We start from the raw sequence: 142,597 nt of genomic DNA on the forward strand, positions 1-142,597 counted from the left end.
TATTTAAAGTTTGTGAAGTCCGGGTCAAGACAACAAAAACTCTGTCAATCACAGTAAAAAATATCTTTACAGGTTTTGTGGTCATTGTATAGCAGCAACACTATGTAAAATCTGAAATGGCCTTCAAAGTAAGCAAATATTCGGAAAGAACCATGAAATTTTGGTGATAAAGTTCGGTTACAAACAAAATTAAGACAGAGAGCTCATCAGGGCAACAAGTTTTAAAACCACCTATTCTGCAATGCCCCAGTACGATTCTTTCTTTGCTAACGATTTGGCTTTTCTGTCACTAATTAGCATTTTTATTCTCCTGTCTATCATGTCATCATCTGTGTTTATTCAGGGTCTTGCTGGAGCAGAGGGGTCTCCTGGTAAAGATGGTCTTGTAGGGGACAGGGTAAGATTAAATACTTGGTGTTTGTTGTTTTGTTTTTTTTTAAATAGCGGCTTGGATCAGTTAATGATACCATTGCACAGCTGGGTAATCACTGGTGCGCCAATGTGTTTCCAGGGAGACAGGGGAAATCCTGGTCCAGAAGGTCTGGCTGGTGTCACAGGGTCTCCGGGAACCGAGGGCCCAGTGGGAATTACCGGCGGTCCAGGGGAAATTGGCCAAAAGGTGAGTTTCACAAACAGAAATACGATTCATTTAAATTCGATATTCTACTTCTGTCAACCACATATCAATAGTTCTGTCAATGCTGTCACAATTGCCAAGTCTGCTCTGTCATGTCTCTTCGCTTGTTTTTGGTTTAGGGTGACAGAGGCTCCCTTGGACCCCAAGGACCAGCTGGAGTACGAGGGAAAGTGGTAAACATGAAATGCCAGTTTTTCACCTTACTGACACCTAAATACAACAATTTAAAACCGACAATTAAAAACAAATCAGTACTTATTTTCAGTGTAAAACATAGTGTGTTCCAGTGACGTGTTGAACTCTCATCCTGTGTCGGCTTTTAGGGCCCTCAAGGACCACAGGGAGAGAAGGGGGCACCCGGAGAGCAAGGAGAGAGGGGTCAGAAAGGACACAGAGGTTTCACCGGTCTCCACGGTCTCCCTGGAACAACTGTAAGCAAAATGTTTATCATCCAGGCAACTTCTCAGTTCTCAATCTCAGTGGAGTTAGAAGGGCCCATGCCCAAAACAGCAACAGAATACAGCAGCAGTTTCTGATCCACTGTATGCTGATGTGACTGGTGTCTTCTAACATACAGATCTTGGTCAGTGCTGCACTGAAGTCAAATAGTTAGTTCAGGGAAATTTTAACGCTGAAGCACACTAACAGTGAAAGTATCAGACTGATAAATTCCATTGTTTTCTGTTTCAGGGTTCCACAGGGGATCTAGGAGCTACTGGTATTGTTGGACCAGCTGGGCCAAGGGTAAGTGTGTAATCACACCATGCAGTGAAATTTACAGCCAGACCAGATTTAAAAAATACGCATCGTAAAATATGCATGGTGGAAATGTCTCACCGTTTTACAACCACATAGGGTCCTCCGGGAGTGTTGGGTCCCCCTGGCAAGGAGGGGAACATCGGCCAGCCTGGACCAATGGGCGCTCCCGGAAGCAGGGGAGCCGGCGGAGACATCGGCGCACAGGTGACACAACACTCATTTACATTTTTATTTCAGACAGTCAGCTTGTGGAAATAACCTTTTCAGATAACTTAAATCTTAATAGCCGGAGAAGATGGAGTACGTATAGAGAAATTAAGACCTCAAAACATTTTACACTGTCACATTGCTGCAGATTAGACAAAAATATCAAAATTCCTGCTAAAGTCCTGCCTATTGAGGGGTCTCATTAGATTTATGAAATGCTTTTTACAAATATTAAACTTGTTTTCACAATATTTAATGTGCTTTGAGCAAACATCAGTCCGTGTTCTATCTAACCTGTCACGTATAGTCTCAAAAAGGTTGAGATATCTTGATCTGGATCGAAGTGATCGAACTGAGTAGAAAAAAAATATTTCATGATTGTCTTTTCTTTGTCAGGGTCCACCTGGTGATGCCGGACCCACCGGCCCTCCAGGTCCCCCTGGACCTCCAACTGCGGTTATGGAAGACCTCTTCGGTGCCCCGTTTGATTATGACGGGAACGGCAATGTGCCAGAAGCTGTGGAATTCTTCGAGGACGATGTGGCGGCAGAGCCTCCCCCACCTCCGGAGTTCAACAGAGATGAAGCCCTTCCGAATAAGAACTCGGCCATCCTGCGTGCAGACAGCGGCGTCCATGCCACGCTGAAGACCCTCAGCGGACATCTGCAAAACCTCCGCAGTCCCGACGGCAGCAAGATGAACCCTGCAAAAACCTGCCAGGACATCAAGCAGTGCTACCCCCAGAAAAAGAGCGGTAAGGGCACCGTTTTTCTTATATTTCTTGTGTTTTCTGCACATTTGGATATCATTTACACTTACTTTTTGGACCAGTATCACGTATAGTATGCACACAGACCTAGTGATCTAACTTCTCTCAGTCATTTTTTTTGTTCCTTTGATACAGGCGAGTACTGGCTTGATCCAAATCAAGGAAGCACAAAAGATGCCATCAGGGTCTTCTGTAACATGGAAAGTGGTGAAACTTGCATCTCCGCCAATCCGGCAAACATTCCCCGCAAAGCCTGGTGGACGAAATCCACTCCCAGCGCCAACAAACCTGTCTGGTTCGGAGCTGACATGAATAGTGGAACTAGAGTAAGAAATCAAGCTTTAAAATCTTTGTTGGGCCTGTTATATTCCAACCATGTTGTGTTTATTAAAAAAAAAAAAAAAAGAGTGCCTAGAAGCCTGAAAATCTTTGAAATACAGCATACTCTGTGTGTAATCATGTCAAATTAACATCTCCTTTTAGTTCAGCTATGGAAATAAGGAGGAGCAGCCCAATGCAGTGGCTGTTCAAGTGAAGCTGCTGCAGCTTTTGTCCAAAGAGTCGCACCAGAACATCACCTACCATTGCAGGAACAGCGTGGCTTATAAAGACAAGAAGAGCAGCAACCTGAAGAAAGCTCTGGTCCTCAGAGGCTTCAATGGCCAGGAACTGAGAGCACAGGGCAACAACCGCCTCCGATACAACGTCATAGAAGACGGCTGCTCGGTAAGTCTTCCTACAGAATACCTAGATTCGATGAAAGACAACTGGGAGACACTTAAAGTGATTCATCTGGCTTTCTTTTTCCTTTAGCAATTAAACGGAGAGTGGGGCAAGACAGTGATTGAGTACAGGACTCAAACTTCAGCCAGGCTGCCCATCGTGGACTTAGCCCCCATGGACATTGGAAAGCCTGATCAGGAGTTCGGCCTGGACATCGGCCCCGTGTGCTTCTCATAAAACACAAATCCCCGCTGCAAGATGGACTCAAATAGCCCTTTGTAGAGGAGTAACACCATCACCAGAAATTATAGTATATGGACTCCTCTTTCTGTGAACATACGAAACGGATAAAGGTTCTTCACACCTAGCTGCATTTCCCATAAACTGCTGAAGTACAGTGTACTTACCGTATCTGCCAGCAGAGAAGAGCTGTGTGAATGGTTCGGGACGCTGACATAATTTATTCACCAGGTCAATAAATTTACAAACTAGAGCACAAGTACTTTACAGGGAAATGAACGTGGGTGGAAAAAAGGAGCGTCTGAGGTGCTAAATAAAAAAGAAAGAAAGTGCGGTTTAGATAGACTGTCAACCTGAATAAACTGGAAAAAACAGCCGGTAATATTAAATCTTAAAGAGGTGTAAAGTCTTTTTTGGGAACTTAGAGGAGATTGCCCAAGAACGGAAAGTTTATATCGAATAAAGCATTGAAGCCTTTTCATTTTTTACTAGTGATGGCTTTTTTCCAGTAAATGCATGTCCAGAAGCCTGGATAAGGCAAGAGTTTATATGGCAGTGACGGTAGTTCTTCATTTTAATGGATTAAAAATGAATATCATGCTTGAACCTAAATTATTCAGTTCTGTGCAGGAACTCATTTACTCTTTCAACAGGAAACCTTTGTATCTCCTTTTAAAAACTTCAACTGTAAATGCAACGTATGACTGTAAATTGCAAATGATTTGTTTGTTGTCGACTGTGGAATAAATGTCTCTCTTTGGAATGACTGTGCTCCTCCCACAATCTAGAGTGAGAAAAACTGAATAAACGCTCGGTTCCCCCTGATGCTATGTCATGTTCCCCTTTGAAAGCGAGCTTAAACGAGCCCAGACGTTACCGAAAGTAAACCATCTCACCACTAGAGGGAGACAATACTTTTCCTACCGGGCAGCGAATCACAGTTAACTGCTTTCACCTGATACTTCAGGTGTAACAAATCCTTCCTTAGGCGGCTGAGATGAAAAACCAGCGGGGCTGCGGGGCCTGAAAACTGGATAAACCTGCCCCTCGTGATAAATGAATACAAACTGTAGTGTCAGCCTACATGTCAGCCACGGATTTTCCTGTATCCACCCTGCATTAGGGCCTATTCCTTGAAATGTAACAACGCGCTGGTTTGCTGATTTACAAAAAAAACAAAACAAATGTGTAACTCTCCTTGCTGCATGCTTTACCCCCAGCGGTTTAGTGTGTCTGCAGGCATACGGGTGTGTGAGCACACCAGATGAAAAAAAAGAAAATAAAGGCCGAAAGAGAGAGGGAGCGAGAAGGCGTCCTTACAGGAAGAAAAAGGGCCAAAGTTCAGGCAGCACATGTTTTCTGGGTTGACCCTTCCTCCCAGCGCTCGGTGAAAGACGTGACACTCTCACCGCTTCCTGCAGCCCGGGGCTCGCTCCACATCTGTTGAGGTGGTCATTTTTAGCCGGGGCTGCTATTTTCATTTCACTGCATGGAAAACATTTATCAGAGAGGTAAAAGTATGGGTGAGGGAATCTAAACTGTGCTTTTGTGTGAACTTTACAGAACATCTTTTACGTAAGATTTTCATAACTTTTTTTTATATACAAGCTGCTCAGTTGGGGACAACAGCATCAAGAAAAACCACTAGATTACAAGAGACAGAAAATCTGTGTTTCAGTGCCCATTTTTCTCACAGTAGGTGACATAACAGCCTCCTGTTAAAGCTGATGGATTGACCGACGATGCTCAGGGCAATTTATACACTGAAGGCCCCACAAAAGCAGCACAAGGGAACTGGAAGTGTTTAAAAGGCCTTCAAATCTAAAAATTAATTATTAATGCAAAGCAGGTGTGCACTGGTTGCTGCAGTGCACACCTGCTTGCATTTGAAAGGACAAGACAAGAAAGTCAAAGAAAGTTAAGCCTGGACAGGTGCACCTTTTAACACACTTTCACCCGGGAAGTTTTCATTGTGCGGTGCCTCACAGAAAATGAAAGACACGCATTAAATACAGATACAAGCAGAAAACCCACAAAATCCCAGAAGTGTAGCTGAAGCTGACCGGAATTTCATTACGTTTGCAGGTATTTGGTCATAAACCAAAGCATTGGACAAATTCAAATTTCGACCACATGATGGCGCTACAGTAAAAGTCAGGGAATCGCCAGTGATATTACAATTAATCCTGATGGGAGCATGAATATTTGTACCAAAATTCATGGCAACCCGTACAATACATTAACGCATTTCACTCAAAAGCCACAAATATCAGCTTCGCGGCTGTGCTAGAGGAAAAGTCAGAGGACCAACAAAGTCAGTACGATTCATCCTCTGGGAACCACGAATGTCTGAACCAAAAGTCATGGCAATCCATCCAGCAGTCGTCGAGATATTTCAGTCTGGGCCGAAGTGGTGGACCAACTAACTCACAGACTTACAGAGAAAAAAAAGAAAAAAAAGAAAAGGGGGCTGCAGAAATAAATGTTGTTATTGTTATTATTACAAAAGGACATATGGGGGTGCTGGTTTACAGAAGCTGTCTGATCCACAGAGACTTTACACCGTCAGCTTTAATTAGCTTCCAGTCATCTCAGAGAAGCAGAAGTCTTGCCTCATTTCCTGAGGAAATGTATGAGTCCAGAGGCTAAATTCCCCTTTATCTCCCTTTCATCTCCCCCGCATCGCATGTATACTCTAAGGTCCCTCTGCAAGCCTCTGCAAGTTTCCATCAAACACTTAGAACAACCGGCTCTGTTCAGCTCAGTGTGTTTTTGCCCGTTTCACCCAAGCAAAGGACCGCCGCAGTCTACGACCCTGAGATGACTTGACAGCGACGCCCAGATCCTGACTGGGGTGTCTCTTGTTCGCCGAGGAGCGTCGATGAGATTTCCCAGCTACTCCCTTTTCCTTCCTGTGCACCCTCCAACCCCACCTCACTGACGCCCCTCCGAAGCACTTAAAGAACACTGAGAAAGGATCATGAGAAAGTACCAAACTATTAACCCAAATTATACTCACTGGCATGAAAACGCGGGGTTGAGAAACACAATTGAGGGAAAGCCATAAAGATGGCTGGTTATAGTGGGGATATGTTGTGAGGTTCTTGAAGAACACACACTGTAGCCACTAATAAAAGGTCTTGCATGTAAAACTATACAGTGATCAGTTTATTGTGTTAACTTAGAAGACTACCGGCATTTTCTCAATTTTTCATACGGACTTTTGCACTTACTTCAATGAAATCAATCTGGTATGTATTCCATGACTGTCTACCAGTATCATGGTGGCAGCGCGATCGGTTCTGGGGCTTTTGCTGCCAGTTTTCCACGCCCGCCAATTCGGTCTTTGTCATTAAAGACCCTGCCGTATCCACGGACCCCACGGCCCGGACTGGCGCCCGAAACCCTGCAGCTCCCCTAGGCTTTATGGAGCTTCTAGCCAATTTCGGCTCATTGCCTGGCCACAGTCTTACTGCTCTTTCCGCTGTTTTCAGCCAGTTCTGGAGAGAAAGCTCTAAAAACCCCACTGCACAGAGATTTCCTTTAGGCGTTCGTAGGGACCAAACACAGAGCTAAAAGAGAGTGAATATCGGACTTGCTAAAGTAAATTCATCCTCTTCCTAAAAACGGTGTGTTTGCCGAGCTTGGTGGCACGGTGATCACTTGCAGGGCTAAGCGGTAACTGCTGTGCTTTTATTTTTTTCATTTCTTTTTTTTTTTTTTCCATTTCCAGAGAGAAACAAGTGCTTGTTCAGAATCTGCACAACCGAGAGAAATGAGACGACTCTCCTTTACTTTGTGAATGATTGGCATGAAGTGAAATAATATTTGTAGGATACATGATTTTCAGACTGGAATTTTCAAACTCTGGCTTTCCTCACATGAACCTGAAATCACAAATGAAGTAAAAACTCACACCCTTCCTCCACGAAAAAAAAAAAAAATTGTCCCACTTGAAAATGATACTTAAACTTTTCATACGTGTGCTGCCTCTTTATTCACTCACAGACCCCCACACACACACACACACACACACACACACACACACCCCTCCTCCACCGGCTAGCTGATCGAAAGGGAAATGGGCCGCTTTAACATCCCACCTTTTCCCAGATCCTGGGAGGAGCCTGTGCCTGGTGGCAGTGAGGAGAACAATGGCAGGAAACTGGGAGAGGAGTGAGGGAGTTCCTGTTGGCAGGACGATGCCGAAGACAAGAGCAGCGACGCGCCTCGTACAAGTGGATACTGGCCTGCTGCCCCGGGCAGTAGGAACTGGGCTCTTTATAACTGCAATAAGCTCATTGTTTGAGATGTTTTTGAAGAGTTTGATTCCAAATTACTGACATTAGAAGGGAAGGAGCCTTAGATGTTCTGCCGCCAGACGTGATAAATAATTATCAGAACAAAACCGCTTGCAACGCAACGTTCATCGTAGTTCCCTATGCGTGATGCAGGCACTACGCCTATGGCTAAGGTCACTTTCACAAAATGCTTTCGCCTTTTAGCTTTGGTCCACTTACGTTCACGCTCTTGTGTTACAAATGAACCAACAGACCCAGCTCGTCAGGTTGTTTGGGTCGCACCAGATTTTGATCGACGGCTTCCATGCTAGCCTAGACGAACCAGCTAACCAAACAAATGCACCAGAGTTCGCACCAAACAGGTGACGAGCGAAAGCATCGCCGAACGCTGTATCAGCCCTTTGAAGGATGATTGTGGTTTATCAAAACTTGGAAGTTATTTTTGCTGGTGTCGACATCCTTTCTCTATTGGTAAAAATAACACGACTAACATCTGGCAGCGTGGCCTTAACGCCAGAAAGAACTTTTCTGGATGCATCTGAAAAAACAAAAACCAAAAACGGGATTTTGTTTGATGACGACATTTGTAACGCACAATGCAAACATTGATTTTTAATTGTCTCTTTTCACGATATTTGTGCAGGGCAACTACGGATTGTTTAAGGTTAGGGAAAGGTTGTGGTTATGATTTGATTTTTAAAAAAATAAAAAAAAGCAAACCTTCACCATTGGACTGTGACACAACACCAATCTCTTTCTCATGCATTAAAGGCGACCCTTACTCCCACCGCCTGAAAAAAGCCCAAAATGCCTATGAACACTGAGCTGTACAGCAACAGTGCTACAAACGACAGGTTTAGCACTATCCCACTGTACTTACCGTTCTCCTGTGCGGTCAGGGATCATTATCAACACTTCAGGTGTGCTCACTTTCAGTTCTACCTCCAAATTAAAGGATATTTTTTGTTGTAAGCAAACTTAATTTACTTTTACATTCAGTGTCTCAGTGTCTGTCAATCTGCGGAACGGTGAGAAAAAATAACTGCAGGAATGCGTTGATGTGCATCCTCGTGTGTATTCGAGACACAAAAAAAATAGGAGCTCACATGTAAAAAATATTGCTCTATAGCGGCGCTAAAGGTTGGAAGACTCACAGGGTACCTGCAAGTGGTCTGGCTAATCCAATTAAACTGCCGGGTTGGTTACATCCGGTCTGATTCTTATTGCTCATGTTTTGAGATGTTAAGATGTTGAGATGTTAAGTTCTCATAAGCTTTACATGCAGTGTCAAATTTGGATCACAATTACATGAGAGAAATGACATTTTTTAAATCCCTGATATTTCAAAAAAGCATGTTTTTCTTGATTTCTTTACGTTTAGACGCTGTCGCAGCTGGGTTGAAAGTTGATAGAGGTCCATGTATGCAGGGGGCAAGTTTTAAAAAGTCCAGTGGGATTACTTCATTTAAAAGAGTGGTCCCAGACCCAGAGCAGTACTCTTTCATGTGTCTTCCTAGCTACACCCCTGGCTAGTACTCTGGAAAAGGAACTCTCTACACGATTATTCACACATTCGATCGTGACGTCCCTCCAGAAACACCAAAGTAGACAACAGAGTGTTGACATCACTGTGTGATGAGCTGCTCAGATAATTCACGACCCTGCGGTGGTGTAAAAGGGCTGTGCGGCGAGCGGCAGACTTCCTGTGGTCCCACCCAGGCCCGGGTCACATCCACTCAGCCGGGCCGCGTTGCTCACCCCAACCTCTGTGCTGTACGCCCTCCACACCCCCGAGCGCAGCCAAGAATTCTTTCCATTGTTCTCCAGAGGGTGAGACATCCCCATGCACAAGTGGCCAGATCGCGCTATTGGCTAGATGCGTGTATGGTATGTGTATGTCTGTGCAACAGTGCATGGCAATGCATTGTTTTAAGAGCGCGGTTTAACCAGGAGATTCTGCGAAGAGCAAGGGGTTTCTACTAAGGTGGACTTACTGGGAAATGAGGCCCCATATTGTTTCAAGCTTGAGCCACTCTTCCTTGAAAGGAGAGGTTCATCAGTTTTTTCACTTCCTGCATGTTTCTGGTCGAATAAGTGTTTGTAAAGTCATAACGCGCCAGATGCTGTTTATCTTGGTTTTTTTTTGTTTTTTTTTCTCCTGCTTCGGTGCTAAAAGCTCACTGTTGATTGGTGTGATGACTCCGCACTTTATTACCCAGAAATCACCGGTCAGTCAAGTCATATGCTGCCTTTCTAACACACAATTTGACCTCTGCATTCCTAACATACCACTTTGCTGTTGCTGGGAAGGTAAAGTGCATCATAACTTGTGCAACTAAGGGTTTTCCCGATTGTGGACCCACACGCATGACAAATGGGAAACGGGAAGTTTCCTTTTTCAGGGAAGGAAAAATCTGATCGAATGGCCCAGGGACTCAGAAAGTGTCTAGACTCCGGTTTCTCCAACATGTTGTTCCGTGACATTTCAGTAATTCAAAAGGGAACATGGTTTCGGATAATGGCTACAGCTAAAGGTCAGGGTGAATCGTTTTTTTCTGTAGAACTTGATGCTAAGACTGCATTACGAGCCCTGGTGTTATTCCCCCCCCTTATCAATGACATCCGCCTGAATCGCTTGAGCTCTCCGAGGTGGGAAGAGGTCAACTCTGCTGCTTATTTCACAACGTGAGCCTCGTCCATTTCACTGTTCACTCTCAGAGCAGCTGAGGGGATTGTGGCGGGACGAACCCTCTTAGCTTTCCAATGTTCAAACGAAAGAGAAAAGCCTGATGGCTCGTTCAGTTTGACAAGTGCCAAACATCACAATGGAGACAGACTGATAAGGACTATTAGGATTATGTGTTATATATAAAATAATTCAAATGGTGTTTATCAGTTAACAGGAATGCACATATATTTACAGTACGTGCAAGTGTTTTGTACAGTATGAGGCGTCAAGCACAAGCAGTATGTAATACTTGCACATACATGTATGTCTATTATAGTGTACAGGTACATACAAAGGGGGAACCCTACTAATTATGAAACACAAAGGTTCACTTGTCATGACGAGCAGCGGCGCGACGTAAGCAAGTATATTTACTCAGTTAGTGTGCTTATGGACAATTTTGAGGTACTCGTACTTTGCTAACGTATGTCCGTGTTATGGAACTTTATACCTGAACTCTACACCACATTTCAGGAGGGAATATAACAATTTTTCCGATTCGTTGATTTGTCATGGGGTTACTTTGCGCGTTTAAGGCCTTGCACGCCACCTCAGAGGTTTTCAGTCACGCTGAGCGATTAGACTCCCAGCGAGGTGTGAGTTGGGTGGGAACTATGCCGGAGAACTCTACGCACTAATTAACAGTGATAACCAGGTGGATTGTCCTCCCCTGCAGCAAATATGTAAGACGTGGCCCAACAGAAGGGTGAGAGACATGTCAGGCAAGTGTCGTTTGTACGGGCCCACGCTGTAATGAGAAGTGGTCTAATTAGGACACACTGCGTGTGGACTACGGTTGTGCAGGAGCATTAAAAAACGTATGATTACTTCCTAGAATATGGTGCATTATTATTGATTAGATTGACTAATTGATTAGTAAGTAGTCAGAGGTTGGGTCTTTTGCTCAACCTCAAACAGCTACATTCCAATCAATAATATACTGTATTTATATAAAAATATATAACCCTGACAGGATGCACTCTGCACAATAGTTACACTTACTTTTGATCATTTACATTTTTCTGTTAATACTTCTGTGCTTTTACTGTACTTTTTAGTGATATTTTGACTGTGGGTCCTTTTTTTATATGTATTTTTTTTTTTCAAAACAGTATTTTTACAGTTGAGTATTGTGTTACGTTGCTTTTACTTAGGTAGAGCTATTAATACTTCTTTCCCCACTGATGACGAGTAGTCGACATTTGTGCGAGGCCCCCTGTAGCTGTGGGGGAGCTTGACAAAGAGTCTGTGTTAAAGACGGGGGGGGGAGCATTTACCGGGCAGCAGAGGTCTAAGAAAACAACACGGCTGAGATGCATTATGGGAAATGTAGGATCCAGCTTTTAAAAAAACAAAAAAACAAACAAAAAAAACTTAGCCCATACTGGATATCTTCACTTGCTGCTTATTAAAATCTAATACTTAGTCGCTGGAGTGCGTTTTTAAAGATGGGCTTGTTTACGATGTGTTCATTTTCAGGTATCCTACCCAGTGTAGCGACCAGAATTTAACCTGTGATTGGCCAGTACCTACTTCGTGGACTTCCCTGCTAAATTTCAGCTATGTATTTATGCCTGCTATTGATGACAGTTGGGACTGTCTAGTTCTCAGGGGTGTACTTAAGTCTGATGAAATACTGAGTCACTGTGTGTTACATAAGTTCATAATGTTCTGTTTGGCACTCAGTGGAAATGACTCCAGGGTAATGCGTCAGCTACAATAAACGCCAGATTAAAGCTAATCTTGGCCATCACGTAGACCAGATTTATGTGATTATTTTCTACGACGTCGTTTCTGCAGCGACACGTTTGCAGGATTGTCACCGTGCCAGGGAGCACATGTGGCACTCCGGCACACTGCGTCTCTAGTCACAGCGGTGTCCCCTGGAAACGTCCTCGACAGATGCACAGAGCTGCTGCCGAGCCGTGCGTTCGAAAAAATTTCGTCCGATTGTAAAACATCGGCTAAATGCTTCAGTGGAAGCGTGCGGAAGTTAAGGCAGTAAACAAGTGTTAGTCATGAGGCCGAGGAAGTGTTTGCTACCCGCACACAAGAGCCCACGGATCAAGAGTTCAATGGCAATGTATTCTTAGAAACAGGAAGCCTGCAATACATCCACTGGTCTAATTTCCACTGAGGTAAATAAGGGGAGGTGGGATTTGTCAGACGGCGTTTGTGATAAGTAAACAACAGAAACATCTTTGCTGAGAGCTTTCACTGGTACGTGCTCCAAGACGGGTTTTTCCGCATTCGTTTTTTTTTAAATCCGTTTTAAGCGAAACGTGTGCCTTCACGCAAATCATGCGAGAAATACGGCCCCATCTCTGATGCTGATGTAACAGGATGCATACTCAAACGTGTGGTTTCGGTCCCGTAAAACATGTCGGTCGTTTCGTGTTCTGCAGAACATACCAAGGAAGGGCACATGCTCGTGATTACTGCGGTGATGCTGAAAGCGCTGTCCAAAACTGCAGATACCGGAGTCCTTAGTGGACTGAGGCCATGACTATGACAGGCTTGTAAATATTACTTCCAACGATAAACGGTCATGCACAGTGCACACATGCTTTCGATCATCATGTGTTCTTTGCCGATGTACGCATTTGCCAACTGAAAGAAAGAAAGAAAGGTGGCATGTTAAGTGATTTCACAGCTTCTCTGTTTTGAGCTTGATAAATGATACATTGAAAGGATGGATATAGCGCTTTTCCTTTGGGATTTCCTAATTGTACCTGTTCGCATATATGTTTTGGACGAGGAACAGACACTAAAAACGCCCTGCTTTGTCTGGAAACACTATTCATTTCAGTGGGAAACATTTTCTGAGGTCAGACAAGGAAATCCCGCCCTCAATTAAATATGTGGGGGGAAAAAGATACAATTACATATTTTCTTCCCTTTGTCTTTGATGAGAATTAAAAAGAACGATTTTAAATCTGCACCATTTAGAAAAAAACACCCAGAAATAGACTGTAATGGGAATAAAACACATATGTTGCGACTCTTTGTACTCAATCACGATTAAAAACACCTTATCTTTTATTTACAGCGTTAATGCTTCAGTCTAAACAAGCATCATCAAGATTTTACGACAAAACTATGGTACGAAAATGACGAGACTGCGATCCAACCTGTGACTGAAATAACCTCGGAAAACGCACATCTGTGACACTGGGAAAATATATCTGTTATAAAATATTGTCGTTCCATTTGCTGAAGAAGGCAGTAGAATAAGGCTGAAAGCTCAAGAAAAAGCTAGTGAGTGAACCTTGAATTTACAGTATTTTAATACAGATATGTATATATATGTATTTGTCAGATGTCAGATGCTACTTCCGCGTCCGGACCGATTTTGGTGCACTCACAGATAAAATCTCGCCGGCTGTCAGCCTGCGCTGCCGGATAACGGCCAGAATCTGCCCAGGTGCTGTACGTAGGCCAAACTCGGGCCGAGGACCTAGGGTGTAACTTGGGCCGCGAGTATTCAGCGGCTTAATTTTGCTCTCAAACGAGTGTGTTTCCCGAAATTTCAAACTATTGCTTTAAGAAACGAACGCCACCAATCAGACAATTAGAGCCACGACCACGTGGCACATACAGCATGTAGCTATGTCCAGTGTAACATACGGTAAATATCAGACGTCTTACCCATCACTGAGCACATCCGGCTTGTATTTAGGGTTTCTTTAATGGCAGAAATTCAACACCTGTGATATTGGGAGTTTTTTCTTCTATCACCAAAAATCAGTGCAGAAATCACTGTAGAAATCACGTAATCACCCAGTCTTGTAAATTGTATTATGAACAGCCGAAATAGTCTGTGATTGCAAAGAGAGAAAGACAATCCTTACAGCAAGCTTTTCAGCAAGTTTTAATTCAAAGTTCAGTGATGCACGTTTAAAGGAATAGTTCAAAATTTGGGTAATAATGCTTATTCACTGTCTCGCAATGTCCTCGTCTTACTCTAGACAGACTAGCTTTTGGTGATTTATAACTGCAGATGAGACTAGTGTGTATTTCCTGTCTCTGAAGGCCGAAACCAGCAGCTCTTCACTCCTCAGGGGTCCTGACAGGAATGGATACTTCTCATCTCTAACCGGAGGTGACAGACGTTATCGTTATCACACACACTGCAGAAGTAGGGGAGGTTGATGGCAGTAGTGGTGCTAGTGTAATAATTATCAATGTAAAAGTGGTCAGATCGGGGAATCAGTACAAGTCAGATCCTGCTGAACGCGTTTCCTGGACACCAAAACCTTTCATCAATTCATCTTAAAACATGTCACGTGAAAACTGTGCTCTTCATACTTTATGATCAAACAAGCTGTGGTGTGTGGACTTGACTACATGACAAGACTTACAATGATATGTTCATAACTGACTGGAAAAATATACAAAGTACACTAATGGAAAACTAAATACAATGTAGTAATTCATATTTTGTGCCTTGATATGTGTCATATTCACACACAATCAAACGTATGTACAAACACATGCACTTTTCCCTCCCTGTTCCCTCTCACAATCATCTCTCCAGCATTTTGGAATAATCAGATATGAAATGAAAAACAGTGAGCCTAACGGATCATTAACTTAAAAGGTACTGTAGCTATTGCTAAGCCAGACAGTGGAAGCTTATGTTTCTGAAAAATGTCGTATTGTGAACCTCATTATTTGTTTAACGTAGCGAAGAAGAACATGACACATAAATAGAAAACTCGATTCGAAGGTGGCTAAAGCAGAAATGGAAGTCTTTATGGAGGCCAATCTCTGCCAGTGTAATAACAAAACAAAAAAAGATTCTCATTATAATGAGAAACTTTCTCGAAATAGTGACTTAGTATCTCAAAATAATGAGAGACTTTCTCATTATTTTGAGATACTAAGTCATTATCTTGGGCTTCCATAGCATTTAGCATTGCGAGCTAGCTGTTTGTTTCTTATTTTTGCGTCAGTAACTGTACTTTTACTTGTTTGTTGTTTTTTTTTTTGTTTTTTTTTTACATGTCCATTTTTGTATAGTACTAACCACTGCTAACCACAGAAATCATGGCACTTCGTTCCCTCACTTTCTCGGAGGCACGACGTGGGTCTCTAGGCGGAAACAGGCTGACTGCCCATTTTTTGGTCAACCCTCTTTGTTATCCGAGCTTGGCGTCTAGCCAGCTCCAAACGTATGCGCCTCCGACCCTGCCCGATAATGTCTGCATTAACCAAAGAGATTACTTCTGCTCACAAAAGAAGTTCTACCACAGAGTTATGTGCCGCAAAATGCCCAGGCAACCATAACTTCTCTCTATGCTAGATCGTGACCGTCAGCTCAACAGAACAGCTCCTTGCTCACCAAGGGCTCCTCAAGTTTATTCCACACGATTCAAAAAAAGCATTAATTCCTTGTGTTAATGCTATATATTGAGGTTGGCTGATTCGTGGGGTTTTCCACTTGTTCGGCAACAGCCGCCTCGAATATTCGTGGGATCTTTGGTCTGAAGCTCCTTCTCTTTTGCTAATATTTGTGAGAAAAAGTAGAAAAAACAAAAAAAGACTAAAATGTGTGAGTTTTTTTTTTTTTTTAGCTGGGAGATGGAAAAATGTCAAAAGTACTCAGTTGCCATGAACAGTAGCATAACTCCGAAAACAACTTCAACATCAATCTTCGTAACATCTCTGGGAGGAGTCAAAAAAAAAAAAGTAAGCGCCGAGGGCCACCTTCACACGAAAGGGCTTTCCGATCTAAATATGTCCGAGTAGCTCTTGCCGTTCATGTGCTCGGTGTGGCTTTCGATGCTGTAGCAGCGGTGGACCTCCGTGAGCGACGATGCCACGTAGGAGGCCGAGCGGAAGAAGTCGGTGTTGGCGAACGTGCCGGCGAACTGCATCCGCTTCTGATTCCAGTGTCTCCGCAGAACGCTCTGGACCTAAACGAAAAAAAGAGACACAATAAGGATGTAAAAAGGATGGAACATGGCCTACTAAAAAACTAATTCAGGGCTTTTTTGTCTCTCACACTGAGAATTACTGCATCCAAGGTTTTGCTCGTCCAGGAAAACCGAGTCAGGACGGTAATATAAGTACAGGCTCTTTGCAGTAATTATGGTAATATGACATTAAGATACGGTAAAATGTTACATAGCACTGAAAAAGAAACTATTAAGTTTGGCACGTTGTTGTAGTTTAATTGGGGTGAGAGGCCAATGGGTTCATTTTCTCTGGAGTAGCAAGTTCAAAATCCAATCTTGAAATATGTCGACAGTAATATTATGCTGAATAAAGCAAATTACTCACCTCCCCGTTGAAGAAGCAGAATATTGTAGAAACCAAGAGACCCTGCGTGTGGGGGGGGGGGGGACAAAAAGAGATTCTTGAGAAAACACAAAGGAGGGGAAATCCTTTAAGCTCAAACAGCTGCAGAGGTCCACAATGTCTCATGTTCATGCTCCTATCCTGAAAATATTTGTTATTTTAAACCACCATTGCAACATTACCGAGGATATTTCCGCAAGGATCAAGTCTATACTTAGAGAGGAGCTTTTAATAATACAATTTTCAATTTGGTTTAATTGAATAATGCAAAACAGGTGTTTTTCTTCTCTCCTCTTCTTTTTGTGCTCAGCATTTGCCCAAATGATCTGATGTAAGTGCGGCCACTCCTCGTACGTGTGTACTGACCTGGTAATGCATGAGGATTTCCATGATGTACAGGTAAATCTCAAAGACCCATTGTTCCTGGGGCTTGTAGGGGAGCAGGACAAACTGGATGCCGAGCAGCGGGATGAGGATGAGAGTGGCCCTCACAGCCCTCATGTAGAGGCTGGACTCGGCCTGGTGCGTCACTCTCAGCTTGGTGATGAGAACCCGAACGATGTTCAGCAGGAAGAAAAGGTTCACCTGGAGTCAGGAAGGAAAAAACAGGAAATCAAAAAATGCCAGACGTAAAGGACATGCTTGCTTTAGTAAATATAATAGATGCAGATTTACAACATAACACAGGGGCGAACGGAGTAAAGCGTTTGAGCAGCCGAGTCAGTCACATGTCCTGAACCCAACTGACAACGAATTTCACTTTCTCCATGACCAGGCTGAAGGTAAAAAGCAGCCAAAACAAGCGAGAGGTGAGAGTGGCTGCATACCTGACCTGGCGAGATTGTCACCGGGGAAGTACGGCAAGTCTCCAGTCTTGGCTATGAAGTCCCAAGTCGAGGTTCTGATCTTGTTTGTTTCGGGTCTCTATTATTGTGCATCCACAAACTTACGGCCCACTTTCTAGCTTTTCTCTAGGAGCTTTCAACTGCACATTATGGCCCTCAGCAGATGGAGACCGCTCAGTGGTCTGCCTCAGCGTGGAACTTCGGTCATGCCATAGCCGGTGGCTTCTTACTACATTGCATGTTTATTTTCCCCCAGAGTCATGACATAACACACCCAACTATTGTTCACTGTGGTTCTAGATCATCAGTAAAAAGTCTGGTTTTCCCACAGGAGCTCAGTGCTTACCACCAGTGCAGCACAGATGGGGCCATGGATGATGTACAGCAAGGACGTGTCTGAGCTGACCCAACATCTGTGAAAGCATGGATCAGATCATCACTTTATGGCAGAACTAGGTGGAAATATTTGACTTAGGGTCACGTGTGGACGTGAAGACCGAGAAGACTCACTTGTCGTTGTAGTAGCAGTGTCGGGCTATTGAATGTATCACTGCTGGCACGAGCGGAAAACCTGCAAAGTCAAGTCGGATCGTTGTGTGACATTTGGGTGTACGACAGTGAAATGTGTACAGTGAAATATTTACATAAAGCCTTACTTACCCCAGCCCAGCAGATAATACCATATGAGATGCTGCTTTTCTGCAAACACAGCCACAACAATGAGAGTGTGCAGGTAGATTCCCTCACAAAGCATCCAGAAGTAGTTACAGCTCAGCAGATACAGGTGGATGAACATGAGAAGCTTACAGCTCACCTGGGAAGGAAAAGGCAATATGAGCATCGTGTCTTTTCTTAAAAACTTAAATGGCCAGCAGATATCGGATTTAGCGTGAAATGCAGAGGGTCGAAGCGCTCACAGAATCGTTGTACGTGTGTCCCTGTTTTTTCACCACTGTGGTCAGCCAGACGACGGTGATGACTGAGTTCAGCACGAACGAGAGAAAGAGGTTTTTGTGGAGTGTTATTCTCTGGCAGCTCAGACTCCTGAGGGCAGCAGAAGAGGAGAGACACATTAAAAGACACGTTCTGGCATTTTCTTAGCTCGATCTGGTCATTTTTTTGCAAAGTGAGCCGTGGATTTGCCATGAAATTAAACATCTATAAAGAAAGCTGTGCTACACTTACTTAAAATGGAAGAATATTCCTAATGATATGAGCAAAGACACCAGAGACAGTCCGTGACCAATCATAACCAAGTAGAAGTGAGTCATCGCCACCTGCAACAAAATGAATATAGCGTCGCATTTGTTCTGCAGATACACAGACAATTAAGCTGCTGTAGTTTCCACATGTTCTTCTTTATTGTATCAGTTTGTTGGTTCCCACTCACATCCCTGTGATGTGTAGTGTTGGCTCTGCAGTTCGTGAAGTTCGTCCATGTCCTGTTGCTCTCCGGGTGGCGTCCCCAATCGCCCGTGTCTGTGCAGACTTTGGATGCCACCGCTGTTAACAAATTTTTGATTAGTGGAGGGGAAAGTAAAACCTGCTGCGAGGACAAAAAAAAAAATTCTCTCTCTTTTTAATTTGAATATGTTAATGATTTGAGGTTGCATTTTAAAAAAAAAAAAAATTCTATCAACTGTGTGATTCTGTTTGTGTAACACAACCAAACAAATCCTGCCGATCTAAATGGCTTACATTAAATGAATAGTTCAACATTTTGGGAAACATGTTCTAAACACTTACATGAAGCCAGAGTGCAAGTTAGCCTAGCGTAGTCAAAGGACTGGATGCTAGCCTGGCTCTCTAGTCCATAACTCTACCTAAAACTACAAATTATTATTTCTGTTTTCACACTAACTTCAATTTTACATTTCTGTTTCAGTGCGAATTAAACAAAAAAGGTGCTAACCAGTAAGCTTTAGAGGTGTTGGAAGGTTTTTGGTTTTTTTTGGAGAGAGACAGGCTAGTTGCTTTCCCCTGCCTCTGGTCTTTATGCTAAGTTAAGCTAACCACGTCCCGCCTAGCTTCAACGCACAGACATGAGGTTGGCACTGATCTTCTCGTCAAACTCTCAGAGAGAAAACAATTCAACATATTTCCCAAAGTGTCCATAAGTCCATAATCAGGAAGCCAGGTTAAATAGTTTTGTTTAAAAATCATCCACAGACAAGACATTTAGCTTTAAAAACACACAGAAATTCAACTTAAAGAAGTTGTCATCGCAGATATTTTCTACTTTAAGCTTGTAAAATGTCCAAAATGTTTGTTACTGAATAGGCAGAAATCAAGCAGGGCAGAGAAATTCACCATGAGGGTCAAAATCTGTAAAGTAGTCTGGACAGCTCTGCTCTGTTGTGAGGCCAGCTTCGGTTTCATCCCAACACAGCCATCCGTCCCACGTTGTGTTGCACACCGGCCCTGCTGACGGCAAAGGATGCACACAGTAACACAACAGAGTGAGTGGATGTCGCTATGCAGTGAACAAAAGAAAAAAAAACAACTGTATTCCACTGAGCCGCCACAGCCTTTGACATGTACTCTTCACCTATTGGTTTGGATGTACGGTAAGACTCCTTTATGATCCGCTGGAAACATTCGTACTGGGCCGTGGTGATTTGGACTTGATGTTCGTTCCGACTGTTCACGGGTTCCTTGTACTCATCTTCGGGGCTGGCCACCACCAGCAGCTGAGATTAATGAAGTACGACATGTAATCACACACAGATGCACATGTATAAAAAAATGAGAATGATGCAACTGTCCAAATAAATAACTAGCTCTAACAAACAATAATTTCATTAAAGAAAGCACATGATATCAACCGTTTTAATGCAGTTTTTTTGATTAGAGTCCATCTATAGCAATTGTGACAAATTCCAGTCTTATTTAAAGGGGCACTCCACCAATTTTACACGTCACAGGAAGTAGAATAATGTCCACTGTGGCTCGGCGGGCGCTAAAAGTCTGACAAATATTACACAGGTGGCATCAAGACGTGGACAGTTGGTACAAATCAGGACCTAAATGTCAGGGTGTTTCGGGATTTTCCGCATCAAATTTGATCAATTTTGAAACAAAGGAACTGAAACAACTAAAGAAACATAATAATAAAATAAAAATAATAAATATCAGAATTATCTTTATTTGACCAAAAAGTAAATTATTACAAATGCTGAATAGGAATCTGTTGTCGTTAACATTGATACTGTGTAGCAACAGATCCGACTGTGGATTACATGGTAGTTATTTTTGGTTTGGAAATTTTTTTTTTGTGCAATTTTTGCAATTTTTGCTCTGATGAAATTGCCTCAAAACTCGCTGAATGATGTCAAGAAGAAAGAATGAATGGTGAAGTTATACAAACATGCAGGAACATACAGTACAAGGCTGCCATTCCTGAATGTTCACACGGTGAAAGCAGCACATTTGTGGCTAAAAACTGCAGATGCAGATCGTAGATTTCAGACGCAGCTGTTACCTTATCGCAGGAGCACAACACCAGAAGAAACATGACGCAGTTCACATCCATCTGTGCTCTGGTCTTCATGGTTAGTTTGCAGATAAGAAAAACAAAGAGTGGAATTCCGTATCAATACGTTGTCATCTGTTTCTGTACATGAAAACATACACAAACGAGACGCACATTGATGACTCGCACGTAGAACCAAACACTGAGCATGGCTACAGTGCCGAAAGCCCATCGGACTAGATGTTATTTTTATGTTTCGCTGGATGTTATTTTTACACGATTTGGAGGAACAGGTAAAAATTTCAGCACTATCCCAAATAGTTTTCCCCCCAGAGCTCAATAAGAATAATACTTCCTGAGTTGCAGCAGCTGCTAACATGATTTTGCACTGGCTGTGTTGACAGGAGCTGGACTCGACCTGTAGTTCACGTGCTCTGCACTATCATCACCCACACAATCTGAAATGTAATATTTATTCAGTATTTTTGTACATTATAGTCTAATTTTTCATCTCTTTTAATCTTTATGTTTAGATATTGACAATGTTTTACTTAACATGACTAATTTTAACACTTCTAAGATGCTAGCATGCTGTGTGAAAGAGGCTAAAATGGCATTGTAACCTTTTATTTATTTTTTTTAATTTTTTACAGCCTCAGCTTCTGTGCCATGCGTGAATTTTATTTTTGTGTTTGACTCGATGAAAGGAAAACAACTACAACTAGTTACTGAAACAAAAATATAACTCAGTTCTACTTTAAAACTTTTTCAAAAATTATTCAAAAAAATGTCCAGCTCTTTAACCTCTGCCCCATTAAAGTCATGTTAACAAAACCAAGAGTAAGTCTGTGTCTCCAAGCCCATGTTTTTAATTTGTAATGGCAGGTCTCTCGTTTTTGTACATTGGGGTTACAGACACGGCCTTTCGCTTCCTCTGCTCTCCACAGCTTCCTTCCCGCATGCTTATTATGCATGTTGAGCAAATTTAACCAAGGTGTAGCCAAAAGATGTCAACATGGCAAATACAGTAGGACCATGTGCTGCAAACTTCATATGCAAACTAAATGCCTCATATGCTGATCCAAAAGTCAAGCGGTCACTGCGGGGTGTGCGACATATACAAGCGGCGACTCACTCACGCAGTCCAGTAACACACATTAGGTGGAAACACCTAACGAAAAGTGTGGAAAACTGTGAGTTACACGTTTCTAGTAGACGGATCGCGTCCGGCTCTGACCGAAGAGGCGTGAGGGTCACTGCAGCAAGAGTTGTGGTGACGGAGTTGATCTAGGTACCAACACTCAGCAGTGATATTGTCTGAATTTAATTATATTTACTACTTTCTGATCAGAGAACTTTTAAGACGTGTAGCTGGACTAAAAGGATTAAATATTGGCGTAGGTCGGGGCAGACGGCCGTCCACCGTGAGCCCGGTTCTGTTCAAGGTATCTACCTGTTCAAAGGGAGTTTTGGCTCATGGGGGAATGTTGTGTCTCTGTAAATGTAACTATAAAGAGAACGGTCTAGACCTGCTGTATGTGAAAAGCGCCCTGAGATAACCTCCATTGTGATTTGGCGCTATATAAATAAAACTGAATTGTAGGCTGTTAGAATTTACATTGTTTTTTCTAAATTTTAAATAAATCTATTTAATGTTTTTAATGGGGACAAGTATATCTCACATTTATATTGCATATCACATACCCAGGCATTTATAGCCCACGCTGGCTGGCAACACCAGATCCCATAAAGGCTTTTATACAAATAGAAACAACTAATCAAGGTAAGATAGCAAAACTCAAACAGTCCAACAATAAAATACCCCAAAAAACTTGATCAGCATTTCTTTTACATGACTGATCCTTTAGTTTGAAATTGATTTTAAAGTGACTGGTGATCCACTTTGAGTGCAGTGCAGCAGTCTGGGTAGGGAGTTCCACATATTGATCCCCAACAAAGAAAGAAAGACATCTGTCCAAAAAAAGGCTTCACAAAAGGGCACCTTACAATGACCACATACAGTAGATGCACCCCAAGTTACTGATTTGGAAACCCCGAAAGGTTTCACCGACTCCCTGAGCACTGTAGGAGCTAGGCCACTTAAGCATCTAAGGATAAGTTTAATATCAACAAACGTAACAAAATGATTAAAACTTGAGAATAGCAGCGGTGAAATCTTATCGGCTTCAAATGCAAAATTTTAACTGCACAATTATACATCGCCTTAAGAGGCCTAAATATTGTAGAGCATGCTTGTGACCGAGATGCTGCCCATTAAAACATAATAAAGAAAAAGCCTGTTGCTCATAATGAAATAATGTGAAAAAGATGATGGAATTCAAAAAACTTTGAAGCATAGAATTGCAAACAGTCGCCGATGATGGGTGCAATGTGTCCAATGCACCCACAGTGTGTTAAAGCAGAGTCCACGGAAGAGTGATGTGATTTCCATGTATCTCTATCATCCCCATATTTCTGCAAAAAAATCTTTAAAGTGCCGCTGTTCCATTACTCTTAAAGCATAATCATACTATCTTCTAAAAACTTATTGTAAATCACTTTGTATCCTTCACAAAGTTGAAATCTTTCTCACTTTGCAGTCATATTCCAAAATCCGGTGCTTCTCATTTGGATTAAAAAAACAGTTTATTTCATAGTGACATTGACCAACAAACTTTATTCATTTCTAGCTGTGCATTCAGGAAGTCTTAGTCAGCTTGTATGATGAATATCTTCTTGAACGCAGCACGCAACACACAGTATATCTCTCCGATGACCTACAAAGACTTTTAATAACTCGTAGTGAAGTTACTCCCTTATTGTGTGGGCCTTCTGTGTCAGAACACGGGGATTTACACACTTTTCCATGAAAAGTACCCTTTCACAGAAACACATTGATCTAGGAGATGCCTTCTCACCACTTCTGCTCTTTTTCGTTAGGTGAGACAGAGCTGCAAGTGGGATGAGCATATTCATCATATCGTAAAAATGATTTTGCTTCTTAGTGGCTTGAAGAAATCTGTAAATGTAGGAACTGTCACAAACTATCTCGAAATCATTCTCTCTACTTTACGTCTTGATTGCCTGGAGACCTAAATATATAATGTTTTAATGTGAAAAACCGTCATTTATCAAGATCTGAGGGTGATCACTGTTTAATACTCATTTAAAGAGGCAGGTATGTATCGAGGAAATCACTTTTAAACAACAACTCTCTGATTTATAATACAATAACAGAGTTTTGCTTTTTTCCAGCTGCTCTCTTGACCTTTAAAATATTTTAAAATATATTTCGACCCATTTTTTGTTTCCCTTCCACCTAAAACCGTAACGTGCATATGTGCGATTGCGTGCCCTGCAACAAATAGCCTCAAGTATAAAGTCTCTAGGTCAATACGGCACTCAAAAATAAACATTTAACCAGTTTTCAGTACCATAACCACTTGAATAGTAATCATATAGGCTACTTGCTGGAAAACCGTATTAAAGAAACTTACCTTTGCAGGAGAAGAAAAAAAAAAAGATAAAACACAGTGACTGCCAGTTCTTGAAGAGTAATCCTTCAGTCTGAGAGTTTACCTTTTGAAGGAAAAGAAAAGCCAATGTAACTGTGCTGTCTTTGTGATTTCTTCGAGAGTAGTCCTTCAGCGTGTGTGTTTCGCTCCAGAGTCAGAGGCAACACTGAGCTGTCCTGATAAAAACTGACTGGGGCTGTGGGTGACATCACAGGCTTGTCTTTTGTAGAGCCACACAGAGGGACTTCCCCACAGTGTAATGGGCATTAATAAGTGTTAAAATTATTGATAACCATCAAATTGATCATTCATATTATGTATAATATGTAATGCAAAGTCAACTTTATTGCACTTTCAATTATCGTTAGGGTCTGAGCAAAGCAAAGTAACTGACTGACTTTATTGCATAGAGTGCAAACTGTATCTCAGTGTGCTTACATAGCTCTTCTGCTTCTTTAAATGTAAGTTCCCCTTTTAACTTTCATATTTGGACAGAATTATGATGTGAGTGTTGGCAAGTAAGTAAGAAAAAAAGGAAAACAAAAGTGCAGGATTTTAACAGAGATAGAAGAACCATGAATGGATGATACATTTTCTGCGTTGCATTGTTTTTGCAGTGCATTGAGTATTTTTTTCGACACTGAGCCTGCAGCATTAAAGCATGAAACCGTCAAGTCGTGAAAGTGCTTAGGGCCTGAGTTCTTGCAAATCATTAGCAACCTAAACCTACTGTATGTTGCTCAGTGTACTAGCATGGGTCTTGCTTGTTTATCTGTGGTAGTTATTGCTGTTACGGTCATGAATTCTACTGCAACATTTGGACTATTCATTAAATAGCAGTTTAAAAAAAAAAAAAAAAAAAGGACACTAATAATCCTATTAGGTTAACAAGTTATGCCCCAGACCCAGAATATTGGTACAAACACAGCGTAAATTATCCAGAGAGGGGGGGGGATCCCTTTCCACTACATAACTGCTGTGAATGTAGTCCTACAAAATGGACCAATCAGCACCAAAGGTTCTATTCCTTAGCAACGGCGCCCCCTGCGGGTCCGAAGCGCAGTGAGGTTGCCATGGCTACGGCGTCCACAGACACGACCCCCCCCCCCCCTCTCTCTCTCGCTCCGCACGGGGACGAACTTGTGGTGGCTGCCCTCCAGGGATTTACCGAGGGAGGACAGGGCAGGTTTACATGGTGCGCGTACACCGTGGGAGGGGAAGTTCGTCTAAACCGACGACCGCGTGTTTCATCCGGCACCTGAGGCCCCAACGGACTGTTTCGGATGTTAGAGTTAACCGGAAACAGTCGACAGGTGTAGGTAAATTAGCCCTATCACTGTTATGCTAGCAAGGTAATGTCAGACTCGAGTTAATCGTCGTTTTGCTGTCGTAAAATGGGATAATTTATTGTTAAAATACACAAGGAATCCCGGGCTATTTTCTGGTACAGTGATATTGAGTATTAAATTAGTCATACCAGTCGTTAAGAGTAAAATAACTAGCTTGCGTTACCTGGCCAAACTACCTTTTCTGTCCACCTGCTACCCACAAAGCTAAATACAAGGTGTGTTCTTGATTATGCTAAAAGGTGGTAAGCAAAAAAAGTACAATTACAGCCTTGCATTGGCTGCTTCATAAGAAATCAAATTGGTGTAATTTTCATGAAGTACACAGCTGACAATGTCCAGGTAAATACGTTTATTACTTATGCTGGTGTTTTGTTTTTGTTTTAGTTTTGTGTTATTAAGTGACTTTATAACTAAAAGTTGGGGATGAGGATGAAGAGAAACCGATAGTGAGAAAGGTTTTAAGATGTATATGTACAGTAATAAACCAAGACTCAAGCTGAACAAAACATTTCATAAATGTTATATCCAAAACATTCTTTATTTACGCTGGTTCAAGTGTTATCAAACATTTACCTTCCTGGCAGTTTTAGATACCCTGTTACCCTCATTTTCATTATTACAGGGTAAATGATTGATTTAATGTCTTTAGTTTCCAGTGACAGGATGTTTAGGAAAACTGCCTGGAGGAACACGGTCAGTGATGCACTGAGTTTCCGCCAGGATCAAGCCCTCAACACAACTATATTTCTCCTGAAAACCTACGGCCCCATGGGATTTCTGCTCAGAGAGGATGGAGAGACCAGAAACTTCAAGGTAAATCATTCTGTGATTCAGGATGCATATTGTTAAAACTCCCAAAAATGATTAGTATCCAAACTCCAAAACATTCTCTTGTCCGTGTTGTTCAGGTGTGCTTGGGTGACCCACATACGTGCACTTGCCCTGTGTTCACCAAGGAGCAGGAGCCATGCAAACACATCTTCTGGTATCAATAGTACACAAACTTTTTTTTTCCCCCCCTTACATAGGTGCGTCATTTGAGGTGAACACTGACATTTTATTTGTTTGCAAGACTGGGTAGCATGTTAAACAGTTAAGGAAGAAAACATATCCTTGCAACTTGTTGCAGGTCATGTGAAAACAAGTGCAGCAGTTAGACATAATGTGCTAGATCATTTTCTTTGGAAATTTAAAAAATTTGAAATTTTTGCATAACTTGATAACTGGAATTGGGTATCTACTCTCTTCTACTCTTTGGACATAGATGAAATTGTCTGTAGCACATTTTTTTAAATGTATTTTGTATGGTATTTATTTAAAAGTCTGGTGTGGCTGTTTTGTTAATACAACTTCAGAATGTTATTGACTTTCTTTTTTTAATTATTATTATATTGTTAAAATACAAGAAGAATGTTTGTTTTTAGTTTTGTTGTTTGAAAAACAAAACTAAAATAAATCTGAAAAAAATCTAATGATATGCAGGCCTACTAATGACAGAATCTCCGTTTATGTATCAGTGATATTCACTTTCATGTGAGCACTGCTAACTTCTAATCTTTTTCATTACAGGATTTTACTGCGGAAATTCAGACTACCAAGAGAACATGACTGTAAGTTGTTTTGATAAATTGTTCATCATCATCATTATTATTATTGTTGTTATTGTTGTTGTTGTTGTTATTTTCACAATTACTGCATACTCTAGATTTCAATTCACTTACATTGCTAAAAACGTAGAGACCTGCCATAAGGTTTCCAGTTTTCAAGGTTCACTTTTGTTTTGATTGCAGCCATGATTTGATTACTTTGTGACCTATTGAGAAGTACAGTAACTGGGAAAATGGCCTATATTTTTCAGAAGATTTGAATGGTCGTCAAACCCCCCTATTATACCTGCATGTAGTTTAGAGCAAGGATGTTTTGCGGTTGCAAAACCCGTTTTTAATATGTATATCATAGTGCTGATATATAGACTCCTTAAATAACACTATTTCATAATGTGAAGTCTTTCAGAGTTAACACTGGAACATTGGCTTTGTATAGTTAATAGGCAGTTTGAAAGAAGTGACCTACCCTTGCACATGTCCTCTTGTTGACATGCAATATTAAAAAATAACTCTGCTCTAGATTCATTTCAAAATGGACTTGTGGATAGACAGATCCTGGAGGTGCTCCATGGTTTACACCAAACCAGACCCCACCGGATGGAAAATGATCCCTCTGCAGATTCTGGGACCCCAAGCCAACCAGTCATGGGCCAGGAGGCTGGAAGTGTCTGTCGGAAAGTGATTCAAGCCCAGGATGTGTGTCCTATCTGTCAAGAGGAGCTTCTGGAGAAAAAACAGCCTGTGTCTCACTGCAGGTGTGTAGGCGGCTGTGGTCAGGCTGGGGTCGGGTTTCAGACTGTTATTATTTCTGTACGGTCATGTTTCAGAATGATGTAAGAGGTTCTAATAAAATTTTGTAGCACTATTGGCCAGAACATGACCCCATACAGAATTGTCAGTCCCACTACAGGACATTCAGCTGTCGACATAGAGCATATTTGGCGGAAACCAGCACAGATTTTAGGATGTAATAAAATTAGGTTAGTCTCTTGATATTCACAGAAAAGGACACGTCATTCGAACACATCAAAATAATGTTGAAAATCATTCTTTGCGGCATTCTGCAGACAGATTTTCTGGGCTCTCACGTGCTGTCTTTGTCTTCAAGGTTCGGCTGTGGCAACAATGTCCACATCTCTTGCATGAAAGTGTGGGCAGATCACCAGAAGCTCTCAGACACAGAAGAGATGGTGAAGTGCCCTCTGTGCAGGGAGGACTTCAGCTCTTTGAAGTTACTTAAGGAGCAGGTGAAAAACGCAGAAAAGCTCTTCACTGCTGCTGAAAGAGAGAAGCCAGAAAGACACCTGGGTGTTCTCTGTCACATCTGCCAAGTCTGCCCTATCACTGGCAGATGTTTCAAGTAAGCTTATGGCAGTCATGTCATTGTTGAGGAGAAATATAGACTACTGTGTGTCCGTGTATAAGCAGTCTGAGTCAGTTTTTTGCTGTGTCAGTCGTCAGTATTGAACACCATGAATCATATTATTTGTAGTATAGTGATAGGGAGTATACTCGGTACATTCCAGTGCATTTTATGTGACTGTAATGTAAATGTTAGTAAATTTTAAACAGACTTTTTAGATTTTGTGACGTTGAATAATTCAGTAAACTAGGATTTCCTAGTCATACTGTTTTCCCATGTCTTCTACAATTCATATTTATTTGTTTTCAGATGCATAGTCTGCAGTTACTTCTATTTGTGTGAGGGATGCGCAAAGAGAGGCTGCCACCCACAGCATCAGTTTGCTTCACGAACAGCAAGCTATATACTTTCAGCTCTGAAATAACACTTGTGCCGCATCAGCCAATCTCCCGCCTGAACATTTCAGTTCGCAGTGGCCTCATACTACACATTGCAGGAATATACTATAAATAAAGTAAAACTGCACAACATCCACTGACATGGATTTGTTACTTTGTATCAGTAAAGTGATAAAATACTACATTATATTTCATTATACAGTAGCAATTGGAACACTGTAAACCTGTTGATGGCAATGATCCTACCGTAAAATTCACACCGTTAGAGGCCAAATAAATGCACATGTCTGAGGAAACTCACTGAACGCTGAATAAATACATTTCAAACAGAAAAGAAGAGACAAGTGGCATCTTGTTGCAGAGGACCTGAGTGATGAACCAAAGGGAGCGACCTGTCAGCCAGCAAATGACAGGTGAGTTGTTGAATACAGCCAGGAAATCCATTTCATCTTTGGTAGCTGAAGATGGTCAAAAAACTCTGAACATTGATGGCTTCCCGAGGGTGATAATAAGAAGGTATGGAAAATGTATTTTTTTTTTTTTTTTTGAGGAATGTGTAAAATATAATCATCAAAAATGTGTGACCAGTAAACATGGTGTTTCCGCAAGCAAGCGCTCAGACAGAAGAAATGTTGCTATTTACTAATGTAATACAATTTATAGAATATTTTTTCTCAATATTTCCCATCTCCATCCCCAGCATCATGACTGTAGCTGCGGATCCTCTACCTGAAAATGTGTTGGGGTGTCTGCCTACTGTCAGGGTGAGATCAGGATCTCGGCTCTTGGACGAGGGACAGCAGTGTCGGATCTGTCTGCAGAATTTTACCCTGGGCCAGCGTGTCCGAATCCTGCCCTGTCATCATAAGGTAAGATTGGTGACTGTGCACTGGCATCATCTAATACGAAGTTTTAAAAAAATCACATCATAAAAAATAAAATTCACAATCATCATATTGATCCAGTCCGCCAAAATCCCTAATTAAAAAAATAATAAAACAAAGCGTAATACAAAATCAGGGAAAATGGAAATGTAACTGTTATTTTTAACTTTTCAAAAAGCGCTTCACGCTTCATAGCGGTTGTATCATGATTTATAACAACCGATGGAAAATGTAGAAATATACTACACATACTCAACTCGGAGTGAATATAACAACTAGAGATTTCCATTTGTAAATCTGTGTATTAACATTTGGAGATGTTCTGCAAGAAACTGAATGTATATCATAACCCAGAGTCTTCCTGTTCATCTCTATAATCCTAATGAATGAAAAGAATATAATACAAAAACCTTTGTTATATGGAGCCCCCCCCTCCCTCTGTCTCTTCCTTTCCCCCTCATCTGTTCACACACACTTCAGTTCCACATGGATTGTGTGGATGGGATCTTGCGGAAGACAAACTCCTGCCCTTTGGATGGATACGTCATTTTTAATCCCTTGATTTGGAGAACCAGTGAAAGGAAGACCTCCCATAAATTGGCATCCTGCCCTTCCAGTGACTCTGGCAAACCAGACCATAACTTAAAAGACCTGTTTATCCCAGGAACTGCACTGCGGGACAGGAAAACTAGAACTGCTCCTCCACATGGTTCTCTTCATTTAGAGTTGCTGACAGGCTCTTCAGAAACTTTTAACATCCCACAAAAGTTAATAAGTGACCAGTTTCTTGGCTTGTGCATTACCACAACAGATGCTGCAAAAAAAGAAGGAAAAGGAGTGCTGCAGAAAAAACAAAGTCTTGCTTTTCCTGAAAGCAGTTGTTTTGATCAGCGAAGTAAATCTGACTCAGGTGACAGACAAAACACCTGTTCCTCAAAAAAGACACTGGCAAAATGCAGCTCTGCCTCACCTAATATGTTTGTACCTGTGGCAAAAATCAGAGAGCAGCCACAGGTGAACCTTTTTGTAGGTTTTTGCAGATCAGAAGCAAGCCACACAGCCACTGTGGCCTTTCCTGCCAGGCGAACTACACTACAGCCAAGAAGGAGAGGCCCGATAACTGCTCAAGTCACAAACAAGAAACCTACTTCAGAGCTAAGAATGACTGGAGTCTCGATCAACACACAGCATCACCGGAACACAGAAACTTAAAATTTTAGTTTTTTCTGCACTTTTTTCCATAAAATGAATGGAAAAGCTACTGAACAAGAATTGGTATCAAGTAAGTTTATTTAGTTCACAAAAAGGCAAGACTAATAACACTACCATTATTACAGAGGTAAACACAAGAGGTGCTCATTTGGGAAGAAACAAAAGCCCATGAGGTTCAATGGCTAGACACAAGAGGAGCACACTATAGAACACATTGAAATCAATACAAATACATTCAGTGAGATCAATTTGATATGGGAGTGGCAGTAGGGTTGATTTGCTTGTCAAAAATTATCAGCACAAAGTGTTCACACACTACTCCTTGTGGTGCCGTTGAAGCTGGGATACACAGTTTTCAAGCTGATGAATAGCGGGAGAAAGTATTTTCATTTGTTAGCATACTGAATGATTAAGTGCTTAACTTGTTGCTACATTTAAAAATACAAAGCTCAGGCTTTTTGTACACTCCCATGGAAAGACACTCACTCTTTAGGCTAACCTTAAAATAATTCACATTGATAACACATCTCAAATGACAGTTACTCAAAAACTTTGTCGTTCAACCATTCAGTGAAACACACTGATGAACCTCTCAGACCTTTTGCTGTTGGATGGACGAAATAACGGCACAAATTAAATGTCACAGTCACATAATACATAAAATGTTGCTTTACTATATACATAGAAAAAACACATCGTATGAATGTGGCAACAGAATCAAGGCTTATACGTACAAAATGAAGTCGTCATTGAAAAAGTTTTTACAGTAGTACCATGACGGAAGACTAAATATGGCAAAAATTGTTGCTGCAGATTTTGTTTTTAAATCTTAATTATGGTTGATATTGCTAGTGGAACCATTTTCTGGTACTCATGGTGAGGTTTTTTTTTTTGTTTGTTTTGTTTTGTTTTTGTTTTTTTTTGCCAAACTTTATGACAAACAGGCAATGATATCAGATTTCTTCATTTTAATTGCTGTAATATATACACACTGAAAATGTTATAAGTTTCTGGGAATGTTGTGCGCCAGCCAAACAAATTGCCGCGCATTAAAGTGTGGTGTGCTTTATTTGAATTGAGTCAAAAGCTGCCATATCAGTTAGTAGAGGACAGATATGAAAGGCAGGCGTACATGTGACCTTGTTTGACATTTTACTAAAGTAAAATGTGTATCTATAAATATTTGTTAAAATTTTTTTTTTAAACCTAAGAAAGACTTAAGAGTCTGTATTTAGGCAGAGTAGTGCTTTGAGCTAAATGCTAATGTTGGCATGCTAGCTTGCTGATGCTAAGGAGCTATTATGTTTACCATGTTCAACAGCTTTCAGCATGTTAGCATGCGAGGATTTGCTAATTTAGCACTAAACACAAAGTACATCTGAGGCTGATAGGAATGTCATTAGTTTTGTAAGTATGCACTGAAATTTTGACCTGATGATGGCAGTAAATGAAAAGGGATCACCAGTAGGAGAACAATTCATCCTGTGTTGGACATGAATGTGTGTAGTGAATTTCATGGTGATCTGTCAAACAGATGCCGAGACATTTCGCACAAAACCACAAACGTCAAACTCATGGTGGCGTTACAGGGAAGTCAGTAGGACTCATCCTGTGGGCAGCCTGAATGCCTGAAGAAAATTTGAAGGCAATCCATGTAATAGTTATTGAGATATTTCAGTCTAGAGAGAAGTGGTGGACCAACCGACCAACTGTGAGCCAACTTTGCCATCCTTAGAGCCACGGCCACTGTGTGGACCATATGTTTAGGACTTCATTTGAAAAATATGTTTAAAACCATCATTCTTTCTTCGGTCATATCTCTCAAAGCAAAAAAAGTCATCAAATAGTCAAACTGATCAGCAAGTAAATATATGTTCTGTTAAGATCAATATCAAGAGTTTCGGGGAAACAGTTGGTAAAAGCGAATCTACAAGGCACCAACTCTATACATTTTGTGTTGTCAAGAAAATAGTTGCAAAGGAAAATGCTGTACATGACAAAGTTTCCAGTTGCTAAAAATGATAAAATAATAATAATGCATGCCTCGGGGGGCTAAATGAAAGGTTTTGGGCATTGATTTTTAATATTTATTTCATATATCGAATTGTTGCCTTAGAGCAGTTATATGCATTTCAAAAGCTCCTCCAAAAAATCAGCAATTGCTTTTGCTTTTTTTAAAATTGGGCTGTTAACAGTGACTTGTTGTCCCATTGGCTGCTTCAGACAAGCAATCTGATTTGTCAGACACTCCCCAGTCACACAAATGAATCCCACAAAGCAAGCATTGCCACCTTCGTACAGATTCTTGTGGGTGCCCATGAATGTGGTTTAAAAATTGTATTATTTGGATATTTCCATGTGATGTTGTAATATCATTGTCAAAGTTACAATTGGCAGCACAACACTGAGTCTCCTTTCAATGAAATGAATCATTCAATCACCGAGTAATCTAACAGCTATGGTGACATGACGTTAGCTCTAAAGTAAAATGAAAAGATATTTTCATACACACAAGGAAACAATCATTTTCATGCATTCTGAAACAGTTGTACGCTTAAAACATTGAATATCAGATGTGATTTTTAAAAAAGGCAGCTTAGTTTTCAAATATACATCATTGTTTTACTCCCAAATCCATCAGGATCCAGGGCTGGAATCAGCCACAGGTGGAGAGCTGAAGGTAAATTATTTTACAATCAGATTAGCTGTTAGCAAATCTGATACGAAGAAGCATTTAATGTCATAAATTTAAAAACTTGCATTTTTGTGATAGAGCTGATTTCGATAATGACATAACTGAGTCATTTAATGAACCCCAGAGTGTCTTTCTAAGTAAAATGAGTCAGGATGATCAACACAAGATGTCACCACTACAAGCCGGGGAAGCTTCTGTATCGTATTTAATTTACAGCAGGCATTTATGGTGAGGATAAGTGCACTACACATTGACCAGTATCTGTGTCTGTCCTGCAAACTCACCAGATTTTTACTAAATATAGACAAATACTGTGCCTTTATATAATCATAATTAATGATTACAGGCAGTAAGAAGGCACCCTCTTTAATGCCAGTACCTATGGACTATGGGATACCGTGTTCACACGGACATTTTGCTGTGAAGAATCTTGCTGGTGATCTTCGGATTCGGGAGGATGAGGAAAACATTGTGCACAAATTTTTCTAACAACAGCTACATAATGCTTCAACATGACATAGATCCTGCTGTATTTCTTTAGCTAGCTTATGCATTCTTTGGCAAAGTTGTACAATCACATAACTCAACAACAACAATGCCTATGTGAGCACATGTTGTAAGAACTAGTTTGGATCACCCAGCTCATATGACACCATGCAATAGCTCAATATGGGTTAAATTGGCAATAGGACATTTAAATGAAAATTAAAATGCTTGTCTGGATGTATGTGATCATGAGCCATGCTCTAACTTCGCTTGGTCAGAGGTCTCCCCTCGCGGACGTGCTTGGCACTCCTCTTTTCTGTCTTCCCCTTCTCCCTTACCTTCCTCAGGCGCCGTGGAGGCGGCGTACCTCTTGATTCACTGTCCTCCTGAGCGCTGGAAGTATCCATCCCGTCGCGCTCCTCGGGAATATTGGGAATAGCCCCACTGCTCCCGTCTAAAATGTTCCTCAAGGAAGGGTCCTCCGGCGTACAGGTAGCAGTGGTGCCACTCTCACTACTGCTCAGGTCCTGTTCTTCGCCATACCGCCCTCCTCGGCTGTGGTGTGGCAAGGAGGAGGCCCTGATCGAAGGCCTGTCGCGCTCTGTCTCACGGATGTTCTGCTGAGGCTCATTCATGTCCACCCCTGAGTCTAGGCTGGTGTCGTTGCTGCTCGGCGGGCGGTGGCGGCTCTGGAGCTCGATGATGGAGTGGCGAACCTGTGCGGCTGGCTTCCCGTCTAAAGATACAAACCAGGCCCTGGGGTGAGATGATGAGGACTTGCCCCTGGTCAGCTCCAGTAATGTGCGCTCTGAGATCCCCTGCAGCTCACTGGGCACACCATGCCCACTGCTGAAGGCCTCCATACCAGCTGCCTCGTTTAGAGTCCCAGGCACAGAGACGGAGGATTCGAGGAGGTTACTGTAGCGTCCCCACACACCAGCGTTTGGGCCTTGGCCTTGGGGAGGAGTCTCCAGAGGCTGGGGCTCATCTTGGCTGCTCTGCTGTGGGCTGCTTCCACCCTGGGAGTGGTGGTGAGGGACTTTGGGTAGTGTCTGGGTGTAGCTGTCTTTATTTGCAGGGTCTGAATGCGCATCATACTCAACTCCATTGCGGGGGAAAGTGGCAGACTTGCAGCCTGACAGTTGCTGCTCCTGCGCACTGAAAAGCTCAGGGGCCTGAATAATGGCCACCGGCTGGTTATAGATATGAACCAACTTATCTTGAAAGAAGTTGTCAGAGTTCATGTTGGCCCGGTTCTGCTCTGACTTCTCCCGAAGCCGAGCTACCTCTTCACTGTTGATGTAGTGAGGTGGCGACTGGGGACCTTTGATCCGATCTGAACCAATGTTTTCATAAAGAGGAGCCGCCGGGCGACTTCCTGGATCCTCCACGTAGATATTGTAGTTGGCTTTGTGCCTCGGCGTGGATGAGGGTTCGCACTGCACGCTGCAGGAGACATGGCTGCTGTCGCCAGATCGGAACAACAAACCCTCCTCTATATGGGTGGAGGTGGTTTGGTCTTTTTTCACCACCGTGAGTTTGGAAAAGCGTGCCTTCCTCCTCCTGGGCTCCCGATTAGAACCTCTGTATATGGGGGAAACAGAATTTAATCAAGATGCACTGTAGTTTTACAGGACTGCTTTACAGACTTGTTAGACTGATTAAGGGAAATTTTTAAAGCCAGACAGTTTGCTAACATCTATAAGCTATTGGACATACCAGCCCAAGTAAGGCTGTAGTAGTATACTGAGCACAGAGTGTACTGAAGTTAGCAATGGTGTTTTTAGCTCCCCCAGGGAGGTTATGGTTTCACCCCTGTGTCTGTCTGTCTGGTAGTTTATTCGTCAGCACGATTGCACAAAATGTACGGAACCGATTTGCACCAGACTTGGTGGAGGGATGGGGCATGGGACAGCGAAGAACCCATTCAATTTTGGGGTGGATCCAGGGAGTAATCGCTTTCCTAAACATTGTGAGACAGGGTATTTTTTTGACAATTTTGTCAAATATTTGGCCTTGGTGGAGGTATGCCCTCTACTGAGTGCCATTCTAGCTTTGTTTTTTAGTCAATGGAATTTCCATCACCTTCTTTAATTTCTCTGCTAAGCTTTGAAGTGGCTTTGAAAGCTTAGAATTACTGTTGTTAGATACGAGAAATGCTCTTTTTGTGACGCTCCAGGATTTCTGTAGCCAAGACTTTGAACTAAATTCTGAACAATTAATATCTGGAAATTTCAAGTACAACTGCGTATTACATGATGCAAAGATAATGTCTTATAAACTGTAAACTGAACCTGACTGATATAATTTCTGAGGAGATTTCTTACCCGCAGTGACACAGCAACAGGGAAAGAAATCCGATTACTATAGCCAGTGTTCCTCCCAGTATTCCAATCAACAGGTAGGTGTGGTATGATATGAAATCCATCGTGCTTCCATGTCCCAGATAATCTAAATGGTCAAATTTATAAATAGTCATAAATATTTATTAATAGAAAGTTAAACAAAACACGTAGCGAACTGTATTTATATGATGTAATGTAGGTACAAGAAGTACCTCATACCATTTGAAGAGGGCAGAGGTGCAGCGATCCAGTAGCCCAGATGGGAAGCAGTGTAGGTCCAAACCAGTTCTTCACGCACAGTTTTCACTATTCCAAGACCCTGATTCTCCCAGGCACCTTCAAACAGTGAAAATTTTCTAATTTTACGTTTACAGCATCAGTCAATAATACAAATTACAGTCAAATCAAATTACAATATTGCCTCTGTGTATTTTAAAGAGTCAGTTTGAAGATGTTATTTCAGAGGAAAACTGAACTTAATAACAGCATCACAGATTGTCACTGCTCCTGTAAAAAATATAAAATATTGTATTTAATATTCCCTTTACAGTATGACAATTATTATCCTGCCTTGGCAAGCCTAAAGAAATTATACAGGATTGTTTTATGGTGAAATTTCAAACAACTTAGCAACAGAGAGAAACAAACGGATCTAATTTCTAAACTGACACAAATGCTTTTTGGATAGTAGAAAACATTGTTCTTATAATTAAACATTGGAGAAATATAGAGCATCCTGTAAATGTTGTCAATTGTGGACTCAAACCAAAGTTTTAACGTTTTGTAGTCATTTTGATTCCTTTTAAAATTCTCGATCTCTCCACAAGTATATTAATCTTCATTTACATGCTATGTTCTTGTTTTAAGCATGTGCCAGGCTTATATTGTACTGAGATTAAGTTGGTCCTCTGTAATCTTAATTCATACCAGTCTTTAGGTTGAAGGCCCAGGCGGGCACAGTATCAGAAGCCCGGAGATGGGTGTCGTGTCCCAGGGGCAGGCTGATGTGAATGGGACCTCGAACCTGGAGCTCTTCATCACCCGAGTACAGCAGGACACTGACGGCTGCCACTGCCTTGAGCTCGATGCTTCTGAACACTGCAGATAGAAGGATGAGTAAATTATAAATTCTTATGTTTTAAAATTTTACAAATGATGTGAAATATGTGTAAAAACGTCAATAGTTTTTCTCTCCTGAAGACCAGTCCAAAGTGTTAAATAGTCCAGACTATGAATAAACTGGTTTAAACATTAATGAAGCCATATTTAACGCTCACCAGATTTTTTGCTGATGATGCCTGGAGTGCAGTTGGCACAGTCTTTAGCTAGATGGTGCTGTGGTACAGTCAGGTACGCTGTCACCGAGGAGATGTTGCTCTTATCAGAGATCGTGAGGAGATTCTTGGGGAATTTAACTTTAGGCTGGGATGAACTGTCTGTGAAAACGAGATGGCATATGATTGATCTAAATCTGGACCACCCATGCAGTGTGTTTAAATTTATAATTTAGTTTCAAGTGAGTGTGGTTTGGGACAAAAAAATGAAAAATCTGGCATTTAATTAAAAAAGACATAGATTTTGGCCACATGCCCGTTGTTTCAGCAACGCATTCACAATCACACAGGATGTTTGAGGGACAAAAACAGTATCGTAATGTTTTTGTCCTATTCACATTTTAATCATTTTAATTTAGATATTGCAATACAGTATCTGTGCAATCCAAAAACTCAATTAATTCAGGGAAAAACTTGTAACTTTTTAACTCAAGATCTTAATGTAAAATGCAACAAAAAAAAAAAAGGAAATTAATGATAGAAATGGGTGTGTTCCTCAGGATTTGCTCATTGAGATGAAGGTGAACTGACTCTTGGCTCTGTGAACTCACCAGGTAACTTCCTGGTGATGAGTACTGAGTCTTCAAACAGCCAGACGTTCCCCTGACTGTGAGGGAGCAGCAGCAACGTCACAGCAGAGAAAACTGCAGGCAGACAAACAAAAATACTATTATTGTTTCAGCAATTTTTTATTATGACAATTACAAAATCCCAACTATAAAAAGGTGCCACTGTAGATGGAAATGTGAATAGTGCAAACATGAGCTGACAAATCAAAAGTTACATTATGTCACAATCTTTTCCTTCATTTTATATATATATATATGCCTTTGGAAAATAGACAGATGTAACAAAAAATACTACTTACATTTAGTTCAAGATATATTATAAATAGTTTAGAATGTAACGAGAAAACAAGTAAGGAGAGAGGTCAAGCCTTTGTGCCATTCTCTTTTGTTTTTTGGACATATAGCTGTTCATGGATACTTGTAGACCTGTATTACCACCAGCAGATGGCAACACTACCTCACGCCTCTTTTTTAGGGTTCAGCAGCACAAAAGGGAGGCGCCTCTGACAATGCAGAGCAAAGCAGGTCTCGACAGATGACACTCTATTTTTATTTTTTATTTTTTTTATGTACCTCTGATTTTATCCCTCATAACAACTGCTCCATCTCTGCTTTAAAGCACCACCTCCCCGCTAATTTTCTGTTTGATTCAGACCAGTAGGAGGAAGTGGGAACACAGACAAAAAAGACCCGCCCCCCCCCCTTTTTTTTTTAACAACAACAACAACATGAGATCGGTGTGAGCCCCCACCCCCTTCTGCATGTGATTGGGCGCAGGACAAAGACAGTTTGCTGAGGCAGGGGTATGCTTCTGCCGGGCTTGAGCCAGGCACCTCGACTCTACAGTACACGCTGCTGTAGAAAACAATCAATAAAATGACAACGGGGACACAGTGTTCAGTTACACTTGACTGCCACACTTAGACTGCTTTATCATGAACAAACCTCAGCGACAAGTTGTATGTTGCTGCAGACAGTTCATTAATCTATAATGACTATGAATAATGCAGTGGAGAGAGAGTGAGTGTGAATATTGTGGCTTACTGCAAATTAGTGCTCAAAAATGGCTTTGTAGCATTCTATATAGCACAAGTCTGCCTGATTTTCTCTTACTTGTAGTGTTTTTCAACCTTACGCTGCCTCCTCTTTATTCTGTTTATACATCTAAAACACTGCTCACTATTTCTGCTTGAAAAATGACTAAAACAATGAATCAGTTATCAAAACAGTCATCCTTAGACCTTTTGCTTACGTGTATGGGTTGTCTTTACAGTGTTGGCATAATCAATGAACTAATTAGTGAAGGGCTGTGAATCCAGGCTCAGGCCAGGTGGACAACTCACTCGGTCTCTTGGCGGTGCTCCACGGCAGGGGGCTGGGGACGTAGCCTTCCATGTTGCCCAGCAGGGTCAGACTGAGGCCTGGACTGTACGCCACCCGGAGCAGAACCTCACCTCTCCCCCCTGTTCGGGCAGAGCTCCTCAGGGTGTGGTTGACGTAAACATCGACCGAAGCCCCCGACAGCGGCTGACGGGTCACCAGATCCCTCACCAGGACTTTTAGGGCGAACTGGGGCTCTGGAGGGAAGATGCAATAGTCATTTGGCAGTCCTGTAAAATTTTCAAAATCATGCAAGAAAATCCACAACATGTCTAAAACATGCTCGTGTTCTGTCTTGTATTGCAGACCGGCCTCCACCACATCCTCTCAGCAGTACTCAGTAACCTTTCTCTCACCATGAAAAAGTGATGAGGCAAGCACAGCGGAATCACTGGGAGAATGAAAAATACATCAAAACCGAGTGACAGCAGAGATGAAGAGCTACACTGCCATGTTAGCTGCTTCTTCCCTCGCAACATGAGCGATCACTTGCACATGCATTCAGGAGTATCATGATTAATATGTTGCACACTCCTAATTTTTAACAGAATGCATTTGGTATGTATTTTAGAGGAGTTCCTAGAAAGCATTCAAATAAGCTTTGGGGGTTTTTGTTTGCCCTTTTTTTTTTTTCTTCTAGATTACAGTATTTGAACCTACCATAGATGCTCATAAGCAGATGTAAACAGAGACTTTGCAGCTCTGAGGCCACGAGTGAGCACTGGCTTACCTACTGTATCAGCAGAGCAGCACAGGATTACCTTGCTCCCCCATTAATACATCACCTGCTCAGGCCAAAAAGATAAAAAAAAAACCCTAATCCCTCAAACCTCCACATTATACATGATCCTATTAGTCTGTTGGCCAGTCTGTTATCCAGTAGCCTGTATCATAAACAACAGACAAATGGTGTCAGGTAAGGTCTTACTTACTTTTATTTTAAAAAACAACTGATTTTCCCCCAGGGTATACAGTGTGACAAAAACAAATAACCTTAGATGCACATCACTGCTACCTGATTCAGTCATGAGTCACACTGTTTCCTGTGTTGCAGCTGAGTCCCATTTTCTGTAACAATGAGAGGGAACAGACAGACCAACCTTTCAGTTTAATTACCTGCGATCAGAGGCGAGGGGCTGAGAAATCGCCCCGGGGCGGTCGGGTCTGTGGCAGATGGGTCCCCCGCCGCGGCGATGACTCCATTGTCCCCGGGCGAGGACGAGGGCAGGCCGCCGCCCTCCTCCGCTGCTCTCGCCGCCCCATCCAGGCAGGAAATCAAAAGCAACGACGGCAGAAAGAGGAGCAGCGGCGGCAAGTGGCGTTCAGCAGCGGGCATGGCGAGAGGGGGAGCAGGCTCACAGACATAACGGACCGCGACAGACGAGCTCGGGAGGAGAAGAACGAGACCCAGCAATGTTTGTCCTTATCACGAAGGCCACATCCCTCCCATGGTTTCTTGTAATCTTGGTGCGGAGAGAAGGGGCAAAAACCCCGTGTAGAAAGGATGCGGTGATGCTGAGGCTGGGCGTGTGGGGCCGAAGATCGTTTATGATAGCTAGAGGTCTCACTCTGTAAAATAAAATAACATTTAAAAAACAACAACAATATCGGCTCATAAGCATGATATTAGCCTTAAATGTAAATAATGTAATTATGTAACTTGGACGTGTTTGGTCCCAAAACTTTTAATTTATCATTATTTGAAAAATAAAAATTATTTGACAAAAACGAATCAAGCATAAATGTGTTGTTTCACTGTGTTTTAATATCAGTGTGAAAATTAAATTGTGGTGGGAACTTTTCAGTATTTTCTAGCATTTAATACTCTAAAAAATTCACGTAAGTTGGTATTTGACAACAGTAGTTTGTTGCCGTAGCCGATATTGTGATGACCGTTGCTGTACCACGAAAGAGCCTCAGAGTGAGAGATCCGTAGTTTTTAAATCTTTGGCAGGACGGGAGATGCTGTTACATCATTGGGGTCTGCGTGGCCCTCTGTCGGTAAACGGGGACCTGTGGTTGACTATTTTTTTTATTGTTTGTTTATTTATTTATTTTTTTTATCTCTTAATGTGAAAATCAAGTCCATTAAAGTCACACGACAAGACTGTTGGAGTGAAGCCCGGACAATGTCAAAGATACGGGCCTAGTGAATGAGTTATTTTGTTGTGATGTGAGCATTTGTCCAAAATGTCATATTGATGAGGAAATTAAACCGAAAAGTTCTGGTTACAATGACTTACCTTTACAATTAGCTGCTGCAACTAGCAAATAAAGATATTAGGGATTGGCATGCATATATATATATCCTTTTAACATCTAATATAGCTACAGTAAATGTTTATAAAGTTTCTAAAATACAACAAAAGGCGACAAAACATGAGGAAAAGTAACATTAGTTCAGTTAATCCGTGCAAAAACAATGAAGCATAAAGCATTCTTCCTTCTGTATTAAAGTATATTCACAATGGCTGCTCCTTAAGGTACCCCCTGCACTGTACCCCACTTAGTACAGGCTGTATCCCCCTACCCCCTATAAACCACATTGGATTCTCCCACTTCCTGTTTGACTGTCTGCCCTTTTACCTGGTGGTAGCAACGAATTGGCGCACGTGCAACAACCATTTGGGTATCATTGTTAAATTAACGCGTTGCCATGGATTTAAGTGTATTTATAAAGAAAGCGTACATGTGGTTCTTTCCTCGACTTGTTATGTTACACGGTTGCCAGCTGAAACAAGCAGGTTGTCCACATGTTAGCTAGGTTAGCATGCTCTACCCCACATGCTCTGTTGTTCAGCTAAAGCTCAACATACCAGGGCTTGTTGACTGATATCTTCAGATAATTTTTTTTTTTTGCCTTATATTATTGATAGGAAATGTAATGTAAAAACAAATTAAGAGATTGGGTGCTTTTATTTTATTTTTTAGGCCCTGGTCTAATTTGTTTTTACTCTATATTTATCTCTAAATATTTATCAGTAATGAGGAAAAAAAAATCAGAAAACGCTAGTCAACAATCACTGGTATATTGTTCAGCTAGGACTATGTGGGGTGGAGCATGCTAACTTAGCTAACATTTGAACAACCTGCTTATTTCAGTTTGCAACCTGACATAACTGACAAGTTGATGAATGAACTGTCCTTGTTCACTAAGCTGAGTTGTACTCTCAAGTCATCGATGAAAAACACGTGCAAAAACTACATGTGATCCAAGTGATGGCTCCATCAAAGTCTTACAAAGTCCAACAAAGCACATACACTGCCCCCCTCCCCTCTGAAACATACACCTGCAGCAAGTCTACCTGGTTGATGACTAAATGTTGAGATTACATACGTAACAGGTCTTCTATTCTAGTTTGCGAAACTCTTCTAACATTTATTAAAAATACTTTGATGCAATTTCAACTAAAATTTTTGCTGGTCTTGGTTTTCTGTCCCATAACCCCCTACTTCTATCTCTCCAAACATCGGGAGGGGACACGGCCCCCTCCCTCACCCACCACCGTGGGACTGCTTTTTGGTGCTCCAGGTACTGACAACGGACAGGATTCGAACCAGACACTGCACCAGTGGCGCCTTACGGTCACAAACAATCCCACCACGCCACCGAGTCCCCTTCGCATTTGGCCTTTGTTTCGGAGCGCTTTTGAGGCTACACTCTGGGTGTTGGACTTCAAAATTGGGATTGAACTCATGTCCTCAAAATACCTGTAGAGGTGTCTAACCCCTTGAGCTACTGGCCCAGAGACAATGACAGCATCATTTTCAAAGCTTTTTCAGTCTTTCCTTTGAGTGTCAGGCCTGTAAATTCATGAGATTAGCTGAGGATCAGGCCCTAAACCTCCTTTCTGGAGCAGCCCTCTAACCCCTTGAGCCACTGGGTCAGAGACAATGAGTATAGTATTTTTAAGCTTTTCATTCCTTCCTCCAGGCGTTGGACTTTAAAAATCATGAAGTTGCCTGAGGCTCGAACTCTCGACCTTATGACTTTGGAGAGAGCCCTCTAACACTTTGAGCTACAGCAGCTCTCCATCGCACAGCATTTCCTTTAGAGCTTTTTGGTCTTTCGTCTGAGGGTTGGCCTTCAAAATTCTTTGACGCAATCACGAAGCTTCATAGAAGTCTTGTAACACTCGCCGTGTCTTCCCTTAATTAAACTTTTGAATGTTCCCTTTGGATGTTGGACTTTAGTATCCAGCAGGAAAGGGATGCTCGGGTCTCATTTCTGAGCATCCCTTAGCAAACACTTAACATCTGACCTACTCTTTGATAGCGATAAACATTCACTGGTTTTTTAAAATTCATCTATCTGTACACGTGTTCTAACCGCTGAGACGATAGTAAAGAGTGAAAAAGCAAGGACTTCATCCAGCAATTTTAGACGTCTTAAGCCTCATTATTTCACTGAGCCAAAACACAAGATGCCTTTAGTTGTCTTCCCAATCTATAGACGTTTTCCATGTACTTGTACGCATCTATGAGCACAGGAATCCCAGACATTTTGGGTTTGAACCACTACCACACTGTTCTATTTCACAATTTCTGCATCTGTTTGTTTATCTATTGATCACAACTCACAACTATGCAATTAGTTGCTCACTTATTTTCATCTCTCTACCTTAGATTCTGCTTTGCATCAGGTGGCTCCTACATCATCCACCACAATCATGGTACGACAAGTACAAGTACAACTTGTTAGACCTTATCCCTTACATAAACCGGCCGCTGTATGCATGTAGAAATATATAAATGTATAAAGATGTTTATTTGTATTTATAATCACATATATGCATTTCAGTATGTAAGCAATTATTTGTAAATGTGTTATTTTTTTAAATATATACTAAAATAAATAAAATATAATGGTTGAATTATATATTTACGTTTATTTTGCAGTATTTATTTATGTTATGTTTTGATTCCTTGATGAAAAAGGGATTTTTCATCCTCCATACATTTATCCAACCATTGTATTACACATCAGAGTGTGACATTATAAATATACAGTCGCAGTCAGTTACACATGACATGGACCTACCGATACCCTTGTTTTCATGAACATTTTAAAAAAGGTTTGACTTGTCTGTTGGAATTTGGCGTCTTTGGTGTCAAAACCACACGGGGCCACGGGGCTATTTGAAATTCTGCCACTTGGTGGCATCAGGAAACGTGGGAAGCCCACCGCAGCTTGTCACACACTGATGTGTACACAGTGTTCGGCCACAACAATATTAAAACCGGCACCCAATTTTAACGGTGTGGCTGATGGGGTGACAGCATCACAGACAGGGTTGGGCTTTCTCAATTTTGTGACGCCACCTAGTGGCAAAATTTCAAACAGCTCAGTGTGGTTTACACACTGAAGACAAGCGGGCATTCCTGCAGAAAGACTGCAGGACATTAAAATAAGTTTTTGTCGTTAAGGAAATAAGTTAAATAACGTTAAAATGAAGGCAGTTTATAATATAAACTGGTTGACTGGTTATAGTTAAGAGTTGCAGGTTTCTATTCAATGTAAAGTGATGAGGGAAAAGACATCTGTAATTCAGTGTGTTTTTATTAAAACGTTTCACTCATTCAGTCCATCACAGTAACAAAAGTACCACGGTTTTGTGAAGTGTGCCATGTTAATGGTCATTTAAAAACACCAGTTAAGTATTACAAACAAAGGGTGCTACATTATGCCGTGTATAATTATTATTAACAGTTGTTTTTTTTTCCATACACCAGAAGATCGAATGTAAAAGAAGTGCAAACATTAGTAAACAAAACATAAAAATATCGGCAAATTCAGAGATTTATACAAAGTGCAACAACAACAGTTTCCTTATAGGTCGTTAAACAATTTTAAAGTGTTAGTATGTACAAAGTTTTGTGAGGCCAGGGTGAGACAATTTTTGTAAACACATTCAGACATTTTCATTTTGGTCAAGATTCACATTTAAAATTCAGGAATATTGCATCAATATATATATATGTACGCACACTTAAGTTAGCTTTGTACACAAATACATACTTTAATGTCTTGCTTGTAAAAATTACACCAAATGTGCCCAAACTAAGAGGGACTGATTAAATTTTAGCAGCATCATTGGCGCTTGTTGCCAGAGGGCAAAGACCTGATTAGTCAAAAAAAAAAAAAAAAAAAGTTTCTTTTTTTCTTACCTAAAATAAATATATAAATAAATACGCTATTGTGAGGCTCATTTCATAAAAACTGGCAGCCCTCTTCAGCAGGTTAGTATTACTGGGACCTCACAGCCAGCGGTTTTATTGCACGAGCGCAACCGGGAACAACTCCCCTCCTTGGCACGGACCAAACTGGTCAGGCGACGCGTGTGAAGCTGTCAGTGAAATGAAACCTGACACGCATATACAGTCAAATCCAGAATTAAAAAAAAAAAACCCGCCTTCCCCAAAGGAATTCTGCATAGAATCGAAGGGATGGCATCAGAGATCAGTTCTTGCGAAGACCCTCAAGCTGTTCTAACGTCTGACTGTTCTTTGCGGGATCTCAGATTTAAGGTCGTCTTAGCAGTTACTTTTTGGTCAAACCCCGTCGGCGTCCGGCACAAAAAAAAAAAAACCATGTCGAGGTGTAGTGCGTCACCCCAGCCAGCGGGGTGCCACTGCCACCGGCTCGTCCGTTCGTCAGTAGCAGCCGTCTCTCCAGGTGCCGTCACGAAGGGCACTGAGGGTGGACAAGCTCTTTGGAGGCGTCAGTAAACTGAGGGAAAAGAGGAACAAGGATCGGGGCTGAAATAAGGGATATGTACGGAGCCCAAGTGGCAAAAACAATGGAACAAGGTACCGTTGCTGTATACAGGTGTTTACCTTCGCGCTGGTTGGGCCACTTTGCTGCGGGGGACGGAGCCCGCGGTGCCCACAAAGGAGGCGGGACGAGGCAGGCCGCTGCGGGGGGTGCTCGGGGCGGAGGCGGGCGCCCCCCCTCCGCCGGCCGGTTTACTGAGCAGCGGGATTCCGCTGCCGACCCCGCCGCCGCTGTTCAGAGACTGGAGGCCGGTGGAGGTCGGCGCGGAGGCCGAGCCCTTGATGGTGGGGCTGACGTAGGCTGTGGCCTTCAGCGTTGGCCTTGACAAGGAGGAGAAGTTTCCGACGCTCTGGACCCTGTTTTGAAGCTGGCCCGGGGAGGGGACTGGAGGGTAAAGGCGGGAATAACGGATGTACAAGCAGAAAGGAAAAACTCAAATCAGCGGAATGCTCTTTGTTATTATTATGAAATGTATCGTGTGGATAAAGTTCCATTCAAAGTTACATGAAGCAAAAGAAAAGCAGCATCTTACTGGAGGACTGCAGGCGAGCCAGCCCGCTGGACGAGTCGAAACTCTGGCTGTTACGAAGCAAAGAAGGGGAAGAACTGAGACTGGCTGGAGCGGGCACACTGGGCATGCTGGGAGCTCTGACAAGGTTAGGCATACTCCTCCGCAGCTTATCTAACAGAGACGCAGGACACACACAAAGACAAAAAAAATACACACACGACGCGTCAGGATAGACCCAACCTTTAGTCGTCCTACATCACAAAGGGTTAGAGAACAGAAAACAAGTTCGTGTGTTGTTGTATAGTCAGGCCTGTTCTCTTATTACACCTCCAGCCCTTTAAAGACGGGCACGTACAGGAGCCCCCCCCCCACAGTCAGATGTCCTAACTCTAATCCCATCAAACTCTCTCTCTCTCGCCTCCCACCGGAAACACGCCAGGCTGAGAGCTTTAAGACCAGTTGTACAAGAGGCTTAGACGAGAGTTATTATTAAGTGGTTAGAGCGTCAGCGTGGGTCAGTCTGGGGCCCGGGCGCGTGATTCCAGAGCGAAGACGGGATCCGTCTCGAAACGTGAGAGTTGAGGAGCCAAGACGTTTATGAAAGAATCAATCGATGGATTTAAAGGAAGCGTTTTGAAATTGTGTTCGGTCACAAGAAAAGCTGGATTAATATTCAAAAATATTTCAACAGTTGTTAAGTTAAGTATCAAACTGTATTTTTCATCAAGTGGAAAACGGCGTGGACTTACTCTCAAATTCGGCTGGACGCCGCGGCGAAGTTTCCCCAGAACAACACGGCCGACAACATACACAGATACACGTGTACAAATACACACATAAACATTGCACGTACAAAAAACACAGAAACACAGAGATAACGCATTAGTGCTGACGGTGGTTTATTTCTGTTCTGTCTAAGGTTTCTACCTCACTCCTGTTATGCTAAGAAGTGGTGATTTCAGCGGTATCTTGTATTCTTGAAATCTTCTTTCAATTTATGTTATTAACAAAAACAAAAACCTGATTGTTCATATGATTACGTTTTCGAGTATTTAGATTCAATTTTCTAAATTTTTTTTCCTGTCAGACAGGGAATGCCCGTCTCCGTCTTGATAAAAAGGTTGGTGGGCGGTGAAAACATTAAACAGGTGTGTCGTCGTATCCCTGACAAAATCTGATAGGTTGCATTTTACAAGTATATTAGCATTTTGTCGGTAAACCAAACCGTAATCCCTCGCTTGAAGGAAAGTTTGTAGTTGGGTCATAATCTCTGCACATCGAGGAAGAGCACCGATTAGAGAAGCAGAATAAACAGACTTGCACTTTGTTATCTACTTGAAACAAAGAAAACAATCCCTACAGGCAAATAGACAACGGTACAAGTCTCTTTTCTCACCGGATCCTGGTGCGCAGAGGCTGCCCAGTCCCAGTCCCAGTCCCAGTCCCAGTGGCTGGGTTTGGGGCTGAGGTTGAAAGGCGAACCCGGCGGAAGGGTACGGAGGGGTGGAAGGAGGGGTGGAGAGGGAAGTGGAGCTTCTTCGCCAGTCTCGGATGCTGGAGAAGGTGTGGGAGTGCGGCAGGCGGGTGAGGCGCGGCTGCGGCGGGGGCAGGAGGCCGTAGTCTTCGTCGTCCTCCTCGTCTTCCTCCTCCAGGTCGGGGCCGGCGCTGAGCTGGCTGAGCTGGAAGGTGAAGCTCTGGCTGCGGCGGTTGGCCAGGATGGACGACGTGCTGGCGTAGTCCTGCCTTAGACCTGGGGGAGGGAGATGTGAGGACGAGCGTGCAACACACACACACACACACACACAGACACACACATCGACACAATCATCACCTCCTGGGGTTAATGAAGCTGAAGTAGCGATGAGCTCTGAGATCTGGGGCCATTTGTTAAAATATTAGAAAGGGGGGGGGGCAATAGAGACAGATGGACAGCGGAAGAAGTGAATTGGCAGACAATGACACAGAGACCTGACAGTACCAGCCTGAACACCACATGAAATCCGTTTTCACCTCAATGTTCTGAAATGATTTTGACTAGATTTTGTCCATCTGAAGTGCAGGTGAGCCAAAGACGTGTTTGAGATCACTCGTTAAATTCAGTCTTAGTCTGTAGCAGTAACAGGCTCCCAGGCTGGATATAGAACCTTCATGCGTTCTGGTCTTCCTCATATGGTCTTTGCTCAGACGTATCTCATGCATGAACGTTCATATTTGACCAACTACAACAAGCCCAACTGAGGGTCGACTTACTAGCTTTTTCCAGAGCTTTCAACCGTATCACATAGTCTTCATCGGCTGACTTTGAGGGGAATGCGGTTTTAAAAGCTCCGGAAAAAGCAGTTAGGCTTTGGCTTGTTTTGGTGCATGCTCCAGCTTAACTTTATGTCACTTTTAATGAACCGTTAACTCGCTTCAGGGACGAGAGCGCGACAGATTTGAGACGTTTCACGCACTCGCACACACGCAGTCATTTAGACCAGATGTACGCCATCCCTCTAACCTGAACCTTGATAGGCTGCTAGTATCTGAGCTCCCGTTCCTTTGCTATTTAGCAAATGAATCCAGTTCATACGCCTTCTTCACACAGTTGGAAGGAATAACTATTAACAATTGCTTTCTCTCCAGTTATTGTAATGCAACGCAGCAATTAACAACGTCAGATCTGCCATGGACAAGTCAAAACGTCTGCTTTGAAAATGGTCTAATTCGACCAGGTTCACGCCCCGGTTCGGGAACCACGGGCCTAAAATAAAGAACAATACAGTCGGCATGCCGGGGTCTAACTTCCCTGCAGTCGAGAGGTTTAATTGTACACTACGTCTCAGAACAAGAGCCTCCCTGGAGACGGAAACACTGTCATTAGACATGTGTAATCTCAACGGTCAGAGCCAGACGACTGCAGAACTACTGCCCCTTCTCTCTCGCTCTCGCTCTCTTCCTTCCGTTTGAACCTAAGCTGAGTAAAAGACTTACTCTCCTCCTGCAGCCGGGCCATAACCTGGACGTCGGTGAGGTCTTGCAGCTTGTATCCCAGAGTGATGGAGTCCTCTTCTGCCTCTGAGGCCCCGAGGTCGCTGTCCATGGATGACTGGGGACTGAGGGCTGATCGTCTGAGGCTGCGGCCTTAAAGAAAAACAAAACAGCTCGACTCACCATCAACTTCTCCCGGACCTGGTTTTACCTTTCCGGGCTCAGTTCTCACGCAACTGGGGTGTTACACAAACGAGACCGTCACCGCGCTGCTCAGCCACGTTCAGTTTTGGCAGCCGAGGCGTGAGAACAGCCCCTCGAGCCCCCTGAGTGTCCTCTACATAAAGATGAAGGATCCAAACCAACGCAGGGGGATACTTGGCTCTGAGAATTACAGCCTATTACGCGCCAACGAGGCAGAATTGTTATCAGAGAGGCTCGGCTCAAAACGAAATTAAACAATATTTATTAGATGTGATATTGTCCACCGTAATTATGTACCTGACAGCGTAAAGAAGACTTTGAAACAACACTTATACCACGATGTAGGGAGACAGCTGAACGGTTATATGAATGAATACAAATTTAAATACTCAGTATTTTTAAAATCCTGGCTGTGGCCCTGAATAACATAATCTCATACTGGTGACATACAAAGGATGCAGATAGATAAAAGTGAGTTTATATTCGGAACGGCAAACGGGATATCTAAAAAGAACCAATAAGCAAAAAAGTAGGCCTGGGCTTATTGATGCCATGCTGCTGTTTTGACCAGCACCGTCATGGAGTTGAGCCCGAGGCAAAAAGCCGCCGGCGGGGCCCCTCGGCAGTTGGACTCTGCCGCTCTGAGAGGCACAAGAAAGGAACCCCGTCACTTCGGGGCCCAACGGGACTCCGAAGTGGCCCCTCTCGTTCCCTGCAGCTTTGCCCTCTGCCGCGTCTGGAACATTAGTTTTTTTCCCCCCGTCACTAATAATTCCCGTGAATCTGTCACACGCTCGCCCTCAGACATAAAACCAAACAACTCTGGCGGGAAAATACAGTGAGAGATAAATGAGCAACGAGCGGCGCTGCATCTCAAAATGGCCGTGGCGGCTGCAACTGAAGCCGCAGCCTGAAGCTGCTACAAAAATACCTTCTCTTACTCCCGCGACGTCCATGAAAACACAGTTGAAATAATATATTAACAGCCTGTGGATGGTCCAGTTCTATTCTGAGTGTCTGAACCCTTACACTTTCTGTAAGTGTCAAGTATTGAATTTAAGGTTTTATATGAAAATTAGACATAAAGGGAAGACGGAGTGTTGGAGAAAGCTTCTTACTTCGGCTGGCCGGATGAGGGAGGAACGTGGGAGTCCTCTCAGCTACAGGGGAGAGCTCCCTCCCTACGGGACTCAGCGTCCGATGGAGGACTGGGTGGAGCGGGGAGGAGAGGGACGGAGCTGAGGAAGGGAGGGAGGGAGAATGGAGGGATGGATGGTCCCGAGGAGGGTAGAAAGATGGGAAACAGTTGAGTTTTTAGCAACAACAACAACAAAAAATAAAATAAAATAGAAGCTGCAGATTGGAGGAGTTTCCATTTATGCAAATGCTGCTCTAGAGCTAGAAGGTTGAGTTAAACCTCAAGGTCTCAAACGTCTTTCAGGTTAAATAAGACAAAAGTAAGAGTGAGTGGTGTGACAAGACCACCAAATTCTGTCATTAGCCTCCACTAACCTGCATAAACAAACATAATCCATTTAATTTCTGGCCATGCATAACTGAAACATAACTAAGCTCAGGCCAGTCTCGTGTTTGCTATATTTATAATACAAAAACTAGTGTAAGTGTAAAATTCTGTAAAACTGCTGTAAATATGTGGAAAGTGAGATATTGTATATGTGTCAGACACGTCACACGTTAATATCATTATTCTGTGATGTGTCTTTTTTGCCTCTGGAAGGCTCATTTAAAGCACATATGCTGTTCCTGAGCAGAGTTAACTGCCCATGTACGTTTAAAAAGAAAAAGAAAAAAAAACAAAAAACCCCTCTCAGGTTTTACAAAGGGAGAAATGTTCCTTTCGCCTGGTTACCGTGTCTCTCAGACGACTGGGGGGTGGAACAGGGCTTGGCTGAAGGCGGCACGCCGATGGGAGACAGTCCGGCGAGCTGACTCAGGGGAGGGCCGGGGGAGGAGGAGGACGGGGAGGGGCTGGACAGGGAGCTACGCCACCTGGAGACTGAGGAGGCAGCAGAGATCATTTGAAGAGATCAATAAATCAGAGTCAAATGTCTTGACTTCCTTGATGTGTAATAAACTTCATATACAATATTTAAACTACACCACCCGATGCAAAATGCATAAGATAACACACACAAACCACTACCCTGGGTGACCTTTGTGGTCCTTACAGAGAACCCTGGGAACTGTATTTTATTTGAGTCCATCCCACACACGCAGTCCTGCTGCCATAAACACTCACTGGAGCACCACATGTGGATTAATCTGCAGCTGAAAATATTCCCCGACCAGTTTGCTGACAGCTAGAGTTGCCCAGCTGTTTTAGGAAAAAAGAAAAGAATGAATCTATCTATTTGTGACCTGTTTTAATGAAGATTTATCTTCAGTAAGTAACAGGCAGGGTAAGGAAGTCAGAGTAAGTTGAACTAAGACATTTGGTTTACATTAAGAAACACAGAATACTGTCAGCATCATCTATTAATACTGATATGATGTATTGCTATTAAAATACTGAAAAAGCTTCACAATAAGTCAAACCCTTCCTTTCCATTGTCCTTGTGTCAGTGAGGTGTCATTCTGCAGATGATACAGATGTTCAGACGGTCACCAGATTTAATCCATTACAACTTAAAAAAGGATTTTTTTTTCTCTTCGCATATTGAAGAACGTGTTTGTTTCACTGCGATTTTAAAATCTGTACGCCACTGACAATATTTCTTACAATAAACCTCCTGATGCTGCCTCCATAACTGAAACTAGAGACAGACAGAGGGAGGGAGAGACAGACAGACAGACAGAGGGAGAGACAGAGAGAGAGAGAGAGACATCTCAGAGGGCAGCAGAGGACAGTTACCTCACCAGTACTGTGTCTGTCACCAATTGCTCTATTCAACAGCTCCACATGTGCTCAGCACCCAGGACAAAGCTGTATTCAACACAACAGAGCTGCTCATACACTGCAACTGTCTACACACACACACACACACACACACACACACACACCTCAGTTTCTATTCATAGATGCAGAGAAGAAACTTCCACTGGTCTGAAGCATCTGTGATATGAATACACAGTCAATATCTAGGGAACAAAGATGAATAAAAATGTGCGGCCTTGTACATCGCATATTAAATAGTGTGTGTGTGTGTGTGTGTGTGTGTGTGAAGGAGAGAAAGAGACACGGTGTGTTACTGAAGCCTGCATCCACCCAAAGATGCAGGAAGAGGGTTTTTTCTGCGTTACCCGTCAATGTGAATATGAGCCACTTAGCTACAAAAGGGGGTTGGATTCCTTTCATGTAAACGGTTTCCATGGGAACAGCTCTCCATTTCACTGTGCTCTACCTCGGCGTTGGGGGGGGGGGGCAAGCTGGTGGGAGGATTCCTCTGCAGCTTTACGCGATGCACGGGCTCCAGCCGAGGACCATTAGCGCGCAGACTGAAGGTTCACCGCCTCTGACGCAACAAGCTGCACAGCTGGAGCAACCTCGAGAGGACCGGGACGAGTCGGATACTGGACAAAAGACTGCGGCACCAGACCTGGGTAAAAAGTACGTGGGCACGGGGTAGCATGACGCTGCCCCCGTGCACAAAACCAGGTCCCCAAAGAGATGGTTTTCCCAGTTCGGTGTGGAAGAACTGGCTGAGGAAAAAAAAAAAACCCAAAAAATAAACCAAATCTGCTCAGAGCCGGGTTCCAAAATCTCTTGGAAAGCCTCCCTAGAATGGAGACGGCTGTTATAGTAACATTTTAACGCCCGTGGTGTTGGACTGAGATGTTCAACAATCACACGTTTCTCCACATATCACGTTACTGGTTTAACTGACACTAGGGCTGCAACTAACGATTTGAGATATTTTCTCCATTAACTGATTCATTGTTTGTTTCATAAAAATGTCCAGAAATAGTGAAAAGTGCTGGTGGAAATTTCCTGAGGCCCCAGGTGACGTCTTCCAATTACTTGTTTTGTCCGACCGGCAGCCAGAAATCCAAAGACATTCAGTTCACAATGGTACAAAAACAGAGAAAAGCAGCCAGTCTTCATATTTGAGAACCTGGAACCGGTGAATGTTTGGCATTTTTTCTATGGGGGGAAAAAAAGGACTTGCTTTTTATGTCCAACCAACAGTCAAAAACCCTGAAACTGTCTGAACCAAACTGCAGGATAATCCAGCTGATAGCTGTTGGGATATTTTAGTCTGGACCAGAGCTCTAGACTGACTGACACCTCCATCCTCAGAGCCACACAACAGGCAGGGTCGCGCGCCTTGATTAAGGCCGTTTCATTCATGTCGGTGGCATTTTTGGGGCCGGACTCTGAATTCTTTGGCATTTCGAGTCAAGTAAATGTTGTTTTAATAGCCTGAAAATCTCAAATTTGCCCTGGGGGGCTTTACGACCCCTCCAGCAACACACAATAGGATCCCGTTGCCAGGACGGGCAGACGCGCAACAGGCGTCGTACGAATCCCCGCGGCTTTGCACTGCACTTCCCAGGGCGATTCCCCATCAGTCGAAAGGCGTAAACAGGACTGCGACATCTGAAGATTCTTAGATTTTCTTTGGTCGAGTCTGTAGCGCATCGCTTCCAGCAGGGCTAACGGTGCTAGCGAATGTGAGCGAACGCAGTGAACCCCCGAGCACCGTCAGCAGTAGGCAGTGCGGCCATCACAGGCCTCCACCTGGCCTCATTCGAAAGCCTCCACCACACCAGACAACGTTCAGCTACAACAGCAAAGGAGAGGCCAGACGAAAAACGCATTTCCTCTCAAAATAACGGGATTTTCTGCAGTTATTCTCTGAGCGTGGGAAGGCAGAGCGGCAGGTGGGTCGAGCGCCACCTCCTCTCATTAAAGGCTTCAGGGTGTTAAGCCTCCTGCTCAGCTGAGGCCGTGGGAGCTGTCGCTTGCATTCACACGTCACACCCTCTGCTCGGCCTCGTCTCACACACACACACACACACACACACACACACAGAAGTCTACAAAAGAGACTCATCGATCAGAGGAGGATTTCTCCAGCTCACTGACATCCGAATGGATAACCCCTGATCTGCTCTTTTTCCAGGTTGGCTGTCAATAAACAAACAAACAAAAAAAACAAAACATGAAACCTATTTTTAAAAAGTCGATTCAGGTGCATGAGGTAACCATGACGACGCTGAACGCAGGCCAAGATGCAGCCTTAACACAAAAAATTGATTTTCTCTCGTCTCGATTCATGAAACCACGACAGGTGATATGTTTTTTTTTGAGGAAGCTCTGCGGCCTCTTTCCCTTCCTCCAATCCGTTTCCTCCGTTTCTCTTGGGCTCTGCCACCACTTCCTCTTCTTCAGCGAGGCTTTGCTGAACTAAGAGACGCGCAGGTCAGGTGACCCGGGGCTGAGCTGCTTAACGCCATGAGGCGTGTGAGCCCTACTGTCCTGCTGATCCCCATTAGTCGCAGTGTAGTGATGAAGGTGATCCGAGGGGGAAGAGTATCTCTGCTTAGTGTGAACATGGGGGAGTGCTGTCCCGTTCGAGCCCGGGACCAGCAGGAGAAACCTGGGTCGGGGCAGTGAGGAGCTGCCGCCAAGGCATTTAACCTACCAACCGCTCCGGCTTCAGCTGCTTACTGGCCCACGGATCAGACTGTGGTTGCACTGGGCAGCTTCCAGGTGTGAGGCGCTGCCAACCCTGCTCACTGATTGGCCACTGCCCCACAGGCGAATATCAGAAATCAGCAGTAACCTACCAAACATCACTGCTGCAGATGAAAACCTTGCGGCCAAACACTGTAATCACCTTTCGCTTTTGCACAACGGTTTTGAAATTTCTTTTTTAGACTCTGAAATTTTACAGTTCACACTGAGAATCACTGAAACATGACAAAAAAAAAAAAAAGGGCTCCTACCATCTGTCCGAAACTCGGGTTTGTATAAATCTTGATGCCAGGCTGCTTCCAGGAGCACCAAGCCGTGAAGTCTAGACCAGTAACAATTTAGCCGTTCTTCCTGACAAAGATTTGCGTTGTGCGAGACGGTAACTGATTGTGAGCAAGTGAGCTATGTTTTTTTGGCAGGACATCGAACAGCCGCTTAGATCAGTTTCCAAAACAGCCGGGAGGCGAGCAGCACCCTGCAAACTAATCTGCCGACTCAGCCTCTGGTTCAGTGTGTACGAGTGAGGGAACAGAAAACCGGGGGTAGGACTAAAACTAATCATCGGCAAGGGGAATAAATCTAAATATCCCACGGAGCAGGCATCCAGCGACGCAGATCACATCCAAGACTAGTTAAAAAAAAAAAAAACAACAGAAAATGCAGAGATTATTGAAGGGGGATCGTGACGAGCGCCCAGAGACTGGACTGCGTCTGAACTCGACATCTGAAATGTTTCCAGCATCGTTCTTTCCACAGAAGGAAACTCCTACACCCTCCCACCATCCAAACGGCAGTTCACCTCTTAAATCCTTCAGCTGAACCCAAAGACACCATCCAAAAAAAAAAAAAAAAAAAAAAAGACATCACAATGTAGTCGACACCCAAACACCAGACTCATTCTTCTGTTAATCCACCAACCTGGTTTTATGTGTTGTACATTTTCGTCCTACAGTTTGATTATTATTGATTTTATCTGTTCCACCTTCATGGGGGGGATTTTGCCAGAACCTTTGTTCGAATCAGCTTGGGCTGTATTCGCTTACTTCTAGTGGCAGCTTCCTGGTTCACATTTCTAAGACTCACCCTCACCTCGTCTCAGAATATCTCTTGCATCCCCCGTTGCATTCTGGTCTTTTGAGGCCTTTATCACAGACTGACTGAGCATCTGCTGAGCAAAGAAATAAAGACCCCCCCCCCGGCTTTAAATCTAAGGACAGAAATTGTTTTTGCCCCATAAAAAGAGAATCCAGAGACATTTTCCTTTAAAAATCCTAGATTTTATAGGCAAGTTCTGCACAGACTATTGAGGTTTTGTGAAGATAGACAATACACATATCCTTGGAAAAGATTCAGATGATCTCTTCACTGCTGCCAACTGGAGTCTCTTTTATGTTTTATTAATGTGCAAGTAAATGAAACTGTGTCATATTTATCCCTGAGACAAACTTCACTTGGATTTTACAGCCACGGGAAAATCACTGCGGCAGCGGTTGGGACAATCCGCGCTACGTTTTCAGACCCAACACCCAAATGCATTTTCTTGCTGTGATCTGTTTTCGCGGGCACAGCCGTACGTTCCAGATGTGCCCGTAACAGGTCGCACTTGTTACGTTTAGCGAGTCCCAGTCGTGCTATGGCCGAGTTTGCGTCCCTCAGGCGCAAAGCCATGTGATGATGCACAGCAGCTTTTACTTTAAAACACCCTAGGACCACTCTGAGGCTGGAGTGGTCTCTCGGACGTATCTACGCCCTGCGTTTGTGTCCTGTTGTCAGCTCCTCTGCTGCACAACACAACCTCCCCAAGGGGGCTCCAATCTAGGACCCCCACCCCCACCCGCACACAAACAACCTGTAAATCTGTACCTTGTTCCAGTCGGAGGGACAGCGAGAGCCTGGCGGCCTCCACCTCTGACCTGGGACAGTCCAGAGCCCGCCGGCACCACTGCAGAGGTGTGAGGGGGCTTCCTGTAAACTCTGTGGCTTTTGAAGACACGTACAACCTAGAAAGAGAAACAGATTGAAACGCTGACAGTCTGAACGGTCAAATATGTGCCTTGACTGCTGCTCGGAAAAACGGCTGTCGAGACCAAGACTAAGAGTCCACGGCCATGCCAGCGGGGGGCAGATGAAACGTCAGGGGATCAACAAAGGTTTTCGCATCTATCCTCCGGGGAACTTGAACGTTTGCGCCAAGTTTCATGTCAACCCGTCGAATAGTTGTTGAGATATTTCGGTGAGGTGCTGGACCAACCGGCATGAAAAAAAAAAAAACCAAACGATTCCTCAGTTGGTCTTCATTTTTCAGGAGCGCTTGTGTTTTCATTCCAGGTGCTGATATTCCGCTTGACAGCTGGAGGCAAACGTTACTGACGATCAGACGCGGGCTGACGTCCCGCGGCGAGGGGGCAACGACAGGAAGGAAAAAAACTCCACCATTAAAAACATCCTCTTCCTCTTTTTCAGCCCCCGTTACTGCACAGAAAGTAGCCATTTTCTTTTTGTTCTCATGGGGAACGTACTGACACTGTCCGTGCAGGACTCTTGCCGGATGGCAGCATGTACTTCATTTCCCCTAAATTGAATATATCCAAGCTGTAGAAATTACACCATTCCTTGGTCATCTCTAGTCCACATAAAGGAACAATCACCAAACTTTATGCAATTTTAGGACCAATACACCTTGGTTTTTTTTTTTGTTTTTTTTTTTTGCATTATACACATTTGTAGGATTTGAGTGCTATGAAAGTAATAGTGGGGTCTTCCCCAGTGCAGTCACTGACAGATCCCGATTCATCCCGATCCACCCCCCACCCCCCCGGCTCAAGGTGATGCTAAGCTTGTGAGATATCAAGGAAGAGGAGAGAGATCGTTCTGACAGCCCCCAACTCCTCCTCCACGATTTTGCTCTGCGGGCAACATGAAGGAGGGGAGCTGAATTATAGATTAAACCCTGCACCGACATCAGGTGAGAGCCTGACCTGAGGGGGACAGAACACACACACACACACACACACACACACACACACACACGTTACTATTCCTAGACACAGGGAGAGGAGATATATATATATATCTCCTCTCCCTGTGTCTAGGGAGGGGCAGAAAAGTCATCTGCATTTTCTAATAATCAAAAAATGGATGTTAAGAGTGAAACAGAAAGCAATTTGAAGACACCACTACGGGCTCTGGCAAGTTATACTGGGAGCATCTGACAGCCAGCTCAGTGGTCAACTGGAAAGGCCAATCAGTCAGATAGTTGCTAATGAAAACAGCTGTTAGCTCCAGCCCCAATTTCTGACACAAACTGTCAGCTGTTCAAAGTAAGCGGCTTCCTGCTGGGGAGTCTGCAGGAGCTGGCGACTTCTGCAAGTTGCAACAACAACAACAACAAAAAAAACAAAATCTGCAGAATTCCACTTCCTCAATTTGATCCGGTCTCTTTGCAACCACCTCAAATGTTTGAGACAAGCAATAACAGGTCAGAATGATTTAGACCAGGGTCTGGGAGCATTTCCTGCAGGGTTTCCCAAGAAATAAGCAAAGCAGACACAAAGGTAAAGAAATCGTGGCCTTCAGGAGGACGACACGGACACGGTTCAGGGTTTGATTCCCTGTGTTGTCCCAAGGGGTAGAGCAAGGCACTAATGTAAAAGCATCCAGCAAATGGCATCGGGATGTGAGTGTGACCCCCCACACAAGAGGGAGGACGGCAGCTCGGCGCAGGCCTGATGACAAGTGGCCTCTCCTTTCAGCTCCCCGATCAACTGCCAAGGTGCGTGGCCTTGTTTTGGCCCCGAAGGGGGGCTGGACCGGCTGGTTACGGAGCCGACAGTAAAAACCAGCGAGGCCAATCCTCTGGATCACACATGTGGCCCCTCGGATCCAAGGCTCGTGACTCAAACCTACTGCAAAAGGAGCAACAACTGGCTGGAAATGAAAACAAACACTCGACGGTTACCATGTTTCATCGGACTCATCCGAGCGGCACAGAGAATCCAGGTCCAAAAGCTCCAGCTCGTCCAGAACCGACGGCTCCGCTCCGTCCTCCTCCGCGCCATCCCCGGCGGTGTGCGGGCGGAGATAGTCGAAAGGCTCCTCCGGGAGCGCGAATGACCCCAAGGACGTCTGGCACAGCAAGGTGGGCAGCGGGCTGGGCAGGCGGTACCCGCCGGCGCTCCCGAGTGCGCACGCCGGGGACGCAGGCGGCACAGGCGGGCCGCCCGAGCGGCCGCTCGCCCGGGTCCGCAGCTGCTCGTTCTGCCGCTCCAGCTTCCGGACCAGCTCCTGCAGCTTCTTCACCTCCAGCTCGGCGTTCAGGGTGTTGCTGTTGCAGTCCACCTCCGTCATTATGGCGGGGTTCAGTACCGCTGCCTCCATCGGACCCACAATGCAGGAAAGAACGCTGCCCCACCTCCAGTCTGGATCCGAAATGACGGACAGGTAGCTCCGGGCTCCCCCGGTCGCGCTCAGACTGGTTTCTGGATTCGGCAGCGCTAGTAATCTGTCTAGTACGCCTGTCTGGACGCTCACCCAATGGGAGACTGATGTGGCTCCGCCCCCACGCTCGCTCACACACACACACACACACACACACACACACACCCCAGCCTCCGCCTCCCACCTCAACCCACAGGGCCGATTACAGGTAGGAAGTGCACCTGTCGCAGACACCATTCCGGGCTGACATCCAAATCAAGACCCGTGTGGGATTTAATTCGTGTTTCAGACCTGTAGACCCGCAGGTCGTGTCATCGTTTCTATCGCTTTGTTTCAGGCAGATATACTTGGTCTAATCGTTCATCAATATCCTGTCGAGTGATGACTCAATTATTCCGAAGCAGAAATAGGTGTGTTATAATTAGCGCCCGCCCGCACGCGCGCGCGCACACACACACACACACCTGGTCGACATTTGTGCTAATCCGGCGACATCTTGTGGCTAAGGTTGGTCACAGCACCACACGGGAAACCTGCATGTCAGCAGGTTTGGGCAAGTTTAGTACTGAAACCACTCTGGACCAGGTCTGGACCAGGTCTAGACCTGGACTTGTCAAATCGGTACGAGATTAACAGGGAGAGTGTGAAGACTGGTTAAAATGCAAAAAGGGGCAATTTCATGACTTTTTTTTTTAAATAAAACACATCGAGACCACATATCAGACCAGGACTATTGTCTGCATGGAAGAACACGGTGGAATTGACTTTTCCTTTTTCTTTCATAAATAAAATGAACGTCTCACAAATCTGAAAGTGGGTTTTAAACAGCGCTGTCCACCAGCCTTTCACAACATGTCGAATTTAAAAGGCTGGATTACCAACCGGCCAGGGGCCCCAGGAGCCCCAGGAGCCCCGGGGCAGGTTTCCTCCATGTCATCTGGGTCCGCTTAGTCCGACTGATGGCAAGTTCTGTGAGAAATCTGCACCAGTGATGCACAATTTCAACGACAACCAGTAGTTAAATCGGTGGAGTAAAAAAAAAAAAAACAATACAAAACTTGGCAACAGACATGATGTAAGTCTGAAAGAATCCCTAATCATTTCATACTTACACTGAAAACACACACAGTTTGTTCAGTTAAATGCTTTGACCCATAATTCAGTTCCAATATATGAACCAGCATGTACTTTGCTGGTATTCAGCCTAAATGAGACCAAACTTGTCATTAAATTTGAACTGAAATACGTCAGAAAGTCTGCAGAAGACATGTCGAATGGTTAAATTCACAAGCAATCATAACTCACACAAGAACAAAACAGAGAGAGATACAAAGAAAACCTATTTTTATATGAAAAACTTAATTTATTGACTCATATACTGATATTCATATTTGACTTTTTCGTTTATTCCTGGCCGCACACTTCCATCTGGTGGCCGAGGGCTCACACTGCAGAGCGTCGGGCCTGGGCTGCTCCTTGAAAACATGGCGGCCATGGGAGAACGTATGAAGGCATCCGGCTCGCTGTAGTTTCAAGAGCTTAATAAACAAAACAAAAACAAAACTAAGGGGGACACGGCTGACATGACATCAGTTCCTATGGGGCCACGTTGATACCAGAAGTCGGTCTGAATGTCGCACGTTTGAGTTCGGGCAAGATCAACCCCCCTCAGCGTTTCTTCCAGGTGAATTTCTTCCGCGCTCCCTCCTGTCCCGGCTTCTTCCTCTCCCTCACTCTGGGGTCAGGGGTCAGCAGGCCAGCTGGAAAACGACAGAGAGAGATGAAACAGGACGGCTGATGTGACGCGATTGTGCTGTCACCTGTACCTTGTTGAATGCACCCAAATTGCTTCTTGGTTGCTTTTTGGATAAACGAGTTTTGATATTTTTTGTTTCAGTGTCCTGTTCACCTACATCTCAGTCTGTCGACGTGCGTTGAGGCAAGTTTTTGTTTTTTCTCTTTTTCCCTTCTTGTCATCTTTCAAATAAGCCGTACCTTAACCCGAACTTCAGCTGCAGAAGTTTCAGCCCTGATCTTGTCATAGATCATCAGCACAGAAGTGCGTCAACCAAGCATTAAGTCAAACAAGGAACAACCTGTTCCGCGGAGAACAGACGAGCCTAAAAAAAACCCAAAACAAAACATAGCATTCTAACATAGTAGCTGCCAGCGGACGGACAGAACCAATCATAATCACAGCTGCAGTTTTAGGATGGGGGCCCCAGACGGACATCGACCTATATAGGACTCCTATCTTAACCTCTTAGAGATTGAATACTCAAATTCTTCTACACACAGAATACATGGGATTAATGTACAACACAAACTAATATATGTTACAACAGCACAATCAGTTTTTTTGTATATGAGCTTCTTTTAAATTCAGGAACAGGAAGCACTTCCTGTGGAGCGTGGCTTGAGCTTACCCAGTTGTGACTATCAAGGTGAGGCAACTGGCCACGTTGCAAGTTTGTCATATAATGAGTCATATAAAGAACAACGGAGAGGGAAAATATTAGAGAATATAATTTAAAAAAACATAACAAAAACAAAAAACTGAACGCTGACACTGCTTTTCCTGGGACCACGTAAAGAAGGAGAAACACCAAATGAAAAATAAAGAGGTCTCCCACGGTCGTAGTTTCTGCTCTTGCGTGCATTTAAGAGCAGGGTCTATTTTGACTACTTTTTGATGAAATTGCCAACGCACGCAAGAGGCTCGAGAGTTCGGCCGTAATGAAGAGCTATTTTGTTGGAAAAACCTAACCTACTCAGCGGGATGAGGAATGCTGCGAGCAGGTCCGAATGTTAGGAAAACAATGGGAATTTCGCAGGTTTCTTTTCATCCACTGAAAATACTTCTGTTCAGCAACACAGCCTCTAATATGAATCGCTGTAGTTTTCTCTGTCACTGTGTGTGTGTGTGTTTTAACTGAGGGACTGCAGATGAAAAAGGAGCTTTAAACCAACTCCGCTAAACTACATCAAGTGGTAACTTTATATTTAATATTCTACAAAGTGACAACCCACCTTGTCTCATGGTCTCCACGTCTCCCTCGGACAGGAAGCCGAGCAGGGCGCGGGAGATGGCGAGTCGCAGCGCCCCCGCCTGGCTGGACCTGCCGCCGCCGCTCACGGTGCACTCCAGGTCGAAGCGCCCCAGCATGCCCATGAACTGAAGCGGGAACATGAGCTGCTCTCTGGCGGCGGAGAGGTGAGGCATAAAAAGAAAGGAAAGATGAGAGGAAAGGAGAAAATGACCACGAGATGATAATAGTAATAAAAAAAAAAAAAGGAGGAGGTGAAAGAATGAAATGCGGTTGAATAGGCCGAGCAGGAGTGTGTGCTATTTAACAGATAGTGGTATCAACGGCAGAGGCTTAGCTAATTTAATGTCTGGTTGGGTGACTTCTCAGACAAGCATAGAGGATCCCGGCACTGTGAAAAGCTTTCTCTTACAATCTCACCACCGCATATTACAGGGCAGCTTCTGACTCAGCAGGAATAGGATAACGTTGTGTGTGTGCGTGCGCGTGTGTGTGTGTGTGTGAAAAAGAAAGTGTCTGTGTTCTGGATGGCGTCTCAGGCTGAATGGCCTATGGCTGCTGACAAAGTCAATTGTCACTTCTCTGCTCCAATTACAGCCTGTCCTCACTCTGCGTGACAACACCAGCTCTGGACATTCACACAAACACACACACACACACACACACACACACACACACACACACACACGCACGCACATGGACACACTAGCCTCACACACTGACACACAATCACTCAGCTGTGTAATTAACTTACTACAAGGAGATAAATAAAAAACGAGGCGATGCTGTGGAGAGTGAAAAAGCAGCTTTTTAATTTTTTGGGGGGCGAGGGGGAGTAAAACACATCATGTCTTGCATTTTAAGGAAAATGGTGTCTATGAATGAAGCGGCAGAGAAGCTGCGATGTGGAAAAAGGTTTTATTTGTCCAGAGCGGAAACACTCACACAGCTCTCCTACCTGTCTTGCAGCACGGGGAAGTACTGGAGGTAGTCTCGGCCGTTGACGGTGACGCGTCCGGAGCCGCAGTCTCGGAGAACCACAGAGGAGCTCGACGTCTTCCTACGGCCTGAGGGCGAACACACACAAACACTCAACTTCACTTCACCCATGGAAACATCTGTCCGATGTTCAAATGTCTTGCATTACAGCTGAACTTTGGTGTCCCTAAGCGGCAGCGAGAGGCAAGATCAGGTTTCAAGAAAAGAACGACGTCAACAAACTTTTTGCTCTTTTGACCTTCATTTTTCGTGTTTGGGGGAAAAGACAAAGACAGAATTTTGAGTCTATTTTGTAGATTTGGCCGTCATTTCTATAGTCTGAAGTCTCACATGGCAAGAAACAAGTCCGCCCTCATTTTCTCTTCCAAATACGTTTGACTATTTTGGGAACTTGTTTAAAATCCAAATGCACCATTTAAAAAAAAAAAAAATCCGTAAACATCTGTATTTGAGAACCACTGTTGTGCTGGTGTGTCTCTACCGTCTGAGGTGCTGAAGGCCACGCCTCTGTCGTCCCTCTCCAGCGGCGGCACCATTTGCTTCCTGGACTGGGCCTCCAGTTGCCGGCGGTAACGCAGGACAAACTCCTCCTCTGCGGCGCAGTAGGGCATGGACAGCAGGCGCTCCATCAGCTGGATGAAGCGATTGTACTGAAGACAAAGACGCGTGGGTGTCAAATTCTGCATTGTCCTCCACCAGCTCAGAAAAGTCAGTGAGAGATAAGGAGTAGGAGGAGGAAGATGGGAGGAAAGAAAATCTGCTCTTACATCATGAGTGGAGATGGTCTCCACCAGCAACGCCTCCACCTCCTCCTTTGTGAGCCACCTGCTTGTGCCTAGAGAGCTGGAGGAGACAGACACAGCAACATTTCCGTTCAGCGCAAGGACTGAGGAAGACTGGTATGTTTACGGTGATTCTTTGCCATCATTTTCTGAGACTTAACTTTTGTCAGACTGCCTCCATGTGAAGCAGTTTCAAGGCCTTTAAACAATTTTCAAATCTCATACTGGAATCAGGTGACTCTCTAAACCTTAAAAAAAAACAACCTTGTGTACATTTTAGCCGTCTTTCTCCTCATAAGTAGTTCAGAGAATTTGAAGAGTCAACGTAACAGACACTGAACTGCACTTTCAAACTGAATATTGTATAAAAGATCATTTTCTCCTACTACACGCAAAATACTGGCCCACATTTCCAAGGCAGAAGCTGCTTAGATTGTGAAATTAAGCAAAACAGCTTTAAAAACAAAAGGGTTTTCATGAAAATGTCAAACAATTTGTAAAATCTTTGAAAACACTGCTAACGTACCAGCATTTCAAGAGTTTTTCATTTATCCTATCATTCCCACCTGATATGACTTGATCAAATATCACATTTTTATACACAAATTAAAAAGTAGTGGCTTTTCGCTTCTCTTCTAAAGTGTATAAAAAAAACAAAAACAAACCAAAAACCCTTTACCTTTCTCTACTTACATCTGCTTGAAATCCTGGGAGAAGAGCCCTTTGGCTCTCAGACGGTCTTGGTGCTTCTCTAAGTTCAGGATTTTTTCGTACATTTCCTAAAGTTCACCAAAAACAACGACAACATTAAGGATTAGCACAGGGGAAAACGTGCACACATTCCAGCACACAAAATGGTGTAAGCTTATGACAGGGTGGGAAAATCCCACCGGGGGCTGCCACCAGATGAAGGCCCCAACTCTCAGAGTGATCGCGCCATCCAAGGTCTGGGCAGTGGCCTTGCCTAAACCTACATTGTGTCTTGTGGGCCTGGTGGAAACCTCCCGTGTGTGGCCCTTTAGGGTCAGTCACGGTAAGATCTAGGACTCTGGTATGCAGACTTGGAGTGACTGCAGTTTGGTACTGGACTTGAAAATCAAACGGGAGCTTTCTAGATCATTTACAGTATATATGCAGGAAAATGGTCGGTGGTGCTTCGAACTTTGTGGCAACATTTCGTGTTTGTCTGTGTCCTGCCTCAACATGACAACTCCCCCGTGCGCACAGCCAGGTCCATACAGAAATGTTTTTCCCCAGTTTGGTGTCGGAGAACGTGACTGATAGAAAGCCTGAAACCAGAAGAGTCGAGGCTTGGATGGAGAACTGAATGTTCAACTATCATATATGGGTGTAATCTTCAGCTGTCCAACTACTTACGGCCATTTAAAAAAAACTAAACAAACAAAAAAAACACCCACACACAAAAATGGCCTCTGACCCTCCAGCCTTAGCCCCTGATACAGGTCAACTTTAAAAACATGATCAGGAAAAAACATTTAAACAAGCAAATATACCAAACATTTTCTGGTTCCAGCTTCTCAAATGTGAGAATGTGCTGCTTTTTTCTCTGTTTTATATCTTTTTATATCTTTAGGGTACTTCAGAGTATCTTTGGGTTTCAGACGAAACAAGCAAAATAAAGACGACACCTTGGGGCTCAATGAACGTGTAAAGGGCAGTTTCACTTGTTGCACATTTGGTTGTTACTGAAAACAAGATCAATAGCATCCATTGCATCTGCCTCTGTACACTGACACAATAATAAGAACTTAATTTATTTGTGTATTATACTTTGCAGTTTCTGGGCTGAAGCAAAAGGTGCAAGGAAACCTGCCGGAGCCAAAACATGAAAACTAAATAAATGATGGGACAGTTTCCGGGGGGGGGGGGGTCGCTCATCATTAGATTAACGTTGCATTGGGAATAACCTAAGGGTAGTGTGTCATGGCGATGGGCACATAGTGACTGACAGACAGATGGAGGTTGGGGGGGGGGCGAGTGTGGGGGCATGCTGGTCACGTCCCTGAGGCAGACACCCCCTCCTTAGCCACCCTGCGCCTGGGTGAGAACTCATTTCCCCGTCAATTATTCACCAGATGTTTGTTTAATTCCTTCTTGATAGAGTGTGCCTAATCCGCTGCCACTCCGACCAGCGACAGAGGGGTACGGGAGGAGGAGAAGGGGGGGGGGGGCACAAAAAGAGCAAACATCAAGCAAAAACCAATTTTCTTTGCAAAAAAAAAAAAAAAAAAATATACGTAATAGAAAATCAGAAAAAAACAGAAGGCAGGAGGAGTTGGAGGAGTGAGTGTGTGTGCGCGTGTGTGTGGGGGGGGGATAAGGGCCTTGCGTTACACATTTCCAAACACTGTGCCCCACAATGCCAAGGAATAATTTGCATGGATTGGCCGGATGAAAGGAGAAGAGAACGCCAGTATCTGGCTACATTTAAGTCAGGGCTGTTACAGAGACAGACGGCCAGAGCGCCACTCTTTCTATTCAATAAGTGGTTTTTATATGCACGGCAAGACCTTCAAGTTTAGAGCTTAGAGAGGAAAAGGAATGTAGTGAAACATTTAAATTGGACTAATTTAGCCAAAGACTAACAATACAGGATGAAAAAGCAAAGCCAGAGCTCTCTCCTCCTTGGGACTGCATATTCATTTCATATGCGGGGTTTAGTTGAAGTTAAATTAAAGGTTGAGGGTGTGTTGGGGGTGTTTTCAGGTTCCCTGCGCTGGTGGCCATAAAGGGCTCAGTGGAGCAGGGAGCATGTTAATGTACCACGCCGGCTGAGCCCAACAACAGCCGGCTTTACACACCACCGCCCCCTCGTGGCAACACTCCTGAGGTGTGTGTGTGTGTGTGTGTGTCTGCGAGACGGTTGGTGATAACGGTAACTCGGAGGGGGACACAAGGTGGGAAGGAACGAGGGGAGGACAAACAGGGAGAGGGGGGAACAAGGGAGCAAAGGGGAGAGGGAAAAAAGACGAGGGTAAAAGAGAGTGACTGAGCCCGCGATCATGCAGACAGGCGGCACGAGCTCTCACACACGTCTGACATACCTATTTAAACCAACAGCAGGGGGTGTAGATTGTGGCTGCAGGGCAAAGCAGTGTGTGTGTGTGTGTGTGTGTGTGTGTGTGCGCATAAGAAGTGTGAGCCTGGACCAATATCCTGATATCAAACCTCTCTGTGTTTTAGATACAGACACACATCTCTTATCTATGAAACGTCTTTGAACAAGGTCGGCAGCTGACAGGCAGGAAGTAAACATCTGACTGCGACGGAGGAAGAGGAGGAAGGGGAGGTCTGCTCAGAGGTGGGGAGCAGTGTGAATGGTGTAGCTGCTCCCCAGGCCTCCGTGGGGGCCCCAGTTCCCCCTCTCACCGACCCACTATGCCCTCTGCCCCCCCCCAGGATCCCCATGGAGGAGTCGCTCCCCGTGGTGGGGCAAAGCCTGACAAGCCGGACGTGCCCCACCTCAAACACGATTTAGAACCTGGACACAAAAACATGCAGATTTGGAGAAAGGTTTTGTTTCCCCCTTTCTCTCCATCTGAACCAGCATCTGAATGTTCTTTTGCTGGTTTTTGAAACGATCTCAGTCCGTTTTTTGTTTTCTCACTTTCCTTATGTTTGTCAGTTACACGTTTAAAATGGCAGTGTTGGATTTTTGGTGCCACCTGTTTGGCTTTAATTCTAAAAACTTTAGGTTTCAATTAATAGATTAAACACATTTCTTTGCTCTAAAAACTATTTAAAATCCTATAAATGTATGGTTTTACATACATACAACTTTTCTATTAGCTGCCACCACACGTTTTCCTCTCCTTTAAACTCCCCCCCCCCCCCCCGTCTCATCATTTTGCAGTCTTGTCTACTAACCTAAAACTATGTCAGTAGTTCTTTTTTTTAGTTTCCCTGAAATTGTAAAAATTCTGTATTGCATTTGATTTTGATCAGTGTATCACAAAATGGGGTTTCCTTCTCTTTCACCTAATTGCCTTCGAATCCACAGAGAAGGTACTTTCGGGGGGGGGAAATATGAAGAAACGCACACTGAAAGTAACCTACAGTGTGATGCACCTGCCTGGAGAACATAAGGTAATAAACGCCTTCATCTAATGTTACGTATTCATGGCATACTTCTGCTACCAGCCCCACTGCATTGGAGTTGAATGGCTTTGTGTTTGCAGGGTTCTGAACATCCTAAAAATCACCTTTTAAAAACTCTGAAACAGATAAACAATATCTCCCAGGAGGGGAGTGGCATTACAGGAAAAATCCTTTAATCCAGGAAAAAACAAAACAAAACAAAACAAAAAAAAAAAAACCCCACAAACTGTTTATGGACAAAATAATCAAACAGGATTGTCTGATTTTTTTTTTCCCCAGCAAATCCAGCAAATTAACAAACTGCTTTATCATGTTGAAAATACTTAAAGCAGTCATGCTCAGTGATTTGTAACTTCACCCACACCCAAGGTTATTAAAACAACCGCAGGACAAACAAAGTCTGTGACGGTGGAGAAATCTGTATCATCTCGGAGTATACGTATCATGATTCTGCTCAACACTACCTCAGGCTATTGCTGTGAACAGTTTTCACTGCCAGAGGATTTTTAACCGAAGCCCAACTGACAATAAAGGTTTTGGCCAATGTCACCGGTTGAAAAGTCTGACGGCAGAGCATCAAAAGTTCAGACAGTTGCTGGTGATTCGGTTCACTATCAGAAAAAAAAAAAAAAAAAGGTACATATCGACCACGTTTAAAAATAGGCAAAGTATGATTTAAAATATTACCGGCAGGTGTGGCACCAACGATTCGGGACTTTTGAGGCTGATACCAATGTCAATATCTGAGGGTTTGAAAACTACAACAACAATATATCAGCAAATATTCCAATTTCAAGGATCAGTGTCAGAAAGCCTGTTGCCCGCTTGTGGTTGAATGCCGTGTTACAGGTGCGGGCTCTAGGAGAGGGACATTAAAAGTCAGCTCCTCCTCTAAATGATCCAGCTTGTGTGTTCGTGTGGATAAAATCTGCGAGATTGCCAGCGACCAGTTTACATTCCCGTCACATTGTTCAATGTGACATGAAACCATGCTGATTTTGGACCCAGGATGAGGCGAGAGTAAACTTCACCAGCTCACATACATACAGGTATCCTCCAGTGGTTCACCCTTCAAGCCGGACCACCTTTGACCCCTCCATCCTGCTCACCGGACTCCTCCTCCCCTCCGTCTCGCTTTCCTCTAATCTCCCACCTCTCTTTCACCCCGGCTCTATCCAGCTGTGTGGAAAAATGGATCTGACGTCACCTCTCCTCGGGGACAGCGCGGACCTTCTCTCAACTCACTCTATCTGAATAGGATATGACCCGGGGGGTGCAGGAGGCAGGGAGGGGAGGGGCGGGGAAGATTTACCTCCACCTCAACATAAAAACTTGACAGTCCTGTTTAATGCTACAGCTGCCTGCAGTACTCACATGCATCAGGGAGTAGTAGGACTGTTTGCCGGTGTAAAAGAGGAAGTGGAAAGGCCGTCCGTCGGCTCCCCACTGGACAGCTTTAAATACAGGAAAGATGTTCAGTTTAGAAGCAGTTTACACGATGCTCATTTACAGTGACAAAAATGTAGCCAGGGGTAGAGATTACATACCTCTCTGCTTTGGAAATATTTCTTCTGGATGCTGGAGGTGAAAACAAGAGGAGAGTTTGAGTGAAGTAAAGTAGAAAAACAAGACAAAAATCAGGAAAAAAATCAAAGCCATCGTGTTCTGGTGAGCAGTAAATAAATGAAGGGTGGAACTGAAGTTAGTGAAATGACTTCAAAAATTTATTTCTCACCAAATGTCACAGCTGTGACGCCGACCGTTAAAGGTTACATCAGTTTGATATTAATTTATATCACAAAACTTCAATGTAGAGCCTGTAAACTCTAATGTCAGCCTGACGGGAAAGTCGAGTTCAGCTGAGTCGAACCCACACAGACGTACCTTCATGACGGGCTGGGCTTTCTTCTCAAACAGGCCGGAGGGGAAGAGGTAGGCGATACTCCTCTGTGGGCGAGGGGAGGACATAAATTAATAAATAAAGGAACGAACGAAATGGCAGTTTTGGAGATGCGTTGATGGCAGATTATGACAATGCTGACACGTCCGAACAACAGAGGTCACACCAACGGACGACAGTGAAAGTGACAGAAGAGAGGAGGCACAAGCTGCCCGCGGGTTCAAGGAAAGGCGAGTGTGACGTGTGTGTTAGTGTGTGTGTGTGTGTAACTGCAGAGTTGGAGGAGAAAACAAGCAGAAAAAGGCACAAGTTTTTGGCTTTGTTGACAGTGAGCAGAGGACACTGTGGACGTCCAACAGTTCACTCGAAGTTCATCCTCTGCTGTGTGTGTGTGTGTGTGTGTCCATGTTATTAGCAGGGCTACAGATGGCACTGTAAATGTGTGTGTGTGAGAAGAGAGGGAGACAGGAAGTGTGTTGGCCCCGCCACACTCATCAAGGCAGTCTGTTCATCTCTCTCCTTCCTCCATCCCACCATCTCTCCACTCCTCTTCCTCTTCTTTCATTTTTTCCTCCTCTCTGTCGGTTCAATTAGTGCGGCAGCAGGTGCTGCACAGAGGGAGCAGGTTGCTGCCTTTAAGGTTGTCAAAACGACGGTAGGCAGGAAGAAAGGGACTGAATAAATGTGTGTGTGCGCGCGTGTGTGTGTGTGAGAAGGTGTGAGAGGCAGGAAGAGGAAGACAATTGAGGAGAAGTTAAAGGGTAAAAAGAAAAGAGGAAAAGGGAAAGACAGGCAGAGAGGAGCAGGGAACAGATGAAGACACACCTGTGCGTCCCCTGAGCCTCGGCACAATATGGCAGAGATCCCCGAGGGGCAAAGACAGAGTGACAGAGGAAGAAAAGAGGGGGAGCGACACTCTAACCGACACCCGTACAACTGAGCAGCGCCACAGCGCAGGAGGGTGTCCAATTTTACAAATTCCAACGACATGATAAAATCAATCAGGCTACATTTTGAACATGCTGGATGACACAATTGAAACTGTCTTCTTTTATCATCTCTGCCGCGTTTCTGAAACTAGGCAAAACGGTCGTCTACTCTCTTATCTCCTGACTGAACCAAGTGGGACACAACGCTTCAACAGACTCTCTCTCTCTCTCATATATATGTATATCTAATATCTATATCTATCTATCTATAGATATATATAACTAAATAGTCTAAAAGTTTTTTTAAACCGCATAGTAAATAATCACTTAATTTCTAGTGGTGCTGAAATGTCAATTATTTGATCAGAATCAATACAAAAATAATTCATTTTCAAGCATTCAAGCTTCTCAAATGTGAAATTTTACTGCTTGTATCTGTTATCTATATATATTTTATTTTGTTTAATGTTTTGCACAATCTATAGGTTGAACCGCCTGCTCCACCTCAACCCTTTACACCACCTTCTTATTTAGCTTCATTCTTTATTCTTATACTTCTTGAGTGGCGCTGCAAAGGTATCCCTCATTTTATTTTCCTGTGGTGCTCTTCTTGTTAAATATTCATATTATTTGTATACACACTCAATTAAAATTTTAATTCTTACATTTTTTTTTTAAACTCTTGAGGTTAAAGTTACACTACTTTTCTCACCAAAGCCCCTGGGAAACCATGAAATATCATCCTGTGTAGCATTGTACTGTAAAAAAGTATAAATGTAGCTGTGGTGACATGGTCCATTGGAAGATAATCAATTTACAGTTGATTGTTTGAGATTTTATAGACAAAACAAGTATTTAATACATTGAAATAACAATCAAAACACTAATTGGTAATCAAAATTACTACTTATAGCTCTAATGGCTATACTACCCTTGACAAGACTGTTTAGATTAAACATTGTCTATTAATCTGTCTAATATTGTTTGATTAATACATTGATTGTTAAAAAAACATTAAACAACAACAATCCAAAACTCAAAAATATTCAATTTACAATTACATATTATACATTGAGAAAAGCAGCAAATCCAAGTACTTGAAAATTTGCAAACAAATGTTGTGTATTTTTGCACAAGAAAGGACTTCATAGATTAATAAAATGTAAAAATTGTTTGACAGTTTTGACATTTAATTTTCTTTTGATCGACTAATGAAATATCTTTGTTTTAGCACTAAATTAAACATCTTTGGATTTTGAACTTTGGGTCAAACAAAACAAGTAATTTGAACATGACCTTGGGCTTAAGCAGGCTGCGATGGGCATTTTAGCTATTTTCTGGCATTTTTATAAACAAAACAATTGATCAGTAAATCTAAATAATAATCAACTGTCTAATTAAAATTAGCTTTAGCTACCTTTAGCTGTAGCCTTAATTTCTATGGTTAGTCAGAGGTTACTCTCCTTTGAGTCTGAAACAAGACTGTTTATAATAGAGCACAAATAGTGATTATCATTTTTGATCAATGTTTAATCATTTACTTTATATAATGTCAGAAAGCAGTGTCAATGCTTTGAAATTGCTTGTTTTACCTGACCAACAGTCCAAAACCCAAAGATATTCAGTTTACAATGACATTAAACAGAAAACTACCCCAAAGGCAGCTCCCACTGCAGAAGCAGGACATTCTCTCATCTCTCTTCATAAAAAGGACTTAAATTATTAAGCAATTGTTATAATTGTTGTGGATTTATTCTGCCAATCAAATGATCAGATAGCTTTAAAAAAGCTGAGGTCTAACCTTGGCTCAAACTAATAGCTGGAAACTTGGGTACGAGCAGATGGTGCAGCCAGAAGTCCAACAAAAATATATTTTAAGATATTTATTCAAAGTTTTTGAGAGTCCTTTATATTTCACAATTTTTTTGTCAAAGATACCACAGTCACAAGATCTATTTATGGGTCTTTTGTGGGTCTGTGGCAAATATCCAGTGTTAAATCCCAACCCTCCCCGGCTGTAAACATCCTTGATTTTTCCTGGGTGTTTATCACCGTCACACCTGAAGAGTCTGGACTCCGACCCAAGGCGGAGGGATTTATCAAGTGCCCCACTCCGCACCTCTCCAGTCCTCCCACATTTTCCTCTTTCCCTCCACACATCTACGTTTGGGCTGTTAGCCGTCGCTTTGGCTTTCACGGCCCGGCGCCAACTGCTCTCTTCATTACACGTGAGGGACACTGGGGAACCAGCGAGGGGAGAGTGGGAAATCAAGCTAAATGGTGGGAGCAGCGAGGGCTAATATGTTGGCAAAATCTGAAATAAGCACATGAGTGTGTGTTTGAGGTTATTGCCAATATCCCTCACGCAGCGGATTAGCCAGAGGTGGCCCCACCTCCCTGCTGCGGGTGGAGTCTACTGGTGCCGGTGACGATGTGAAGAGAGCGGAGCTTTAAAACAAAACACATCTCCAGTCTGAAAGGTGGAAACTAATCAATATTTAAAATGCTTATATGCTTGAGGAGCTCTCACTATGTGGGATAAGGCGTCGAAATTATGTAAATTGCTGAACAAGACAGGTCACAGTTAGGCCTCACATCACAATAAAAACTTCCAAAATACCAAAACCAACAATGTGTTAGTCCACATCTCAAATCTTGTGGCACCCGGCCCCAAGACCATTGGTTACAAAGTACATTTTTATAAAAAGGCTCAGTCGGGGAACTGTGGTTTTTATCAGACGTCACTAAAACAGGAGTGCATTTGTTGGGGACTATTCTCAGTGGCGGGTTAATCCACATTTGGGGCTCTAGTGAGAAGTTACAGCAGCAGGACGGTGTGTGTGGAATTGAGTCAAAATAAACTATAGTGCGTTTGTGTGTGTGTGTGACGAACATGTCACCCAGCGCAATAGTGTGGCTCACTGATGTGTCTAATAGTTTTTAAACAACCATGGAGTTATATGGCACAGAGGAATAAGTCACATCAGGCTTTGGCTGCTCAATTAATACTTATTAGTGGGATCATCTCATTGCTGGTTTGGAAACCTGCCGAAACCATCTGGCTATTTCCAGAATAGATGATAACTCAAGTGTGGAACGGCAGGCTGAATGACATTCATCCTGCTTTTGTTAACACCTCTTTCTCAATATTCCACTTGAGGGACCCTTCACAAATTTATTGCTGGTATGTAGTGAAAATGTCCTGACCCAAAACTTGCATCCTTCGTCCCCACGTCAGTATGTCAGACACTGAGCCAAAAACGTCCTTGGCTCTTGAGATTGTTTTGTGGACGTTAAATAGGTTTCATAAGCTCCGGGGGTTAAGAAAAGGTTCTTAATTCATACCAGAGGCACTGAAACTGAAGAGAAACCACTTTAAAATCACCAAAACTGGAGCTGCAAAACAGGTCTGCACAAGCCAGTGGATGCAAGAAAGACACTCACACAGATAACAGTACTTGCATGTGTGCGGTAAAGCGCACCGCACTCTGGGTCTTACATCTATGTCGTCCTGGCTGAAGTTCTCCGGGTCTTCTCCCATCATGTTGGCCAGGTGCCGTTTCCCGATGTTGAACTCCTCCACCTGCTTCTCAATAAACTCCACCGTGAACTTCTGCGGCCCTGCGGCCGCCAGGTTCTTCCTGTGCAGGGCTGCGCTCACACATATCTGCCTGCTCAGGGCCTGGGGAGGAGGAAAAGCGCCGTTACTGGGAGACATGTAACGTTAGCCATAACAATGCCAACTTGCTGAATATCTGGAGCAACAAAAAAACAACAAAACTGCAGCCGAACTGTTGTTACAGGTTCAAACATTCATATTAAGATGAGCCAAGGTCTATCACACTATGATAAAACTAAATCCGACGTTGGAAGACTTTTATTTCGAATATCCGTTAAGCTAGTTTCGGCTAAAGGAAGCTGTAGGGGGATGCTAACTCAAGGACGTCAGTGTTTTGGGCGCTGTAGCTAACCTATATCCGGTCAACGTTCGTTTTAAATACGGGACCGGTTGGTCTGCTAGAGACGAAACAATCACACTGTACCTGCCGGCTCAGCTGCGACGTGACCGTGTTTACACTGGAGCAGCAATTCCCACATTTTCCGAGAAACGAACCCAGGGTTCGCACGCAGGACACCGCCATCTTCGCTGACGGCCCTGACGTCGGCGGCGGAAGCGGTGTCGCGTCAGAGACACGTGACACGAGTCAATTCGTACATTTAATGTTAAAATACAAATTGCAATAAATATTTTGAAAATATAACCACGAAACCTCGGTCATTATTCAAAACCTGTTTACATTTTTAATTGCTCCACTGAAGCAGTTAGCAGCCTTCAGGTAAGACATGTATGTAAATGTGCTTTAGTTTATTTTAACTTGCCTTAACAATATTGTTTGGCTTAATTTTCAAAATCTATAATGAAAACCAGGTGTATGATAGGCTATGTGGGACATTTCACCACTTTATTCTAAAAAAAATCGCCTGTCAATGTTGCATTTGGGTGCTCCTCAAAATTTTTCAGGTCTGTGTGTAATGCTGTGTGTATTCAAAGGTTCTCTAATGACTTGACAATGGACTAACACCAAATCCTGAGCCATCACAAACAACTGCTTTTAAACTACGAACCGCCCACAGCCACTCTTTGTACGTCCCTGTATGGCAAAGGGGTTTGAAACGATCGTGACGGCGTGTTACTGACAGTTATATTTCCAGGAGATACAGACACAGCAGATTAGATTGTTTTGTTTTCGGTTATTGCGCATTTAGACGGTGACAACTCGTAAAAGTTACAGACAAAAAAAAAAAAAAAAAAGTGGTATAATATTGAGATGGAAATCATCAGAAAAGGAAAGGAAATGTAGAAATCTAGAGAGGGGAAATTAAAAAAAAAAAAAAGTTCTATAAAACATCTCTTCCAACAACAACAACAAAAAAAAAGATGGGTCGAAAACAGAAACGGCAAAAAAAAAAAATGAAAAGAGGAGAATGAACTGGAAAATTCAAGCCACATGAAAACAGACCACAAAGTTGCATAATCCGCCTGAAATTACCAATGAGACGGATATAAAATCTGTACATTCCAGCGTGGATCACACGTTTTAAAACAACTGAGACAAATGAATACAGTGACTTACATAGGCTGCTTCAATTACAAAGCTTTTTTTTTTTTTTAATAATCTTTTAGACGTCAGTCCACATCACATCACAAATGCCACAGCTCCATGGGAACTTGTGCTGTTCAGTGTGTATCGTGGAAACTCAAAACATGCTGGCCACATGGTGCAGCTACGGGCGGGGATGTGCTGGGATTCAGCAGGCCACAACTATTCCTCGTGTCCTTTTTTTTTTTTTTTTAGGGTTGTAAATTAACACCAGCCACTGCCCGGTTGAAAAATGACAAAAAAAAAAAAACAACTCACCTGTCACTTTCACTCAACTGCCATCAAAAGACAAAAGACCCTTAAACAACGGTACGTTGAGTGGTTAAGTGACATTTCACTATTTAGGAGACAAATCTACCACTGCAGAGTTACTTCCAACGTCTCAGGGTTTCGCGCCACATGATCGCCATGCCCGGCGCCAGTTTTTTTTTTTTGCCACCGCATACAACTGATCTGAAACCACTCTGACCCCAGAGACCTAATAACGTAGCCCTTGTGATGCTCGGATTGGCACGTTTAATGCAAACTGTATGTGGACGCCATCTGGCTCCCATGTAAAATCACAGACAAAAGGCGGGGCACCGCAAATGTCAGGCCACAGGATTACACGCAGCGGATCCACACGAGTTATCAGAAATAACACAATAATAAAAAAAAAAATTCAATTAAAGCCCAGTGAGCGTCTGCCAAAACGCGTTGGCAAGGCTACACATAAAACAGATTGTTTTACATATGCGGCGCAGTCGATGCTGGGCAGCGCGGAGATGGATCAACACAACATTTTGTGTGGATTCCTACAAGCTGCCGCTGTAGCCAAACTTATATAGATTGGGATGAGAATAAGTTTTAGTTCCTCCAGGGAGCGATGATGACGGAGGGTGTTCCGGTACAACCACAGTTTTTCCCCATCGCCGACGCTGGGGAGCGGGAGGTCAAGTGCCTCGCTCAACAGCGTGTGATTATGTCTTTTTTTTTTTTGTTTGCCTTAACAGCACAGTCTGAGGTACGTGCCTGTGACGTCGTGCTTTCTCTGGGCGGGTAAATGCTGCTTAGATGAGGTGGGGATACATTTAATTTGAATGTTTATTTAGGATTTTCCACTTCTACTTCTTCAATTGTTTGGCTCAGCTTGAGTTGAACATCAAAATATGTTCAATAAATGAGATGTTTTAATGTATTCTTTTCCTTGCAGAAATCAAAATTTAGTTTAAAAAGTTAATCACTTTTGAATTATATATATATCATTGCTGTCCAAAGTGAGAATGTCAAAAACACACTCCTGCTCCAATAAACACACGGCAAACGTATCTTTGTTCGATGTGTCCCCGGAAATATGTGAATGAAGAGTGAATCCTTGTAGGATCTGAGAGGGAAAGTCGTCAGTTGCGAGCAGAATTTCGAGCTACAGACCGTCGCTGTTCAAGGAAAACCATGTACCTCCAGGTGCGGTGAACTTCCACTGTTCCTTTATGGGTTAAGAAAATTCTGCCTCTCAAATAAACCGTGAAGAAACGCACTGGATTAGCCGGGAAACTGGGCACTGTCCGAAAAGCTGAGGGCGCGACGAGTTTTCTTAGCTCATATAAAGTTCACATATCGTAGGTACAAGGTTTCCACGGGTCAGCGACTAAACAGTAGTTAGACTTTTAACATATTAGGTATTTGGACCTTTATGTACGAAAACGGTGTCCTAACTTTTCAGTGACCATCAGGACATATGGTATCTCCTGTTAAGGATAAGCTTGCGTGGTATCTTCCGCTGTTAAAGAGGTGAATTCGTGCAAACAGGACTCTCTTTGGTTACTCATAACTTGAGGAGTAATTCACCTCCAGTTATTGTGGTCCCTTTTCCTTTCATGGTGTGTGTGTGTGTGTGTGTGTGTGTGTGTTTTCGGTACAGTCGTATGCTGTGTTTACAGATCAGCGCTGTGTGTCTTCACTTAGATTACTTTGATAGAGTTGGAACAGGAACACGGGGAGATTAATCAAAGTGAAGGGGCACTGACTCCCTGCCCGTGCCAGTCGATACGGCCGTGCGGTTAATTTGCCCCGAGGTGGGCTGTCGTCAGGCAGATGATAAACAGTGTTTGCCCCGTTTTTTAGCCACAAGCGTGCTCCTGCTCACCAAGAAAAATAGTTTCGACCCATGGTCTCTAATTCACAGTGGGGGGTGAGAGGTGGGACATTAATCATCCTTCTGCCGTAGTCCGTCTCTGACAGGCGAGCCAACGTGGGTGGATTGGGTGGCTCACTGTGGACTCAGGTAAAACCCTGCAACAAATATCGCGGTGACTTTACGGACTTTTACCGGCTCCGTGACGACTGCGAACTGGAGCGTGTCTTTATTTCACCCGTCACTTTTCGTTAATGAGAGGAGGCACCATGTTAATGAGCGCCAAACGTTGCCAGTTGCTGTGAAAATGGCGCAATGGCACTGAAAACAGTGCTACGACGTGAAAGGAAAAGGATTTAGTTCAGGGAACCTTATGGGTGTCTGCTTTCATGCGTGGCATGTGCCATCAATGCCTCATACGAGGCTGCAGCTCAGTGCCAAGCATTAGAGAGCTGGCTCTCGTCCAACTGTTCCGACAGATCTCCGTGAGGACAGCGGGGGATTCCAGCACCGTCTTGAAAAGGAAACGCCACAACGGGCGACATCGACCTCCTCTCAATTTGCCCCATCCCCAGATTGAGCGACATCCTTTTAATTGTACGGCTAAAACAGCGATGGAGCAAGAAATAATGGAGGATATCACACTGTGGAGCTGTGCCAAGTCCACTCCTTCCCCCTCTTTCCCAAGGATGGAGTGCTGGAGAATCGAGGGCTTATAATGCCAGCGAGCTGAGGCTTTGCTCCAGTCATCACTTCCATGCTGCTTTATGCTGATTCCCTAATATCCTTAGCGCCTTGCGTAGGGATAAGCCCATCGTGCTGAAACATGGCTGTCATGCCTATAAACCGTTCATGGCTCTAAAGAATCCATTATGGTTGCTCCGCAAACATGGGGACTCAAAGGGCCACTTTGCTCAAGCTCATTTACTCTTTTAAAGCATATTTATTTACCCCTTAATGCTGTGGTGGAAAGGGATCTCCAAGACACCACAATACATCACAGCAGGTTGCAGAAATGGTAAATTTAAGTATAAGTGGTCATTTACAGCATCAATCATGCATCTTTAATATACTTAACTGCATTTTTTTTTTTTTTTTTTTTTTTAGTGGTGCACATGTTGATCTTGTGCTGCAAAGCACGTACCGTAAAGAATATGCACCGATCGACAAAAAGAATCCAAAACTTCAGAAGAAGATTGATTTGTCATATTGGTTAAGTGTTGTCCTACCTCTGTCGGTTTTGGGGGATCCATTCCCTCTGCAGGTCAAAGAAGAGCAAGTCACTAACACTGACAGGGTTTCGGTTTCCGCTGGGGCCACCCATTACTATTCCCATTCCCGTCTAATTCCATTTTCATTTCAAATCCTATTTCGGGATCTATTCTTTATCCCAGTTCTATTCCTACGTCTTTTGTTATTTGTCAATATTTCTATTCCTGTTCATATTCCCATTTCTTTTCCCATTTCTACTTTCGCTCATATTCCCATTTCCATTCCCAGTCCTATTCCCCTTCTCATTCTAATTTCTACCCTTATTCCTAATCCATCCATTTTCCAACTCCTTCTTTTTTTCTATTCCAATTCATAGCTCTAGAGTTATTTTCGCTCTCATTCAACTCCTATTCCCTCCTGGAATTTTGGCTTTATTTTTTTAATACTACTCTTATATTCTTACTATTAGTGTAATAGTCTTACTACTACTGTTACAGTTTCTACAATGTCTACAGCTACTCCTGCTAACATTACTCTTACGAGGGGCCGCTGTCACCACCGCGGCTACTTTAATAAAACAGTCTGTGCATAAACTGCAGTACTGAGACACACACAGCAGCGGGCCACAGTCCACTGTGCAGTGTCCAACTAACATCCACAGTGATCTTTGTGCGAGGTAAACCAAGTTATATGCTGCGTTTCAGAGCTCTGTCAAGGATTACTCATCTCCCTGCGCTCACACACACACACACACACGCACACACACACACACACACACACACACACACACACACACACACACCAATTCCGAGATTATCAACAAGTACAGTCATTGAGTGGAAATTAATTTGCCACTGGTAATGGATAGAGACATTTTGCTGAGATGCGTAAAAACAGCTGAACCGCCAGCGATTACCTGCTGGAATCAGCCTTCATCAATATCAGGATAATTACAAAGCACTGCCGGCAGTGCGTGAAATGAATGGAGCATGCAACAGATTGGGCGGTGGCCATAGATGTCTGCAGATATTAGGCCTCCTCCTCAGAACGGCTCCACAGGGGAGAAAGGTACCTGAACAGACCGGAGCCCGAGGAGGCAGTTCGGGAGGGTTTCATATTAAAACAGAAAGCAGTCAGGTAAAAAACAGAACATAAATGACTGTGACTGAAGCTAATACAATCGCACAGCGCTGAATGGAACAAAAATAGCACAGGATTAGACTGAAATGGAACAGAAAGCACTGGAACAACAGCTAATGGTAGAACAAAATAGAACTGAACCCAATGCAAATAAATAGAATAAAATGCATAAAGCACAATGCAGAGCGCGTTAAAACAAAACAGAATTGACTCTGACAACTGAATGGGCCATAATTAAACTACAAAGATGAAACAAAAGAAAGATTGGGAAAGTGCAGAATAGAATAGAACACCAGTAGAGGTTGGAAAGAAATAAACTAGTACAGTGCAGAGAGAAAAAAAAAACAGAAGACGACAAAAAGGAAACTAGAGCAGAGCAGAACAGAGCAGATAAAAATTTAATGGAACAGGGCAAAAAAAGGAATGGTGTGAAGTAAAATAGAGCAGTGCAGAATTAAAAAAAAAAAACGGATAGAAATGCACAAACCAGAACTGAAGAGAAACAAATAGTTTCTTTGCATAACACCTTTGAAACACAGTTGCAATTCAAAGTGCTTTGCATTAGGTAGAGAAATACATGAAAAACATTTAAAAACGCAATAAAGAGGAAGATGAGATACATTGCGCAGAATAAAATGAAATAAAACGCAAATACACAAAAATATATTCAAGAAATACAGTTTTAGCAAAGTTAAAGTATCATAATAAACTGGCCCATCTTTAGAAAAGGAAATAGAGTGGGCAGAAGAAAAATCAGTATTTGTTTCTTGACCAAGCATTCTCAGCACTTTTGATTGTATCACACAATCTTCCTCAGCTGGCGGTAGAGAAGTTGTCGATGTTCAAATTTCCACTTAAACAACTGAGCGACGTTCTAGTGGTTGGGGCTTTCGGCCACATCACACAGTCTTCTTCGGCACATTTGCCCATTTTCCATGCAAGTGTGGATGTTCACATTTCCAGTTTTCTCAGCAGCTAAAGGACCTCTGGTCAACGCCGGTTAAAAAACTGAGGTTCAAAGAGAAACTTGGGGTCGCATTTAAACTCATCACTGAGTGGCACCTGTCCAGCCTGGCAGCTGAATGCTGCCTCACTGTGTTTGGCTCCGATTCAAGGTACTAACTCACTGCTTTCTTACGACCCAGGGGACCTAACGGGTTCATACTCTTCAAGTCTATAAGTCACGTAGAGGGAAATGTTTACAGTATCGTACAGAGCAGCAATAATCGGAATGAAAAAGAACAGACTTGTATCTCTTCAGTGTCCGGACCTGAGGTCGGGATTCGGTGTGGTGGTCTGAGTAAAGAGGGGGGAGGGAGGGGCGTTCAGGGTGTCGATCCATGTCTTTCCCAGACTTCCCTTCCATCTCTCACATGGAACCACTTTGGGTGCCCCCCTTTTCCCCTTGCCCTCTCCTTTCTGTCCTCTCAGACAGCGAGCTGGAGGCAGTATTGGGTTTCCTCTCCAGCTCCAAGGGTTACTTCAGTCCATCGCTGGGATGAAAAGATGACTATTTTCCTCCCCTCCTTCCATCCGACTCCTCTTTCAGGTGAGAGGCTGGGGAAGGAAGGAAACTATTACATGCGGGGGCGAACTGGGGCCTGGAGACGCTTGTTGGGGAGGAAGAGGAAGTGGATCCGAGACTGGACGAGGAGAAACCCGAGATCTCTGGAAACTGCTGGGAATGAACCAAGAAAAACTTCCGTCGCCCCTCCGCCATCCTCGTCCCATCTTATCCGAAAGTGTTTCCCTTAATGGTCTTAGCCTACGTGAAAGAGCGCTCCCAAGGCGGTGGGAGCTCCCTCAAGGCCCACAGGCTCTAGCGAGCATGTGTGAACGCATTAACACACAGAAACCACCCATGGGAACAGGCACAAAAACATAGATGTACGCTTTTCCCATTGCAATCAAGTTCTGAGGTTATACCACATACACGATTATAAATTAGCAGGTTATTTTCAAAGGCAGGGAATGAGGTTTATGTTAATTTGTCCAGCGACCTCCTGGAATTTCTGTTTTAAGCTGGACCGACACCTACAGGTTTGCAGAGAATGATCGAAACCAGGCACAGCTGTTCGGTTTACGGTCGAGGGGGATTTACATATCTGGGTGAATTTTTTACATGCCAGGCGAGAGCTAAAAAAGTCGGGGGGGAAATTCCATCCTTCAGACAATGTTTTCATATTGTTTCCATTTCCACAGGATGGATGCTGTGAGCGAGCTCTCGCATGCGGTCGCACATCAATCACGGCCTTATTACGGAGGGGGATTTGGTGGAAAATAATGCTTTTTATCCGAGGGACGGGATTGTATAATTGCTGCTCGTTTGACCTCGTGTTCGGCCCGGAGCTGGGATGTGAGGCAGTTTGACGACATCCACATCCCGCTGCTTTGTCTGCAATTTGTTGTTCTTCATCCGCTGCAGCGTAGCATACTGACGAGGAAATCTTTCGTCCGTGCTGCCCTGGATGGCTGAAGGAAAAAAAATGGATTTTGCCGGTTCTTGTAGAAAGCGGTCGCATGCAACATCCGACCGCAGCGGCCTTGGCGGTTGGTCGCAAACTATTTTGGTTGAAATGTAATCATTTTAGATGAGGAGAGGGGTTCTGATAATCACAGTATCAGTTGCTGTTTTATTCCAAAACGAGACACTCAAATCTACTTCTGCACTTCTGACCGACTTCAAAAACATTTGCTGCAGCTTAAGTGCAGTGAGTAACTTTACAAGCCATATTCTTTAAACGTAAATAATTAGCGCTTTTTTCCCTCCCATAGCATTTGGGTAGAGACCTGTTCAAGTGGATGTGTTGCGACTCACCAGCTGACAAATTGGTGGAGTGATTGAACTGAAGGACTGATTGCTTGGTTAATATCTGCCATTGATCTTTTCATTGATCATTTGTCCCTTGCTAATGACTGTGACTGGACTGATTTTAAATAATATGTCTCGCTTGTAACCTGACATCAGAAGACGGGATAAGGACTGGAGTATGAGCGTTTCTCGGGGAGGGAAACCGCTGCGAAAAATCAGCTTGAAAGGCCAGAGGAAATTGAGACAATATTAAAAAGAAAAGGTTCAATCTGTGAGCTTTTTTCCCCTGCTGATCAGAAGGGCTGAGGACTACTGCTGGGCTCCTTAACATCTGGTTGGGCAATTTACCCCGCTCTGACGACTGGAAAGGTTAAACCACTAAAATCTAATATTTGCCTAGAGGGGGTCAAGGCACAGCAATTACAAGGTACAATCGGCAGGGCTAATCAGCTAGTAGCGCGTACCAGAGGCTCGGCTGGGCAAATAAGCCCTGATCAGAAGCACTGTTCTCTGCCTCTCCTGTTTACTTATTAAACCCTGTTCTCATGTTCAAGGGCCCCACGGCAGCCTCTGGCCCCACACACCCCACGGCAACGGGGAGTAAATTTAGCTCCTGATGCTTTTTAAATGGGACCGCGCCACTTGGCTAGAAAGCAGCCCCAGTGTTAATCAGTATCTGCGGCCTTTGTTGCGAAATGATCTCAAATTACTTTCCTCCAATCTGGCAGGCATTAACACCTTGGGAAGGAATGGGATAGGTAGAGATTTGTACCCTGAGGAGGGAAACAAAGTGCAGAGCAGTTAGACGGATGAGTGTGTGAGTGTGTGTGTGTGTGCGTGTGCTTGAGGACACCGAGGTAGGCCCACATGGGCGACATGTCTCAGAAGGATCTGTGTGTGTGTGTGTGTGTGTGTGTGTGTGTTCCACAATGCTGTTTACATGCTTGGTCTTTGACACACATTTCCTAATTGACTGAGTATCAAGTGCAGGATTAGTGTATAATATATCAGAACTGTCTGGCGCGCAACACTTTTGAACAAGGCTAGGGGAACAATTACTGGTAATTAAATATGTGCCAGTTACCGGAAAAGATAATTATGTCCTTGGTGTATAACACCAATTAATTACTTTTATTTCAGTGAGCAAAGCTTTTAAACGGCAGCGGAAGCCGTTTGAACGGCGCCCGTGTTTTGAGTGCGAGCAACCTCTGTGTTTACCAATGTGGAAGTTGTGTTCTGCGGCGCCGCAGAGACGAGCACTGAGGCGCCGCAAACGCAAATGATTTGAATCGGAGTGGGGCATTTCACTTTGCAGAGATACGGAAGGGGGGATTGTGGCAGATGCCGTAACCTCAGAACAACCATGGGAAATTGACAGTGGCGGTATTAGTGGCGAACGAGCTCCGTCAAGGCTGCAGTCGTGATATTTTTACCTCCCTCCTCCCCCTCGTCGGGCATTAAACATTGACATAATAGGTGGAATGAAAAAGAGTCTTTTCCGGGGAGGGCAGAGCTCCACTCTCTCTTGCTAAGAGGATTGGTCAGATTGGGAGGAATCACGAGCGCTCTGTATATCCTCGCACCTTCCTCCTCTGTACTTACGACACCTCGCCGCACCCAGATAGCGGCACGAGATTAGCGGTAAACCTCTCCTTCCCCCGTTTCAGCTGCAACACTAACGGCTTGGGATCCCAACATGTGCACCCTGCTCTCATTCGCGTATCAGAGTGGGTTTGGAGAGAGGTGAAAATGTACGGATTAGTAAATGATCTCATTTTGGGCACCTGCCTCTAATGTCTAACTTGGAAATAACTGTGGCCGATCATTAGTAATCTATTAAATCCACGGCCTAGAAATGGTTACACCGCCAGTCCCCGTGAGCCAAACGAAGCTGATGCTGCTTTTCCAATCCCCCTCTCGCTCTGGTTAATGAGATACAGAGTCAGACGGCCCAGGCGTGCTCTCTCTCCCTGCACCTCACTCTCTTTCTCTCCGGTCCTGCGGCACGCGGTACAGTAATGTTTATCCGCCGGCTCGCTCTCGACTCCCGCACCGACAGCTTAATCCGCGCGTCCGTGCGGGCCGTCGCCGACATATGGCGGGGGCATACGTTTAACGTGTCCCCCGTGCATTTTTATGCCTACACGTATCAACGTGTAAATAAGACTACAACTAATTATGTGTTGTGTTTATCCCGCTGTGTGTGTATGACGTGTGTTTCTAAGCCAAAAAACACACTCAGTGCGCCTCCGTCCATGTTTATGTGCATGTCAACGGGTGTTTTGCAGGTTTACTTTTATTAAACGCCGTTCACATACTAACACTGTGGGGATTTACCTTCCGTTTGGAGTCAAAAAAACAGGTCCCCACAAGGTTGACAGTTGACACGGTTCCATACTGGATATTTTACCATGCATGCACTAGTTGGTTTTTACTAGAAATCATCACGCTCTGCACATTTATACTGTCACAGCAATAAAAGTGTGACTTAGGAGCACTGTCAGTGAAACTTAACAAATAAAAGCAAAATGTTTTCTTCCAAATATTTAATAGAATCATTTTTTTTGTTTTCTGAGATATTTCTGGAGCTGACTCAACAGCATTTGCAATCTATTTACATTTTTACAGCTTTGAGTAAAACCTCTATTTCCATGGGGCAAGGGTGCACATCAGCGGTGCACCCTTTAGCATGCATACGGATGTTTTGTGTGAGTATCCCTAAGTTTTCCCGTGTGGAAACGCGACACACACTCAAAACCCTTCGTAGAAATTAGTGTGTAGTGTGGGACTGGGACGCGTACTTGGTTTCTGTTTAAAGTAAGGGTGTGCTTCATTTTAGGGTTAGGGTGGAGTTAGTCGTGCAGGGGTCACGCTTAAGGTCAGGGTAGGTCTCCAGGCAGTGAACGTAGGTGTGCGATGAGCATACAGCAGCATACCTAATACATGCGTTCATATCGTGGGAACTCAGCCCGCATTCGGGGACCAAATGCTGCTACCCGCAAGGTGAACTATTACTTTTTAAGGGGTAAGGGTTTGGGGTCAGGCATGTAGGCGTCGTGGTTAAGGTCAAGGCGAGTGTCCAGACAATGACTGTAGGTCGTACGCAGTGTCCTCCGTAATGGTGATGCACGTACCGCATCTATTTGTTCACGACTGAATGCATGGGATTTTTTTTCTTTTCCTTTTTTCTTATTCTTTTTTGTACTTTTGTGCTTAAATGTGATTATGTCTACGTGGAAATAAGACCACAACACGGTATTTTGCGTGTGTATCCTTTGCCACGGGCGTGTATGTGGAAGCGCATGTATAAAACTTATACTGTATGTTGCATATGCAATGTGTGTTTATTGTACGGTACACGTGCGCTTGCAGGTACTTTTATTAATCACGCTACGGGGGCAGAAAAATCTGCTCACTCGAGATCACATAATCGGGGCTCATGGCCAACTTAGGGACAAGAAGCCGGTCCCCATGAGGTAAAGTGCTAAGACCTGGTTTTTGGTCAGGGCTGGGGTCCGGCGTGTAGATGTTAGGGGTGGTTAAGTTAAATGTTATGTGTGCTCATGTCCTTTCGTAATTGTAAGCAAGGGCATGTGATTTTTTTGGGTCTTTCTTTTAGGTTTGTGCCTAAATCTGAGGCCGCGTACAACGTCGCTAGGTGTCTCCTGCTATGCATGTGTGGCGAGCGTTTCTAAACCTAAATCCATGTGCTGTACATACCGCATGCACACGTGGATGCTTATTTATGCGGAGATTTGTTGGTGAAGGTGTGTGTGCTGATCCTGGCTCTCTGGAGGGGCCCGGTGTGTGTCACGGTGGGCCCGGCTCCCCCTGGATCTAAGCAGTATTGACAAACCCATCAGAGCTGGTGATGCATTGGGCTCCCTCGTCGCTCCCCTCCGCCTCACCCTCCCGCCCTCAGCGGCGCCGTGGGGCTGCACTGACATGCTGTCACCTTGGTAACTGCTGCCAGAGAGAAGGGCCTGGTGGGATGGCTCACCCGAGCTGGCGGCCGGCCGGCGAGCTGCAGCAGGAGATGTCACCTGCGGACCCCTGAGGACCGACCGACCCCTGTCTCTGTCCCTGACCATCGATCCGTCTGCTGAGGAGATCCACCCCCGCCCGGGACTGTGACTTAGATAGGACAGGGCACACACACACACACTCGCACGCACACAAAGACAAACTCCAATGTGCAGGCATTCAATGAGGCACAGATCAAGACACATTCATGTTCACACATATGCTTATAAACACACATACATGCTTTAATGCGACTGAGGAAGAATTTGTCAACTGTCTCGGAAAAAGCCGAGACAGATTCTGGTCTAATTGATCTCAGTTAGGTGATGTCAAAACTTGAGTTTCCTGAAATCAAACTAAACTCAACAGCAAACTGCTAAATGCCAAAATGTCCCCAACAGCATTACCTTTAAGCCTAAACTACAAAAACATCTGCCTCAGAATCTATTCCCGCTCAAGAAAGAAGTTGTTCTCCATGTGATGTTTGTGCTCACAAGCAGAAAAACCCTGGCACATCTTTGGAGGATCTCATCTTCTTTTCTACTTTTTGAGGTTAGTAAGTCATTACTTGGCAACTTCTGAATCTCTCTCCCTGTACGACGCTTCTCGGAGCCAACATAAACAGCGATCGCTGGCATGGGCTCGTTGGCGGCTGTGGGCGTCAGTCGCAGCGAATGTTGAGAGTCCTTTGAAATTCTGACCAGCTTCTTGACACGGGGCTTTGGAAGCAGCCGGGCCCCTCCGCTGCGAGACGCGGGCCCAGCTGGATGCAGGGTGGAGCCGGGTTCAATTTCTCGGTTCAGAGGGATTATTTGTAGGAACCAAGGACTTTTTACATCATAGGCTGTACTTACTATCGCTGGGAAATCTGTTCAAAGATAACTTTATGTACAGATGCCAATTATACCACTAGGTTCCTAGAAAGTCCCTGTAGGAATATTATTCTGAGGATCATTTCCATTAAACTCATCTTTTCTTTCACTGCGTTTTAAAAGGAATTGTCACACCCTTTATCAAACTCTGACACCTGATAATTGCTGCTTTAGAGGAAGTTTTGGTTATAAAATGTGTCTAGAAATGCGCCATGTCGTTAAATTCCCGGCTTAAAGTCGCCCGGCTTCAAAAAAGGAGTAGTTAACACACCACAAGTGAACCAACTACTCAGAATAATGCATAGAAACGCTGATGCTTCCACTTTGGATTTATTTCTAATACTTTTTCTTAATGTTTCATCGCAAGACTGTTATCAGTGTCCCGTATTTTCATTACTTTTGCCTTACTAAATGATATAATTTTTCTTCCGCCACTGAAATATGGCATGTAAGACTCCCAGAGGTGCCACCTTAAGGCAGCCTCACCCATGGGGATGATTATGGGAACCATCAGCATCAACAAAGTTAGCCCTACTCGCAATAGTCCTCAAAGGGTGCCGCGGCTTTTGTGCGGTGCTTTCCAAACACATGTGCACCGACTGAAAAGGATGCCTCTCGTCGTGACATACGAACAAACAACAGGAGAAGATGTGAAGGATCACTAACTAGCCTCCCGGTTCCCATGGCAACCGATGGAGCGGGGACCTGGCCGTCTTTTGTGGGGCTCGTCGGCACGGGTGGAGCACGTGTGTGACCCTGAAACAAGACGGTGCTCGTCCGAGACTGAACAAAAACATAGGGGTTAAAAAAAAACAAAAAAACTGAAGTTGCACAACAGAGTTTTGCAGGAAACCAATTACGGTGGAAATACAGCTTCAAAAAAACAACAACAAAAACAGTGTGTAACAAAATTGTGATTTAGGAAAAAACCATGTAATTCCAAAATGTCAACTTTTTTAGGAGCCAAGAAAAAACAGTCGCTGTGATAACGCATGTTCAGATGATCCAGTGCAATATTAAACGCTGTATTTAATTTAAGAAGGAGGAGAATTTCCGTTGCTGCAGTGAAAACCACGCATTTCCAGATGTGGTGATTCGGGATTGTTCAGATTAAGTGATGGGTTACGGGGTTCCTCTCTGCGTTCTTCAAATAAACAAACCCTGCAAAGGCCCGTTGGATTATCTGAGATTGTCACACACCTTGAAAGCAGGGGTGTTTTTTTCGGGGGGGTCAAGAGAAGCTGACATGGTGGACATGCGTGTTTCTAACAGGACGGTGACGATATCTATTGACCTGAACAACAATTCAAATAAAAGATATGTAGTAACACAACATTTGTGATGCCGGAATTTCCGGTGTAAAGTTCACAAAGTGACACGCAAAGTTGCCACAAACCTTTTTTTTTTTTCTTTTTTTTTGCAAAAATCTCAATCTTCATTGTCCAAACGACATCGAAACGTCACCTGTATTAATTGGCTCTGACCGAGGCGGTTGATCGTGGTGGAGATAATGTCAGGAGCAGTTGGAATCGGGGAGTCGGCGCAAACGGCCACTGGGTGGCGCTGTAAGGTCAGGGAAGCTGCACTGGAGACATGTGCCCCTGCGATTTTCATCATAGAGGAGAGAGGGGAGTTTCACAGGGAACATATCTGGATTATATCTGTAAAAAAAAAAAAAAGATATTGATATTTAATTGTGGAAAATAAAAATCCATAAATCCTTCGAGGAATTGTCTAATTAACGGCTTTAATGCAAGTAAATAAGAGATTAATTATGAGAGAAAACCAATCGATTCACCAGGTTTAAATGCAGTTATTCAAGTGACCGGGCTGACTGCGGCAGACAAATGATGCACGATTCTATTTTCCGAGCCACTCATTTATGGACAGAACAAGTTTTTGTCCGCCAGCAGCAGACGGAGCAAATGCAAACATTCATGACGCCGTGGAGATCTGGTCTCGGGGTCCTGGTGCGGGCCTGTTCATTCCTGCCGCGACTTCTCCCCCTGGTGAGACACCGGGTCTCTGTCGGCGAGGAAATTTCGACACGACCGGGGACAACGGGACCCGACACGACGTCCATAAACGAACCGATATGTACCCGGTTCATTTTTACTCCATGCTCTATCCGTGCTGGGTGTGTGTGTGTGTGTGTGTGTGTGTGTGTGTGTGTGTGGGGGGCTGCTCACTGGGGGACTGACCTATAGGAAGAGACCCAACCGGGATTATTATTTCTCGGGCCCAAAAAAAAAAAAAAAACTTCTCTTAGAAAACACGACTTATTACGACAGTGTGTGCGTGGGAAACGGAATATAAAAAAAATAAAATTAAAAATAAATAAAAATGCATGAAGTGCTGAGAAAGTTCCCATCGTAATAGTACGTTGATGCCAACAGAGCAGAAATGAAAGTATGAAGCCACCATAAACTAAAACAGTTCCAAAAATGAAAACTATGGGAATAAGTTTGCGGAGAAACTTCGCATATTTGACTGTTATTGTTAATAGTCGAGATGATATCAAGCTTCCTGAAGTCCCGCAATAGGAAGCTAATGTCGGAAATTATAAGAATATTGCGGATATTACAGGAATATTATGGGAATATAACGGTCGCAACGTTACTACAAACTGAAAAGAAATCCAATTTTGGAGTTTCATCAAATTGAGACCAACATTATGAGAAAATCAAGCCCCGTCAACCTCTGAAGGAATTCTACAGTCTTCCTCCTCTTTTTCGGGCCTATTTTCTGGCGCAGTTTAAGGCTGAAATTTGACTGTTGCAGCAAGTTGAGGCGTTTAATCTCGCTTGATTTTGAAAATCCATCTGAAATACGATCGACAATCGTAAAGGAAGAGCACTTTCCTGTTTGCCAGCTGTAGATGTATTTGTATTGTTAATTAAATCTTTAAAAAAAAATCACTCATGATGTTTTATTAGGAGGCGTCAAATCCGCCTTTGGAAAAAAAGGGGAAACGAGTAAAATTAAAATTAAAAAAAAAAACAAATTTAAAAAAAGAGACTACATCAGGCTGGATGTGCTTTTGAAATGCAGACAGGCAGATGAGAAGCTGAAGCACATTACCTCTGTGTGGCTGAGCTGCCTTCAGACTCCATTCACCCCTCCTCTACCTATCCATCCTGCCTGCTCACAAAACCATGACCTTCACAATTTATAGAGAGGAAACCCCCGAGAGTCGCGTCATATTTTAAAAACGTCCTCCTCCTCCTCCTCCTCCTCCTCCTCCTCCTCCTCTTCTTCTCCTCCTGCTGCTGCCTATATGGAGACTTTGTCAGCTTTATTTACATGTGTGACTATTATGATCTCGTGCTTTTGTTCAGATACTGTCCTGACATTTTGTGGCTTTAAGATATTCTGAAGTCGCAGGAAGAGAAAAAAAAACTACTCCTACTCACTCTGTGCTCTAATGTTTTCATGTAATAATAATAATAATAATAATAATAATAATAATAATAATAATAAGAAGAAGAAGAAGAAGAAGAAGAAGAAGAAGAAGAAGAAGAAGAAGAAGAAGAAGAAGAAGAAGAGGAAGGAGAAGAATGACTGCTGTCGTTACACACGGGAAACACTCCTGAATGGCTAATTTATTTATATGAATTAACTCAAACACGTGCCAACGAGCTTTGTTGTAATAATAACAAGATAATACATTCACAGAAAATCAAATAAAAACATAGATTAAAGCAATAACGAAGATAATTCCCCAACTTTTAATTTGCTGAGGTTAAGCATCTATAGCATATATATATATATATATGTGTGTGTGTGTGTGTGTGTGTGTGTGTGTGTGTGTGTGTGTGTGTGTACTGTGAAAGGAGCCGGAATAAACTTAAAAGAGTGAAACAGACTTTTGCATCGCAGCCATATTTCTCGAGGAGCTGCCACGGCGCGAGCCGAACAAGCGCGGGACGAATAAACGAAACGAGCCCCGATACTTCCTGTAAAATCACAGTAATAACAATGATCGCGCGTCAGCAGCCACGACCAGACAGAGGGAGGTTTTTTTTTTTTCTTCCTGAGCGTCGTTTCTGCAGCAGAGATAAATCCACGTGGACGCGAAGGAGGAAGGCTCCCCGCGGAGGACAGCTCAGAATAATCCATATTCATGCCCTCGACACGTGGAGTAAATACAGTATTGGGGGACCGGGTGTGTGTGTGCGTGTGTGTGCGTGTGTCTGCGTGTGTGTGCGTGCGTGTGTGTTTGTGTGCGCGCGCGTTTCCACCGGTGTCAGGATGACCCCGACACCGACCTGCTGCACATGTCACTGGATTTCCTCTTTTGACTGACAGGCCGTGTGACACCGTAATGCGAGCGCGAGCGCAACGGCACCTTAAGCGGAGATGCAGCAGAAGCCTGCACCCAAGATGGGGGGGGGGGTCTCGTGCACTTCACATCGAAGCTTATTAAAAGTATAAGCGGCCTGTTTTTTTTAGGGCGGTTTGACCCTTTAAGCAGCCACGTACAGCGACAATAAACGCAATCGGAGGCGTGTTAACGTGTAGATGTCGTTACCAAGTGAACCACGGTGAAGGTGTAGACTCGGAGCCGAGCGTCCGAGGCGGCATCTACGCGGCTAAGGAGGCACGTGTGAGAGCAACAGTTTCAAAGAGTTTGGTATCGAAACGCGCCGAAGTTGCGACGGGGGCCGGGATGACTCTCATTTGCTCCGGCGGCCGCATCAAGAGAAGACCTGCGGGATTCGATTGTTTTGACTACATTCACGTGGTTACACTTCAAGTCGGCGTCGGAGACTGATGGGGGGGGGGGCACCCCAAATATTAACGGGGACCAGACCCCCGAGAGGGGGACGGGACGGAATCCGGAGTCCCTCGACTTCCAGCGCCGGGGTCTCGTTTTAAAGGGGGGGTGACAACGAGCAGCCTTAATTGGTGGGAACGGGCGCGGCGAGCCCGTCGGGCCACTGGCGTCCTGAATCAATAGCAGGGAGAGCGAAGTGCTCCTAGGCCCCGAACGTATCGGTGCACACACACACACAGTCTCACACACACACACACACGCGAACATACACACGGGCGCGAGCGCTCGCAGGCCCGTGCAGCTCTGCCGTACACACACGCACACCCATGCTGCTGCCAACACGGTTTTGAGGACCCCATGAAAAAGGCAAAGCTGACGGAGAATAGGCGGATCAAAACCCATTATGAGATTTGAAAACTCTTTTTGTGTCGGCCTCGGTAGAATCTCTCGCTAGGTTGCGATATTTCTGCACAGGCCGCGCGAGCTGCTGGCTGCACCGCGAGGTCGTTCTGTGTGTGTGTGTGTTTCTTTTTTTTGTTTTTTGTTTGTTGCGGGATCCATATGCGTGCACGGTGTAGACGCACGGGTCTGCCGTATGGGGGGGGGGGTCTGCTCCGGTCAACCTGTGGCAGCGAGGAACCTCAGGTGTCCCTCTCTGTGGTGAAGGTCTCGTGAGCAGGGCGGGCTCGTTTTGGCACGTCACGCGACTTTGCGTCGGATCTTTTTGAGGTTTTTTTGTTTTTTTGTTTTTGTTTTAAGAAGAAGAGAAGCACAGGAAGTGCATGCATAGTGAGCAAGTGCATAGGTAGTTGATGTCAGGCCAAAGTGGAGCCCCGCCGAACCCATGACAGGCCTCCACACATATACATGTATTTAAAGACAAGCTTATTGTTCTGACCCTCTTGCAACATTTTTAAAAATTGAAATACAATGTCCAGCCTCACGTTGGTCTCGAGCAGCCTCGCAATTAGCCCCGGTCGCCCTAACATTTTTAAAAACGCCCTGGCAAGAGCCGTTAACGCGCTGGTAAATAAATTGCGGGGAAAATAGAAAGTTTGGGGGGGGGGGGGGTCGCTGCATGCATCGCGTGCCTCTGCTGCCACTTTTGCTAATGGAGACAAAGAAAAATGACGCCTGCTTCTCTATATCGTTGAATTCAGTTGCTAAGCAACTAGTATGGGAATTCATCCGCGAAATTCAAATCCTGCAGCGAGAGGGACACGTTCTGTGAGTTTTGCTGAATAGGCGAGCGAGACAACTCGAGAAAAAAAGAAAAAGAAAGAAAGACAAAGTTTGAAGCCCAGGAACAGATTTGCCTCTTGCAGCCCTGACGAAAAAAAAAAAAATATATATATATATATACACACACACACACACACACACACACACACACACACACACACACACACACACACACATATATATATATATATAACGCTGCCTATACCACAGCCAAACGCACTGCCTGTATCATTTAGACTTATTGTAGGATATAATATAATAGGTCACCATGTCTAGTCGCTTGGTCGCACAAGCGCCCTATTAGTCCCGTTAGAGAGCAGTGTTTGGACGTTATTTTATGGTCCTCTCTCGGGCCTGGCACCGCAAAGACCCTCCGCCCCGGAGCCCGTGGAAAGTCCCGGAACAACGGTGGCGATATTGGTCTGCGCCGGGACCCCACCGTGTCGGCCCCCGGCACGCTGGGTGGTTGGAGGCCGAGCGGCGCGGGGCTGCCGCGGCTTCGGGCAGGCGCAGTCGGTAAGCCGCCTGACCCAGTGCCCCGGATGCTGACACGGCGTGTCAGCTCGCCGGGTTACGGACCCTGTCCGCTCCACCAGGGGGGAAGCGCACCTGTGCGTGCGGAAGGGGACTTGCACCGGAGCATCAGAGCAGACTTTTGTTTTTGGTTTTGGTTTCGCAGTCATTCAGAATCGCGTGTGCAACACACGGCAGGCCGCTTCAGATTCGATCCAGTCTTCCCAGTGAACGTGAACCGGTTATTTTGCAGATCAGAGCTGGTTTTTATTTTTTGTCGACGAGCGTGTGGACGAGCGGCCCGTGAATCAGGCCAATAATTATGCCAACTATGTGTTGATCAGTGTCATGTGATGCAGTATCTGGACTGTAAGCTGCAACGTAAACATTACATAACATGCAGCCAGGACGTCAGGACGCCCCGCGCATTAACCTCCACGATACGGACGCGCCTGTCACCCGCTTGATTTTCTCTCTCTCTCTCTCTCTCTCTGAGATGTCGATGCAGCTCTATTGGCCCCAGCCCACCCCCCAGCACTCCGCCACCCAAAAACACGCCTCGGCCTCGGCCCGCTGTCCATCCTGCGGGCTGAAGGGGCTCGGGCTCCCGCCTCCTGCCCGGGGCCTGCAGAGGCAGCGGACGTGAACAGAACCGACGTGCCGCCGTGCTGGCCCCGCAGCCGGCCGCGAGGTTTCACTTAAATGATGATGCACAGTTATGGGACGAGGCTGACGATGACAAACGCTGGTGGACTAATATTTAAGCGTAGGCAATAACTCAGGAACTTATGGGCTCATAAACGACAAATGCGATATTAATACACCAATTTATCTTTTTTTAAAAAATAAATAAATCTGGTAAATAAATAAAATCCAACCTTTTTAGCTATAAGGTTGAATATTTTCATTTTCTACAAAGGTTCCTTGGCTCTGCATCATTCTAACGGGGGGGTATTATTAGCTCGCAGCTTCACCCAGTCCACCATTTTCTTCATTAGCCTCTGCTGCTGTGCATGCAAAACAAAATACAGAAGAAAAATAAAAGAGAATAACAGCACGCAGGGTCATTCCACCTCCGAAAACATAGCCCGACATAGGATAAGAATATAAATTTCAAAACACAAGATGACTGCGTTTCATTCTAACAAATTTATTGTGTCTCAATCAGCTCGTACGGAACCACTACTGAAATTAAATTACAATCAAATTATCACATCAAAATGTACCCTTATTACCTAACAACGGTCAATGTCAGCTTATGGTGATTTGTGCTCCTTTAGAAACGATAATACAAAATGAAACAAATAAGGGCAACAACAAAAATAGAAGAGAAAAAAAACAAACAAAAAAACAAAATTCAAATCAAACAAGAAAGGGAAAGCATCTTACACAAGTTCCTGGGGGAAAATAAATTACCGTTTGGAATAATTCATATGTATTCCGAATAAAATATTAAAACAAGTCATTCTGATGAAAAATATAAAGTAAATAACTCAGATCAGTATCTGATCTAGTGATCTATATTGCCGGCTTTACAGAGTTTTGTTTATTAAAACCTACCAAAGAATACTGCTTAGAAAGGGCAGCATTAATAGTATATCCACAGCACCCACTCAGTCACACTTGGCAACAGATTTTCAGATTTTTTTTTCTCAAATAAGTGCAGCTGAAGTCTTTTCAAATGTCTTATGCTCTATTTGTCGAAAAAAAAAGGAAGGAAAATCCACTCACGGTGTCAGAGTCCATTAAATAATGATAATAATTATAATAATAAAAAAAAAAAAAACCCACGTGAAAGAGAAAAAGAAGGTGATCTTTGAGATCAGGCGGGGACAGTCCTGGTCCTGGTTGTCTTTTCTTTCATGAGGGCCTCAGCATGAAAATTTAAAAAAAAAGAAAAAAAAAAACACACACACACACACGCAAAAAAGAAAAATATCCCTAATCCTCCGCGTGTGTGTGTGTGTGTGTGTACGTGAAACCATGCAATCCACCTCAGAAAAAAAAGAAAAAATTCTGTAAATCATGATGGAAGCTTCGTGGATGTCACTCTCCTTCATATTGTTGCAGTTTTCCCCCTCTGTTATTGTTGGGCATGGAAGAGGGGGACCGGGGGGGGGGGCGGCGAGGGGGGGGGGACGGTTCAAGTCCCATTTCTAAATATACAAAATGCCTGCTCCTTTGTTTCTTCGATCAAACACGGGATAATGAGGGGGAGATATTTTTGGAGGGGGGGGGGGGGAGAAAAAGGGAATAAAAAAAAAAAAAACAATGCTCGGTTTCCTCTTGGTGTGTTTTAATGCGCCAAAATTACCTGGTGGAATGAACTTGTAGTTGTCACCCTCTGGTCGCTCGCTTCACTTGCATCTTTTAAGTAATCTACTAAAAAATGCCCCTGAAAGAAAAAAGCAGAAGGAACCTTTTAGGTTAAGACATTTTAGGGCCTGGAAGAAGGTTAACGGTGCGTTTTTTGTTTTTGTTTTTGTTTTTGTTTTGTTTTTTTTCTGAGGGGATTGGGAGGAAAAAGGGAGAGGTTGCTGTTTTTTTTTCTTTCTTTTTTTTCTGGTGAAAAATAGATAACACATTTGCAGTCTTATTCATATTCCCTCACAATCACAGTATCAAAAAAATGTGGCTATCCTGGCGATAGTCTGTGTGTTGTCTTTTCCTATCAGTTTAATTTCATATAAAATATTCTCGTGTGCTGTTCTATGTTTCACTGAACATTCTTTTGCAGTCCATGGAGGGGGGCGGTGTTTCTGCACTCACATTGCCGACCTGAGAGTACACATCCTCCGGCGTCTGTGCCACTCCTGGGGGCGTCATCCGTTTTTCCTTCTGTCTCCTATTGCAAAACCACACTCTAACCACCTCTTTCTCCAGCTGCAAGTTGTCCGCCAGGGTGCTGATCTCCTGGGCCGAGGGCTTGGGGCATTTTAGGAAGTGGCTCTCCAAAGCCCCCTTGACGCTCACCTCGATGGACGTGCGCTTCTTTCGCTTCCTCCCCTGCGCCGCGATCTTGTCGATGCTGGTGGGGCTGCCGGTGGACGAGTCGGCCTCCTCAAGCCACTTGTTTAACAAAGGCTTGAGCTTGCACATGTTTTTGAAGCTGAGCTGCAGAGCCTCGAATCTGCAAATGGTTGTCTGAGAGAAAACGTTCCCGTACAGGGTGCCCAAAGCCAAGCCGACGTCCGCCTGCGTAAAGCCCAGTTTGATCCTCCGCTGCTTGAACTGCTTGGCGAACTGTTCCAGGTCGTCCGAGGTCGGCGTGTCGTCGTCCGAGTGCGGGTCGTGGCTGTTGACGCCGCCGTGGTGCTGGTGATGCGGGTGCTGGTGGTGATGGTGGTGGTGGTGGCTGCCGTGGTCCAGATCCGGGGTGTCCCCCCTCACCAAGCCCGGGTGTACCAGGCTCTGGCTCCCAGGACTCAGCATCCCGTTCACAGTGAAGCCACCCGGCTGGGAATAGATCAGCGACTGCTGCTGCTGCTGCCCCCCGGATATGGAGTTAATGTGAGCCGCGGTAGTGCTCCCCCAAGCCCCGGCGTGAGTCTGGTGGGGAGCTAAGTGAGGGGGCCTGTGGTGCAGCGCGGTGCCCGTGTGCAGATCGTCTCTGCCGGAGTTTTTCACGTCCTGCTGCTGCGGGCTGCCCGTCATCCCGACGGGACTCGACGACCAGGGCGATCCGGCTTCGGCGGCAGCCACCGCGGCCGCTGCTGCGGCCGCTGCGGCGTGCGGGAGGGATGTCACCCACTGATGGGCATGGCTCAGCATGTGTCCCCCGTTGCTCGCTGCCATTGCGCCTTGCATAAAGTCACTCTGTACCATCTTGACGGAGGGGTCTCCCCTGTAGCCCCCAGACCCCGAGGTAACCGCGGCACTGCCCGGCTGCATGCCACCGCCCCCGGAGTCAGAGTGCACGATGGAGCCGGACGATAAGATGCTATTGCTGGGCAGATAAGGATTGGAAGCCGCGGTGGCCATTCCGTCAACCCTTATGAATATGTTTGTGGATAACCCCCCTCCCTTTTTACAGTCACTTCTTTCGAGCGGGCAAATTGTATCTCATGAATTATTCAAACTTTAAAAGTATGGGTAGGTTTTTGGCAAATACCATCGACGTGCGTAAAAAAAACAACCAAAAAAAAAAACAAACAAACGCCAAAGAGCTTCAAAAACGGTGTCAGAAAACTGAATCAAATCCGCGTGTATTTACAACATTCTAACTCAGACGGTTCTGCGTGGATATGGACGAATACAATTCCAGGTTTTTCAAAAGCCCTTTGAAACCATGTGCAGTCCGTTTGGAAAGTTTCGCACCGGGACGAAATTGTGAACATTAAAATTCAAATGTAAGGGGGGAAGGAGGAAAAAAAAAAAAAAAAAAAAAAGAGAGAGAGAGTTGTCCCAAACAAAGTTTTGGAGGTCGCAAAAAACAAAAAGCCTCGCAAATCCTCCACAATGTACAAAGTCCCAGTTTATGTCCCCTTTGGATGTGAAAACCATCAGCGGAGTGTCCTCGGTTCTTTTGTAATTCAGTCGCCGAGATTTCTCCCTCGCTTTATTCTTTTCTCTCTCTTCTTTTATAGCACCGTGCAGCCTATCTCTTTGTTCTGTTTTGATGTATATAAACCTGCCAAACCGCAAACTCCCGTTGAAGTACAGTCCGGTATAACAGCGTACGGTGCTGCTCGCGAGCCTCTTCTCTCATTCGCTTGTTCTCTCTCTCCACCTCTCTCTCTCTCTCTCTCTCTCTCCCTTCTCTCTCTCTCTCCCCTTCTCTGACAGGACGCGTAGTCCCGCCCTCGCCCCCCCCCCGCCCCCCCCTGCAAGCCCGACGACGCGCGGATGTTTACCCCGTGCGTCCCCGTTGATTGGTTACCCGGGGTGTGATTGGCAGGTCTCGCCAGCCTTGCTCCGGGGCGCGCGAGCCCTCCTTCCGGCTGTTCCAATTGGCTGATTTTTAATTGCAGTCCAAACAAAACGGGGGGAAAGACAACTTGGTAGTAAACAGTGCTGAGATACTAGTACACAAACAGGGGTGAAGGGGTAAATAAAAGAGGTCCATAAACTGTGATCTCCGGTTTGCGCTCGTCAGGAGTCAAACCGCCGGCACGGTGTCCTTCTTTTTTTTATTTATTATATGATTTCCTCTGTGTACATGTAGAACCACACCTGTTTGAAAGTACAAGTTTCAATCACACAGACCTACGTCGGCTCGGATAGATGGATAAACTCTATTCAGTCGACCGAGAGACGCGTAAAACGTGTTTAAGTGGTTTCATCCCCCGTTCTGCTTGTTGCAAACATATCCGGGATTAACGCGAGGCTTGAGGGGTTTATTCAAAACACGCTCGCACGTTTGACATCGCAAGATCCATTGGTAACAGTTATAATTATCTGGTGGCCTGACCCGATTGTGTAATAGAGTGAGGCGTCGGTGCTGCCAGGTCCAGGGGTCTAATTCCCTCCGGGCCACTCATGAGAAATATAGGAAATGCGTAGAATAAATAAATAATAATAATAATAATAATAATAATAATAAGATAAAGATAAAATGTTCACTACATGGCACATGCTTTATCTTGTTCCACTGACCTACGTGGCTAGATGAGGTGCGCGGTGTGTTAAGAAGCTTCGATTAGCATCTCCAGAACTCTTCGTCAACATTCGCCAGCTAAAGTTTCTGAAGACATAAAACCGTCATTCCGCGCCCTCGGTCCGACCTCGGCTCGGTGCCCCTGTAATGCGCCTCGCAGCGGCGTGTGTGCCTGGAAGGGAGAGGGGACGAGTGTGCGTCTGCGCCGCCAGCCAGCGTCAGCCCTGCGCCCCGGCTCCTCAGGGGTTAACGCCCAAAGGTTGCCGGGATGCTTCCGCGCACAGGCCACCTCGCCGGGGCAGAGTGAGAGGGAAAGTGGCAACCAAAACAAGGGCAAATTGAGCAGTCCTGGGGGGGGGGGGGGGGGTACGGGCTGTCGATGCAGGAAACGTTTGCTTAAAAAAAAATAAAGAAATAAAATAAAAAAAATCTCCAGAAATATAACCCTTAACATGTGCACCATCATTCAAGATGACCACATAACCCCGGACATGAATGGGGCCTTTGTCAGTGAGCGGGAGCCCTGCGCCCCTGGACGCACCCATGGGTGGTAACAGGGGCCAGATAGGTAGCTCCCGAGCTCCCACTGCAACCATTGGTTGGGGCTTAGGGTGTCTGCAGACCCTGCCGAACCCACCTGGTCGAGACGAGGCCTGTGGCAGGTGACCTCCTGTCAGGATCAACTGTCATTTTGTACCATAGGTCAGAGCCACATGACACCCGGTGCCCCCAAACACCGCCTCATAATCTCTCCCCATCGAAGATGGCGCGAAAGATTTCACTGCAAAAAGGGATTTAAGGGCAAATATATAAGGCAGTGGAGTAGTTGTGCACAGGCTGTGTACTCCATGCCAGCCCCCCCCCCTCCTTCTTCTTCTCCTCCTCGTCCCAGTAGATTTAATTTGGACTGGGCTCAAAACCGAGGGAGCCTCGTGGATTTGTTTACACTGAATAGGCAGGCTAGGGGCCAGAGCCATGGGGCCCTCTATTCATTAATATACAGTGAGGATTTCTGTCTAAATTACTGCTGTTCAAGTCCACACTACACGCTTTGAAAGGGCGTCTCAGGCGGCCGGCAGAAACGTGACACCAAGGTGTACGTGTGCAGAGAAGGGGGCTCCACACACACACACACACACACACACACACACGAGATAACCCATCAAAATGAAATATATATAAATAAATATGGATGAGATATAAAAAGAGAGTCAAAGAGCCGTTTCAGAAATGCTCCCAGAAATCACACGATAAAAAAAAGTCCTCTCTGATATATAATGTGTTTATTATTTATTTGCTTATTATAAAAAAGGTCCCCAAGTTCCCTGCTGGGGGAGTTCATTTATTCTGTATGCAAAGAAAAAAAAGAAAAAAAAAAAAAAAGAAAAAAAAGAAAGAAAGGGGGGAGAGGAAAAAAATTCATCCCCAAGTATAACAAGAGACGAACAGTTAGTGCTGATTTTCATTTGCATAAATTTTCATATATTTTAGTGAAAATAATAGCGGGAGCCGAGGAGTGCTCCGGCTCAGTTGAGGCAGAGGAAAGAAAATCTTAGGGAGCACCGAGTCGCAGGGAGAGGGAGCTAACCGCTGACAGACTCCGCGCCGACACCGGGAAGCTATTTGCCTCCGCTCGGACGCAAGGTAAGTCAACCATTATCTCTGCGGACCTCTTTTTTACGCTCGAGGAGCGGTGGAGTTTATCGCCTTCTCGCGCTTTTCTCCGCCGCGGCTGTGACGCGCCGCCCCGCAGACCCCGCTCGCCGCTCCACCGGACGCCTCGGCGCACTCCCGCGCCGCCGCGCACACCGTGTCTGCCGCAACTTATATTTAAAACCGAATCGCGAATCCTCGTCCTTCTCCTTTTGCCTGAATGCGAATTAAGAAAAATAAATAAAATAAAAAATCAATAACGGCACCGCTCTTTGCTTCTGCGCACCGGTTTTTATTTTTTTTGTTTTTTCGTTTTTTCGTGTTTTGTTTTTTTTGTTTTGTTTTAATTTTATATAAATAGCGGACAGATGGATAAGCTGTGATGTTTTGCAGGGAATGTCCACCGGAGAAAAGTGCAATCAATCACATTTTAAGCAGGGAGAGAGAGAGAGAGAGAGAGAGAGAGAGAGAGAGAGAGAGAGAGAGGGAGAGAGACCCCCGGTTGAATCCTCCAGAGGGATCGCGTAGGCAAGTGCAATATGAAATCCTTTAATATAAATCGATTTCGCCGCTGCAAAGTTTGTTTAAAGTTTATGTGCGGCAGCCTGGACGACCACTGGCCGGTCCCGCGCTGCGCTCGTCAAGACAGACAGAGCTTGTGATTTAAATAGCTTGGATTTTAATGAGCGTTGACCGGTTTGTTCTTTATTTATTTAACCCCCCTTCCCCCCCTCGCCCCCCCACAACCCACCGCTTTTTTGTTTTTTTTTTTTCGGAGCTGTTCCGAGGAGCCAAATGAAGGAGGAGAATGTCAAGGAAACGCAAAGTAAAACGACAGATTTTTTTTTTTTTTTTTCCTAAAAATGTGCAGACGCAAAAAAAGAGAGACGTGGTCACAGGCAATTACTTAACACAGCAGACAGCAGCAGCCCCGAGAACTAACAACACATCACTTCAGCGTCTGTCACAACTTTCCGCGACTTCCTGAAAGTGCACCGCTGAGGATCTATCACACATTAACCCGAATTTCTGCGGAGAGGTGGTTTGGTTTTCGCTGCATTCGCCATACTCTGCTTTCGGGTTGTTGCTTTTTTTTTTTTTTTCTCTTTTTCCTTTTCCCCTTTTTCCGCCCCCCCCCACCCCCTTTTTTCTCACGGGTTAACTCCTTTTCCCGCATTGATGGGGAGTGCATTTCTGAGCCCAGCACTCGGTAGCCATGGTGAGCCCAATAAAAGGGGGAAACACTAGTCGCATTAAGCTGTATGTTTGTGCACTGGAGTCGAGATGAAAAGCGCCTCGGTGACCCGGGCCAGCGGCACCGGTGCTGGGCGGTAACGCGTTACAGTAATGCCATTACTTCTGTCGCGGAAGGAAAAGCAATAAGCTGTTATTTGGGTTTTGTTTTTTTTTGTGGTTCTTTTTGTACTTTAGTCATGATTATTAAGGGGGCTGTGATTGCGTCAGCCTCCCGTGCAGTTTTCACTAGAATTTATTCTCGGAAAGTGGCTTGAGTGTGGCCTAAGTTACTCCGGTTTTACCAGCAAAATGAGGAGAAGTTGGTTGGAAGAGAAGCGACTACGTTATCGCGATGTTTTAAAAATGAGATAACACCTAAATTGTGGTTTTGTGGTGCCTAACTGAAAAGTAAAGTAACGCGCTACTTTGCATACGGAAATGGTCAGCAGAATGATTTTTAAAAAAAAAATTGATTCGTGTATTTATTCACTACAAGCTTAAGGTGAAGGAAATGAGGGAGAACGCGATTTTCCGAGCAGCACTGAAATCCTACACATGATATCTGCCGCGGACAGTTGCTGCTGCAGCCGGGCTGGAGGTGGAGTAGATCTTGGGAGTCATTGTTGGCTTCATCATAAAAATAAATAAAATAAATAATATATATATATATATAAACAATCATAACTGCCGCCAGGTGTCGCGCTCACTCGTGGTGCAAATGCTGCAAATATGTAAAACCTACACTGCAAAAAAAAAAAAAAAAAAAACAAACTGTCCATCTTGTGTCACATTTCAAAATCATTGGCGTTTTTTTTTAAAATCATAATTATTTATGACTTTATTCATTTCTTTATTTTACAAATTAAAGATCTGACCCCGGTGAGCTGATTCCACTTGGCCCCAGATCAGTTTTTATTTAAAAAACAAACAACAACAAAAAAAAAAAACTCTCCTCCTGAGATTTAGTTTTGCAACAAAGAAGCATTTTACTTTAACCTTTGGATGCAGTAGCCCACTGAAGTCGTGCTGCACTATACGCAGTTGAAACCACGTCCCTCTGGTGCCACTGGCAGCTTTCACTTTCTTAAAAAGTGAGACTGAATGTAACTCCTGAAATGCACACACACACACACACACACACACACACACACACACACACACACACACACACACACACATATATAGATATAGATAGATCTAATTGTTTTGCAGTGCATAGGTGCGTTGTTGTGGTGTTTTTATGGCCACCGTCTCAGACATGAGCTGATGGCAGGATTGGCAATGAAGATGTCACTGGGTCAGAGCAGGAACATGACTGAATGGGGCCGGATCTCCAGCCTCCACAGAGAAAGCATGGCACGCACGGAGACAGCACATATGGGGCTGGTTAATCAACAGAGCCGTGCTGATGTGCGCTACCTTGCCGAGTCCTGCTCTTGGAAAAACAAAACGAGCTGCACAGAACCAGAATCCGAGGACCGGACACCAAATAAAACGAGGGGCTCAGGCTGTAGTTATTCTGCCTCATCCCTCAACCCCAGAGGCAATTTAAAACACCTTAATTTAATTATCCCCCCTTCACCAGCGGCCGGAGCCGCACCTACACTGTTATTTTCACGCGTTCCACCCTGCGCCACCAGCATCGGGCGCCGCGCGGGGAAGGCTGCTCGTATCGATCGGTACGGGCCCGTGACAGCAGCCTATCAGCGACGGCGCAGCCCTCGTTGATATGCAAATGGCCCGTGATTAGATAGGCCCCGCGCGCTGTTCTAAGCCAGTCGCCATCTGCAGTGGCCTATGAGCCATAAGTGTGAGCCAGCAGGTCTTTGTGGAAACATATGACCAACCAGCGACTTTGAGAATTATTAGCAAAATGAGGGCCGGGCAGGACCCATGAATCATCCCGGGAATTAGTGCGTTGCCATTTCCCCGCAACGCCTGGCCGACCGTTCAGTGTTGCACCGTTCAGTGTTGCTCTTCATCATCGTCATCAGCGGCCGCCACCAGCAGCAGCGGCAGCGGCAGCAACAAAGCATCAAAGCTGCACAGCGCGTTGTGTCACGGTGCAGCACTGACGGTTGCTGGTAGCAGGAGGCCATTTCTTTATTCCTCCAGGAGCGGATTGTCTCATTTATCGAGAGGCTTTCGTGAACCTGCCCTTCCCCAGTCAGAATCCCGGTATATCACCGGTGGCCTGCGTGCACGTTTCCAAGTTGAGCACTGGTAAACCGATTTAAATATAATAACCGGTGGGGGGGGGGGGTTGAATTTAACAAAATGTATGTTTAAAAGAAACATGTGCTCGCATTTGGTTGGGGAATAGAAACGCCCACTTGGCGATGATCACAAGACAAAAACACCAATGTGAGCAAATATAAATGCCCCCCCCCGGACGTTAATCTATTCTCCCTCCCTCATAAAACCTCGTCACTTTGATTCTACTTCCCACAGCCGCCATCATAAACTCACGACACCCGACATACAGATTTATGTCCCCCCCCCCCCCGAAAAAAAGGTGGGCAAACCCCAGTGTAGGTGCCTGTAGCCTGGTCACAACACTCAGATTAAACCGATGCGATTGCTGCCATTTTAATTAGAGCCCGCTTAAGTTGCCCGTGGGCTGCGTCATTTATTTCCTTCCCTTTGGTCCGGCCACTAATCCGCGACGACGACGCACGTCGAGCGTGTCTGGCGTCGGGGCCAAACGTTGATTTAAAGCCGAATCCGACTTGGAGCACTTAAATGATAATGTAGCCACTATACCGTTAATTAAATGGGCCACGCCGAATATCAGCGTAGGCATTAAACATGCCTTCAATTTCAGACATGAATGGGATTTTTTTCTTAACCCATTCAAACGAGACAGAGGCACTATATTAATATTCTATTAATAAAGGCCGGTATAGAGTCATATACACCTCTTATTCCGCCGCGCGCGGTTGGTAATTGCTCCGCATTAGCGGCGCGGCGCCGCGTGCCCGCAGCTTGTGAGTGGGGGCTGACGTGCAGGTAAAGACGATGTGTTTGGCGTTATCACGGGAGTCTCCAGTGGTGCTCGGTGCTCGTTTCTCCGCGAGTCGCGGCGCGGACGCGTATCAGCACGGCGGGTTATCGATTCGCGATCGGAAATCGATGGGGGTGTCATCATTCGGCCTGAAGTGGGTTTCTGTGGTGTAAAAACAAACAAGCAGACAAACTAAAAGTATAAGACAGGGCTTTGTCTGCCGTTTGCAAGTGCTTGCCTATTTTATTAGTCATTTCTGATGTGTGTTTGCTTTGGCACTAATTTAAATCATTAAAATAGTTGTTGTTTTTTAAAAACAATGAAATGAAAAAATTCAGAAGAGAAAAGAGTTTCAATTAGTCAAAAATAATTAATTTTTTTTTAATTTGTGGACAGATAGACTGGGCAACAGATTGAAATTAGTCACCGTATAATAACAAATAAACAAAAAAAAAAATTAACATTCAGGTTTGATTTAATTTGAAAAAAAAAGTCAAAAGTTGCAGAGGGGTTAGTTTTTTTTATGTGAAAACATGACGTAGGGGAGGAAAAGATTCATCTCTGTGGCCTGATCCAATGGCAGGTGCTTGTTTGAGACACGCACACACACACACACACACACACACACACACACACACACACTCACACACACAAAACCACTAGTGCCGGCTGGTGAGGAGGTGAGTGACGGGGGACAGATCGGCAAAGATAGGATGAAGTGCAGCTTTTCTGAGTCAGAAGGGCGGTGGGGAGAGAGAGGAAAGAGGTGTGTGAGTGCATGTGTGTGTGTCTGGGCGAGGAGGTGGGAGTGGGTGTGGGAGGGATGGGGGGGGGGTGCTTTGTCTGTCAGTCTTCAGCTTCACCCCACCCCCACCCTCATCCCTCCACCCATTGCTCATTGGGTGTTGGTTGCCTCACAGTCTCGGCCACATCCCCTCTCCTCTCTTTCTGTAACTCTCACACACACACACACACACACACACACACACACACACACACACACACACACACATATACAGATGTAAAACACATCAGCATGGACACACATGCCTAAACACCCCCACCTCCAGCAGCAGCAGCAGCAGCAGCAGCATCAAAACAAACCTCAGCGTTATTGCGAATGCTAATCAGTGGACGGACACGCTGGTATTTCTCTATTCTATTAGACTGTATTACACATGCTAATCAAGAATGATATCGTGTTATTAAGCAGCGTAATTAATAAATAAACTAAATCCGCAGGAAATCAAATCTATAGAAGTCTTCAGCAGCCTGGTTTGTAGCCATTGCGCATCTCTCTCCGTAGTCCCTGATTTTTGTTTTTGTTTGTTAAACAGTGGCGTTCCCTGAGGATGAGAAGGCGAGGTGGGGGTGTTGTGGCACCTCCCTGCCCAGGATTACATTAATCAAAGTATTTATTTCCTCGGGGAGCCAGGCGCAAATCACTCCAAATCCCAGTAAAATTGGATAACAGAAGAACGGGCGCACCTAGGGTAACCCTCCCTCGCACTTTTTTTTTGCTCATTTCACCAACTTAATGGATCTAGTTCTATCTAACTTTGTGGAACAGTGTGTGTGTGTGTGTGTGTGTGTGTGTGTGGAAGAGCAAGGGGGTGGGGAGGGTGGATGTGTGTTTGGGGGGGTGGGGGGTTGCAAAGCTAGAGGTATTGAGGCCTTTGAGAAGACAAACAACATAATTGGATGGAAGCGGGCGCTCAGGTAGAGAAAAAAAACCAAAAAAAACCCAACACTAACCACATCCCCGATAGCAGTGACTCTGGATATAAAGCTGTACAAAAAAACAGCCACTCTCTGATTCCCCGTCGAGGCTATAGGCATGTCTGGGTCGGAGCCAGCAGCAGGAAAAACTAGCCTGTAAGATCCCCCATCTGTGATAGATGCATCAACCTCCAGCACCGGCGCTGCCTGCTTTCTCTCGGCTAAGTCTGGTCAATCCATCGCAAAGCCCGCAAAGAAGTAAAAACAACAAAAAAAAAATTCCAGATTGCCTACCATCTTTGCACTATTTGCTACAGTAAGTAATTGCGTGTGATGTTTGGGCAAAGCCCGGGTGGCTAATAAATCAGCAAATGTTTACAGCCAAGCCGGTGCTGATAAGGCAATAAATAGAGCACCCAATATGCTGCCTATTACAGGTAATGCAAATAAAATAATAGGGCTGTAATTTTTCCTTATGCGTTGCTGTGGTGGTGGCGCTGCCTCCGTCTCTAATATTCATGAGGGAAATGGGGAGGAAATGTCGTCTCTCTGTCTTTATGGGCGCCGCGAATCCAACACTACTGCCTCCGTCCCAATCAGGGATAAATGATGGCCTCCTCGCGTCGCATTAGACGAAACCCTGCCACCCCCAAAGCACACGCACACACGCACTAACACACGGGCTCTCAAATGCATGCAAACACAGTTGTATGTTTGTAGACACGTGCTCGCATGCGCACGCACTGTTGCCGCCGTGTACGAGGTGAAGGGGGTATGAGGAGTGGCTGGAGTCGCTGGCGGGGCCCTGACTCAGAGCCAGGCCCATCCCCGCTCAATGTAAAGAACGCCAGCCTGTGTGTGTGTGTGTGAGTGCGCCTGAACAGCATACCCACGTGTGGAGCTGCAGGTGTGACGCGTATGCAGGGATAGACAGTACTCTCACGTACCATAACGTCCGTCTGATGATCCATGATGCTTGGCAAATGAGCAGAAAATCTACAGTTCTAATGGGACCAGTGCCGAGTGGATGGAGCGGAAAGTAAAGGATGTGAACACCGAGTGCTGTAAACTCCAAAATCAGTACTTTGTGGAATTAATAGCAAAGTGTTACTATGTAAATGTAGGCTGCTAGATTTTGAGTTGTCGTTATAGCCTTCTAAGTCTATTATGTTTTTCAGGGATTATTATTCTAGATATACTTTTTGCTACACTTTATTTTTTAAGCAACCAAGATCGGATTTTGCAATTTTTTTTTTAGCCAATGTACTAAAAACTACTTACATTTTAAATAACTGGAAGCCATGTTACTGTGCTTCGGATCTCTGGATGCATTATTCCAACCATTCCAGGAATCCACTGGCTTCCATTCATTCATGTATGGTATGAAAATGATCAGGTGTACTTTTCATTTTTTCCCGGCCAACTTAGAAAAACGTGCTGCTCGCATATTTTGATCTATTTTTCCATTTGTCCCGGGGGGCCACTGATTAGACTTCCCAGTTTATTAGCAAACTCTTCAAACTCTCTCGACATTCATTTCTGCAAAACATTATGAGACATTATTCACATTATCATTCTGAGGTAAAGCGGTGCATGCTTTTCAAATCAATCTGTGCTTAATGTGCATTACCGCAAAAAGATTACAAAATTTAAATGCAGATTTCATTTTCAATGTGATGCATTACACAACTCAAGGAAGTTTCAAGAGTCTGCTAACTAATGGCTGCCTGCTAGAGTAGAAAACAAAAAACAAAAACACATCCAAAACTCTAAAACTGTGCAGCGTGCATTTGAAAATAGTCACAAAAAGTCAAAAGTATATGTGAAAACTGTCAAACACACCAATGTGGTCTTTTAAAAGCCTCCACGGGGCCCCTGTGTGTCCTCAGGCCACACTTTGACACCCCCCCCGCATTACGCAATGCAGGTTTTGCATGTATTACATTGTAGTGCTTCTTCGTCACACGTATCATGTAAACACGTGCGACCGGCTGAGTGTGGCGAGCTGGCTCCAGGTTAGCTCAAGGCGTGTATAATAATGATGGCTGACTCTCAACTTCAGAACGGGGCCTTGCTGTTGGGGTCGGCGACTGCTGTTGATGATATGCGACCGCGGGTGACATGTGCTATTCATACGAGAGCTTGTGTGGTCACGTTCAGCAGCCGGGAAGTCTTGATTCATGCGAGCATTAAGCACGCCGGACGCTTATGGCACCTCTCCCCGTTGCCGTGCAGTCAGGCCCATTTGTTTGGAAATGGGTTTACATACATCTTCTTCTAGATGACTCTCCCTCTTCCCCCTCCCTGGGCTTACAGCTCGTGCACACATACAGACCGGGGTAAACTAGAAGCTGCAGATGTGCAGCTATATCGGCTGCAACGGGGGGGGGGGGCATTTAGGTGATGCAATTCACCCTCTATGCTGGAGATATTTACCTGAGCAGCTGTGGGTATGAACAGATGATTATGCTTTTACATGTGGGACCCTGTGTCCTTATTCAGCAGCTATACAGCTCTGGTAATAGTCGGCCCATCTACCTAACTATATATGTACGGGCTTACATTTTGCAATTAAAAAACAAAGAGCGATCACCCAATTTTAGCCTCTTTGCATTGCCTAGCAGTTGGTTTCGGAACTGATTTTAAGGTTTTATGTATTACTTTTAAAGGACTCCATGGTTTGGCTCCAGCTTGAGCTTTTGCTGCCACTCAACCCTAGATACTGCAACAAAACTCTGCTGGCTGTGGCCCGGCCCAGACTCAAAGGCCCTGAAAACCTATTTTTTCCAAATCGGCTTCTTATTACGAGCAGTTCGCTCCTACGCGAACACGCGGTTGTCTGCTAAAGTCACAAGAGCTTTGGCCAACTTGACGTGAGAGATTTCTGTATTCAAGTTTATTCCTGTGTTCCTCTCGCTGGTTTGCCAGGCCACAGGCAAATGACATGGTCAAACCACACCCACACAGGCCTGATGAAGCAGATCAGCTGAGTTTCTCGAGCGTTAAATTCTTCATGTAGTACTTCAAGTCTGAAAGAGTACACCCGTAATTTCTATCGTTGCCTATTTAGTCAAGAATATTTAACGGAATGGAGACACACTTGTGTTTTTCGAAACCACATTTTTTTTTAGGGTCTTTGAAGTTGTACTTTTAAAGAACTCCGTGTCCTGACTCTAGCAGACATTTGTGAGCTTTTGTGCCCATGTGTACCTGCACTCAACCTTAGATCCTGCAACAGAACTCATTACACATTCGCCGGTCTAGACCGTGAGGTTGTGCGTTGGCTCTCAGGGCCCCCAAACTCTGCAACCACCTCCCTGTTGAAACTCGTCTTGCCACCTCAACGATCCCCCCTAAATAACAGGTTCTTATTAGTTTATAATATAGGAGAAATTTGCACGCTAGAGTTAACATTGCTTTGCTAAATTAGCCTGCTTAGCTATGAGCTATATGAAAATGTTGGTTAGTTTGCTAAAGACACATTTGTTTTATCAGGAGCTTGTGACATACATACATGAATTATCTCGACCTTCAGTAGAAGGAAAATTAACTACCTTTCGCATTAAATTATGAAATAATTAATATTTGGACCATGATGTATGCTGTCGCAGCTCCTTCGCGCGCACACAAGTCAATAAAAGTCATTAATTTCTTCATGACCTTTTAACTCCTTAACAGTCTCGAGTAGAGACACCTGACGTGATTTCTGGATGGGTGAAAACTGCAGAGCCTCGATAGTGGTGTGATTATTATATACACACATACACACACACACACACACACACGCTCTCCTCTTCCCTGCTTCAAAGAGCTGCTGCTAGCTCCTTTCCCTTTTCCCCCGTCCCCTCCCTCCTTCTTCGCCCAGGCCTAGCGTGAGCGTTCAAGCCAGCAGCATCACAAAAGCGGCTTTGAGGGGATTGCACGCTGGCCGGCGACCCCTCTGAGCTCACACCCACCACACATTACTCACCAGAAGGCCTTAGCCCAGACTGCAAAACCCTGCTAGGGAAGTAGTGTATGTCAGAGGACTGGAGGGGGGACCCAGTCTTATTCCACTAACCTGCTTTCTCTGTTTTCATTCCAGCGCTTGGTTTTTTTGGTTTTACTTTGAAGGGGAATCATTAGCTTGTATAAACGATGAGTAGTTTGAAGAGAATTAAACAATGCAGCACAGAATAGAGTACAATGGAACTTTGTTGTTCAACCATGTTGGAAAATTGCCTCAGCATGGACTGTCAACTCGAATATCCCTCTCGGCTTTTGGCTTTTGGTCGTGCACTGTTGGGTCATCATTCCAGGAAGTGATGTTGACTGTGTGTGAACATGTGTACTGAATATATTTGTGTGTGTGTGTGTGTGTGTGTGTGTGTGTCTCCATTTGTTGCCTGTTTTGGCAAGCGTTTTCTTCAAAAATGAATACCAGGATTTGTTTTTAGCCGAGCAGGATCACATTAAATCTGTCTTTCTGAGGATTTAAACAGATTTTTTTGTCTTAATATGAGTGGGTTTCGCATTTTTCTGTGTATTTTTCACACTGACTTAAAGGTAACGTCACGTTCAACACCTCATGTGTTGTCAATTTTGGGACAAAACGCATTTTTGTGACTTTTCAGCGCAACATATGGCACCGCACATGCTGGTATTAATACATATTGCCTCAAACAGTGTCACTGCTCGTGTGGATGTCTCCATTGTCAGAATAGGAGAAAAGACTGAAAGCTTGTATTATGTTCCCACAACCTCCAAATCAAGGTCTTCCACAGGGACGCCTCCTTTGTATGACTGAACTTGAGATAATGCAGGGTGTCATGTAAAATGAAATTACATGCGGCGCGCCATTCTCTCCCCTGCACAGTGCTGCACGTCTTGTTATTCTCAGACTGTAACCTTCATATTGTAGGTGTGAGACGAAAGCTTAGCAAAGCATGGCCAATTCTCTGCGGTTACGCCTGTGGCCGGGGGTGTGTGTTTTAAATTCAGTCCTCCCTGGTGTGCATGGCTGTGTTTGTCGTAGACCTTTTCGGATTAGCGGTCCACAAACACAAATCCTCCCAACAATGACTAACACACGTCTCAATATATTGTCCGTATCTGTCACAGAAACTCTACTTTAGCCTACATTTATCCAACCTGTGTGTTCTCTTCCAGCTAAAACTCAGAATGAGACTGTTACATAACGCTGCTCTCTTCACCCAGTATTCTGACTGTATGTCTTAGAGTCTTCAGTGCAGACAAGATGCACCCACAGGAGTCTATGTCAGAGCTGTGATCCATATTCTGATGTTTTAATGCCCGATTTCGGCAAAATGTTGCTACTGTGCAAGGCTTTGTGCACAGTTGAGGTGACTAACAGCCCCAATCATTACTTTATCTTTATCTGGAAACCAATTCACACCCTTGTACCTAGTGCACGCTGCAAAACAAACCAATTAGTCTCAAGATTAGTCATTATTTTTGTCCATTAGTTCCAGTTCTTTTGGGAAGTTTCTATAAATCAGACTCAAATTAAGAAAATGTCAATTCAAGTTCAAATTAAATAGCGCTGAAAATAACGTATCTTGGATGACCAGCAGGAAGAAGAATATCAATTTTAGCTCAATCTAATAATTGTAATAACACTGAAAGCACCTGTCAATCAAACCGTAGGTGGCCCTGTTTTGTCCCTTTACACATATTTTCTGTTGTTGACATTTGAGTTTCTCAGCTGTAATTTTTCTGTGTCTCAGTAAAGTATGACCAACGGCGCTTATGCTGACAGTTCCTCTTCTTCTGCTTACTCCAAACACACTGACAACACATCACGCTGAGCTGCCAGACACAAAGTGGGCTTGGAACAGCGACAATATTTGCACAAATGAGCGAGCGGGTCTTCATACAAAAAAAAAACACGTAAAGGTCACAGATTACGAGTTCAGGTCTCAAAAGGGTCGTGAAAGACCAGTTCTGTTGGGAAACGTTTTGTAGTTTTTTTTTTGTAGTTTTGTGGAGTGGTAGGAGTTCTTTCACTTCAGTAAGAGTAGCAGTACGACAGTGTAAGGATACTGCATTCAAAAATGTACTTTGATAAAAGTATTATCGGTGAAATATCCTTAATGTATTAAAAGTAGATGAAGAATGGCTCCATTCAGTGCTATCTTACTGTGTATTGCATATTATAATATCTTCAAAATGCCAACTTTTCGTGAGCTAAGAAAAACATTTTTCACAAAATCCAAAAGGATTTTAAATAGGTTATTTAGCTTAAGAAGTGGGAAGATTTTCTCCACTCAAGAAAGAACAAAGAATTTTTCTCAGGGTATCTTAAAAATTCAAAATCACACCCATGGAGTGTAGATACATTTTTGTTGTAGGTGCTGGTAATCACAAGAAAAATGCAGTGTAAAAACCTTCACAAAAGATGCCAAGCAATAGAGCAACATTTTTTGATCTTCATCAGGCGTGTCCGAGTAAACAGGCACACAAAATGTACGGACAACAAGCGCACTCACCACCCAGGGGCTCGCAGTCCCCTTGATGAAGAATCAGTCTGCTCTCGGAATGGACCGGTCAGAGGGGTAGCCGGACGCACTTGTCTGAAACTGTCTTATGGGTCAGAAGGTGCCTGTGTGAGAAGGAAGGGCCACAATAGAGAAGTTCAGGAAAAAAAAATGTACTCAACAACGCGTTGAATCCACAAAGATCGCAGAAATTCACGCTGAGTCACAGAAACAATCAACAAAAAGAAAAGCACGGATCACAGGAACTACCTGGAAAAATAACAGTAGAAGCAGTTTAATCCATAACAATCCATCATTTTTTATGTTTAGTATGAGCAAAAGTTACAGTAGTTCCCTCTGAAAGAGGAGCAGAAGTATAAATCAAATGGAAGTACAACTGCCAGTGCTTGAGTAAATGTACTTAGTCACTTTCCTCCAGTGGTTTTGTAGTGTAATAATATTTCAGTCTAGTTTGACTATTTTGTTTTTAAGAATGCGGCCATCTGATTCTAATGTCTGTGTTTCTCTTTGTTTCTTCCTCTTTCAGGAGAGCCACAGTCCCCTGGCACCACACACACAGACACACACACACGGACACACACACAGACAGACAGACACACACACACACACACACACACACACACAAAACTTTGGTCCGCCTGTGACATCCCTCCTTGTCCCCCCTCCTTCCCATGATGCACAACGTCTGGAGGTAAGGGCCCTAGCTCGCGTGTGTGTGTGAGTGTGTGTCAGTGTGTGTGTGTGTGTGTGTGTGTGTGTGTGTGTGTGTGTGTGTGTGTGTGTGTGTGTGCGTGCTTTGTTGTGTCTCTCTCACTGTCTCTCCCCCCCCCAAGCCCCAGCTCTCGCCCCTGCCCCCCCCTGCTGAGTCTTCAGCGCGGGCTGCTGGGCTGAGAAAGAGAGAGAGAGAAGGGAGGGAGAGAGAGTATAAAAATATGCAAATGCTATTGTTGAAGCGCAGAACGAAGGGGGGGGGGGGTGCTCCTTTTACACCACACCGCTGCCACCGTTGCTGCTTCCGCCTTCATCCATCCATCCAATGCAGGGAGAGGGGGAGAAAGAAGGAGAGAGAGGGAGAGAGAGCGAGAAAGAGAGAGCGAGAGAGGGAGAGAGGGAGAGAGGGAGAGAGAGAGAGAGAGAGAGAGAGAGAGAGAGAGAGAGAGGGAGAGACAACAGGGGCAAGATATTAAAAATATGCTGAAAGGCCACCATTATCTGTTGCAGTTGAGGCCCTTTTCTGGACCCTAGAAAAAGACAGAGTGAGATACACACACACTCGCACGCACACACACACACACACACACACACACACACACACACACACACACACACACACACACACACACACACACACACACAGTGAGAGACATACAGCTATTGAGATAATGAAATCCATCACACAAACCACAAAGCCAGACCTACAAATATCCCTCAGAGAGGGAGAGCAAGGCAGAGGCCTTTATCGTGTACCGTAGACTGCAAGTGATGTGTGCACGTAGGTGAACACGGTCCATTCTGCCCTGGCAACATTGTTTTTTTAACAGTCCTGCTAATAAAGCTTATCTGATTTGAACTGATGGAGACAAGGGAGAGACAGAGAGAGAGAGCGAGGGAGAGGGAGAGGCCACACTGTGTCCCGAATCCAAGATGGTGGGATTACATGATGTGTCAAGGACGAAATAGGTGATATCGCTGCTGCCCCTAACAGGTGCGACGAAGCCGGAACCAGATGTCGGTCGGGCACAGTCTCTACACACCCTCGCCGTCCCCGAGACCAGCGTCGGGCCGAGTACCGAAATCCTTTAGCGAAAGTTGTGGCACTCCGTGGGCCTTTTTCACGGCGGACAGTTTGACACGTCACGGTTAGGACAAGCACAGGTGGATAACAACGACGGTAAAAAAAACAGCATGGGAAAAAAAACAGTCAGTGCACGGCAGACACTCCACGCAGTCGGTATCTAGGGTACTGTGGGCTTGGGACACAGTAGCATGCAGAGGAAGCCCGGTACATAGAGGGAGAAACCTATTAACTAACCTGTCAACTTGTACCAAAGTGCCCTGAACGACTTTTGTATGCGATGCGTGTAATATATAAAATTACCACACATACATATGGAGCTTCTGACATGGAGCTATTTGCACAATCGGGCCAGATGTACGCCTCGTGTATCGCAAGATGTCGCGATTCGTGTGAATGTTTGCTTTTCATAATTCTCTCCTACTGTGAACAGTTTGTTACCCGAAATGAGTTTTCACCGACCCTCTTCTTTTCTATGCGCCTTGACCGGGCAGTGAACGCGAGGGAACGTGAGCACAGAAAAAGACGGGGGAAGAGACAGTCGCACCGCACACAAGTGGAAACAAAACAGGCCCAGAGACGGGAAAACACACGCTTGCACGCGCACAGACACACACTGAGAGCGAGAGACTGAGTAGGAGCGCAGCCCTGTGAAAGTGGGAAGCCCATTTGTAAAGCCCTCACGCTCTCAGGAAGACTTTTTGAAGTGATTATGAAGACAGTTCAGATCAAAGGATTTGACAAGTCTGAGTGTGCGCCAAATATGAGGCCGGGTAATCACACTCAAGCCCCTCCATACAAGATGGCAGTGGTCCCCCCAGCTGCTTTGCAAATGTAATGTGACACTTACGGATAAACAGATTATCAAGGAACGGAGGGGTGGGGTTGGGTGAAGGGACCAAAAAGAAAAAAAAAAAGATATATCTCCACAACTTGTAGAAATTAGGGGGGGGGGGGTAGTTTATTTAATGAACTCTGGGGACGGGCAGTGTCAGAGAAATGATGATTAATTTCTCCGGCGCTGATACAAGTCTAAACGATATAATTTGGGAATATTAGTGGGACCATTAAATGATGAGGCAGTATTTCTGGTGGTGGTGTGGTAGACTCGGGGCTTTCTTCCTTCCTTTCTCTTTTCCTTCACTAGTTATTATAGATTAATCCATAATCCTCAGCACCTAAAGCATTTTTGTCAGTGAAGCTCAGGGATAGAGGCAGTGGAAATTTTTTTTTTTTTTTTTTTTTTTGGGGGGGACATATCTCTGCTCGTGCTCATTTCCCCTCAGCATGATGTCACATTGTCACGTCTCCTACTGAAAATGCTCCATCGCCAGCTCCTCTCAGATTCAGAAGGTATTTTGGCAGAGCTGAGGTGGGACTTATCAGTTTATGTAACCAGAACATTTCTACATCATGTACTCCATTTTTTTTTTTTTCTTTTTAAACTTTATGCCCTGTACAATTTGATGTTCGGTGCTGATAATATGAGAAAAACTGTGATCATGTATTGATATGAGTGTTTTTATGAATAAAGTAGTACAGGGCATGAGTGGATCAATGACAAGCTAAATGGCAGGTTGTGCAACTGTGTCATAATGTCAAATAACTTTTTTTTTTTTTTACTGTATTTGAAGGAATTTCTCGTGCCTGGAACGTTCAGAGTTTTTTTAATTCCAAATTCCATTGAGAAAAGTGTCATTTTTCTTGCTGTTTTGTTCCATCTGTCTGCACGGCATCTTATGACTGGGGGAACACTGAGCTCTGAACTAGATGGAAGTGGTCTCTCGTGCAGCAGATGTTGAAAAACAACGTGATGTAGTCCATGTTGTCGCTGTCCAGTGGGGAAACCAGGTATCTCGGGATTTTGTGAGTGCCCCTGTATGATTTGAGAAAATCCATTTACTTCTGCAGCTAACAAAACTATTTTATAAACTTATTGGATTATCTGAAAAATGCTGCGTCACAAAGCCAAAAACAGGTCAGAGGTCTGTTTTTCTTCGCTCACGAAAAGTTGACGCTCTGGAGATACGTGACAATGCATTTTCTCGACGACGTCTTGGACTCTTGGAAGAAAAATGGCATTGATCTGGCCGCAAAACACGTGAAATCTCAGCCAAATAACGTGTGCTCATGACTGTTTAATTTCATTTAACTCTGCACAAACCGGTCTGCTTCTGTGCATGACCTACTGTCTTGCTTTAATGTGATCAACTTCACAATAAAATCAGATCAAAAGAAGCGTTGCTCTCTGTCTGTTTTGTCCTCCAAGTGTCTGTATATCTCTAGATTAGCCAGTTAGGTCTTTACATTAAAAACAAAGTCCTCTACTTCCATTGTGCGAGGCGATTAAAGTGGTCCTGAAGTGCCTCACTCAGAGTCACCGAATTACCATTTGTCCACTCAGAAGAGGGTGTGCTTCTTTCGTTCTTCATCTCTGTATGTGTGTGTGTAGTCTGAATGACCCCTGTGGCGGTACAAACGTCCCTTTGAGGGCATAGGACAGATGGATGGACGGGGCGCTCAGCGACAGACACAGAGGACTGAGGCTCCAGTGTATCCGCCGCCACGTGGCCTGAATCCCCTTTCATATCCACGACTCGTCCATTTCCTGCCCCCTTCGCTCACACAAACACACCGAACCATGATTCAGCACACGGCGATGGGTAGATGGATGGATGCAAGGAAAGGATTTGCCATTTTGAGCCGTCATAGGGAACAAGATCGGGCCCTTTCCCAATGATGACTGCTTTCAAACAGCTCCTGGCCTTATTTATACATAAATATTTTTGGTTCGGCTTATTTGCAAATAAATGCCAAAAGCTGACAAGAGCACAGACACAGAGAGGCGGTTGAGAAAAAGAAACCCCATGGAGTTGATAAAAATATCTCACCCCAAAAGAGAAAAGAGGGAAACAAAACAAGTTCACCAGCAGAGACACAGGTGAATTTTGTCACAGAAACAAACTAGTGCCAAAAACGGATGCAGAGTGGCAATGTGGAGTTGTTTCTTGCATGGAGAGTAGACTAGGAGCCATTCATTATTATTCAAAAACCACCTTTCATTTGAACTGGACATCTTTGAATTCTCATTTTACTACAAAACAAAAATAATGCTACCATATTGTACATAATTCTTCTTTTTCCATTTTTTTTTAAATCACTCTGCAAATGTCATTGTCGTTACCATTTAATCAATAATATTTTATTAGTGTCTGTGAAAGCATCACATAACCCAAGCTAACCGTGACGCTATTATATACTTTCCCAGCTGAACCTTCCTCTTCCCCTCTGGTTCGATGTGTCAACGAGAGATGTCAATTTGATTGGTCAGTTCTGAGGGCAGACGGCTATTGATTGGCTGGTCATTAGGACAGTGCGGCCCAGCGGGAGTATCAGGGCTGACACCGTTAACACCGAGCTCTGCCGTGTCGACCGCTCTTTAACGAACGGCCATCAACCGACCAGCACCCGGCCATTGACCCGCCGGCTCCCTGCAATCCCTTACTGCCGAGCTGAAGTGTGAGTAAAGGGCTGTGGTGTGTGGTGGTATTGATCCCCGGATGAGACACTGGGGTCGCGGAGGGAAGCTGTATCGGAGACAAGTTTGCAATTGGGAGTGAGAGCGATTTTTAGCCCAGAGAGTAGTGCCTGGTCCCCGTACGTTTGGTCCAGTGTATATAATGTCTTAAAAAGCAAACAAATAATGCAAGAAAATGAGAAAAATATAAAAGGAATACACTGAAATGGGCTCTCCTCCCTGAACCCTGTGGTACCATTACAAACAAAGCTTTTTTTTTTGATCCTCGGGTGTATATTTCTGTTTTATACTTTCTTTCACACTGTTCTGATCATTTGTTTGGAATCTGAAATGATATACAGAAATAAAAATGTCCCCGAAATAAGATGGCGGAGCAAACAAATAGAATGTGGTCAGGTTTTTTTCTGTGCCGCGTTCAGATACTGGACAGGAAACTGCCAAACATTTGATGATGAAAATGCATTTCCAAAACGCAGTATGTCAGTCTTTTGATTATCATTATAGCACTGGGTTAAAATAACCGGATTTTAGTTTGGGCAAATAACGCGACAGTAATATGCAAAACGACCCACCGATACTGGGGTAAAGTTAACTCTGCTTTCCGCTGGTGCTCCAGTGACACACACTTTGCCAATTTCTGACCCAGTAATTATTAGTGTGCAGAGTTTACATCCCGTGACAGACTTGCAATCGCCATTCACTTTTACTACCCGTAATCTTAATCTTAATTTGCTATAACCACGATCTCCCCTAACCTTAACTCTACTGTAGTGGCCGTTATTACCCATCATTATTGGTGTAACGCAAGCTCTTGCAGAATCCTGTCCAGTGGTGATAATCCTGTCTGGCGACAAAAAGAACATTGGGGGCCCGGTCCTGAAAATTCTTGGAAGTTTTAATTTTTCCACAGAATTTGTCTGGACGTGACTTTAAAAACGTTTCCAGCCAACGTCTCTCCCTGTGCAAGCAGCAGACGATGGTTTATGTGGAAGTAGTCAGTGGGAACTCAATTTTTTATCACATTTTATATATATATATATATATATATATTTATTTTTTTACCCTTTTTGAGTAACTTGAATTTCTTGTCAGATCTTTTGTCAAAGTGCTGAGGCCTTCTGGGGATGAATAGGTGTTCATTTGATGATCTTTATTTGAATGTTTCCTGCGTTGTATTGTGAAATAAGGACCTCAATATCTTAGTTCGCAAATTTTCCAAAGCTGTCTTGGGCCATTATTTTTGGGTTTTTTGACTGACACACAACTTGGCCCCTTTCTGCACGTCCGTGCCGTTGCCTCTGATGAATGAACTCATGCTCTGTATAGCATGCAGCTTTAGCTAAATGCCTCAAATGTGAGTAAACGTATTACATGCTGCGTATCTGATGTATTTGACCATTTGGCTGATCAGACGTCTTCATAGCGAGAGTTGGCAGAGGTACAAGTAAACAAAAGCGGATTGGTTCAGCACTGCCGTGCCTTCTGGGGTGCCTGAGCAGATATCTGTGTGTGTGTGTGTGTGTGTTCGTTTTTGTGTGTGCGCGGGAGAAAGAGGGAGAAGGTGTGTCTGTGTGTGTGTGTGTGTGTGTGTGTGGAAGGGGAAAAAGCCGCAAGCTTGTGTGTGCGCGTGTTCCTGCGAAAAAACAGGCTTCCAGTGTACGACAGCTCGAGCCCACTTGGGCTTGGTTACTCTCTAAAATATCATTACAGTTGCCGTACTTATCAGATTAGTTTGAGAAAGGGATTGAGAAAGGGATTAACATAACAGAGGAATATTTAGGAATATTAAATATTGAATCTGCACATTGGTTTATTCTACTTTGGTCTGCAGAAAATATTAAAGAAGTGACAGTGTGTTCAATCTGGTTTGATCTTTAGACACACGATGCACTGGTTGCTCTAAAAAAACCAGTTTATTTTGAATGAAATCTGGTGAGTTTGGTATGCGATGGCCGTCGCAAAGTGAAATGTCAGAGCTGAGGAAATTTTTCATGACATCGGGGAAGCGAGGGACGAAAACAGTAAATAACCACACGATGAAGACAGCCTGGTCTGTGACTGCATGTGTGTGTGTGTTTGTGTGGCAAGTGTGTCAGTTTGAGTGTGTGAGGGGGGGGAAGAGTGGCAGGGCTGTGATCAGAAAGTGAATGAGCCATTTCACCGGCTGCAGCTCTCCCCTCTTTTTCTCCGTGTGGCTCTCTCCCTCTCTCGGAGGGGAAGCCCGAGCTGTGGACAGCAGTGGAAATGAGCTCGGCCGTGCAGTAAGTGTGTCGACCTCGTGGCTAACCCCTCGCTGTTTCCACCGCTCTCCCCGCTAAATGATGCCTACTGTATCCTGCCCAAGAGGAGGAGGGAGCAGGAGGAGGAGGAGGAGGAGGAGGATGGAGCCTAAACTCTCACTGTCCCCACTCCCAGCCAATCTGGAGGAGTAACTGAGCAAAGACATGCGCTAATTCTGTCTACAGTGGACAGTTTGAGTGTTCGCTGACAGTGTTGGTTTGTGCCAGCAGTGCTGAACTTGTACGTAGAATATCCATAAACATTGCGGACGTTTTTTCAACTTCAAGAATTAGGGGTCCATTAAATGCCCTGAAAACTGATTTTGTCAATCAGCTTCTTTCTGTAAGGGATAGGATCCATCACGAACGCAGCGATTTCTGCCAAGTCAGAACAGTTTGGGGTATTTTACATGACAGATATCTATATTTTTTTCCTCCCTCTGAGCTCTTATATCTAGTCTGATCAAGCAGATTCAGTTTTCGAGTGTTAAAATATTAATAGACAACACCAAAGGATATTTTTTAACTTTGACTCTTCCTTACTTGGTAACAAATGACAATGTTATAGAGAATTATGTATATGAAGTTTTCAAGAAAGATAGAGTGATCAGGAAAGAAATATTTTATTTTTCAGCAGGGCGGTTTATTGTCAACATTATCCAAGCTCACTGGCTTTTTTTTGATGCTTTCTAGTAAGTCTCACGGTCCTTTTCAACGTTTGCAGCTAGACCAGGCGTAATCACGTGACGGAAGTTCTTCTTTGGTCACATGATGACACCGGAGTCGGTTAGATTCATAGAAGAAGACAGTGAGGTGTGAGTGAAAGCCGTGGTAAAAAATGTGGTAAGTGGAGCATTTAATTTAGATGATTGTCTCTCAAATATTTGCTGGGTTTACTTTTGCAGCCATACATATTCAATTACGTGAGATGAACTTTTTAGGGTGGCACCATAACATTAAATATAAACCTTCTATCTGTCATTTTACACATGGAGTACAGCATTTTGTGTCGTGAAAACATTGGGATGTTACATTTAAAAATAAAGGTGGGTGGGATTCAATAATTTGCTCATGTAATGATTAATAATCAAACTTTAAACCTGTGCGACACTTGAGTAAATGCCTACTGGGCTTTGGAACGCTGACATATCAAAATGTCAGTAAAAATATAAACCCATTCTATATCGTCTCATCCAAATAAAACACTTTTATCCGAATGTTAAGTGTTTTATTTTAGTTAAATTAAATCACTGCATGACTACAAACATTGTGCCAACTTCTTGCTGTCTCGATGTCTCGTTTTACGGCCAGCACCTCAGACACTCCACAGGAACATGCTTTCGCCTCTGTGGAAACGGTAAATCATTACAATGGAGACTGCCACATATCTGTTAATATTTTTCTATATTAAATTAAACATTTACAAACGTCATAAAAACACAGCATCAAAGACCTTTCTACATGTTTGAAAATGTGTCCGTCCAGAAGTCAAATGAGGTAATGGATGGAATAGATCGACAGGTTTCAAACCTTGGCCCCCGGTCGGGGTCCCTTAACATGATGAATTTTATATATATATATATATATATATATATATATATATAAAATTCCTAAGAAAAACTCCTAAGAAATTCCTAACAAATTATATACACACACACACATATATATATATATATATATATATATATATATATACATTGGGGTTTGACTCCTGACTGCTCTGAGATGAGCACTGCTCTCCAAAGCCAAGAGGATTACGGTTAGACTCTTTTAATTTTTTTTTTTAATCCAAACCCCAAATAGACCTGACATTCTGTGCGATAATGACAAGCTAGCAGCTTCTTTGCATGTCACATTTTGCAAGATGGGTCTAATAATTTTATCCATATTCAAAAATGGCACTCCCAATGTCACGTCAGGGTATTCTGCAGCATTACGTACCATATTCTGATTGTTTGGCATGTAGACGTGGGCTGTAGCAGCAGTCCTGTGGGTGAATTTTAGACTGTGGATGCTAAAGCCAATGCTCCAAATCAGCTGTCAGAGGATGTGTCTCAAGGTGCAATCAAGCACATTTCTTTTTGGAGTGACGACCAAGCACTGACCATGTTTCTTTCACGACCGTCCACTTTCGTCTAGGGCAGCTCAAAAGTTCACAGTGTAAAGGGGCCTTTGAGGGGTAGCAGAAAGGGTTGGAAAGGAGGAAAAAAATATGACAGAGATCGATAAGTAAAGAAAGGGAGAGGTGGGAAGAAGAGGTGGAAGATCTGGGAAGATTAAGTGTGAGAGTAGAGCGAGGATGATACACACCTGTAGAAAGAGTGTGTTGAGTAGAGAGAGTAGGAGAACTGGGTAGAGAGAGGAAGAAAGAGGGGGAAAGAGAGAGAAGCAAATATCCAGCTTTGCTCTGAGCTAACCCCTCCTCACAGGGGAGCCAGCTGGGCAGATTGCATGTGAAACAGAGGCTTTGATGGTTGCAGGTAGCAGCTTTTTTGCCCCGCGTGCCCTCCCCATCCCAACCCCTCCCAGTTCCTCTCTTCGGAGCAACAGCGCGAACCACAGCGGCCCTTCAGCAGGCACAGGTGGTATTGCTCACTCCAATTTACCTCAAACCTCCGACTTGAAATAGCACAGCTGTCACAGGCAATCTGCGGCACGAGATGGACCGCTGACTGCGGCGGAGGGGAGAAAACGTTGAGGTAGGACTGGAAGGGAGCGAGCGAAAGGAACGGAGGGAGCAGAAAGGGGAAGGATAAACCCCCCCCACTGAGCTCTCCCCATCCAGCAGCAGCACATGTTCACTCCAGGCTTGGTGCAGGCAGAGGTCATAGTAGCCGGGGGGGGGGGTCCAATCTGTTAGCGTCCATCCTGCTGTCCCCCGGAGGGGAAAGGGGGCGGCTGACACATGGGACAGCTGAGTGGAACAAACTCTGGAACCAGAATGTACTGAATATGATATTTGGCGATAACGGTCCTGGTGGAGACCTTTCAGGTGATATAACACATCCTCTGGCGACCATACTGGAGGTCTGTTAACAGAGACATCAATTCACAGATTTCACTGGCATATATGGGAGATACAGCGTTGGTTTTTTTGGACAAGGTATTGACTATAACATCACTCATACGTTTGACTGAACTTGTGATTGCATAATATCACCTTATTAGTTAGCCAGACCTACCTGGCTAACCATCCAGCTAACTTTACTGGTTGCCCACTAGTAGGGCTAAGCACTTTCAGGGCTAAATTACTTGCAAAATAACTTAATTTGATACCTTAAACAAATTCTATTGTGCCAGGAGTTTCGGTGAAGAATCTCCTTCCTCAGTGCACACAAAGCATGATTTGACCAAACTCACAACCCCCTTAAAGCAGAAGCCTGACACTTGGGAAATACGCTTGTTTGCTTTCTTGCCAAAAGTTAGATAAGAAGATTGATATACGACTCTCGTGTCTGTACGGTAAATATGTAGCTACCACTTGAAGACTCAAGACTGGAAACTGGGAATTAACAAGCCTGGATTTGTCCAAAAGTAACAAAATGTGTTAGTTTAAGGCTCTAGGAACAGTAAGTACGTTATTTACCATTAGAAAAACCCAAATGTGGACTTCAGGAGGACCAGGACTACCTTAAACATCATTTCCATTCTTGGATAAGAGATGGAGGTGGTGGAGGCAGTCATTCCTGAGAGCTGCCATCACTCTGTACAATGATTCTCCTCTGCGTCGACGGAATAGATTTCCTTTATGACAGGACAGTCTACATCTATCCAACCATCTACACGTGAAAACAATTTAGGATTGTCGGGCTCAGACGCACAACCGCAGTATTTTTCAGACGGTGCCATGCTAGGTTGCTACAAAATAGGGATTACTTGTGCACAGGCGAAGCGAAGGTCCAAGACTGCACCGGCTCTGGTCGCTGAGAGATTGAACCCAACGTGTCCTACAGACAGGTGACGTAGTCAAGGTATGTTAGTGGGGATCGGACCCAATGTGGTCAAATCTCTGCTTGGAGCATTGATGCCGGGACATAGGACAGTTTGTGGGCTTGTGTGGCAGAAAATTGGGAACGGTGTTTTGATGCACATTAGTCACGGAAGGCGGCTCTTGTAACCTCTCTATGGCACACAGCGAAAGAGTTTCCTTTCGGGTCTAATGGAAGTCCGGCTTTTAAACTGCATCAGGTAGCCAGATACCTCGTACAAGGAGCAGTATGCTGCTGAGTTGCGATGCTCCAAACTCAAATGTCACAGGCTCCGTACTCTCCTGCTCCCGAAGGTTCCGAGAGTAGGAGTCAAACTGGATGTGAAGTCTGCACATGTCGCTTTCCTTTCACTTTAGAGGTGAATGCAACACTTGATTGTTTTGGAGATGCCTTTGGTGTAGCATCAAAGATCCAATAACCTCCGCACTACACGTCCTATACAGACCAACTGGATTGTATTGTGTTTATTTCTATTCTTTATCACATTGTCCTCTAACTCTGCAGGTATTATAAAATTTTCCACCAGAATAGGTCAGAATCTTCTCAGAAGCAGAATATCTGGACCAGTTCTTATTCTTCAAATTAAGTTCACAGAAGCTGCGGGCTCCTACAAAGAATTGGCGCGACTGAAGATGCAAGTGTGTACCTGCTTTAAGAGACACCGCAGATTGTACAAAAATGAGATAGCCAAGAAAGGTGTGTGCGCGCCGCTGCTGGCTTTGTTGCAAAAAAGGTGTGATTGCGAGGTCCTGAAAATAAACCTCAAACACTGTGAACCCAGAAGAGAGGTGAGGAAAACGGATTTTGGTTCAGAGAGGAGTGAAACGCAGACCGAATTTTACATGAAGGCATAGAAAGCTCTTCCTCTCTCATCCTCTTCATCTGTCTCACTTGTTCTTTTCTCTTTGTCTCTCCTTATCTCCCTCACATACACAGACACGCACACACACACACACACACAACACACCCCTCTGTGGTATAATTGTCGTAAGTGCAGATGCTCTCTTCAGAGGTGCATTAACTGGTAATGCCTGCTTCTGAGGGATCTCTGGGTGCCTGATATCCAGTGAGCAGAGACAGAGAGCACCCAGCAGTGTCGCACAGCTCACAAACAGCAAGGGATTTACACACACACACACACACACACACACACACACACACACACACACACACACACACACATGCACAAAGCAACAAAAACAGGAAGCACACGATTAGAACGAGCTCTGAGAGACTGAAAGTGTTTCTTCTTCGACAGCATGCATTTAAAGCCTTGTTGGTTTCGCCCGCAGCTACAGCCAGCTCAGATGATGCTGAGTTCCTTACAGAGGGTGAACTGCGCTGCTTTGGCTGCATGTTAATGTAGACTACAAATATCTGAAAAAGGAAAAAACAAAACAAAAAAACATGCAAGCTCATTCTCAAGCATGTAGGGTTTAATGCCAGCTTTGGTTAAATCAGCTAATTTTGTTGTTCTGCTCATAAACCAGGGAGTGTTGCTTAACTATACATGCGTAAAAGAAACATAATTTTAATCTGATGATATGTATTTTTACTTGTGAGTTACCAAAGCAGCACGTTTCTTTCCCCACTGTTGTTTCTGAGAGTGTTTTTCAAGGCTTTGATCATACCTGAAGCACGTTGCTATTCTATCCCTACGCATCTTAACTGCACGTTGTCCAATTACAACTGAACCAAGGTTTGAAAATAAGTTACACGACCTCACAAACAAAGCCTAATACTGGGGTGGAAAAAAAAAAAAAAAGGTTGTCCCAACAGGAGGATCAAATGGCATTCAGGTTCCGCAGCTCCAAAATTTTTGAACCTGATACATAACAGACCTGTGGAAAACCTACCCAAACCCAACATGCATATAAAAGAGACCGAGCTAGAAAGAATCTGAGGATAATCGGACCAGATCCAAGATGGGGTCCAGCTGAACAGATCCAAATAGAGTGTGGATCTTCTTGCCTCAAAAAAAATCTCAATCTAAGTTGATGGAGCATTTGCCTATCTTCCCACTTGCAGGTTGCAGTTTCATTTTGGACATATGAAGAGTCTGCATGCTTCACCGCATAGGAGACACCATAGAGCAAAAGTTGTGTATTACGCCGTGATTCAGCATGAAAACAGCTCTGCTTTAAAACAATGCAGGAGGCGATGCTAGTGGGGGGGCGTGTGGTTTATCCGACACCAAAACGCTGCACAAGGGTTTGTAACAGACAGGATCACAGACAGGATTTTAAAACTCTGTTAAGTCGTCACCGCGGCAACTGTTCTCGCTTTTGTCACGATGATCACAAAGCAAACAGTAGAGATATGGTGTTCACGTTGCCTTCCGAAAACAACCACTATCAGAATTCACTGATCCGGCATTTCTATTGTCAGGAAAACATTGTCAGTGCCTTCCAAAAACGCATGGACCGTTTTCTCCTCTGCCACGTCTGCGATTAAGATTTGATCCCGTCTAGGAAGCTAAAACTACTTGGGGTCAGGGATAGGAAAGAATCGCAGACATGGTTTAAAGAATATATCGTTAACTGCTAGTAGGAGGCAGAATTCATTTATATACCAATGTCTCACTATTGCTTCTTAGAAAGGACAGTTGTCATTTGCAGGGTCACGAGAGAACATGGTGTTTGACCAAACGACCAGCGCTGTCGTTTTTCTGGTGAGGATTGATCTTCCTCGGCCATGAGGCGAGCTGTGATCTAGCGCCCGATGTGAGACTATCGTGAATGAAAATACCAGTTAAGCTACAACCGCAGCAATTAGCTCACACACTGTGTTTGCACCGGAGTCATATTAGTGTTGATCCTGGCCACATTCCCCCACTCGGTCAAGACTTGACTTCAGAGGCGCTCCCTCTTACCGGCCCCCTCAGCTAAAACAAACACGCGTACACACCTGTGCAGAGTGGCGAGGCACGCATGTACGCATGTTTTGGGAGACCAAGCTGAGTTCAGTGACAGTCACATCGTCCCTATCTGCCCAGAGCCCCATCAGGTCAATGCTTTTCCATATGAGGGGGGAAAAAAAAAAAAAAAAACAGACTGTGCCTTTAATTAAAGAAGTGGCTGGCCACTGAGTTGTCCATCAGAGGCGTCAGTAGAGAGACAGAGAGAGAGAGAGAGAGGGAGAGAGGGAGAGGGAGGGAGTAGGAGAGAGAGCAGGGACTTTCATCCTCTGGCTTCAAACACTCTGCTGAAAATGGAGTTTTAGCCGCTCCGGCGCAAACGTAGCGGACGGCCCTCAGCACATGACGACTCGCACCCTGCGGCGTCAGCGGGGAGCCTGCTCTAAAGCACCACACACACACGCACGCGCACACACACACACAATGAAACAAAGATGGGAACTCGTATGCACGAAAATCCGTGTGCACGAAAACACACATTGTACACGTGCAGAGACGCACACACAAATCGGGGAGGAGGAACTAAGTAGTCAGTGTGGAAGCTCCAGGAGCATAATGACGGCTTCTGAGAGCGTCAGAAAGCAAAAGAGCAGAACGTTTCTCTCTGAAAACTGGACTCTTTTATGTAACAGCTCTTTATAGACCTATAAACTGAAGCAACAAATGTGTGTGCGTGCAAGTGAGAAGGGATGCGGTTAACTTTCGAGAGCTCTGAGTCATCTTTCCACATTGACGGCACGACATTCGTACCTGTCTCTTAAAAGGATGATAGTATAATGGATCTGTGCGTGGGCGTGTGTGTGTGTGTGTGTGTGTGTGTGTGTGTGTGTGTGTGTCTGGGTGCTTACCTTGAAACAGATATCCTGAGAACACCTACGTAAACTCTCATCGGTACTAAGGTGACAAATGGAACAGCGTTGGAGCAAGAGAGTTGAAGATAAATGGCACAACCCTGGCGTGGAGCAATTAAACCTCTCTCTATGCCCACATTATTCACTTCCTCCTCCTCCCCGCTCCTCCCTGCTCCTTTCCCCAGGGGGTCCCAGCCTCACTTTGTTTGTTTTAATTATTTTTCCGTATGCAAATGTGCCATTGCTTCATAATTGCTGCATGAGGTTCTCGTCTCTGATTTGGAGAATTGGGGGGTGGGGGGGTGGGGGGTGGAGACGGGCAGAAAGTTTGGGGGTGGGGGGGTGTTGATGCACAAGAAAGAAACGGCATTGTTTATCGATTCTGGGGGAGCCATCTTTGGAAAAGTCATCAGCTAGTAGCAGTAGGGTAATCAATCGTTCATGTACATTACGCCACCTCCCCCTTCCTCCATGTACTAGCAGCGTGAGAAGTGTTAATGCTACCTCGCGACATCAATCACACACTGTGAGACGGGCGGGGAGGTGGTGGTAGGAAGCAGAGACGAGCACGAGAGGAAGGAGGGGAAGGGGAGGCGGAGGAAGAGAAACACAGGCAAAACAAGCAGAGAGGAAGAGAGAAATATGTCAAAAGAATGCAAAAGAGAGGGGAAGCGGCGGGTTGAAAGAAACGACGGAGACGCTGGTATCTACTCTCTGACGCTGAAAATTTCCAGAGCTAAAGACAGGGCTATTGCTAAAGGGAAAGAAGTGGAAAGTGTTGAGAGTTGTAAGAACTTCAGTACTAATATTGTCAAGAAATTGACCGTTGACGTAAACACTGAAGCAATGGGGGGATAGAGGCTGTTTTTTCTGCAGAGGGTAACATTTTAACATGGACAGGATCAATTACAACAGCGCTGACATTCTCAGTGATTGGATAGAACGGGAATCTAGAGCGAGACCCCATTTACACCTGGTATTAACATGGGATCTGTACCAGAACTGGATATTTTGTCTGGATAAAGGAAAAAAAACCACAAAAAACAACTCATGTTTATCCAAGGTCAAAATGCGTCCATCACACACTGCAGTTGCAACGTGCTGAAAGATCGCCTACTAAAATGTCCTCCAAATTACACAGCGAAACAGGTTGTTTGCCCTTGCTGTCTGGAAGAGCTGCATGGGCAAACAAGTCCTGAAGGAATTTCCTCTTTTGGGAAAATAAAGATTTGAACCCAACACTTTCGGGCCGTGTTTGTGGTTTGGGTTGACTACGTGGCCCGGTAGTGGACGTCAAATGCGAAAATGTTTGTTGCCGAAATGTAGTTTTTAACATCAAGAAGCTTCCTTTTCTATTTTAAAGTTGTTTCTGTGGAAAAACGACGAAGGCCCATTCGTCAAACCTTTTTCGGGGGGGTTATATGTAAAAAGTGCTTTGTGGCAGCTTAAGTGAAGCCAAAAGAAACAGCAAAATCCTGTCAGAACAAGCATCACAGGAAATGTGGTTCTATGTAAATAAAGACTATCACTAAGAATACTACTGTGAGATAGAGACTAGTAATCATCCCGACTGTGGCCTCATCTGTTTAAGATAATTATCCCAAGGTATAACAGTTAGACAATGATATAGTGATGTTTGAAAATGCTACACATAACACTTTTAATAAAAAAACAAAACATCACAGCAACACCAAGGAAAAAGACAAAGACGCTCTCATGTTGCTTCTGAACAGGCCAAAAACTAACCTGATGAACTTAAAAATACAAAAATACCACAATTTCAGAAGGAAGTGGAAGGATGGGGAAATTTGCAGATGGGTGGTAAAGCCACAGAAAGTTCAGCAGGTAAGAAAAACAAATCAGAAAATAAATTTATGAAACTGTAGCCTCCGTTTGCATAAATAAATCAGTCAATTTTTGTTATCCCAAAGTAGCTGAATAGATTTTTTGGGGCAGGTGTGTGGATGGGGAGACTGATGTTGCAGAGCATTAATGAGGTATCCTATGACAAAACAGAAAAGGAGAGAGACAGATATGTGGAGGGAGACATGAAGATTTGGAGGGAGAGACGGGGAGGGAGAGGAAGAGAGTACAGTGAGTTGGCTGTGTGCTCAAAGACAAGAGAACAAACCCCTCAAAGTCATTCAGCTAATCCATCTCGACAACACTGAAGCCTCATCATATCGACCCCTCCCTCAGCTGTACACACAAACACACACACACACACACACACACACACACACACACACACACACACAGATACACACATTTCACTCCTTTCCTGACAGACCCCCCACCCCTTCACCACCACCACAACCAGCAGCTCTTCTCTGACTGCTGAAAGGAGAGAGGGATGAAAGAGCATGATGTGGAGGAAGGAGGAGGAAGGTCAGGGGGGCTAAAGAAGGGAGGAAGGGAAGGAAAGAACAGCTGAGGCTCACCCCAAGGGCGATGTGGCGGCGTGAACGATGGTTGCCTGAACGCCCCGTCCCCCCCCACCACCACCACCACCACCATCTGACTACCACAATAACTACTAACCTCCTTCAACTGATGGCTTCACTAACTGACCACCCACGTCTCCCTCTTTTCCGGCACCTCGGAGAAAAGAAAGGTGGGGAATCTTCTCTTTCAGAAAAAGGTCCTCACAGAAAAACCTAACCAACCTTCACTGCAATTTGTTAACTTAAATTAAAAGATGACAGTTCCTCGGGTGCTCAGTAAGATTCATGACCTAAGAGGAGGAGGTGAAGGCGATTTCAAGCTACAATATGCTGCTTTTCGCCCGGAGCCAGCCAGGTGTTTTTACTGGGCCTACCTTCCTGCCTCCCCCTCATTTGGTCCAGCTCCCATCCCAGCGCTTGTCACTCAACTTGATGAGCTGTCAACCTTGAATCGGTGTCCAGCCTGAGGCCGAGGCAAACGGGCGAGTGCAGCCAATCTGCAATTAAGGAAAATGCAAACAAAAATATGACTGAGTTCCCCTTTCTTCCGAATGAGCTGCTTTTTATGTGATCATACCGGTGTTTATGCATATTCACCCCATTTACTTTACATCACTGATGAATTTCTTAAAAAAATATCTTTGAATATATTTGGGGATTTTTATTTTAAATATCTTTCAATCAGCTGTTGGTTTTCATACATTTTCCATTGACTCAAAACTAAAAAAAAAAAAACCCAAATAAATGGTCACTAATAGACAATAAAGCTGCGTATAGTAGCTTTTAAAGTGAGACAATGCAGCTTTTGAAAGAAGAGATAAGACATTGTTCGTGATGCAAATGAAAAGCTGAAGTCATAAGCAGTAAAACTGCTTTCGGAATTTGGCCTGATCCCGCATTTGCACTTTTTGCCACAGAATTTACATTGGCTCACTTGTTCTGTGAGGAAATATCATGGGGGAGTTCCTGTAAATCCTCCGTGGCCGCTTGCAATTGGTTGACACTATAAATAAGTATTATACAGTATATTAAGGTTAAGGTTAATTCGAGGTACCTGCTTGGTCCATGATGTTTGTCGTTGCTTGACAGCGGCATTCAAAGAATGAAGTGACAAACGTGACTCTAGATGCATCCACCGTCTTTGCCGTAGTCTGAGGGAGACAGCCAACGCAATGTTTGCAGCTTTAATCTGATTCGATCTAACAATTAAATTGAATTTGACACGTATGCATGTGGCTTTTATACCGTTAATAACCTTTGTTCCAAAGTAGAATCCTTTTATTGGCCAAGTGCAATTAAAAAACCCAATAAGTTCATTCCTGGGGGGGAAAACCCCCCCCCCTCTGATCCCAACGATACCACCTGTATACGAACTCCATCTGACCTCTGAGTTTTGAAAACGTGACATGATTGCACATAATTGTACACAAGTCATTATAATCAGTTAAATAGCAGATTTGCAAGTGAGCCATGACTCCTGCACAGACTTTGAAAGCTGACATTGCTTAGCAATGTTTCATGTTTCACTCCGCTCCGACTGATGAAAAGTATTTCTCACCATGCAGGAAAACGTGATCTCTAATGCTGCTTGTCGTTTCTTTAGACCACAGGTGCGGAGACGAACCCAACGTTGGAAAGTCTATGGATGTGGGCGCACGCTCATACATGATTGTCCCTCATCCGACTAGAAGATTAAAATGGCAATAAGAGAGAGCGGTCTGGGAGGAAATGATCCAAACCAGGCTACAGCTAGAGATTTGTGATATTTTCTTCATTTATTCTAAATGTAGCCCATTAGATATTTTGTAAAGAAATGCTGAAAACCAGCGGTCACAGACTTAATGAAAAGCCTCACACATTATTAATGGTTGTTGATCAAAATCGCCATGGCGATCAGGAAGCTGCGGGCCATTGCAACGTTCAGCCAACCCCCCCCCACACACACACACACACAACAGCAGCATCCCTTCTAAGAACTGCAATGGCGAAGCGTTGCCAGAAAAGTCAATTTTTCCTGTCCGACAGTGGATTGGCTGCCCGTGGAGAGGGGGATTGTGGGAAGGCAGGGTGCCGAGGCTCTGATGTTGTGTGGCCGTTGGCACCGTTCAGATGCTGTGTCCCCAGGACCCCTGGCATCACTAAAGATTACCGCACCAGGCTTGGCAGCAGTGTGTGTGTTTTAATGTGTGTTTGTGGATGTGTGTGTGTGTGTTCGTGCATGTGCGACCATTCCTACATCTACGCGTGCATGTGAATGGACCTGCGTACGTGTGTGAATTTTTCCGGCCTGCGTGTGTGTGTGTGTCCCCTCTGGACAGCTGGCGTGCCAAAGCCTGTTGAGCTGTTTGTCACACTTCTCTCACTCAGGAGAGCTCAAACAGTGTGTAGCGGCCTTTCACGGCTGACATGCTGGAGACTGTCCTGACACACACACAGAGAGATACACTTTCTTACTTTTTTTAATTTTGAGCAGCAATTCTCACACTGGAAAATCATCAGGGCATCTGACTCTTTCAGTTTTTATAACTCTAAACCCCGGAATCAAAGTTTATTCCGTAGCACACAGGTTGTAAACCAAAATGTCTACACAGCTCAATCAGTAGTAAATCCAAAAGTGAACAACCCAAAAGCTTTTATTGCGTCTTTTAAGTTGTTCAAGATAAGTCAGAGGTCCTCGAGGAAGGGTCCAAATCAAGTTATAAGTCTTACAGGGTAAAATGGCGCTGAATCTGCAGTTCAGTATTTGAGCATTTTCCTTTCAAAGTTGTGTTAATAATTGTCTTATCTGTCACTGAGACCCAGTCCTTCATATGCCTGAGAAATAATCAGGGAAGGTTTGTCTGACGGCGTCAAGTTTTTACCTTGAGACTTGAAGGTTTTTGCAGTTCTTAAGGAGTCAAATGTCACGCAAGCCTCAAGCCATTACTCTTGTGATGTAAGTCTGACTCAAGAATACAGTCTACTGAAATATAATTAATAATGCCTTGCTGCATAGAGAGACGATGCGCAATCATAAGCACGGGGGGTTCTGCAAAATCGGGTGTACAACTCACATAATGGTTAGTAATTTTAATGTATGCATTTGTTTACTCGATTCCAAGTAAGTTGGTAAAACCCGTCTGATCACCTGAGTTGCTACTCTCTTTTAATGATGCTGCAGCATCCCCTTTCTGCAGGATCTAAGCAATCGAGTCACTGAGTCAAAATAAATTGGCCCAAAAATACAAAAATTAGAACCAAGCTGTAAAAAAAAAAGAAAAAAAAGAAGAAAGGTTCCTTTAAACTCAAGCTTCTTTTTTCCTAGTCAGCTAGTCAGAGTCAGTGCTGGGATTTCTCCATAGACTGCTTTTGCTACTATTTGCTGTTCACAAAGCTGCTCGGGATAAGAGCGCGAGCTACATCCCCGAAATGCGACGTACCTGTAAAAGCCATGTCATTTTACTGAAATCCTGCAGCGGTGTTCAGAGCGGCGACACACCGCTCCCTCTCCGAATGTCAGAAAATATGAGACTCAGACTGGTAAACAGAAGTTCAGTACGTCTGCTCAAGTTATGCTGCAGTGGAGAAATATACCCACCAGAACTCAGTGTGAGGGAATGCAGCTCGCTCGTACTTAGACTGGCAATTAAATGATGTTAATAAACAGTATATATATTTTTGTATACATACTGTACATAAATATGATTAACTGACTGTGTAGAGGCCCGTCTGTGTGTTTGTTTATGCAATATGAATACATTACTGCATGAACAATTCTCCAAGTATTAATTTGGAAGTGCTAATCCTTTTATATTCCCCTCCTACACCCTAACGCTGTGAGGCTCTCTGGCTGTGGATGGTACAGCAGAGAGACACACACACACACACACACACACACACACACACAAACTCATCACCTCCAGCTTTACTTACAGTTTTCACTGTGTGAAAGACCAAAACTGTCATGGTTTGAGTGGCCTTTTCTTAACCCCCGTACAAGCTGGCAAATGTGAGCGTTTGATGTCAGGTTAACAGGATTTCTGGGTATTGAAGTTCTATTATTTGTTACCTCTCTTGAGACTCATTTTGATGCTCATTGGAATAATTTACAGTCACACATTAAAACCAGCCTTTTTTTTTTCTGATTTAAAGTGAAGTGTTTGATTCTAATGCACACCTTTATACGATGAATTAATAAAATGAAAATGATTTTGTTATTGTTTTGATTCACTATTTGTCACGTCTTTTGTCTCGTCGGGACCTTCTACCACAAGGAAATACCTCCAGTTAGGTAAAGGACTTACAAAGAACGTGACAATGTAAGAACATTAGTTACGGAGGAATGGAGCTATAGTGTTAGATACAGGAGAGAAGCACAGGGAGAGACGGAGGAAGAAAGTGAAAGGAAGGATGGGGATAAAATAGAAGGAAGGAGGGATGAGAGCAGAAGGAAAATCGGGGGAAAGATGGAGCAAGATGAGAAAAAGAAGAGAAGATAGTGAAGAAAGGAACTAGAGGTACTGTGACAGTTTTGTGAGAACGGAGGAGCTATTTTGGGCAGAAGTAAAAGTACCGTTCATTTTTCCCAATGACAAGTTTAGGTGAGTCATAGCCGATGCACTTCTGTGGCTTGGATCAGCACGAGACTCTGCTGGTTGAATCCTGAGTACAAAAAAAAAAACAAAACAAAAACAAAACAACAACAGCAAAAAAACGACTCTGTTAGAAAATATCTGGTTCTTTTGTAGGAAAAGTCAAAGGAACAGACATAGGAACGACATATCACCTACGACACCCGAAGTGCATTTCAGCAAGAAATATCCAGTCGCGAAGCTTAAATTTCATTTCATGTGCCGCTAACGACCAGCAGCTCCTAATGATAATGCTGTTGAGAAAACCGAACACATTCTGCAGCTAAAACATACTTACTTTCGGTTTCTGGGTTTGATTTTCGGAGAAAACTCAGCCACTCTGGCAGTTGATGGAGCATTTTGAATTTGCTATCACTCTAATTTTTGCCTCTGTCTGGCTTTTTCTCCATAGTAACGGCCACCGAGGATCATGGGTAATGTAGTATTTAGAGCCACCCACCATCATTTCTCAGAAACAAAGTTGAAATAATTAAAACTGGAATATAAAAGGGAAGGGTGGAGATAGAAGGAATGAGGGAGAAGGCAAAATGTGAGAGAAAAAAGGATGGCAAGAAGCTGTAAGATGGAGAGGAAGGGAGCAAGGATTGATGGAAACTGGGGGCAGCTGGGAGGGAAGGAAGGATGACGGAAGTGAGAGAGGGATACATGAGGAGAAGAACGGAAGAAGGGAGGAAGTGAAAGAGGGAAGATGTCCTCAATCTGCCTTCAGATCCATAAGCTCCACGGCAGTAAATTTCTTGCCATTTCATGGCCGTCAGCCAGGGCCAGTAAAACGCCGCCGCCGCCACCCCCGAGAAGAAAGACCCCGGGGGGGCGAGGTGAGCCTGAAGGACGAGCTGTCCCTCGCACACACTGTTGCACACACGCTTGCTCTTTTTCTCACCAGCACACAATTTGTCTGCTTCCAGTCTCTCTTTTTGTCATTCTCACACACACGTCCACACTCTCTCTCTCCCCTCTCTCTCTCTCTCTCTCTCACACACACACACATTTCCTTCCTCCTCTCTCCTCACACCCAATTTCTCTTTTCAATTTTTCCCTTTTTGCTCTTTTTCTTTCACACGCTCACATGCCATCCTTCCCCAATGAGGGAGACCCCCCCCCCTCCCCCTGGTGTCCTGCTGTCCTGAGGCGCCTACATATCCCAAGGAGCCTTGCTGTGAGACTACAACGGTCACGGCCTTGGAGCCCAAAGTCCCATCCTTCATTTCCTCTCATTTCGGAAAGGACGGGCAGGAAATTCCCTGGGAAAGAGAGAAGTAAAGTAAAAAAAAAAAAAAAAATCACAGGTTCACACAAATCAAGGGCAACCGAGTTAAGATAAGGAGTGTGTGTATGGGTCCGCTTTGCAGCATGAGAAAGACGAGAAGGAGGGAGTGTGAGAGATAAAGCGTATTAAGGGTGTTTGGGAAGATGAGTGTATGACCCATAAAGATATAAAGAGGCCAGCGGTCTGGGCTTTCCCCGGGCTTTATCCATTAAACTGAGTCCCATGGCTCTGAAATGACAGATAATACACACTCTCGCTGGTCGTGACAATTTCCTCTGCCGTCCTCGACGGCCAGTCGGTCAGTACACACGTAGAGCTAAAACACTGGAGAGAGTCGGAGAGGGAAATTTAGAAAAGTGGGACAGAAAGGGACAAAGAATGTGACAAAAAAAAATATGGGAAAGCGAGACAGTATTCGGATGAAGCTGTTTGCATGGATCACTTACAGGACTATTCTATTTATATTAACGTTCATGTCATATTGAGCAGAGCCAGAGTTGTTGCCGTTGTGGCCGGGTTTGCCGGTAAATGGGACTTGGGGATGTTAATTCTAAGGCAACTGAAAATATTTGGATAGAAGCATCTTTGGTACGTGTCGTCAAGGAGTTGGGCTGCCACGTGTGACACAAAATGCAAAGGGAGGTGATAAAGAAATCGTGACTGGCGAAGCTACGGTAAAATGAGAAAAGTAGAAAGGCTGAAGAGAACAGACAAAATTATAAAAAAAACAAATTTGTTAATAATTTCAGAAGGGAAAAATGAATGGGCAGTGTTAAAGATCAGGCACATTTTTCCTCTTTAAAATGGCTGTTTTTTCACCAGTTGCTGCAAAGGGACACCAGAAAAGCCCCTTTTACTCCTTCTATCTTTGTTTACAACGTTTTTATGTTTGCCTGAATGGGAAAGTTTGGTCAATAACAATGCAGAGGCGGGACGGTCAGCTCGACAAATTAGAACACCAATGTTCTAAAAATCAAACTAACTACAGGACGGAGCAGCAAGTTTTCGTAGCATCGGCCATTTTCACAGCAGGTATTGTGACTTGTCGAACGCAGGTGCTACTAGCAGCATTAACGCACCGGACCGGAGCCATCCAGGAACTAGTAATGTTACCAGTTCCTGCTAGACCTGCGCTTTCCGATGAGGAGTTGAAAAGTCTGCCGGGATAAAGGTGGTTGAAGCGGATTCATTTGAGAGCCATAAACAAACAAGAGTTGTCTGGTGCGCTATCAAGGCTGTCAAAATTCAGGTCAGGGAGATTTATTCGGAGAGCAAAACGAGACGTAAAGTACAAGACAGACACTTCTGTCAAGGAAAACAAAGAAAAATGATTCATTCTCACTGATAAAACATATGAATCCAATCCACAATATGACAACGCCTCTCTCGCTCTCAAGCCCCGTCTTTTGTATGTAAAAACTCAGGCAGCTCGGCACCTTGTGCCACCAAACGTACTAAAATTACAAAAACTGCCTAACAATCAAAATACTTGTGCATCCATGCGACTTTGTTTCCAAGCTTTGGTTGGTTAGAAATGGCTCAAGTACCAAAAAAAAGCAGCTTTTCGGGTTTGATTTGGGCTAAAAAAAAAAAAAACCAGATTGTGCAGAAAGGTGACTGGTGTAAAAATATCTCTCCTTGTTTCTGCAGGACACCGAAGATACGGCGGATACAGCAGAGCGTTCCACAAACAGATGCAGCACAGGGTGAACAGGTGCCCCATAGAACGTAAAGGTCCTTCAAAGAGATGGAGGTGTGTGTGTGTGTGTGTGTGTGTGTGTGTGTGTGTGTGTGTGCGTGCGCCAGCAGAGCAGCAGAGGGCTAGGCTGTCTGAATCCCCTGACAGCCACTTGTCACTCTCCCCTCCGACCATCTGGGCCCTTTCCTCTGTCTTATCTCTGCACTCACACACACACACACACAGATACACACACACACACACACACGCTCACACACACGACACACACAGTGCACCAATGGGATCTGGTGGTGACAGTGGTGACGGCAGGGGTTGGGAGGGCAGCAGATGCCAGTTTCTTCCCGTTTGTTTCCCTCCATGCTTTTCACCTTCCCACCTCTCGCCATCTATCTGTCTCCTGCTGTCCCTCCATCCATCGCTTCCTCCTTTACCTTCCCGTCTTCCCGTCTCGCTCCCTTTCTCCCTTCTTCTTTTTCTCCATCTCCATAGCTTTCTTCCTCCGTTCCCTCCCTCCCTCCCTCCCCTCGTCTCCTCTTCCTTCACTCCATCCTTGGTCCCTGTCATGTTTGGGCCAGCTGGCATCTCACACTCCTCCCCACACACACACACACACACACACACCGAGCCATATGCTAGAGTTGACCTCCACCGCTGCATTAGACCAGGGATGTAGTTTTTTTACACCAGCCACTCTCACAAGGAGCTAAACGATTCATCAGGGACTAATAACTCTCTTGATGCAATATTTGGCATAGTTGTAGTTCAGAACCTGAATGCAGAGAGGCACACATCCTCATGTGATACTGATCTGGTCAGACTGGTGTCCGTGCTTCTTCTTGAGGCGCTAACAGGAAACGACGCAACGCGGCTGATTAACCTAAGGCCACATATCCTCACGCAGTGAGAACTTGTCGTGTCATGTTTGTAGGTTCTTGAGACTTTGTTCTTGTTGGACATTTCATGCTAAAGTCCGGTCAGTCTGGTGGTAGACATTGGTCTTGGGGGGGGGTCACAAGTCGTAAATTTTCGGACAGAATTTTCACACCGGCACGTCTATGGACGTGTCCCACAGTGGAATCTAAGAATGATAATCAAAGTTTTATCCATGTTTCTCTTGCGATGTTCAATTTTCATCTTTTCATCGGTGCTGCTATTGCTAT

At 44.3% G+C, this 142,597-nt stretch overlaps 7 protein-coding genes across 16 annotated transcripts in view; 2 read left to right on the forward strand and 5 right to left on the reverse strand.

Annotated features, from left to right (window-relative positions):
- Positions 1-3,332, forward strand: part of LOC120798370 (collagen alpha-1(II) chain-like) — a 24,252-nt gene extending 20,920 nt beyond the window's left edge. The window contains exons 43-52 of the mRNA XM_040142621.1: positions 344-397; positions 512-619; positions 757-810; positions 961-1,068; positions 1,328-1,381; positions 1,493-1,600; positions 2,000-2,357; positions 2,508-2,698; positions 2,856-3,098; positions 3,186-3,332. Of these exons, the coding sequence (XP_039998555.1) occupies positions 344-397; positions 512-619; positions 757-810; positions 961-1,068; positions 1,328-1,381; positions 1,493-1,600; positions 2,000-2,357; positions 2,508-2,698; positions 2,856-3,098; positions 3,186-3,332 (1,425 nt within the window). The remainder of the gene's footprint in view (positions 1-343; positions 398-511; positions 620-756; positions 811-960; positions 1,069-1,327; positions 1,382-1,492; positions 1,601-1,999; positions 2,358-2,507; positions 2,699-2,855; positions 3,099-3,185) is intronic.
- A 10,568-nt stretch (positions 3,333-13,900) lies between these two features.
- Positions 13,901-24,645, reverse strand: LOC120798300 (calcitonin gene-related peptide type 1 receptor-like). Of its 2 annotated transcripts, XM_040142510.1 has the most exons (13): positions 24,482-24,645; positions 20,994-21,056; positions 20,061-20,202; positions 19,823-19,933; positions 18,903-19,015; positions 18,698-18,789; positions 18,430-18,556; positions 18,173-18,326; positions 18,023-18,083; positions 17,859-17,925; positions 17,034-17,252; positions 16,650-16,691; positions 13,901-16,282 (listed from the first exon to the last, which is right to left on the reverse strand). In XM_040142510.1, the coding sequence occupies exons 2-13, from the start codon at positions 21,042-21,044 to the stop codon at positions 16,076-16,078; spliced, it is 1,386 nt and encodes a 461-aa protein (XP_039998444.1). In that variant the 5' UTR covers positions 21,045-21,056; positions 24,482-24,645; the 3' UTR covers positions 13,901-16,075. The 2 variants fall into 2 exon arrangements, with proteins under 2 accessions (XP_039998444.1, XP_039998443.1); XM_040142509.1 differs by lacking the exon at positions 24,482-24,645 and having other exon boundaries at positions 20,994-21,062.
- A 981-nt stretch (positions 24,646-25,626) lies between these two features.
- On the forward strand, positions 25,627-37,872 carry zswim2 (zinc finger, SWIM-type containing 2). Of its 6 annotated transcripts, none has more exons than XM_040142468.1 (10): positions 25,627-25,818; positions 26,498-26,661; positions 26,757-26,833; positions 27,418-27,458; positions 27,976-28,210; positions 28,564-28,815; positions 29,128-29,212; positions 29,547-29,629; positions 29,917-30,085; positions 37,769-37,872. In XM_040142468.1, exons 1-10 carry the CDS (start codon positions 25,692-25,694, stop codon positions 37,778-37,780), a joined length of 1,245 nt encoding a protein of 414 aa, XP_039998402.1. In that variant the 5' UTR covers positions 25,627-25,691; the 3' UTR covers positions 37,781-37,872. The 6 variants fall into 6 exon arrangements, with proteins under 6 accessions (XP_039998402.1, XP_039998397.1, XP_039998403.1 ...); XM_040142463.1 differs by lacking the exon at positions 37,769-37,872 and adding an exon at positions 30,581-32,526; XM_040142466.1 differs by lacking the exon at positions 37,769-37,872 and adding an exon at positions 30,581-32,527 and having other exon boundaries at positions 25,706-26,063.
- Positions 34,238-41,491, reverse strand: LOC120798282 (protein FAM171B). The gene is made up of 8 exons (XM_040142470.1): positions 41,238-41,491; positions 40,085-40,318; positions 38,724-38,816; positions 38,116-38,274; positions 37,766-37,936; positions 37,058-37,174; positions 36,821-36,944; positions 34,238-36,077 (listed from the first exon to the last, which is right to left on the reverse strand). Exons 1-8 carry the CDS (start codon positions 41,455-41,457, stop codon positions 34,754-34,756), a joined length of 2,442 nt encoding a protein of 813 aa, XP_039998404.1. The 5' UTR covers positions 41,458-41,491; the 3' UTR covers positions 34,238-34,753.
- A 4,814-nt stretch (positions 41,492-46,305) lies between these two features.
- LOC120797937 (SLAIN motif-containing protein 1-like) lies at positions 46,306-60,994 on the reverse strand. 4 transcript variants are annotated; one of them, XM_040141746.1, is made up of 10 exons: positions 60,899-60,994; positions 58,104-58,240; positions 52,452-52,598; positions 51,700-51,819; positions 50,381-50,530; positions 48,804-49,157; positions 48,157-48,168; positions 47,429-47,578; positions 46,959-47,280; positions 46,306-46,851 (listed from the first exon to the last, which is right to left on the reverse strand). In XM_040141746.1, the coding sequence occupies exons 1-10, from the start codon at positions 60,925-60,927 to the stop codon at positions 46,776-46,778; spliced, it is 1,497 nt and encodes a 498-aa protein (XP_039997680.1). In that variant the 5' UTR covers positions 60,928-60,994; the 3' UTR covers positions 46,306-46,775. The 4 variants fall into 4 exon arrangements, with proteins under 4 accessions (XP_039997680.1, XP_039997678.1, XP_039997679.1 ...); XM_040141744.1 differs by lacking the exon at positions 60,899-60,994 and adding an exon at positions 60,199-60,741; XM_040141745.1 differs by lacking the exons at positions 48,157-48,168; positions 60,899-60,994 and adding an exon at positions 60,199-60,741.
- Positions 60,995-62,025: 1,031 nt separating this feature from the next.
- mrps9 (mitochondrial ribosomal protein S9) lies at positions 62,026-76,656 on the reverse strand. Its single transcript, XM_040142538.1, has 11 exons — positions 76,497-76,656; positions 75,953-76,135; positions 71,509-71,571; positions 71,172-71,202; positions 70,999-71,078; positions 66,199-66,284; positions 65,491-65,566; positions 65,205-65,373; positions 64,683-64,791; positions 63,708-63,877; positions 62,026-62,437 (listed from the first exon to the last, which is right to left on the reverse strand). Exons 1-11 carry the CDS (start codon positions 76,593-76,595, stop codon positions 62,346-62,348), a joined length of 1,158 nt encoding a protein of 385 aa, XP_039998472.1. The 5' UTR covers positions 76,596-76,656; the 3' UTR covers positions 62,026-62,345.
- A 21,959-nt stretch (positions 76,657-98,615) lies between these two features.
- On the reverse strand, positions 98,616-100,300 carry pou3f3b (POU class 3 homeobox 3b). Its single transcript, XM_040142303.1, has 2 exons — positions 99,089-100,300; positions 98,616-98,714 (listed from the first exon to the last, which is right to left on the reverse strand). The coding sequence occupies exons 1-2, from the start codon at positions 100,298-100,300 to the stop codon at positions 98,616-98,618; spliced, it is 1,311 nt and encodes a 436-aa protein (XP_039998237.1).
- Positions 100,301-142,597: the final 42,297 nt, after the last annotated feature.

The sequence above is a fragment of the Xiphias gladius genome, chromosome 13, assembly GCF_016859285.1.
Source record: "Xiphias gladius isolate SHS-SW01 ecotype Sanya breed wild chromosome 13, ASM1685928v1, whole genome shotgun sequence".
Lineage (NCBI taxonomy): Eukaryota > Metazoa > Chordata > Actinopteri > Istiophoriformes > Xiphiidae > Xiphias > Xiphias gladius.

Excerpts from the sequence above, each read along its gene's own strand:
- LOC120798300 (XM_040142509.1), bottom strand. The coding sequence starts at position 21,062 with ATGAAGACCAGAGCACAGATGGATGTGAACTGCGTCATGTTTCTTCTG. Across the intron at positions 20,203-20,993 it reads TGTTGTGCTCCTGCGATAAG|CTGCTGGTGGTGGCCAGCCC; the intron begins GTAACAGCTGCG and ends CATTAATCTCAG. Across the intron at positions 16,283-16,649 it reads TCTGCTTCTTCAACGGGGAG|GTCCAGAGCGTTCTGCGGAG; the intron begins GTGAGTAATTTG and ends TTTTTCGTTTAG.
- zswim2 (XM_040142463.1), top strand. The coding sequence starts at position 25,692 with ATGGTGCGCGTACACCGTGGGAGGGGAAGTTCGTCTAAACCGACGACC. Across the intron at positions 27,459-27,975 it reads ACTACCAAGAGAACATGACT|ATTCATTTCAAAATGGACTT; the intron begins GTAAGTTGTTTT and ends ACTCTGCTCTAG. Across the intron at positions 29,630-29,916 it reads TGTCAGCCAGCAAATGACAG|CATCATGACTGTAGCTGCGG; the intron begins GTGAGTTGTTGA and ends CTCCATCCCCAG.
- LOC120798282 (XM_040142470.1), bottom strand. The coding sequence starts at position 41,457 with ATGCCCGCTGCTGAACGCCACTTGCCGCCGCTGCTCCTCTTTCTGCCG. Across the intron at positions 37,175-37,765 it reads GGCCTTCAACCTAAAGACTG|GTGCCTGGGAGAATCAGGGT; the intron begins GTATGAATTAAG and ends CACTGTTTGAAG. Across the intron at positions 36,078-36,820 it reads CTGTTGCTGTGTCACTGCGG|AGGTTCTAATCGGGAGCCCA; the intron begins GTAAGAAATCTC and ends CCCCATATACAG.
- LOC120797937 (XM_040141744.1), bottom strand. The coding sequence starts at position 60,617 with ATGGAGGCAGCGGTACTGAACCCCGCCATAATGACGGAGGTGGACTGC. Across the intron at positions 51,820-52,451 it reads CCAGTCGTCTGAGAGACACG|CTCCGTCCCTCTCCTCCCCG; the intron begins GTAACCAGGCGA and ends TCCCTTCCTCAG. Across the intron at positions 46,852-46,958 it reads GTGGCCCAACCAGCGCGAAG|TTTACTGACGCCTCCAAAGA; the intron begins GTAAACACCTGT and ends CTTTTCCCTCAG.
- mrps9 (XM_040142538.1), bottom strand. The coding sequence starts at position 76,595 with ATGGCGGTGTCCTGCGTGCGAACCCTGGGTTCGTTTCTCGGAAAATGT. Across the intron at positions 63,878-64,682 it reads TTCCCCGTGCTGCAAGACAG|AGAGCAGCTCATGTTCCCGC; the intron begins GTAGGAGAGCTG and ends CTCCGCCGCCAG. Across the intron at positions 62,438-63,707 it reads CGTGGAGACCATGAGACAAG|CTGGCCTGCTGACCCCTGAC; the intron begins GTGGGTTGTCAC and ends GTCGTTTTCCAG.
- pou3f3b (XM_040142303.1), bottom strand. The coding sequence starts at position 100,300 with ATGGCCACCGCGGCTTCCAATCCTTATCTGCCCAGCAATAGCATCTTA. Across the intron at positions 98,715-99,088 it reads TGTACTCTCAGGTCGGCAAT|GGGCATTTTTTAGTAGATTA; the intron begins GTGAGTGCAGAA and ends TTTTTCTTTCAG.